Source organism: Magallana gigas, chromosome 6, assembly GCF_963853765.1.
Source record: "Magallana gigas chromosome 6, xbMagGiga1.1, whole genome shotgun sequence".
In the NCBI taxonomy this organism is placed as follows: domain Eukaryota; kingdom Metazoa; phylum Mollusca; class Bivalvia; order Ostreida; family Ostreidae; genus Magallana; species Magallana gigas.
In genome coordinates, this window is record NC_088858.1 from 53,749,644 (window position 1) to 53,868,958 (window position 119,315).

A 119,315-nucleotide genomic window follows, 5' to 3' on the forward strand; every position below is an offset into this window, starting at 1 on the left:
ATTTATTTTTGTAAGATTAAATGAAACGTCCAACCTTACATGACCAGTTTGATATGTACTTTTGAAAAATAATCATTTAATTACCGGTATATCTACTTCTTAATAAAAAATATTTTTCTCTACAAAGTTACTCACACTATATTTTTAGTCGCGGAAGCCAACTAAATAACATGTTAATATGGCTGTTCTATGTATGTTTCATATCCCTGACTATGAGCGCAAATAATGACTTTACAGTGGTGATACACACAATATTTCATACAAATAGACATCAGTATGAAAATATAAATATAAGCATTGAATGCTTATTTTTGGATGTCGTCGGTCCTATGACACACCAAGCGGTGCAGACAAATTATCATACGACATCCAAAAATAAGCATTCAATGCTTATATGAATGCCAGACAACAGTTGATCAGGAAACCTCGTACGTACCGTCGGTATGTGTGATCAAATGAAAAGGGAATATGTCAGCATACTTCGTGTAATGTCATATTTGTTAAACACATCATTCCTAAATCAATGTAGTACCATGTGTGAGCATTGTCCTCACAGGGTGGCACAGTCACCAAGTTCTGAGTACAGAAGCGTCAATGGAATATACTCTTTGTTTGTTAAATAATAACTACAATATAGTACCCCAAGCAGTCTCATCTGATGATACTAACAAACTGTATGCATTTAATTATTCACTTAAATTAATTTATATACAGTAACATAGTTATGTCACAAAGGTTGAAACACTTACCAGGAACCACACTTGTCTTATTTGTAACTCACTCCAGTTGGCATGTTCACATAATACGCAAACGCTTGAGTTCTTCTTATACATTTTAATAGATATGACAATAATTACCCCCTCCCCCAATAATTACAAGAATATCATAAAGTCTATAACTATAGCTACACACATGTACATATTTATAATGTAGCTTGAAGTTTTTATGACTGACACTATATACACAGTTAATAAATACATGTATAATGGTACAAGCATTCACTTGGTGATTTTGTTGGGGAGTTGGGATGTTGACGCTGATGTCCTAAGACCTGACACTTGTTGAGACCTACAAGAAAACAAAACAACAGGTAAATCGGAAATTTTCACCTATCATGTAGACCTGGATATTGTTTCACTCTAAAAATATTACAAACATCTTGAAAAATTGAAATATGACAACTATCGATATACTTTCAAACTATTTGAAAAATTTCTTTTAACAGAAATTTTCCATGGAATTTGAACATAATTAATGGATAAAAATAAATAAAAATGTGTTTAATTGATCACAGATAGAGTTCTTAACAAGATTCTGAGTCTTACTTTGCTGATGTGATGACCGTTTTTTTCTTGGCATTGGCTGCATTAGGCTGAGATGAGGAAGCTGGCTTTCTGCAAAAAATCATAGACTGCAATGTAAATGGAGTTTCTTTATGAACAATATCCAGCCTGGCTGGTTTTATGAATGGCTATGTAGGAACATGTACAAGCTATGTGTTATATGGATCTCAACATGCAGAGCTGATTTGTATATGACAATATGTTTTAACAACTGTTTATGCTAGTTGATATTGGTGAGTTGTGACACCACTGTATCTTCCCATGATGACATGACTATTTTAGAATCTTGTATTGTGCTCTAGCTCTATTGATAACAGTAATATGTCATGTACAACACAATACTGTATGATGATAATTATGGAAAGCATGGAAAAATCAATACCATTGTATATTTTTGGCTGCACTGCTTCACTGCCATTGCATTGTTTGACAGTACAACAATACTTACATACCTATACATGTACTGGTATTCTATTTTGCAACACATTTTGATAACAGTTCCTAGTAACTTAATTCTTCATCTGTGCTGACAGCGAGAAAATTGCCAAGCTTCATACAGTTTACTCATGCAGTGCTTACTTTTTGTCCGTCTTCCCCTTGAAGACCTTGCCAATGTCAAGGACACTCCCGGACTTTGGGATGGAGGGCAATGTGTGGGGGTCACACATTGACTCCCGGTCCAGTTCTAGCCGTGTGGGGGCATACATGTTGAACCATTGCTGTGTATGGAAAAATTTATCAAAATAAAATTATCCTTCTTAAAATATATTATAATACAAATGCACATGCAAAAGCTTTTGCAAATGTTCAACTCAAAGTAAATTAAAGCCTGCAGACCCTGTCATGCTCTCTCTCTCTCTCTCTCTCTCTCTCTCTCTCTCTCTCTCTCTCTCTCTCTCTCTCTCTCTCTCTCTCTCTCTCTCTCTCTCTTCTCTAACTTGCTGTGTACTGGTATTTCTTGCTCACTAATGTTATCTATGCTTAATGACTGGGCTTGAAGGGATATCTCTGTCTTCCTTTTCTTTATTTTGAGCATTGATTTTCATTGCTGCTGATTGAGCTCAGACATACCCTTCATTTTCTTTCTATCTTTCTCAATTACTTATGCTTGCTGACTAAGCCCTGAGCTAACTGTGCTCATTGACTAAGTCCTGGCCCCGGGGCCATAAAACTTAGACGTGCTCACTTTTGATCTCAGTCTCACCTTTTCACTATATGTTCCTTTTGTAAAACTGAGACTTAGATCAAAAGTAAGCTCATCTAAGTTTTATGGCCCTGGGGCCAGAGTTACCCATGCTTGTTGACTGAGCCCTGAGTTACCTGTGCCTGTTAACTGAGCCCTGAGTTACCTATGCTTGTTGAATAAGCTCTGAGTTACCTGTGTCTGTTCACTAAGTTCCTGAGTTACCTATGCTTGTTGACTGAGTCTTGAGTAACCTATGCTTGTTGACTAAGTCCTGAGTTACCTATGCCTGTTGACTGAGCCCTGAGTTACCTGTGCCTGTTGAATAAGCCCTGAGTTACCTATGCTTGTTGACTAAGCCCTGAGTTACCTGTGATTGTTAACTGAGTCTTGAGTTACCTATGCTTGTTGACTGAGTCTTGAGTGACCTGTGCTAAATGATTGAGCCCTGAGTTACCTATGCTTGTTGACTGAGTCTTGAGTTACCTATGCTTGTTGACTAAGTCCTGAGTTACCTGTGTCTGTTGACTAAGTCCTGAGTTACCTGTGCCTGTTGACTGAGCCCTGAGTTACCTGTGCCTGTTAACTGAGCCCTGAGTTACCTGTGCTTGATGATTGAGCCCTGAGTTACCTGTGTTTGTTAAATAAGCTCTGAGTTATCTGGGCCTGTTGACTTCGCTCTGAGTTACCTATGCTTGTTGACTAAGTCCTGAGTTACCTATCATTGTTGATTAAGTCCTGAGTTACATGTGCCTGTTGACTGAGCCCATAGCAGGGTTTGACACTAAGGCACGTCCGACCGACATTGTCTAGTAAACGATAGGTCTGGTCGGGTTAAATGTCTGTGTACTAGCCCGACTGGTCTGTGAAAAAAAAGTGTGCACATACTTTTTCTCTAATATTCATATCAATAGAAGTAAAAGCACTTTTTCCTAACAGGCTTAAATTCTACAAACCGTAATTTAAGTACAACCCAAGGACTAACCTATAGGATGAAGTGGGGGGAATACTCTCTTTTTGATCGGTAACTTCGCCGGAATTTCCTATGAACGAAAAGCCCAAGTCGCCCTGTACACGGAGTTCATATAATCGTGTAATTTAACCCCAAGGGCAATAAAATGATAATTTTTTAATTCTAAAGACGTCTTCACAAACTCAGTTTATGTCTCTTGTGATTAATTAATCTAGTCTGTCTTATCTTTAGGGGTTATAAATACGGGTGATGCAACCACAAGCTGTACAAAACGATGTTTATTACTTTAAGGCCGGTGTTGATATAACAGTGAATTTGTTGGTAACTTGCAATTAGTAAATAACACTGCTAAAATAATCATAAACCCTTCTTATAATATCTTTTTACAAAATCTAAATCCTCAACATAATGGTTGGGTTGGACTTCCATGTTTCTCTGTTAAGGAGAAGTAAAGTCTCCCGAAAGTTTTGTTGGTCCCTGGTCAACCATTGAATACTTGTATCATTATTAGTACAGTTTGAATAAAATTAAATCTTAAATAGTGTTTAAATGATTCATTATTGGTAAAGATAAACCAAATGATACAATTAAACAGAAATAGGTATTTAATATGTTATGTTTGTCATTTTTAACTTTTAGTTTATTTTTGTCAAAATTGGTCAGGGCTAGTAGTAAAAGAGTCAGTGCTAGTGAAAAATTGCTGAGATAGCCCGACTGGTCTAGTCATTAAAAAACTTAATGTCAAACCCTGCATAGTTACCTATCCTTGTTGAAAAAGCTCTGAGTTATCTGTGCCTGTGTTACCTGTTCCTGCTGACTAAGCCCTGACTTACCTGTGTCTCTTGACTTCACTCTGAGTTACCCATGCTTGTTGACTAAGTCCTAAGTTACCTATGCCTGTTGACTATGCTCTGAGTTACCTATGCTTGTTGACTAAGTCCTGAGTTACCTGTGCCTGTTGACTGAGCTATGAGTTACCTATGCTTGTTGACTAACTCCAGAGGTACCTGTGCCTGTTGACTACACTCTGAGTTACCTTTTGCTTGTTGACTAAGTCCTGAGTTACCTGTGCCTGTTGACTGAGTCCTGAGTTACCTGTGCCTGTTGACTGAGTCCTGAGTTACCTGTGATTGTTGACTGAGCCTTGTGTTAGCTGTTCCTGTTGAATAAGCTCTGAGTTATGTATGCTTGTTGATGAAGTACTGAGTTACCTATGCTTGTTGAATAAGCTCTGAGTTACCTGTGTCTGCTGACTTATTCCTGAGTTACCTGTGCCTTCTGACTGAGCCATAAGTTACCTGTGCATAATGAATAAGCCTATAGATATCTGTGCCGTCTGACTGAACCCTGGCTTACCTGTGCTTGTTGATTGAACCCTGGCTTACCTGTGCCTGCTGACTGAGCCCGATGTCTGTGAGGGCGTACTGCCACTGGGGAAGCCCCATGTGCATCAGCAGCAGTCTGTAGTAGGCCACGAATGAGTCGGACAGGAAGTGCCATCGTAACGCCCGGTCCAGGAACCAGATCTCAACCCGCGGCTCGTTTCCTCCTGTTAAACATTTCCTAGCATTTTAGTATATGATTTTTGTAAAGTTTGATTTTATTTAAAACTGTTTAAAACAGAAATTTACAAAATGAGAAACATTCTCACGTCTGGGTTTTTATAATTAACATATACAGGTAATTTTCCCAGAAAAATGCAGGAACGAAGTACAATTTTCAAATTTTTTAATAAAATTTGTAATTCAATCAGTTAAAAGCATAATCAATAAATAGACATACAATTAATATTATTGTTTCTCATAACTATGGAGTTAATTATCATCTCTCTTTTTTTAAACATTAGGAATGATTTTGCTTTATGTTTAATTTTAGGTATGAAAGTATAGCACTGTTCTCAAAGTCAAATCATCATGATTATAAACAAACAGAAGTGAAATCACATTTATCAAATCAATAAAGGGAATGATTTAACCTGTCATTAAGCTGTTTGTCTGGGATTCAATATGACAGATATTTTACAGAGAACACATCACAAACACCCCCATCCTACATCTACGGGCAATCTGCTACGTTGTAAACACTAAAGGGGGAAATCGAAAAGGGGACATCTAATAAAACCACACACCAACAGACAGACAGATGGATAGCTACACACTGGGAACCTACTGGACAAGTCTAGCTCATAAAACAGAATTGGACTGTTTGAATCCATCTTTGCTGACTGAAGTTTTTTGCTTATTATAACAAGAAAATTATTAGAGATTGAGTATCAGATTTATAAACTTACATGTACTAAGACTTCTAAGAGCCCTAATAGTACAAATCTATAGGATGTAAAATTGATCCCAAATATTTATCACTTATTTGGATATACAGTTACAAAAACATTTATTGATATACAGGATATTGATAACAAATACTCTTCTGTATAATCATGATCTTACTTAGACAACTCCTTATTCCCCCACTAACCCATACCATCCTTATTCATTAAACATACCAGTATATTCTGTAGATATTATAAGGATGCATATTGGGATTTTTACATACAAATATCCTTGAATTCATAATTATACAGAATACATGAAATTATCCCAATATCATTTCTTTTTAGATTAAATTTTGCAAAATGAGTATAAAAATACCTATAACAATACCTATCCTGATTATTTTTACAGGATAATTATACCAATATCCTACCTAAATATAGATACATGTAACAGGATAACTGTACCAATATCCATCCTTATTAAATATTCAGGATAAACATACAAATTTCATCCTCATTAGATTTACAGGATAATTATCCCAATATCCATCCTTATAAGATTTACACTACAATATAAGTATCCCAATACAATGCCCACTCTTACTAGATTTACAGGACAATAATTCATCCTTTTTAGGTTTTTAGGTAGCGGCAGATCTATAGCTCTCTGGTTGAAAAAATTCGGATAGACAAACCATTATTAGGATACTTATACCAAAAAAATACCCATCATTTCTGGATTTGCAGGATAAATATACCAATTTCCATCCTTATTAGATTTACAAGATAATTATCCTAATAATCATCCTTATAAGATTTGCAGTCAAAGTAACCTAATACCAATCCAATTAGATTTACAGTATGGGTATCCCAATACCCATCCAGACTAGATTTAAATGGGGCGCCATGTTAATATTTTTGAGGTATTTTCTAATATCAAAGAATGGTTTTCTGATATCAAGAATTCAGTTTTTTGATATCAAAAATTAACTTTAATTCTTGATATCAACAAATCTATTTTAGAATATTAGAAAATCATTTTTTGAAATCAAGAATTTGAATTTGTGATATCAAAAAATGATTTTCTGATATCACAAAATAGATTTTTTTATAACAATTTTTTTTTTTTAATATCAAGAATTTTTTTTTCACATCAATTATTCGAATTATTGATATCAGATATTTATTTTTTGATATAAAAAAATACATGTACCTCAAAAATATTAAAATGGCGCCTCCTAGATTTACAGGATAACAATTCCTTATTAGATGTACAGGAAAATTATATCAATATCCATCCTTGTTAGATTTACAGGATAAGTATCCAAATAGTTGTCCGTAAAAGATTACAGGATAATTATTCTAATATCTATCCATATCAGATTTACAGGATAATTATCACAATATCCATCAATCTTTATCAAATGTAAAGGAAAATGATACAAATACATACAAAAACAATCCGGATAATTGACCAAGAATATCTTGAATTTACAAATAAGTTATTCATACTTATAATCTAAAATACCACAAAACCCACAATAAAACGGATATAAAGTAAATAACTCAATGATTACACATCCTCTACATCAGGGTGCAGTACATTTACATACAGTAACCAGTGTAGTGGGTGTGAGGATACAGCGATATAGAGTGTCATATATACACAGTGGGATCTAAAGATTGAGTCCAGGTAAACTTTCAGGCTTTATGAGAAATATCCTCATCAAAATGAGAGATAAAAATCCCTGTGGCCACACCAATTTTATTTCTTGCTCGTCAAACCTGAGTGTTCATATTTAAACAAAACTATACAAATAATATTATTTTAAATTTTCCACTACCTGAAAATTCAGTTATTTTTCCCACTTCATTCTTCTAATTCATAATTTTTTTAATCTGAAAACTTTAAAAATATATAATCGTATTTAACTCATTTCACCACTCAAATTCAATTTTGTATCGCTAGAAAATTTTGCCAGCTAAAAAAATAATATTGCATGTATTAATATTAAATCACTCACCCATTCATACCTTTTTCATCAGATAGCCAACATGCAAGAAATTGAATTGGTGTGGCCCGTTTTAAAATCTCTATCAAATTAATTTTTTGAAGCATTGAAAGCAGCATAGAGCATGGAAGTTTATTTGAATCCAGATTGTACCAGGAAAGTTGGCCATTTCTGCATGATATGCTGTCACCAGTCACACAAAGACGTAGAACTGTTGTATGGGGCTGAAATGCACCACATCCCACAAAACACCGCGAACCACACAACACCACCCACCACATAACAGAGACTGTGTGACCAGGACGTTACCATGCCCAAAAAGCCAGGGGAAGTAACTACCATAAGTAGGAGGAGAAAGTCATACCAAATCGTACAAGTTCAGATGTGTATTTGCCATCAAATATTTCATTGGCATCAAAATAGGACATTCCTGATAAATTACAATGCAAGGCCAGTGTTAGAATGTGAGGTACATGAGTGAACAAATAGTAGCAATGTTATTAAAAGACAATTTAGATTGTTTTTGATTTGACAAAGGGTTTTTTTTGCATATTAAACAGACATGCATCCCTCAAAAATTGACAAACTGGAGCATGCAGGCACAAAATATCACATGAATAATATAACGATTAATTTTTTGGTGAGTTTCAAGTTAACTGAAATTCTTTCATGAGTAAATTGTTATACAGAAATAAACAAATATTATTAATATAATCTGACATTCAATAGGAATATACTGTACATTTACAATTCCATCTTAGGCCAGTGTGAAAAGGGAGATAAATCAGACTATCCCACATAATTTTTGGAAGTGAAGAGTTACCTGTCCTGCTTTCTTTATACACGAGGCACACTCGCCCGTACCCGTCACACGGATCTAACTCAAACACCTTACACCTGTTGTCAAAGGTCGGCTTCTCCTGCCCTACACAAAAACAATAAGACACAGTTAACATCCTGATCATAGGCCAGGCTTAGAATAGTTTGACTTTAATTTAAACTTACAAATTTATAAGAATATTAGATCTTAATATTTACAAAACTGGCTAAGGATGAGAAATTATTACTTTTTCAGGCAATGCATGCACTAGTATTCCATGTTCAATCCCCATTTGTAATCTGACACACCCTATATTTGAAACATGTATTTCAAATTGTGATGAAGCAGAAGGAATTATCCTCAAATGATCTGCTTTGCTCTTTGCCATTCATTTTGCATTGTGCATGCATATGGTTTAATTGTTACTTCAAAGTTTCTGTTCTAGTCCATAATATCATATTACATGCATGTACATCTGTTTATTACCTGACAGTATTGTGTTTCCCATTATAAGATATTTTAGACTATGGTATATCTCACATAAGATATATTCTATTTAATCTGCATTAACCTTTTTGTCTGATCTATCTCGCTCGCTACTAATTTTTGTCTCAAATAATCTGTGTCTCCATATATATCACAGAATCCATTTTGTAACATCTTTCTTCATAGCTGCAGAAATGTAGCTCCATGGGAAATTTGGGTTGACAAAGCATGGAGCTACAGTTCCATTCATACAAAAAAACTGTATATTTATTGTGCATAAAAAGTTGTGCATGGTTTTGGACTTATTAAACTTATTTAGGAATATATTTTGTGAAATTCCTGGCACATTTTACTTTAGATGTCATAACTCTGAATATCTTTAAACACCCTCACCAGCCCCTTAAAGTAAAATGGTGTGGGCTTTTTATGGATGAAAATGGTGGCTTTTGATCCCGACTTCAATCTTTCAGAGGTCTGTTAGGGTGTTTAGGAAAATGTTTGATGAAAGTAAAGTGGTGAATCAGTAGTAAAATATCAAAGGAATTTTTTAGTATGAAAATATTTACAGAATACTGTAGTAGTTGGGGCTATATGGATTGAGGATATCAGCCTGGGTAGCTCTGTGGTAGAGCTCTTGACTAGAGTTACATGGGTCCCGGGTTCTATTCCCAGTCATATGTTTTCAATGTATTTAGAACCATTTTAACAAAAGCTTGGACTTTGGGTCCAAACATCACTATGACGTAGGCCTGTCTATTTCATTGCTGGCCACTCAGCCATGGCTCTTTGAAATCAACAAGATAAGACTACGCAATCGGTGTATATTTCACTTGAAACCAGCATCATTTTAACTTGTTTTGACGCAAGAAATACATAGTTACATCCTACTGAAAGTCCAAGGCCTTTTTAAAATGGCTCTATATATTTCACAGTCAGTTGCTGCTTAAAACTTTCTTAATTATCTCACTGATAATCTTTCTCTCAGACTTTCTCACATTTGCTGTCATAGACAATCTCACTGACACACACAAACCTGACACTGGGTCCTCGGTGTCTGAGTCTCCATCAAGGTCGGCCAGGGTCGGGTTTACATGACTAGGGGCAATGCTTCCACCGATGCGGGTCAGCTGACTTAGTTTGTTGATGTGGAGTTTACCCAGAGGAATTGGGCCGTCTTAAGTGCAAGGATAAATATCAATGATAATCTTTGAATACATAATTCTAACTTTCATTATTTCATTATTTTCCTATCCCAAAATCTCATAATATATAATTTTGGTGTCATGTTACAGTATCCTTTAGTTTTTAAGTGTATCTTAAAGTGGTGTGTTGTCACATATTTGGAGAAAAATTATTGTTTAACAAGTTATAATAGATTTGATTTAAAATCTAATATTAATTAAAATAGCAATTTTCTGAATGTTTGTTTGCAGATATTAAAATATGAACTTGTAATTGAATATTGTAACAAGTAACATATAACTCTGATACATGTACTTTCAAGTGAGCTTATTTTTTGTTCAGCCTATCATTGTACCGTAGGTGGATCCCTGCTAATCACTTACTGTCCATTTTCACACACCATGTCAACTTGTACCCATCAGTCGTCAGGTAAAAATTCTTTAAATCTTCTGGTAGGAAACATGTGTTCCTCTGAAACAAAGACTTATAGTATATAATACTAGCTGCAGGTCTGTAGCTTCCAGTCTGAAAAATTCGGATGGACAACCTGGGAGCTACAGTACTGTCACCCATTGAAAAAATTGTGTATTTATTGTGCACAAAAACGTGCACTAGTTTTGGACTGATTAACCTTATATATATGCAAATTCTGTGCAAACTGTTTGTACCATTAAATTATTTATGCTATTTACTAATGATATTATATCTCTACTTGCCTCAGATCGTCTTTAAATCACCATTACGGCCCAATACAGTGAAGTGATGCAATTTGTTTACATGTTAAAGTGGCAACTCTTGAACTCAATGTAAAATTAACATACATGATTTTCTGAGGTTGGTAGCATGTTCCCGAGAGACTCAGAGGCATGTAAAGAGACAATATCAGTTGTAAATTGCATGAAGAATTTAATGGTTCTAATTGTTTTTGAGCGCAATAAATACAAAAGTTTTTTAATGGATTGCACTGTAGCTCCCAAGTCGTCCATCCGAATGGTTTCAGACCGGAAGCTACAGACATGCAGCTAATATAATAGATGAATAGTATAACCATCCCTCTCTTTTCTCTCTCTATCTCTCTCTCGTGATAAATCAAGAAGAGACAATAACTAAAAATATTGTTATCGTTTGTTCACCTGTTCCCACATAAGGACAGCATGTCTATCAGCCGGAGTTCGTTGGTCTAGGTCCACTTTACACACACCATTTTTCTTCCCTGAAATATTTTATTGTAAGGTCGTTGATTGCACATTAAAAATGTACACACAATGCTACAATATGTTTTTTATCATCTTCCAAGGAAACGCAAAATACCTAAGTACGTGATAATGCCGACATTGAGTTGATCTAACAAACTCTTGGTTTTGTCAAGGTCTTCCATCAGAAACTTCAACTTGGGTTTCCATCGGTTTGTTTACTGATCAATGTCGAAATATTTCTTGATGGCATTCTGTTATTTTTTAAAGAATAAAAGCGTTAATAAGATTCCAAAGGTTCGCGATAATTCAAACTTCGATCCCGAATAAAATTCATTCAGAGCGCCAGCACTTCTCTGACCTGTGCATGCATCATAAAGTATGTATAATAGTTGTTGACCGAAAATAATGGAATATGTAAATTTAGATTGAGTATCAGTTTTTTGGGTGTTTTTTTGTTTTTGTTTTTGTTTTTGTTTGTTTGTTTGTTTGTTTTTTTTTTTTTTGGGGGGGGGGGGGGGGGGTTAATACAATTAGCCATTGATCGGAAAGAAATTACTTTGCAAAGCCTAAGCAATCAATAGAAATCTGAAACATAATGTATATGGGACTCTTTTTTGGGAATAATTAAATCATTTTTTTATAATCATTATAATTGTGATAATTTTTAACCGCGAGGCCTGCGTTGACTGAGATAAGTACCAGCAAAATAACGACGCTCGTCAGTATCTGGACACGACCGTTTACTTTAAAAACAAACTATGTATACATGAAATGTAACTTTTTTGGAATGGAATTTTATATCGGATCGAAAATTTTCAGCCGATAAAAATTATCAGCTAGGAATGCTGGATGATTTAATTAGTTCAAACATTATCTTATTCGAAAAAAAAATACTTTAAATGGGAGTAGCAATCATAGCCAATAAATCATCACAGCCCCCCCCCCCCTCCTACAGATAGACATGTTGCATCTACCCCCTGTAGCAATGACGTCGCTGAAGAGTCAAATTTTAATATGAGGGACCCATGCCGAGTATCATTAAACTTCAGAAAACATTTAAAGTTGCATTACATGTTTTCTATTCCACATGTGGAGCGGGGTGTAGCGAGGTAAATTCTGAGAGCGTGCTTGAGGCAATAATAAATCTACGAACGAAACGGCACACATCGGGGAAATCAGGATCACGGCTGTTTTAACTTTATGAGGAATTATGTACTTTTATATAAAAAAGAAGAAAGAGAGAATTTAGCGGTATATGTAAACAAACATTGGTATTTAATGAAAAGAACGGATCCCGATCGAACAACTGAACAAAGCTAGGCAGACAGACGGGCAAAAGAAGAGACCCGGGACACTCCAGACAGAGGTCATTAATCTTCGTATATGTATAACACCGTTGACTATTTCCAGATTTGTCGCGGTGCAGTTTATTCATCGATTTAAAGAATAAACCAATACCCGCAGGAAGACATAAATTCGGATGTCGTCTTTTGAGCGGTGACTTTAAAACACCAACAGTTTGACAGTGTGGTAGAGATGTTTATGAATGGGACTCCAGTTTCGGGGTAGATCGAGTTTCGCTTCACACAAGAAAAGTGTTAAGGCATGGGCCCTATTTATTTGTGTTAAAGTAGATCCAGTGTTCTGTGACGTCATACTTTATTGTAAAACTTTGAATTCTTTAAAATTTGTGCAAGATAGTTTTATTTATTCTATGATAATATAATCTCATGAATGCAATTAGAAATATTGTTCAGTTTAAGATATTTTTGCAGCTTAATTTTATCCTAAATTTCCAATTTTTTTTATACATTTTATCTATGCTAAGGGGAAATAAGTCTTTTTCTGACTGTTCTCTCAGTTGTATGTCTAAATGCTATAAATTTTCTTATCCCAACAATTAATTTTAAAATGTTTTTGTAGTTTTACTTTCTTGACACAGTTGACAATAAAATTAAACAAGATAAACAAATTTCTGCCTACAAATATTTTACTTTTAACAAAAAAAGTACGGTTTTCTGATGCTAAATTATGCTTTTGTTCATGTTTATCTGACATCTCAAAGAGTGTGATGACATGTATATTTTTTCTTATAATTGATGAAGTTTAAGTCTATTAAACTGAAATCAGTTCTGTTTTTCAACTTTCATCAGAGGGTTTTACGAGTATGGAGTTACCTTAAACGCCATTCTTAACTTTCCGTTCCTTAAAGTAGTCCAAGGTTTCTCAATTGAAATGGCAAGGAAATTCCGCATATGACATTGCGCACGATACAGACTAGCAGCCGTTGAGTCTGGTTTTGCACACTACGGTCCTGAAGGATCTGGGTAGTACTGGATTTAACGACGCCAACTGAAGGATGCAGAAGGTATGAAAAATAAAACCCAAAATAATGTAATAGCATCAGTTTATTGACTATATTACAAATCCGTGTGTAATGATTCATATATTATATAGTTATACGGTCGGAGTATGTGCAAAGATAATGAACACTTTTACAACCTATCAAATTTTTAATGAAATATCTATTGGTTGCATATTAATAATATGTTTTGTTATTTTCAAATAAATTCGCTTTGGTAAATAACTTTTTCTAATGTATTGTTGAAAGTACAATATTAAAAATGATTAAGTGAAATTTATATTGATATCAAAGGCACAGCTTCGTTATCTAGAATGAAAATCTCCATAAACTGTAAACGGGGTTTCTTTTTTATAATTAAACTGTACTCCCAAAATATAATATGATAAGCCACAGCATATTTATTTCATTCAAAATGATTTTCACTTATTTGAGGATTCATGCACTTAATTTCAATCAATGATATTTGCCGATTATTTTACTACCAAATTAAAAATATCGTCGGAGATCTGAAACCAACTTCAAAGTTCTCCGTTAAATAGGTACCTATTTCGTTTAGGTTTACATTCTAATTAACACTGACCCCAAATTAACAGGTCATAAGATAAACGTTGCAATCAACTCTTGAATAGAACTTTTAACCTACACAAAAACGACATTCAACAATGAATTAGGGAGAATGTTGAAAAAATGTAAACGAAATAATGAAATTGAATAGAAGTGAGGAAAATGTGTAGTATAATTGTAGTTGTCTAAAAATAAGATTATGATGTAACACAATCCTAAGATATTGTAGACCTAATGTATTTAATGCGTATTTTGATTGGAATTCATGCTAAATAGCAAAGCATACAAAGCAACTTAAGATCCCAGAGATCCTGCATGATATGTGCTTTGATAATTAAACTTTATAGGATATAGAGATTTAAATCTACATATTTGCTGTCCATTATATCTGAATGAATTCAAAATGACTTAATTTGCGGTGCCTTATCAACATCAGAGAAAAGTGAACTGAAAATATTTTCAAAGATTGATGAATAGTCCATTAACAGTTTCCAGTAAAACTTTGGAAACTATATGGCCAGTGGGTCTTTTTTCTTTGATACACGGCGGTTCAATATACGGAGCACGACATTAGGGAACTTGTAAAACCTTGGGAGAATGGTTATTTATATTGCACATGTAGATCCCTAGGTTAAAATGTACAAAATACCAGACCGAAACATCAGGAGAATGCCCTTTACGTAGGAGTGGAAACAATTTGATTTTTCTCGAAGAAAAGTAAATATGAGGCGATTGACGAATTAATATCTGATACGTTTAAACCCCAGGCGATCCCCGGCTTACGATTTATCAACTGACGACCGAGACACGATCAGTGACGTCACTGACCGTTTTTTTTCTTCTCATCCTAGAGCTGACCAGTGCTGCTACGTTACCAAACACCCCTACCACCGAGGGAAAACGAGACAAAGCCCATGTGAGGGAGAAGGGCCCCTAAGCCCCCTTATGTCACCACATTTTATTGTCTTCATTTTATAAGTACGCCGAGTGATCCGTGTCTATTAATTTCATCTTTCAAATTGATTGACAAATCCAAATACGACATGGCGAGTTAATCTCCCGAAGAAACAAACAGGTGGCGACAGGATTCCGGGAAAAAAAACGTGGTTGTATCCAAAATAACTATCCGCCAAACCAAGTTACCCGTGTATTGTAGATCCAGTTGGTTGTAGATCAAATATAAATGCACAGAGTTTGAAGTGTAGCTACATTCATTGACATATTTATACCAAAAAAGCCCGATATTCTTTAATTTCTAATATATACATGTACTTTTCAAAAGATATTTTTCGTGAGTAGAAAGAAATTAAAAAAAAAACCCGAATGATTTTAGTATTACACTAAGATTTTTTTCCATTTTGTTAAATCCAGTCCTTCGCTTACATGACAAGTTTCTCGCATGTATGACATTTCGACAATGGGAGCAATACCAATTCATTTTGAGCATTAATTTTGATTTTTTACAATATTTTTGAACATGAATAAAAGATTGTGATATTGTTCGAACTTCAGCTTGGTTCAATTTAGAATAAGTTATTGTACATAAAATTTCCGACTTCTTTGACAAACTTTATAGTATTGTCCTTGGCAATCGTATCCAAATAAACTATTTAAAAATAAATCGTATTGTATAAAAAATGTTTGAGGTTAGGAATCTGAATAGGTGAACGATTCAAATTAATGATCGGGAATTGCCAAGAATTATCTGAGATATACATGGATGATCTCCATCAAATTCCTGACAAATGATGTTGATAGAATTCTTTGGAATAATCATACACCTATTTCAGTATCCCTTCTGATTTAGAAATAACACCTGGTCAGCTTAGCAATAACATAACACAGCGTTTAGGAATGGTTGCGTGTTTCGTTGCTCTATACCGTGGGTCCAAGGACTTGATGAATAAGTAATACCTGAACTAACTACCACCCACTTACAGAGTGACCCAATCTCTTACCTTGCTAATTGTCACTGACTCTCCTGGTTCCATTTCCGCATTGTGGTTTACCTGTAATTTACCTGTAATTCCTCTTTGAAGTCCAAAAAGCATTACATGAATTAAAGATCTCTGTATTTTCTTATGAGTTTTGTGTCGGGGGTTGCTGTCAGTTAAATGTTGGTTTTAATGAGTAAACACAATATGTAGCGTGCTAATGCTAAAAACCATTAAATGAATGTCAGGATTTTTTAACCATCGATCTCTAAGCAAACGCGTAATCATTTCTGGGTTCGTGTATACGAACAAAGAATTCCTGATGCCCAATATGGGTTTTAATTTAAATCCACCAATCTATCAATGAGAATAAGTTATAGATATATTCATTTATATGCACTTCTAGACTTATACAAAAATGCTTTCAAGAAATTATGTGTGTGACTGTATGACTATCTTTCAGGACTTGGCGCTTGCACATTCATCTTACGCTCGAGTTGCGGGAATCCAAAGCGAGGTCAACAAGGTTACGGTGACCCGTGTAGCCGGAAGTGAGGTTCAGTACCAAAAACAGATGAACCTACAGCGGAAGGACATGGAAATCATGGTCCGAAACATTCGTAAAGAACAAAAAAAATTGCGAAAGTCAATTGTGAGGTACTCAAGAAAACTCCACGAGGGGAGGCGAGACCGAGCAAAGAGAGAACTAGAGGACCAAATCAGAGACAAAAACAGCAAGAACAATATGCGGAGGATCTCCGAGATATATAACATGCAGTTCCCACAGAATAGTCAGACTCCTCCCGAAGAAAATAAACTCACTATATCAGAGAATCTTTCTTGCACTAACCAAGAAGAAGAAGAAGACACGAAAGAAAATGTGAACGATCAACAGAATAAGGAGAATGTTGGGGAGAGAGATGAGGCGCTTGAAGGGGACACGGAGGATGGGGGACTCACACTTCCCCCCATCAGCGCTCCCGCTCCGTCAGGAAGAAAGTCAAGCGTCTACGCCGAAGAAGACAATCTAGTGAGGGAACCAAGAACGTTACCGGAAATCACGCTGAATCCCGAACTAGAGACTAGGATTGGTCCCAAACGGACGCTAAGAGCGAAGAAACAGGGCGTGTCCTACTCTGACTTAATTAAACTACAGCACTCCACAAGCTCCAAGAAACTGTTTAGTTTGGTCAATATACTGGCACAGAAGCATGGCGGGAAAAACAGAAACATTGAACAAAACGATGCGAGTAGACCTACGCAACTTTATAATTCACTTCCGGCAGAGAAATTTAACCATACCGGAAGTATATCAGAGGTTTCCACACTAAAGACAGACAGACATAAATTGAACTTTGATTCACTGGAATCGACGACAGACGGTAAAATTATGCACCCTACGCCGAAAAATCACGAGAAATCCAAACAAAGCTCTGCCCGAGTGAAATCTCCTAGGTCGGGCTATTTGCCGATTATACCACGACAACCTGTGGAAGAAAGTCTTGAATTTCGCAAAATGACAAAAAAGCGTGGTCCGATATCCTGGACAGATGCGATTGCTTTGATCAAAGGCGTACACACGTTAATTGATTGATAGGGCCTTCATAAATTTAAATGTTCATTACATATTGCATGCAAGATAAAGATTTTATGAATGTACATATAATATGCTTATATATTGGATTTGAAATTAGTGTATTGGATGTGTAAAACATAGTTTGTCCAAAAAAACGTCTTTCAATTAAGTGTAATTTAAAATAAAAACAAATTTTAAGTTACAGGTGTCACTCATATTGTATTTTTCGGTAGTTTCCTACTTCACTTGTATTGCATACAGCCGATGGCTATGTTGCCGTAGAACTAAATGCTTAATAAAATTACCCAAGTTTGCCAAGTCCACCAAATCGAAAGTATTGTAAGTTTGGTCTACTTAAACTAAGGATCTAATTTAAGGGTTTTATATGGCATTTATTGACATTAGATGATAGCTTCGATACGTTTCTATTAGAATAATCCACACAAATTAGATATCCAGATAAGTATTTGGCTATTGCATGAAACTGCATGTAACGGTTAGGTTTTAAATCGTTGTTTTAAAAGCAACCAGTAATAAAATTGGTTATGCCTATTTTTGGTATATTAAAAATATATCCAAATATTTTTGTTGAATTTGTTTTCAGCCTATGACAAATTGTAAAGTTGTCTTAGGATGTTGAACAAAACCAATGTGTAGTTGATATTGCTTTGGCTAATTGTTAACACACATAATTCCCATGTCTTGGCCGATTACAACTAATTTTAAAGAAACCCATAATTCTGTTATCTTGGCCTATTTAAAACAACTCATGTTTCCCTTATCTTGGTCTATTATAAGCAACACATGATTCCCCGTTGTCTTGGCCTTACAAACAACACATAATTTCCTTCCTTTGGTCATTCATACAACACATGATTTTCCCCCTTGTCTTGGCCTTACAAACAACACAAGATTTTTTTTGCCTTGACCTGACAAACAATATATAATTCCCATGCTTTGGGCTTATATACAACCCATAATTCGCTTGTTTTGGTCTTACATACAACACATGAATTTTCCCTTGCTTTGACATTACAAACAACACATAATTCCATTGTCTTGGCCTTACAAACAACACATGATTCCCTTGCTTTGGCATTACAAACAACACATAATTCCATTGTCTTGGCCTTAAAAACAACAAATGATTTCCTTGCCTTTGTCTTACAAACAACACATGATTCCCTTGTCTTGGCCTTACAAACAACACACGATTCCCTTGCTTTCGCCTTACAAACAACACATGATTCCCTTGCTTTGGCATTACAAACAACACATAATTCCATTGTCTTGGCCTTAAAAACAACAAATGATTTCCTTGCCTTTGTCTTACAAACAACACATGATTCCCTTGTCTTGGCCTTACAAACAACACACGATTCCCTTGCTTTCGCCTTACAAACAACAAATGATTCCCTTGCTATACCAAACACAATATGGTGCTTCGTTTATTGTATCATAGAGGTAAAAAACTGAAACAAGATACAAAATATGAATTACTCATAAATTCTAAAAATCATTAACAATGTACTTCAAGGCAACAAAAACTCATTATGAAATTTGGTTATCAAAAAGTGTAAAGATAAAAAGATTTAAATTAAATATGAGATCCAAAACATAAAGTTTTAACAGAAATGTATTCCATAAAAAGAATTGTTACAAACGTACGTTTCTTTCGATATAATAATAATGACAGTAACGTTGCTCCATACATTTTAGAGAGAATGACATATTTTCTTAATACTGCAAATATTAATATATCAAACAAAACAGACACATATGCAATGAGTATTCGCGCAAGAAATACATCAAAATACAGGTTAACTTACAGTGTGTGGCAGCATAGATACTTGGAATAAACAACGGTAGAATGTCGTTGTGTGGGTCACACAAGGAATCAACAGGAAGTGGATAATCAGGGAAAATAACTCTAAATTACAAATGAAGGACAACTCTAGATAATGAAAGGAAGGACAACTATATGATTAAGAGATAACTCTTTCAAAACATTGAACTTTAGAAAAACAAAATATACAATAATGTTGACAAACATTAGACTTGCCTTGGCCTTACAGACAACACACGATTCCCTTGCATTGGCCTTACAGACAACACACGATTCCCTTGCCTTGGCCTTACAAGCAACACAAGATTCCTTTGCTTTGGCTTTACAAACAACACAAGATTCTATTGCCTTGGCCTTACAAGCAACACATGATTTTCTTGCCTTGGCCCTACAATCGTTTCTGTAGCACCCGGCGCTCGATGACATTTTAACATTTTTAGAGATAAAAAGAGATAAATCTTGGATCGATACAAGAAGCCAGTATGAATTATGGACGCATCAGACAAGACGTGACGAACCACCCAGGGTAATTACCTGAGATCTACCGCTGGGGCACGCTGCACCCTGTACAGTCGAGGGGCAGAGCAACGAATGTAGGTACGTTGTGCATGTATATGTTGAGTAACTTATAAAACATGTCCTAAAAGTCCCATATTACATAGAGTTGCATTTAAATATATGCAAACTTTTTTTTAAAAATCTAAAATATTAATGATTTTGTACAGAAATAAGTAAGAGTAAAACGAATTATATCTGAATATATGTTTTTCGAAGATTACATAACATATTACAGTGTTTAATGTGATTTTTTCTAGCCTGACTTTAAATGCTTTCATCAAACAATCCCGTTTCTTTATTTGATTAAAAAAGGATTTTAAAATGTACACCGAGTTAATAAACACTTAATATCTTTTTCATTGCTTATAAGAAATCAATTTATGAAGACAAGATCAAATATCGGTTATTGAAAAAGCGACAGTTCTTCTACCTGTTGAGATGTACTCTTACAAAACATAGGAGATTCCCAATGGCTGGACGTTAATCAAACAAATCTGACTTTCTAGAATCAACAATATCCAGTCAAATAAAGTGTGGCCAAGAGATTAACGATTTCTAATTTCATCATTAACATGTTTGCTTCAAAAGTACATAAATTGGTCTAACAGTTCAGATATCCCTTCCCACACTCTGTGACGACAAACTCTCACTTTGTCTTTTTCTTTTATAAGGAACCATACACGGATTCAGTGAGTGAAAGCAGCGAAAGCAGCGATCAACCTTTTACACAAGCTGAGGGATGCCTGATATATAGCCAGTCCGGTGATAATTTTTTGTTTACATCTCCGCGACCCACATATGTGATTACCAAGGAGGGACAGATTTCAACCCCTCCTTCTATGAGGATCCACGAGGGTCAGTGTGTTAAAATCCCTAAACAACGGAGGCTTACAGTTCTTAAGGAAAATGCATAAGGTAATGTCGCTGTACATCTATTTCCATGAATTTATTAATTTTTTAAATTATGCTTACAAATCGAAATGGTATGCACATTTATTAAAAAGTCCTGCGACAAAGAAGATATTTTGAGATAATTTTCATATCATTTTAATCCAAGTATCCCTAATTTTTAAAATAGGAATTGCTGGTAAAAAGAAATACCTTTTCATAGAAATTTAGTAACGAAATGTGATCAATTTCCAAAGGTACATTTTAAAACATTTATGGTATTTTTATTAATCTTTACGATTAATTTGATTAACCTGAATATAGAGTGTAATTTATTCAGCTAAAACGAAAGCCAGACAGACTCAAATATAAGCTTGAATACAACAAAGAGGGTTTTAAATAATAGCCAGATGTATCAAAAATGGAGATAGTTTACCGTCCACTAAGAAACTCCCCGTGCATTTTAATATTTCCATATGTTTCATTTTAATGGCATTTACAATGATATATTTAGCATTACATTTATTACAATGTTACATTAACATGTAATGTGAAATACAATAGTATTATTTTTTATGCTAGCTACACTAACTTTGAATGTTATGAAAATGATATTAAAAATGATAAACTCATCTTATGAGATAAAAAAAATAATGTTACATATAAATGTATCGAAATACGCGAAAGGTGATTATTAAATTCAAATCTAGAATAAACTGAAGTTAAAGTTAGAAAAACTCATTGAAATTTCAGAAGTATTAACGAATTTGAACCGCGTGCTTGTCAGTAAGTTGTTATCTACCCAACAAAGGAATATTTTTAATTTCAAAAATCAAATCTCCCCTATACGCAACCCTTAGTCAAACACTTCCCTTTCCGTCAAAATCTCGTTCACTTCTCGCCACCGAAATGCCAGAACAGCTGGAGAAATCCAGAGATTTGGTGTAAAGTAAATATTTGACGATTTGACGATTTAAGTTTCAATACATTTAAATCACCACCCCAGGTCCCCGCAGCTGATTTATCAACTGTCGATCACCGGGGATCGATACCTAACCATGGACCATTCCTGGTCCCCGCCACTACAGGGGGACAGCGATCGGCGGGGGGACCTTAGTTCTAATCCTTCGACTCACGGCGTCCTCTCAAACAGCCTGAATAGAGCTCAAGGTGTTAGGAAATAGAAACAACTTGTAGATATGGACAGAGATAAGGTTTATTTTATTGCATCATTTAAATCAATATGATGATAGAATATGCTACTTCAACAGGCAATTTATGTCGATATAACAGCTTGGTAACTTTTTCAAGTATTATAACAGAGATCATATACAGTAGCTTTGTTCGGAAATTAAAGTTTACTCTTATAATCAAGCGACCAAGTTTTAATTTTTATTTGTTTTAAGAACTGTCTAATAATGTATATTCATTTTTAAAAGATCAAGATTTTTAAAATGCTATATACGACTTTAGCCACGAATTAACATACTTTTATTATTTTCTCTAAACTGTTCAGTTGTTGGGATACCAAATGATATTTTAATGTATCTAGTGTTTTTGTTGATTGAAATCGGTTTGTTTTCTATAAAATCTTATTTAGACTATTACAAAAAATGTAGCACAAACCTACGCTATAAAAGAAAAGGCATTGAAGTCAAATTCTAAAATGTGTTACTAATTTGAGGTTTTAATACGCATACGCCAATTTAAATCGACATATTTCAAGTATTAGACATATTTCAGGGTTAAAATCGATGTTCTATGAAATATATATTGTTTTAAATGATTTTAAAAATTTGTTGATATTTTAATTTTTTTAGTATCTTTTCCGTCATTATGTAGGCATTTTATACGCCATATCCTTTATGATATAATCTTCTTTAACAGGTCGGGTACACTACCTTATATGGATAGCATTATTTAACACGTGACAGTATTTTCGTCAAACAGATTCTCCAATCCAGTGAATGAGTTGCTACAACGTGTCTACGATTCAACAAACGCACGTGGTTTTTGTCTGTTTTATTCACAATATTTAATTGCTTGCCGGAATGTTTGTACATCTTGATTTTTACTTTAGAAAGTAAAAAAAGAAAGATTACGTACCATTAACTTTGTTCCATGCTCACATTGAAAAATACTGTTGTTTTAGTTGATCAATTGTTGCTTCAAAAATGATCAGTATCAAACGACTGACAAACATACGCATACAAGTACAAACAGGTTTTGATAAGAAAAAACTGCACAGTTGTGTATTGGTGACTTTATCATTGTGCACTAGAAATAAATACAGGTAACTGTACATTTGTAACATACGTGAATAGCCACGGTAGTAGAAATGCACAAATATACAAACGCAGAAGCGCAAGCTGTGCAGCATATAGTATTTTGTCCGTGAAGCAATCTGATGAATGTCCCTGAAGAAAATATCAACGTGCATTCTAATAATGTTGCTTTAAATATGGGATATCATGTGAAAAAACGGTACTCGCTGCTTCTAGTTCTATAGGACGTACCTCTCTTTTGAACAGTGACAATGGGGTATTTAAATAGGTTGATATAAGTCCTCATATGCAATACTTTTTAAATGTGAGCATAGAAATTGAAGTTCAGACATAACTGTCCATATTAATTTCATAAATTCTGAAAAATCATTCATAATGAGTTTCCAAAGGACAATTCAAAATGGTATATATTTTCAATACGCTTTGTATACACTGAAACTTGTAGTAGCCCACAATGACTTGCAACTCATTCACCTGATTGGTTTGTCGATAAAAGTAAACAGATGGCTAATTTAGTATGCAAATTTATGCCAACGTCACAAAATATAGTGGTCTCGACCTGTTTAAGGTCAGACGACACGTTCCTCGAGAATATTTTTTGTATCTCCTAGTAATAAAGAGTTCCAATAAAAGTTTTTTTTTTATAATTATTTTCAAAATGATTAAAATTTACTTGTTAATGAATATATGCCTAGATGGCCTAGTGGTTAGAACCGGGGCCGCTCTCTGCCATGAGAGTAGGTTCTAGGAGTCTGGCCCCGTCCGAGATAGTGTTCAAATATAGTGATTTTCGTTGTGCTGTATATTCATTTATTTTTATATCAGCAATTCTAGTGTATTTTCAAGAAGATTATATAGGAAATTGCATACTCTAGTATTTTGCAGAAATGCCTAGTAAGGTACCCTAATTTTTTGCAAGAAAGGATGTCAAAGTACTAGTAAACCATTAACAAATTCATGGAAACAGTTATATAAAATTGAGGAACGTGTCGTTTGACCTTAAGTGCAAATACCTTTTATTAATTTTTTTCTTTACAGTAAAGATGAATCTTGAAATATTTGAATGTTTTGACTTATCTATACGAGTTGAAATTCATCAAAATCATTCTACCTCGTTTCGAATATTAGACAGCAAAGAACGTGAAATCACCATTTTGCAATTGCTTGATGTAATGAGTATGTACATGAATAATGTACTCGTAGTCTGGTCTGGGAAACCACCAACATTGTGATCAAATGTTAACCTGTCTTAAAGTCGTAATTTGAATAGAGATAGTTTTGAATTTTCCAAACTCAATTAATTGTCAAGCAGTCTGTTCAACATTGAAATAGAAACTTGGTAAAAGAAACGTCTGTAATGTTACAATAATGCATGTACTTACAGATTAGCGGAACACAAAAAAATTCAGTTAAATGTAGGCGTTTAATTAAATACATACATCGGAGGAAGACACGTTTTAGGTTAATGTTATCAAATTCTGACATTAAAAAACCCCAACACAATACAGTGTTTTAAGCTATACTCTTTTGGTTTGTTTATAAAAAATAATGTAAAAGTTTTGTAAGTTTGTTTGGTTCGATTAGATGCAACACGGACGGAACCCAACAAAATTTCTTCTTATCCACCAGATCGGGGTTTGGATTCGGATTCCAGACTACAGTCTGCATTTCTGGGTATAGATCCATGCCTTGCTACTCCGACTCAAGGTTCTTTTCTTTATTTGTAGTCTGATAAACAGGATTTCCTGGTAATTATTTTGTACTTAGTTAATGTCAAATGTAGATAAGGTCTAATTATGTTAATTATGAGCTAACAAACTTCCACCGGCCAAAAACCCCAAAATATTGATTTCTTTTACCAAATTATCCTCGGATCAGTTGTTTGAATTCCTGCAAACAGAGAAACGAGTGCAGAGGAATTAAACAACAACTGTCTTAATACGCCGCCCTGCCTTATCGGGGCCGCGCGGCTTACGGAAACCTCACCTTATAGTCACTCACTTGTTTGTTCTTTATTTCTACAAATGCGTCACATCTTGATCTTCATTTTGCCGTTTCCACTCATAAATCGTTCACAAACATAGACTTGAGCGGTTGGTCTGGGACTTTAAGTGTTTATTTTTTGTGTCGCATGAAGAAAACTGTATCAGGATGATGTCAAGAGTTCGCTGGCGAGAGCAGGGGGACCAGTTTAATTACTGGATCCGTGGGGTACTAGACAAGGTATCAAATTATAACTTTTTTCAACACGTCTGTCCAACATGTCCTGCTTATAAATCAGAAAATAAATATATGCACATTTGATCATACAAAGTGGGTTTAAACTGATTTTGTGATAAAACTTTTGAGACTGATTTACGGTGACAAAAATAAACATTTACAATAGTCAATCTAAATCCTTCAAGTAACCGACATTTAGAACAAAATGTTCTTAAACTTTTGCAATTTACGTAAGGCATTTTTAAGCTTTGTGGAATTTATTGGTGAAATATTTCGGTAATGAACAGGTAGAAACTGGGTATTAAAAAAACAATCAGCGAGCTATTAAAGGTAAAAGGCCCAATATTATAAATCAAAACAGTCTGTAACAGGACAAAGCTTCAAACCAGGTAATAAGTCATAAAACACCCTAACTCACAAATTACATTGCAATCAGTGTATCGTCAAGACTTAAGATCCGACATTTTCAAAACAAACACGATCCGGGTCCTTTGTGTCCCCGTCAGGCCGCGGGGAGGCGCTTAAAAGCTTTCTCTGTCGCCTCCTAGCAATGCCGCGATCAGGGGCGATAATTTGACGGTCTATCACAACCGTTAATAAGACAAGTAAGCACGACTCCGATAGTCCACTAACAGCCGATTCCCATTTATTGCGGAGATTCTCAAGATTTATTGCTTATTTTTGTCACAAATGTCGGCGATTCCTGCACCCCCAATCTTCACCCCTTCATTTGTCGTGTTTAAAACAACGCCCGCGATAACCAAAGACTGAGAACGTGTTTAACGGCAATTACAGAAACCAAGTGTGAAACTGTTATCATGTTCTAAACATTGTATATAGTTTATGTCATCGTGAATACGTGTAGTGAAAATCTGGATAACGAAACCTGTGCATTATAAAGACAAATGATGAACTTCCGGACTAAACAACACACTTGTGAGTTTACGAAGCTCATCGGGAAACTTAGTCACTCCATCATGAAGGTAATGGTCGAGTCGATTGCACAATCCGAGATCGAGTTGCTCTATCATTCCGTCTGCATTGGAGGGCCACATTAACTGTACTGTAGATTAATGATCGGTTTTGACCTGACAGTTATACAATGTGGAAGGCTCAACTTTTCCTCTGATTGGTGCTTGTAAGAAAAACGTTTCTAAATAAGGATACTTATTTCCGATAATAGAATATTTAAGAGGCAATTTGTCAAAATATGCAATTTTAACGATAACCCCACATACTCTTTTGAAACATCAGCGAAATATTACACAAACCTACAGAGGTAAGTATTAAAATGACTTCTCTGCGAAATGTTATAGCCCACGTTAACGCTCTTTTGGGGACAAATAATGATATTTAAGTTTAGCGTATATTTTTTTCTTAAAGATCTCAATAAAATGAAATAAAGTTTTGTACTTCTTACTTAGCTTATTCAAGCAACAGAACATTTTTTTCGGTTTATGATACTTAAAATTTTTAAAATTTGATACCTATATTCGTATAGGATTTCTAACTAAAGTAAATCTTTACCTTTACCTCAATTTATTAAAAAATAGTATTTTTTCAGACATGATAACATATTCTCAAAATAGATACATGTAGTTATGGACTGTATTTTTTACTTTAACAATTCCTTCCTTCTTTACCTTTTATATAAGAATTATCCTTCATTTTTTTTCAAACAATACTATCTAAGCAAATATTATTCTATTTGTTAATGATCACCAAGTTTTTAGACAGCCTTTTTATTTGCAGGAAATGGTTCTCGCCCATTCCTCATATGCACGTGCAGCGGGAATCCAAAGTGAAATTAACAAGGTCACGGTTACACGTGTGGCCGGGAGTGAGGTGGAATACCAACGACAAATGAACTTACATCGAAAAAACATGGAGTTTGTGGTAAGAAATATAAAAAAGGAACAGAACAAACTACGAAAATCCATAGCTAAATATTCCACAAAGCTTCGAGAGGGCAGACGTGACCGAGAAAAGAGAGAACGGGACGAAAAAATCAGAGACCAGAGGAGTTCCGATAACATGAAACATGTGTCCACCATCTTTGTTGTGCGGGATAAACCGGTGTTACCAAATATCCGGAAGAGTGAGCTCGAGTCCGACAACATTTCTCCTGACAGCGGGATAGGCGGCAGCGACGATGGAAAGGCGCAAGACACGGAGGAAAAGAAACAACGCACAGAGGAGGGGTCTCAGAAAACAGTGAAAGAAAGAACCGATCTACATTTGCCTTCCCTTGGTGCTCCGCTACCTTCCATCATGGAAGACAATGAACAAAACGAGGATGATGAGTTGGAAAGGCGTGAAAACCTCAGCCAGGATATGACGCTTCCCGAAATATCTCTAAACAGAGAGCTTGAGACAAAATTAGAAAGCCATCTTAGAACAATTAAACCCAAAAAACAAGGGGTGTCCTTCTCCGATCTGATTAAGCTGCAGCACTCCACAAACACGAAGAAACTGTTTAACCTAGTGAATATTCTGGCTCAGAAACACGGACTAAAGGATATCGAGGATAAACGTGAGAAGGAGAACAGGAACTCTAGCATTCTCAGGGGAAGCACTGAAGAATCAATGTCACTTAAAGCGGCATCCGTCTTGTACCCGATGAAATATGGATACGATTCCGGAACAGAGTCTGAGATCTCGATCCCGATGCTTGAAGGTGAGCGACTGTCTATGTTTGACGGACAGGAAAACAATGTGGATGTTTCTAGTGCAAACAACAGCCATAGGGTAGACACCGCTTCTCCTGAGAAGCTGGATTCTCCCCTGTCACCGTTGCGATCACGTGATCCCACAGTGTTGTCACCTTCAGGGAGGAGCAGAAGGCGGAACAAAAGCCTCCCCATGCTGATGGACGAAGCCCAGAGTCTAAAGTTCATGAGCAGCCTCGGTGTATCCGATGAACCAAAGCGAGGCCTGTCTTCCGTCAAGTCTCCCAAATCCAGAGTCCTACCTCCGATCCCGAAGCAGAAGTCCGAGGACACTTATCTAACGCGATCCCAGAGAAGTAACTCAATTTCCTGGACTGCGGCATTTGGTTTGTTGAAGGGCGTCCACAGTCTGCTGGAGCAGTGAGTGCTAACGATACAATGTCTACAGAATTGGTGCTGCATGATTATACCTCAGGCAACTGAAGACTACCGGTGTTTAAGAAATTGTAAAGTTTGAAATTTCTATAGACTGTTTTGACTTGTGTTTGTTACATGTACGGAGGGGGTACAGTGTGCCGGTACATTGTATCCTGTTGTATGTGCCGGTACATTGTATCCTGTTGTATGTGCCGGTACATTGTATCCTGTTGTATGTGCCGGTACATTGTATCCTGTTGTATGTGCCGGTACATTGTATCCTGTTGTATGTGCCGGTACATTGTATCCTGTTGTATATTACGAGAGGCGGTATGTTGTGTTCTTTCAAATGTTTAAGTTATTGTTTATTTATTTCTTAGAAAACGGTTAAGTCGTTCCTTAAGATTAAAGTAAGATATTTATAAGACCCAAGTGAATCGGTTTGAGTTGTTTTTCACAATTTCAGTGGATCTCCTTCAAAATCCAATAGCCCCGTTATCGCCTCTCGATCCGGCGTCGAGCGACACCCCTGGTATCTGTATTAATCACCTAAACCACTCCATCCAAAGAGCAATGTTTGTTCCTCTGTTTTTATTAAGTGTTCGATTTACGTAAATACAGATTATTTTGCACCCGACTTTAGAGGGGCAATGTTTCTTAACAGATTCTGGAGAACATATAGGATCGGGAGTCGGATGTTTCAGTATCACAATGATTGTATGGACATTGGTAACTGGTAGTGGGTTCACAGATAACTATTATAGGGTCACAGCGCCCTGGAAGGCTGATCTACGATCAGGTCACCCCTGTATATAGTAGGTTACTCACCCCAAGAAATGTTTGTAAGACTCGAGACAGTTACCTGATGGTGACGTGATATATATAGATGGAGCAGGGAGTTCATTGTACACCGTCTGGTGATAACATTAATTTTAGATTTGTATTGCTGTAGGCTCCCATTCAAATGCCTTTACCACACAGTAAACCTTAAATGCGTATCGTCTTATTAACAAATCCCCCAAAAAATCATATATCTTTTTTCCGTAGAATGGTTTACATGTTCAAATCCTTTAAACAACTCTGCCACAATGCTTGACTCAACATTGTGTTGCACATCAATGATAACCAATAAACAGTGATAAATTGTTACGATTCTAACCCAAACATTAGGTTAACAGATGTAGGAAATAAAGTTAATCACCAATTTACAGTAACAAGACAACTTGATCACGATATCATATCGTCAAAAATGTAGAAGGGTGTGTTAATTTATATGGGGCCACTCGGATATGCCTCAGTGTAATCAAAAAAAAAATTAAATAATCTCGCTTAGATTACAACAATCAATCAACTTTTATTTCACATAAGTAGGCCTTCTTTGAGCAATGTTGCTTTTGAAAAGATACACATTATGAACAGCAATTCTTCTCAGTGATTAGTCGACAATGCAAAAATTATTTTAATTCATTGTTTAAACGGACAACATACGCATATGCTTAGTTATATTGTAACTGATTTAATCAACTTTTAGTGAACTTAATTCTCAGAATATAACCTAACATACATCTATTTCAAACTTCAGAAATTAAATTACTGAGTTGAACAATATTTTTTGGTATCGGTGGATATGATAAGTCTTGCCTTTCAAGTCAGGAAACATGGAAGTCCTTGCCTTACTTTGCGTTTGTTCTTAATACACGTTTTTTTTTTGTAGCTGTAGGACTGTAGCTCCCGGTCTGAAAAAATTCAGATGGACGTCCCAGATTTTTTCAGACCGGGAGCTACAGACCTGCAGCTATATTTTTGGACCTTTAAAAAAGAAAGCTACTTTTTTCTATACACAATTTTCTTCTTGAAAAATAATTCACAAAGGAAAAATAGAAAGGACAAGATTAAAAAGAAAAAGCAAAACTTTCTAAGATTTAACATAACTCATTCGCGGCCCACCCACCCCCCTCCGGAAAATTCAGTCTTAATAAATTCTTAATAAATTCACATAGTAAATTATTATCCGAAAATTATCTCTCATACCCCCCCCCCCCCCCGGATTTTTTTTATCCATGCATATCTCTTTTTTAACAATATACTGCAATATAAAAAGGTAATTATAATTTTATTTCGTTCACCTCTCTTTATGTGATTTATAGATTAAGTTTGATATATGTAATATTTTGTTTTGTTATACTTTCATGTTAAATACTGAAATCTGATTGGTTAAGACGCAGTTAATAATATTTACTATTACCCTCAGCGTTAGCAACGCACTTGGCAACGGGTAACATTAAAAAATGTTACATGCGCGAAAATTATGCGCGTACGGTTCGCTGTAGAATTCACGTTATTCCTATATAAAAGCAGTAAAATTTTCTTAAAAATTTTAAAAAAGACATTCAGTATAACAAAATAAATAGTGCCTGTTTGGGAGGATAACAGTTGAAATTGACACCCCTCGAAAACCATTGTCAACCTCCGCTTCGCGTCGGTTGACAATGGTTTTCTCGGGGTGTCAATTTCAACTGTTACCCTCCCAAACAGGCACTATTTATATAATATGCCATCAATATGGTGCAGGATACAAATACTATAACAAGACTCATTGATTAACTTCATCACCACCGGATATTTATGTTGCATAGTATGCGACAAGTTACAAACATAAACATCATAAATGATATAAATAAATAAATAAATAATTTAAAACCTATATCAAAGTTATTCTATCACATACTTTGGGGGCGGCATGTTTATTGTTAACATTAAACGACAAATTGAATGCATTGCTTTCACAGTGGTTGGCACGTGTTGGATGACACGTGCATTACCTACAGTGTGTAGTTAGGGTCCGAGTGTTCCCTCAGTATTGCCCGTGTTTTGAATCTTTTTGGTTTTTCTAGAGAACTATATTGTGAAAACGGAAAATTTTCCGGAGACTCTTCTTCCACCGGAAGTGTGTCATGATATTCCTTCGGCTTCCGGTAGCCAATGGCCGGTGTAACAGGAGTGCTCGGAGTGAAGAGTCGCCTGGTTTTCATAAAGTTATGAATGTAAACGTTGTTGGTGTGAGAGACGTGATTGTTATTCACCCGGTTGTAGGTTAAATCGCTCACTTCGCCAACCTCAGAACTTTCTACCGGAGGGAAGCTTCCACTGTTGGGCTTTTCAACTGGAGATTCTCTATGAACTTTCCTGAGTAAATTTGGGTAATCCTGTCCCGTGTGATTCGGGCGGAAGCCTTTGTAGCCCTCCTCATAGGAGAACTCGCTGTACTGGACGTTAGGGTTCCGGACTCTTTGCACCGGCGGAGGTTTACATGTTGGTTTGATGTCTACCACAGTGACGAGGTGAGCGACTCCGAGCCCGATCTGTTCAGGGTACCTAGAGGGGCGCCTGGGTGGTTCTCTCTAAAATGACATTAAAAAGGGTATTATTTTAAAAAGAGGGTGTTAAATTTTATATTATTTTAAAAAGAGGGTGTTACATTTGATTAATTAACGTCAATTTAACGACGTAAAACAATGCTTGATAAATTCTGGATATGTTCAGAGGCGGGTCAAAGATTTGAAATTAGAGGGACGTCTATTGTAGGCAGAGGCTCCATAGGCGTCGGAACCGGGGGTGGGGGGGCTAAGTTAGACCTTACCATTAGGCAGATAGCATCAGGGAGGGTCCATCCCCACCCCCTTTTTTATCGCAGCAAACATAATTATTCCTAATTTTACCTTATAAAGATTTAAAAATTGATTGGAGGCATTGGAATAGTATAGGTATAACCCCCCCCCCCCCCCCCCCATGGAGTAGGGTTTTCCTGATTTTGGGAATTAGTGGGGTTTTTTTGCCTGTCGAGATTTCTGAGGATTAGTCTAGCCCCCCCACTTTCAATTTGCTTCCGACCCCACTGGGCTCAGTGTGTTCAAGAAAAAGCCCTGATAATTATTTATTCTCATGACATTAAAGTAATGAAATTTTCCAAAAGGTTTGTAGAAAGCCACCATATGCTTCTGCCTTGCATATCCTTTTAATCTTTTCATTTGTTTTTATATTAAGAGTATTAAAAACAGCCTGCTTGAGTTTTTATTGTGTAACAACGATACCACATAATGGTGGAATCTACAAAATGCCCTCAACGAATTTTAATACATATTGTACTATAGGTGGTGATTTAAATGTTAATGTCAATAAAACAAAAATAATAGTTTTCTCCAAGGTGCAATACAGAAAAAGATTTTTTATTATAAAGGAGAAATTAGTGAAAATGTTAAAGAATTCAAATACCCGGGTATCGTATTATCAAGAACTGGTTCATTTACTGAAGCAAAAAAGAATTTGTGCTCAAAAAGTCATGTATGTAGTTATAAGAAAAATCAGATATTTGAATTTACCAGTAAATTGTCAATTCCATTTGTTGTTTAAAACTTGGGGTTTTGAAAATCTAAATACATGTATTATTGAACGCGTACTTCTGAAAATTTTTAAAACATTTCTTAATTAAAGAAGCACAACACCATATTTTATGATATATGGTGAAACAGAGCCCTACCCTTTGTATATTATTGTTTTTACAAGAATGATTACAGATTGGGGGAAAATGCTACTAAGTCCTGAGAACGAAATTGTATATACAGTGTACAGATTTTAATAGCGATTGTAAAAGCCCATGGATAGATTGTATTCAAAGAATTTTGAACATGTGTGGGCTACAATATGTCTGGCAGAACCATAATTTGGTCAATATAAAATGGTTAACTGCTACTGTAAATCATAGATTAGAAGACCAATATGTCCAAATATGGTCCAATCACAAACTGTTCTTCCAGAGGTCATGTGTATAAAATTTTGAAAACCTAAGTTTGGCTTTGAGAAGTATCTCGATATTTTACCTGTAAAACTAAGAAAAAAATAACATTTCCTACATCAAACCATCGTCTCCCTGTAGAGACAGGTAGATGATATAACATTCCTTTGAATGAGAGACTATGTTTATTGTGTAATTAAAATTCACTATATTTAGGAATGTTCGTCCCTAGAAGAAATAAGGAAAATATCTAAACACAAAATATTGGGAAAGACCAAACTTTTTAAGTTCTCTGAACTCATGACCAATTGCAGTTGTAAATCGCTAAGAAAATTGTGTGTATTTCAAATATTTTCGACTCTGTCTGCTCTCCTTAGTTGTTTTCCTATTTTGATCCTTTATACCATAGTCTTACACAAGTACTGATTCTATAATATGTCCTTTTTAATTCATATCTTTTCCCTGTATGACAATGAACATGTATGTATACCTTAGATTTATATGTTCCTCTTCTACAAAATTATTTCGTTGAAAAGAATATGAATTAGTAGAAATTCTGAAAAGTTCAATGGGAGGATGCAAAAGATTAATATAAGTTGTGTGTAGGGGACTCACCTGTGACTGTTGTCGGGGTTTGGGGTCAGTGACCCCGACAGGTGCTTTGTTACAGCAGTAGCGACAGATGAAGAAGATGGCGGGAATCAACACAGCCAGGAACAGGATGCATCCCCCCACCACGGCCAGTAACAGCGGCACACTCATGTCGTCAGCGGCTGTAATGTAGGACAGGGGATAGGCTTATAACACCATGTCATTCTTATTCAGAAGGTTTAAAAATACATTCACCATTTTAACACGTGTAATGTACATACATATATACATGGATACATCTACATGTATATTCATACATGTTAAAAGAAAGTATCAGTTGCCCTTTCATGTTCAAAATTCTTCTTATAAAATTGCATTTTACTATAATGAAAAAGATAATCTATAGATTGCTCAGTCATAATTTTGTGGGAAAAGTTTTTTAACTGCTATGATTGAAATAATATGACTGATGTGGTTTTGTTTACAACTTGGTTTGCTTTACTTCTAAAAAAGGTATTCCATAGTTCAAAAAAATGTCTTTCTTCAACGCGTTAACGACATGTTTTAATTTTATTTATGATATGAAAGTACACGTGCAGAAATATTATAATGAAATGGGGGAAGGAAAATAAATCTATAATATGAATTTTTAATGGGCTATCTAAAAAAAAAGACGTTTTTACCGTGTACAAAGAATGATAACTCCAGTGTCTTAATTTTAACGTAGCATAAAATGTTCCAAAAATATCAAAAATACAGCTCTTGAAATTGTTAAAATTTGTGATTTCAGTAATTAATTTTTCTGGTTGTGTTTTTATTATAGACACACGACCAGAATATTCAAATAATGGCATACATAGGCCTTTTTGTACATTTTCAAGCATATGTGAAAATTTTAAGATGATTTATTTAGAGGTCTGCAGTTTCACAGTTCTTTTTGGTTTCATTACTTAATCTTATTACAATTAAACTTTTCCATATTATGTAGTATTACATGACTACATGTAGGTGGTACGAGAGAATGGTTTTATATTATTTACAACCCTCAATTCATATAGCCCGGTCAACATCGATAGCACTAACTGTGCGCTGTACTTTAAAAATATTATTTCATCTGAATACCCGTTTATAATTATAAATGATAATATTTTAAATGAATGATTATATTTCTGTATTGCTTATGATGTCATTCTTAAATTGCATACACTGTGTAGATTCGTATTTTGTATGTCGTTTGCATATTACGTTTAAATTGTAATTTCGCTTAATTGCAGTCAAAATAATACAAAAAGTATAACAAACCATTCTCGTTATTTCTGTTCAAATCTACCTGTTTAAAAAAACCATTCTTCTCTGTCTCAAATCACCAAAAAATGAACAGTCGAAGAATACGTTTACACTTTCAGCACAATATTAGGATTCTTTTCTTTCTTTTTTTTCTCAATTTGTGTCTTAAATTGCTGTTTCAAAATTTCTGATACACTTATGGAAATATAACCAAACCTTGTCAGAATCACACATTCTAAGGGGTATAGAGTTTAAAAAAAACCCGTTTTTATTTCTTTCAGCAAATTATTTTTAATTCATAAATGCACATGTCGTAAAATATATACCGAAATTTTTATATATGTCTAGTATGTCAAGACTGTAAAATTTTTAATCACTCAGTTTTAAAAACATACAAACACGTCTAGTTGACAAGATACTATTAGGTATAGTTACATGTAGAGTTCCTTTTTTCCCCGTTAGAGACAAGAAAGGAATTTCCATAAATTTACTGATCCCATTATTACTCGTTTTTCCCCAAATCTATTTTGTCCTTTTCAATACTTGTATTTGAAAATGACAATTTGGAGCCCTTATTTGTATCGAGTTTCATGAAGGCAGTTTAACCATTTGTCAAGTAAATTTGTTTTATCAAAAGTTGAAATTAGGATGATTTATAACAAGGATATCACTTACTTCACTCATATTCAGAAAGGAAACTTTATATATAATGAGCCCTTTAGTATTTCATGATAGGGATATTATGTGTTGGCCATCTATACTACAGAGATGTATAAAAATTTAAATTAAATAAAAGATACGTATATGTTTACATATCCCAGCGCTAGAACTTAGCAAAGTCATATTTTCAACAATTTGCAGCACTCAATCTAAAAACATTTTTGTAATGAACGAAGAACAAACAGAAATTTTACAGTGCTTAAAAAAAATTCACCATGAATGTTTAGTTTTGTAAATAAGATTGGTTTAGACAAAACCATGGCAAAATAATTCCTATAAGACCCCGTCATTTTTGGTTGCGGTCCGAATTAATTTAAAAGCAGCACATATTTAGTAGAAAAAAATTAATTAAAAAAAAATCAGTTGTTCTTTAAAAGATATAAATACATTTATAAAACACACACCCTCAAAACCCGAAATTGAAAAAGGTTTTTCTAAATTATAAATTAATAAAGAATTAATTCCTTGAGCCGGTATAGGTGGAGTTTTGGGGAAAGAGAGGAATTTTACAATGCTAATGAGATAAAATTAACTTACATTTTGATGAAATCCAAACAAACCGACATCCCGCCGCCTATAGTCAGGGTGGGGTGAGGGAGACCACGTTTAGAATTTTGCTGCACTTTCATTAATTTCCACTAAAAAGTTAGCAATTCTAATTATATTTAAAGTTTTTTATCCATGTCAAGATTTTATTATCCTAGTTTGTGAAATCGTTGATAAATTAAACGGGGTTTCATTATGTCGGCCCCTATAAAAAGCGGGCCTCGTTTTTGAAATGGAGGAATCCATTTGCAGTTAATCTTTGGGTGGGCAGTTAGTGAAAGCGACACAAATATTAATGAGAAATGCAGGTTTACCATAAAACAATTAATCACTCTATTTTGAAAGAAATTGAAATTTTTGTGCACAAAGAAAGTGACTTAAGATGGCGGGTGGCACTATCGGCCGGGTACGATCAGGGCCGCGACGGGGTGACGGTCATGGAAGCAATTGGCCAAATATTGATACAGAAATCATTTTTCTCTATTTATTTTGCATTTTAAGTTCCAGGCTGTCTAGATAGGACTGTGGAATTGGTGAGTAATGTCGTCAATGAGTTACGGTTGTCGTAATATTTGACGCCTTTTTTCAATGCGGTTATCGGATGGCGAGTCTCCTTTGTTCGCGTCGATTCGATCAGTAATTCATCAGTGCACACTCTGGCTGTCACTGGTGATTGTAAACAACGCTAAACCAGACCAGTCAACATTGTCAAGTTAACGCTATATCGTCATAAACAACGCTTGTAAGTCGTAGAATAAAATTATGTGCACCATTACGTTTCAAAATCTTCAACCTTTGCTTGTATCATTTAACCCCCCCCCCCCCCCCCCCCCCCCTTATGTTCCTTTTCCTTTTGCAATTTGGGATTTTTTCATTTTATGAAAAGTTTTATACATTACAATTTTTTTTTAAAAATCTCATAAATAATAAAAATTTAGAAAAGACGAAAAGAAACATCCAAATTAATATATTTAGATGTATTCATCAATTTTAATTTTATACAGCTTACCGATTTCAGTAGAAAATACACATGTACATGTACAGTTGCATGTATTTAATTTTGATTTGACATTAAAAATAATACATAGTTTGATCACAACTAGTACTGTTATTTCCTAAATATGCAATCTCAGGTAGATTTACTTCATTAAACAGTTAAATGAAATAATGAATCTTATGAAATTTTGGGTCGTCAATTTTATTTTGTGTGATTCTGTTGATCCAAGCCTATATAATTTTGTTTTAAATAGCTTTTGAACGTCTTTTTACTGCGCTATATTCTCAATCATTTATTCTAATATAACTGTTTTAAACATTTTATACAAAAACTAGTCTTACAGATGTCTATATAATACGTGGAGCATATAGAGACAATATGTAATGCATGGATTTTCCATTCATTATCTATAACCTTCTAAGTAAGAAACTACTAATCTATTGACCTTTTATCTTAACAATTATGACACATTTATAACCGTCCGTTGCTAATTAAAAAATACATGCAGATGTAAAAAGATCAGCTTGTCATACACATTTATATATACCTAATAAAAGTACCTATGTATATTTCCCACATCCCCAGTGGTTTTTGGTTGGCCACTTTTCCAAAACAGTTAATTAAAAAGCATTATTGACAAGTTTAACAAAAGGAGTCTTTGTAAGAAGTAACAACTTGTTGTTGTATTCTAACGACCTGGGTTTCCCAATCAAAACTTTTACATAGGGTTTTCTTTAAAGGTCGTCACTCTTTCCTTTTCTCATTACATGTATGTGGAATTTCGATCGCGACTTATTTTCGGTGAAATGATATTTAGATTGATGACATTTATTTGCAATATTCAAATACTGCAAACCAAAGAAATTACTCTTTTTCGTAGAGTGTACTTTAGCGTTACGATATAACACCTGAAAACAGAAAGTTTTGACATACTAATTAGTACAGGTAAATATTTGATGTTATGGAGATTAGTCTTTCTGTGACCTTTTTTAAGTTACAATGTAATTATGTGTTGTGTCAAACATTATCCCCATAAATGATAGAAATCATCACCCTAAATTTATTTTATTTAGATATCAAAATTTCAAGTACGAGCATTCGATTTATTCTTGTCTATTTTGCATGATGGTAAAAAATATAAATATAAGAAAAAATAAAATTCTAGTATCAACGAAAAAAAAATTCCTCAGAAAGTTTTTGTACGAAAATAATATTCCTTTTTTTACGATGTTTATTTTTATCATGTTTATCAATCTATGTTCTTTTGGACTACAGTCAATGAATTGATTTATTTGACAGAAATGAATGAAGTACTGGCGATTTGAATTTTTGGTTAGTCAATTCATTTATCATAACCATATTTTTAAATATTGCATTTCAAACATTTCCGAGAGATAAACATGTATTTACCCCCCCCCCCCACCCCACCCACCCTCCCCCTTAACAAATCCACAAAAAAAACCCAAATACAAAACAAAAAAAACATGTGGAAATGCAGGGAGACGAAAGAAATTTTTCTAATCAATTAAGCCCAGATTCCGTGTCATAATTTACAATACATGTATGTATATGCCACCCTGAGACCCTTCCCAGTCATTGTTATTTATCGTTTCATGTTTAAATGTCCTTTTGGTTTTTAATTGTTTAATTGTCGTTTATTATACTAATACATTTCTTTGATATTTTAATAATCAAGCTTAATTAAACAACTTATTCAACTTAACCAACTATATTTTACACGGTACGGTACGGAAATTAAATCCTAGTTCTCTAGACAGAATTAATTTTTAACTAGAAAGAAGACAACAGCACTGTTTCTCTTCAATTTTATGGAGGAAATATCGCGATTTTCACGAAAAATCACGAAGCTATTTCATGTCGAAATGTAATTAATTTTTTTTCGAAAAAAATGTTTATAATTATTTACACTCCTTTTGCGTGAAAAACGTTACGTAGAATTTTACACTTGATTTAATTGTTTATTTCGATGAATAGTTCGTCATAACATGTAGGTGCCCCATACCACCTTAGATCGTTCTTGTTAGTTGAGTGACAATGTTCTGAACAAGTTTTTAGTCCCCTTTTCATTTACATACTCAGTAAACACCGATAATCTACACCTACAAGCACCTGGCGTTATATATTTTCCTCATAATAAAAAAATACACTCCCTACCTAATAAAAAAAGGGTATATTTTTTTTCGTAAGAAATATATATAACATCAAATGCCTGTGTCCACACCTAACCTCAGTGTGATCATCCACACCCCACTATATAAAACACATACCCTCAATGTGAGCCCTGTGAGGGGGCGGGGCCCGAGTTCCGGGGCTCCGTGTGGTGGATCTCCGTGTGGTGGAGGTAGTGGGTCTAGCTGTCGTTGTTGTTGCTGTTGTTTTAGTTGTCGGACCTGGTGTACTGGTTGTTGTTGGCCGTGTTGTTGTCGTCGTTGTTGTTGTCGGTGTAGTGCTAGTTGTTGTCGTCGATGTCGTTGGTGTTGTCGGTTTAACGGTTGTTGTTGTTGTTGTTGTTGTTGTACTGGATGTTGTTGTGCGTGTTGTGGGGGTGGTAGCAGTTGTTGCTGAAGTAGAGATATATCTGTCATATCATTGGGGCCGTAACGATTTATCGATATATTGTGATGTATCGGCATAACGATGTACACGGATAATCCATACATCGATATACATGTAGTGTGATGCAGACAACGATACTTAAAATGAAGAGTTCTAGGCTTTTTGATTAATTCTAGTAATATCCAATCCATATTATTATTGCATTCAATATATACATGTATACGGTAAAAACTGATAGAAACCTGATATTAATGCCAAATTTTTTTTTATAAAAATATGTTTTAGCATATATATTTGAAGCTGCCGATCTGTGTCTCTCTGGGAATTTTCGAAGTGACATGCAGTTTTTTCCGTACAGCTACGGACCTACGGCTAAGATACTTGAACAACTTTTAAATTGTGATAATGACAATTATAATATCCTAAAATTATCTTGTTACTCGTTTTAAAACATCAAGTATCACAAGTATTCCCGTGGTATTTAGTGACCCCCTCCCCCCGCCCCTTTAGTCCGTACTTGGGCTCTCGGTGGACACGGTGAGGAAGGGCTGGCTCCACTTGCCCGCCCCCGCGTCGTTGACGGCGCGGATCACGATGTTGTACTGTGTCCCGGGGGACAGGCCCGTCAGGGTGTACTGGGTGGTGTCCTCACCCCCGGGGACGTCAATAGGAACCGTCGACTTGTCTGGCCGCTGATAAAGGAGCCTGCAATAAACATAGATTACATACCAGGTTGTTTAGATGAACATAAATCGTGCCGTTGAAAATTTGAGCAATGACTTATACATGTACTTCATTACAGTGTAAAATTTGGTTTTTTTCTCTTTTCGACAGTAAACAATAAAATTTAAAAAAAATATTTATACACAAATTGGCATTATACTACAGGCTATACAGAATTCGTTGGTAGGATATATTTGTCCTCAAATGTAATTATTTGAGAGTCGTTACTAACGTGTATCCTGAAATGACGCCACATCTATGGTAGATGCTGAGTTTGTCCCATTTTACGGTAAGTGACGTCAGAGTCTTGCTGGTCACGTGTATTCGTGGGAAGTCGTCTGGCGCTGCAAATTGAACGAAAACCAGAATAAAAACACATTCGCGAATTCACTTGAATGAATAATTTTCAACTGTTCTGAATAAAAATGCCAATCTTGATAGTCCTTCCTGACTTTTTAAGTATCAGCAATTATATGCGACATTGGAAAACTGGTTTTGTTTGTCGTTTGAATGTGCTGGGTCGTTTCAAATGACGAGGAGTACGTGTCCAGAATAAATAATTGCAGTTTTGAAATTCCCTGTTAAAAATCTAACGCAAGTACTATTAAATCAACCAAAGTTTCTTAAAATCAAAGGATCGAGACTATCGTTCAATTCACTTTTCCATGACCATATCCAAATAAATTGCCTCTCAACCTACTCACATGAACGTGTCAGTTAAATTTAAAAATTAATTTCAGAAATTCCATAAAATTATCTAGCAAATTTTACAGCAGCATTTGGATGATGCGTGAAATCATGAAGAAAAACTGCACAAGGAATTAAATATCCATGTACCAAGAAAAAAAACCCAGGCAAATGTGGAATGGAACAAAAGAAAATCACTAATATAATTCAAAATTTGTTCCAATTCCATTTTCACATAATTGCAAACAAAGACTTTAATTTCACCCCCCAACCTGGTCTAATTTGGATGCCGAGCTTATCTTTTTTTAGAACCAAGTGGATACATTGGCAAATCCTTGAACGAATTATTTTTTCAAAGATCAAAAAACATTTGAATTATTCATTGTGTTGCTGACCAAGGAATAAAAATACTGACTCATCCAGAACAACTGTAATCTGTGTGCATAAACTGCTTTGTTGTATTCTTTGTGTGCATACAATGTATTGTTGTATTTGTTTAGAAACTTTATCCTCTCAGGATAAATAGAGTAATAACACGATATCATAGCAGATAATATGGCAGAATCGTAAATCAAGTTTGAAAAAATTCTAATATTTCTTCTGACATGGCGTCTAAACTTTCCCAATCACGGAGAATAAATTAAGATCATTAATTGTAAAATAACGAAACAACAATAAAATAACTATCAAACTGTCAAAAAATGTCCTGGATTTTGAACGTTTTCATTGTAAAACGGATAACAAAAATCTTTGAAAGCAAAGTACGGCAAATGCCAAAGAAATGACTTTTTGATTAATATTGCTATGTAATCCGAGAGAGATCTCCTTTAGCAGGTCATCAAGACTTGGTGTAAATCAGCGCAAACATTGACGCTGATAGAAAATAAAGCTGCTTGTTATCAAAAGGGATTAAAGAGAACGTCCAATCGGTCGTAAATTACATCAAAATGGCTTTCTTATAGAGATCAACCCCCAAAATATAAAAATAAAAACCCCAAAATTTATTATGAACGGTTTTAAAGTCAGAAAATGACTTTCCCAATGTACTATATCGTGGTTTAATTGTTAAGATTTTCCCTGAATGAGACTAGAAATGAACATTCCAAAAGGCGTCGTTAATTTCACATCCAAGAAATTCGTCCGAATTATAACAAATACAATTTTGCCAGTTTGTTTATCACTTGATATCAACATAGAGCGCATCCCTAGAGGTATCACACCGGTAATTGGCCGAACTTAGTCAATTGTAGTTCCATATATACTTCAGAATTATTTTTTTCCTTGACTGCATTTTTACATTTTCCTTTACTCAGTTTTAAAATTTTTTGTACCACTGAGTAGGATATTTCATGTATTTTGTTAGGTGATGATTTTTTTTCACAGGGACTACTTCTTTCAGGGCTCATGCAGCAGCTTCCTGGGGAGTGTGCAGTCTGTTTACATACAAATGGAAAACACGTGGTTTTGAGGGTAGACCTGTTTGGAGCTAGATATTTTGAGAAAATGCAGTATCGCTTGCCCTTTTTATGGTGTTAGCTGATGAGATAGGTAACAAATAACATTTCCTCCGAATATTTTGTCATGAAAAATACAAACTGATTTTTAAGAATTTTTTCCCCTCTATAGTGTTATATAGTGAAAACAATTACCGGTGTGATACCTTAGAAAGAGAATGCTGTATGTATGGTCAGAACATTCGGTGCACTACTAACAGAACCGGACGCGGGCTACTCACGGGTACTGGGGACGGTGTAGGACACGGAGTCGGGGGTGGGCGGTTCCGCCGTGGCCGTCAGTCCGTTGACGTAAATGTTGTAGGTGAAGGACGGCGTGACGTCAACAACCACGCTGCTCTGTCGGGGATTCGTCACGTTAACACTCCGGAACACCGTCAGCGGCTTCCGGATCTCGAAATGGACGGCGTACTGTAAAATCCCACAATTCACGTTCGATATATCCCAAGAAATGTTGATCCGTTTCGGCTGAAGTTGGGCCACACTTACACCTGAGGGTCTACCATTACAGAACCCTGGGAAAGAGTGCAGTCATTAGCATAATTATCAGAATCGTATTAGTAATAGAGCTAAATAATATTCAAATGTAAATTGAAATTATTTTAATTTAGGCGTGCACATTTTGTCGTGGAGTTTATACTATTAAATAACTTGTTTGGTAATTTTAGTAAATAAATAAACTGAATTAAACTTCATAACTGAAATATATAAAGATCTTTCTTTTTTCTCTTTATATAATACCGAGATTTGTTTCTTTAAAAAAAAAAGAGAAATATAGTAATCAAACATTATTATTATTATTAATTTTATTATTTCCTTACATATATTACACGTATGAAATGGACAAAAAATCCACTAAGTCAATCTTTACTTTAATGTACCGGTATATAATTTCAAAATCAAACACAATTTGCTTATAAAGTTTGGCGTTCAATAAATAAATAAATAAAATCATTACTGTTCAACTTCCATTATTTCAATAAAAAAAAAGAATTGAGAAGGTAGGAATAATAAAGCCGTGTTATGTTACATTTATAATACAATGTTACTCACCAGAACATAATTGAAAGCAGAACGAAAAAATACAGGTTAACATAAAACAAAGATGAAATTGTCTGAAATGAGAATTAGCCATTCTTGCAATCTGCACATAATCTCTAAAAATGGCGTAAAGATCCAGTGTTAGGCAAATGTACAAAATTCACACATACTCCGGTTTAAAATAAAAAACACAATCAACAAAAACTGGGGGGACGAAGAGAAGAAATTTGATTGGGTGATAACTGACTACCCTGTTTATTTAGGATATCTGGAGATAAGGACCCACATCATACACAAACCCTCAGCACTAATTTACGATTGCGAATTTTGGAAACATTATTCGCAAATTAATTAAAACCTACACCCTTATGCGGAAAAATACGAATATACAGGATTTAGACAAACTGGATCCATTCATTGTTGGGTAGTGGACGACAGAGTTATGCTAATTACACGAAGGTCCCTATTGGACCCGGGAGCCTCTTCGCCTATTATATTCTAAGGTGATCTCGCGCAATTTTTGACAAGGCGTTCATATAGCTGATAAAGAGACACATCACCGCTAAACAAATTCGATAATCTCTGGATATTGTCCGATAATCTGTCCTCATGGAAAGATAATCCGACCCAAACGATCCACGACGTAAATCAAATGGTTCACTTTCCATTGCAAAGTAGTAGGGCCAACTTTTGTGCCTATCTAGAGCTTATTCAGTTTACGTTCCTAATACAGAGTTTCGATGTAAAAAAAACCCAAAAAACTTGTATTCCGCGCATGCTATATTTATCAAACAAACAAGTAGTAAACATGAAAGTAATATTACCATTAAATCAATTTATTACCCGACATTTCGTTTTACTAAAGATTGTCAACCTTCAACCCTAATTCTTCATATACCACTTATTTAGAAAAACACTTATCAAAACAATATTACATTGAACTTTAAAATATGTATTATTTCAATGTAAATTTGTTAAATTGAATTAAAAATAATTTTCAGAATTTTATAGAAAATATTCACGTGGAGAACTGTTGTTTGCATGCCGGTTTTTTTTATCACGAGTGGTGAACTTGGACAAATCTAATTACGAAATAGGATTCAAGGTGAGTTCGTCCCCCGGAATTTACCCTCGCTGTAACACATTCCATTCAGAACTGTATTTGAACAAATCTGACTTTTGACACTGATCAAACTACATGTTCCAATCACCACATAAACACCACCGTTATACAAACCCTTCTAACACTATCAAAAAACACATATCCCCATTTGGTGACCATCAGCCTCGCTTACAGTGTGTACACAGAATCATAAATCGCTGCATGTAATTCACATTTCTTCTTTACTTTACCTTAAGCAAACACAGTGTATTACCAAAAAAAATCCACGTGTCCATTTTCCCTATCTTTATTAACTTTTAGTGACAATTATGAGAAGCGCAACACGGAAACCTGAGAAAAAGGCTATATTCTTATCGAGGTCCTAGTTTTGCTTCAGAGGTGTTAAGACTCACACCTTTGAGACTCAATTGTGTCCACTAAGCATGTACTAAGACTCCGGCAAACATCCGGGCATTCACCCGACCACAGACCCACCAATGACAACCAGTTCCTGTCCACTGGAATCATTTTATTGGACACAGGTCGAAAGGACCCAGGAAATTTCGGTTCGGTTAGCGGGATTTATGTGAAAGTAGTGAACCAAATGTAATGTATTTAGACATTTTGGGCCAAATTTTGGTATGAACAAAACCTACCCACTGAAAAGACAAAATTGTTCTACATACTACATCGCGTTGTTTGACATATTTGATCCCATCCCCTTCATCAAATACATACGGATAATAGAAAATATTCAAAATTAAAGATATCTTTTATACATAAGATATGCCTGAGATACATTTTGTGGCGATTTTTACCGAGTAAAAATTAAAAAAAAATATATGACCAATAGATACTTTGCAAAAGGCGCGCCCCTATCTTGGATCAATTAAAAGGGGGAAATTAACGTTCCCTTCTTTAATGCAACTAAATGTTTTGACGTCCTGTGATAAAATTTCTTTGTACGCCATACTGGGGCAATAGAAAAAAAACATGTCGAAAACGGTTTTTTTTAAAAAACTTTTGTAAAGTGTAGGTTCAACTACATGTACAGTATATATAATAATGTTCAGAGATTGTCAGCAACAGAACCAAAACTCGTTGGCGGTGAAAAAACCATTTTTTTGTAAAACTTTATTTTTGTTTTTGAAATAAACAATAAATTTAGCACGGGGTCATGATTTGTTTAATTTTTTAATAGATCATTATCATGTAGGTTACATTAAGGTAAATTGGAACATGTATGCAATTGGCCATATTGCTTACATGTATCTAAAACGATGCTAAAATGTTACTACAACCTGTAACTTGAGTAAATAACTCCACACGCATTATATTCAATGCAATCAATGTCCATATGCGTATCAATTTTATACAAACAATAATTCCCTACACTGTTCAAAGATCCAGCTGCTTGTTACCTTCACAAATTGTAGCCCTCTTGTTCCTTATCAGGAAATTAAAAAAAAATATCATTAAACAATATTTTGAAAACTTAAAAAAAAAAATTGTGTAACTTCAAGTTGGTTCTTTATCAATAAGTACACCAAAGTGACTTTTCTGTCTTAAATGGCTACACAGAAGTTCCAAATTGCAAGCAATTTAATTTATTTTGTAACGATTTTTAAGAAAATAGAAGTGTGCTATATCGTCTCTTTGTTGGTTCCAGCATGTACACATCATCTGCTTGTTTATCTTTGTGCGTAAACCACAGCAGGTTTATTTTTTCAACGTGGTAGGTAATATTATTAAAACAATGTAAGAAAATAATAAATTCAAAGGTACCAAAATGGCAATAACGAAAAGAGTTTTCAGATATTATAAATACCTTATGGGCCTAAATTGTTATTTTATTTTACTCATTTGCATTAAATGACATCAAATGAATGAAGAGCCTGAAGTAAGGAAAACGACGTGAAATCAAAGTGCATCAAGACCAAGATCAGAGCTTTTAACAGCATGCCAATAAGCCTGCAGGCACGGGAAACAAGGTCTTGATGTACATGTACAGTGGCAATGGTGCGGGGGTTCTCCAGCACAAGTTGTTCCATGACCCCCGACATTGACACCTACAGCATTGTGTTGTTCTGGATTTCCCTCCCTAGAATTATATCGCTGTGTCATCCTGTTATGTTTAATACCTGCCACGCCTGGCACGGCAATGAAGCGATGTAAGAGTGAACGGACCCCATAGCGAAGGTCAGGGTCTTGTAAGGACTTACCGACAGTACATTCAAATACCACGCCGGGCAACCAGATCTCAAGGTCATCTAGCAAATTCTCATTTGGAGTAGAATTTCCAAAAGAACATAGAGTTTCGGAAAACTCGAGATTGAATTAACTGAAAAATTTGTTGACATTAGAATCACACAAAGAGCATAGGTGCATGTAATTACTTAAATCATATACTTTATATTTATACAATCGATTTAGTTGTATGCTTTTTAATGACTAAAAGATAATAACTTTACACTAAAAATGTTTCGACGATTTGACCGATATAAAGGTAAACGAAGGACATGCATCTTCTAACTAAACTCACCCGCAACTTGAAATATCCAAAAATATTGTTTTTTTTTAAAAATTTTACGATGAACTGGAAAAGAACCAACAAACTGCAAAGATAAACCACAAATCTTTAGCAAACTTTAGTTTATTTAGTGTTTAATGGTCAATAAAAATCCTATCTTGATTTATGTGAATTGCTAGTTCACTCGTAAATTAGATAGTGATAGATTTTACATGCGTGCTAATTCACGTAAGATTAGATTAGGTTTTAACTAAAAAAGAAATAAAATGTTCTTATCGTTAAAATTAACAATTGCTTAACGATGCTTACTTGTATTATATCAACTTGCCGTAATTCATGTGTTCTGCAAATGTATTCTCATGTTTAGACGAGAGAGAGAGAGAGAGAGAGAGAGAGAGAGAGAGAGAGAGAGAGAGAGAGAGAGGCTATTCTTTAACCATTAAACTGATACCACCTAACATTAACACTGCAACGATGTAGGCAGTGTCTTTTCATTCGAACATTGACAAAGTTGTCCAAAACGGTAACCTTTTGAGAATTATTAAAATTATAAACGTGTTCCTTCATCCTACTCGCACATACATGTACAGTGAAAATGTAATTTATTGCACGTGATGCTTTTAATATTTACGAATCATTGACTTTATTTTGATAATGTTCTCGTCTGTAAGGTTAAGTCAAAATAAACAATTAAGAACACGAGACATTTGATTTCACCATGTCATTCCAACGATTCTAAATGTCTTAAAAGGCGAAATTAAGCCATTTTTGGTAATTGTCTTACGTGTTTTACATAATTCAAAACAAAATAATCATTAAAGCAAATCAATTGTCAGGTGAATTAATTAGCAGTTAGACTTTGGTTGATTTAAAGGTTTGTGTATTAGTTGTTAGGACCTTATCCAGTGCTAGGCGGACCGTTTGACCCCGCATCATAAGCAGACGACATCAGCTGGCACTGTGACGCGGCGAAAACAGGGGCCTTTATAAGCGCCCCCTACCGCGAGGACAGGCATCAAAATATTGATCGCTAGTCAGGTAAGATGTGTTTTCTTGGAAGCGTAGGGTCAGGTGAAAAGTTATCTAATAGAAGTACATCTCTCAAGCTGTCAATTGTGTCATTTTATTGCAATAGTTTTTTAGGTTTCTGAAATTCGTGATTTTTTTTTGTAAGCAAAAATATATTGACTTCCTTCTAATGGTAGAATAGGTTTTATTGTGAAATTTATATTATAAAGTGCGTTCCAAAAATCATAAATAAATCATTCTTGTATATATAACTGTTAGACCCCAAATTATATCTTTGCTGAATTTCACGCTTTTTTCAGTTTTTAGTCTAAAGCTTTTCGCTGACCATGAACACATACGTATTAGCCGCTTTAGCCGTGGTGCTTGTTTCCGGAATGATCAGTTTGTGCGAAGGTAAGTGTGGAAAGACAAAAATCAGCGATTCAGTATCTTTCTGTGCGAGTCGTAACCGTCTTATTTTACTTTTTTTTAATCGGAATATATATTTCAGTTAAAACTGAGTTTCACATAATTATATGATATTTTTTTTTTCAAGTACACGATAATGTGGGTTGACTAATATTTTTTCATTGTTTTACAGGAAATGCAGCCTGGAATTCGTATTATTATGGTAACATGCGTTCGCCCTCCATAAGGTCCATTTCCAGACCAACAACCCGTAGCCCGGTGTATAGAAGGTATCCAAACCCGTACCGCTCTACTACACGCCGATACTACCCTAAACCTTCACCGAGACGCCAAAGAAACTATTACATGGAACGAAAACCTACCACAGCCACCCCCGTCACTGAGCCCCCCAACCCCACGACGACCACCAGTGGACCCCTGACAGCCAAACCCTTCACACCCCAGCCCTACCTCTACCAGATGATGAGTAAGTCGACCAAATAGCCCTACTTTTCTTTGTTTAGTTACAATTTTATAAATGAATACATACATGTATGATAGCTATCAATATTATATATTACGAAAAATGTGACCGTGCAGAATCCATTCAATTTTGTCTAAATAATGTCAGTTTTGGATAAATAATTTAAAATGCAAAGTCTATTTTGATGTACAAAACATCTACACTTGGTTTAATCACGTGACCCTGATGACGTGGCGTGTGTACATTGGTTCCTTAATTGTCGTTCACAGCCTTCAGACCGAGCCCGATCAAAAGAACCTACAAATCCCGGTACAGCACCTGGCACAGGACCAACTTCAACTAGAAGGCCAACATTAAGGTAGGATCCAAAGCATTGGCTACATGTATCCACTGATCGTGTCTCTAGTACAATGTTCTCGAGATCAATTTATCAATATTGTGAGGATGTGTGATTATGCATCCTGATGAACTTACATAAATCAACAGAACAAGTATGAAATTTTTAACAAAATATTTAATAACAAAATAAAATAAAATTAAATAGAAAATTCAACGAGAAAAAACCAAACAAACAAAAATATACAAATTAAATAATGAAATGAAGGAAAAGTCTATATAGTCAGCCCGGTTCCGGTGCACGTGGTATTTAAGAACCCTCAGGTGAACACGTGGTTACAGTCAGGTTTAGGTATATCGGCAACCACCAGAACTAAGTTGAAGTACATGTAGAAAGTTCACATGCTGCACGGGTCTATCGAGGCTTCATTAGACGCAAGTTTTCCTTGGAAATGTAAATAACCCATGGCCTCGTCCACGCTGATTGGAGGTTTCTTTTAATAAACTCAATAAGCAGAATATAAGTTTTCAAATGACACAAATTATATAAATATCAAACTTTCACAATGTTAAGTTAAAGCACGTATCTGCATTGACGATTATAAATTGGTAAAACTGCGAGGATCACCCTCAGGTATAAATTCATAAGTAGTTTTAGAGATGTGTCGAAAGGGCCGCCGTAGTTCACTCACTCACTGTAGAACAGCGGTCTCTATAAATTATCCCATGAAAATGGAAACGGCTACTCATAAATACAGGAGCTGGAAATATTTCAGCACCCAAGAACCCTCCTTCCCTGACAGGTATTGACGTTCTGTAGGGACGGGGAAATTTACAGCAAAACAAGGCAGAAAAGACCCTAATAAAATAAACAAAAAGAAAAACATACTACCGAAAACCTATTCAAACACGTGTGGTTAAAACGTACAAAAATGGGTTGTTTAAATACCTGATGTTTTTCCTGAGCACTAGACGGGATGACGACCACGTCTATCGGCTGATGTTCCCGGGTACTACCCGTGCATACTTTTACCAACTATTTAAGGTATCAACGAGGGGCTCCCCACAGGATTGATATGTTACCACGGTAACCAAGGGTCAAAGTATTAAAACAAGGGGCTCTCCAAAGGATAAACCGGAAGGGTGAACCAAGGGGAATTATAATTATACACAACGAATTTTAGTTTGTTACAAATATATTACATTACATTTTTCTCGGGATTAATATTGCTAATAATACTTTGTGAGGTTTTAAGGTGACCTTGTTATTCGAGGTACCAATGGTTTACTAGGATATTTCCTGATGTATGATTATGTATCTAGTACAGATTTACTGTAACATGTTTTACTAGGATATTTCCTGATGTGTGATTATGTATCTAGTACAGATTTACTGTAACATGTTTTACTAGGATATTTCCTGATGTGTGATTATGTATCTAGTACAGATTTACTGTAACATGGTTTACTAGGATATTTCCTGATGTGTGATTATGTATCTAGTACAGATTTACTGTAACATGTTTTACTAGGATATTTCCTGATGTGTGATTATGTATCTAGTACAGATTTACTGTAACACGGTTTACTAGGATATTTCCTGATGTGTGATTATGTATCTAGTACAGATTTACTGTAACACGGTTTACCACAAGTAAAACGTTCATAAGATTTTGATATTATTGCTGGTAAAGAAGGAATAAGCTAATAAACCGAAGTTATCTAGAGACTTCTTTTACGGTGCGGAAAATGTCAAGATTTTTTTAAGGAAATTTGCAATAAATTAATGGATGTAATGTCAATTTCTGGCTGTGAAGCTCTATTTAGTCGGCTAGAAGAATCATTAGCTTTATACGCAACAAAGATTTGCAGCATCATCCTGTAAGATTCTGTTCAATATTCTGTTAATAAGGAACACGTCTTTATTTATGTGCTTATGTATCCAAAGGGAATTATCATGAGCATATTTGTAATACATACCAGATTTATGCAAATATAAACTGAGTTGGATCAGTAAATTTGGTTTATTATAAATCGTAATCTATTCAAGCCTCTATAGTTATTATTATCATTAACTCGGTAGTGTAAAATTCATTCCCTAAGTATATTTTAATATTAAACAACTAATCTGTTCAGGCACCCTTTCTTAAAAACTTTTTTTTTCTAATTTCAGCACAATCCAGATATACATACATGAGTATTGGTTGATGGCGTTTCACTGTTGTTATTTATTATATTCCTTATGACGTTTGATTTAATAAATGATTTATTTTTGTAACTTTCAGTTGTTATTTTTATTTAGAATTTTGATTCTAATTTAATTAATGACCAACTGACCATAGAGTCAATCTAAAAAAACATGAAAGTCTTATAGTATATAAATTGTGAAAATTCTTTTGAGGATTTCTTTTATATTGTTTTTATAGAACAATATACAGCAGGTCAGTGTGGCTTGGAGCAGATGATTTCAGTAGACGCAACAAAAAACAAAATGTCTAATTTTCATCTGCCATTCAGTTTGGTTTTAGTCACAAAATTTGATGTACTTTTCTTGTTTAAAAATGACTTGTAACAGTAATTTTATATGGCCATCACCTTCAAAAGATTTCTTTAAAAATCAATTATATTCAATATTGGATCGTTTTACGTAAAATCTGTTAGAAAACTAGATCCATGTCCGCCATGTTGGAGAGACCCGCAACTAAATCTGGAAATCGAATTTCAGAAAAAAATAACCCAAGAACATCTCAAAATTTTACTAGATTTTTCCGAAACCCAATTAATGCAAATATGTAATTCTAATACTGTGGTTTCATCAATATTCGTTGAATACCAATTTTCGTGGATTTCGTTTTTAAGTCTATCCATGAATTTAAATGTTCATTGAAGTGCACTTTCTACTATCAATTTGTATTGAAAGGATCATTGGCCACGAATTTACGTATCCTTGAATATGTGATTTTCACCTTTTCCACGAAAATTGAAACTCTTGAATATTAAAGAAACCACAGTATAAGATACCCAAATATAAACCGAATTCTATGGATTTTCGCATAAATGTGTTTTAAACGAACCATATCGACCCCCTTCCCCATTTTCTTGCGTTAACGTTAAGCGCTATCAACAGTGGGTTTTCTATGATAACGTTTCCACACATAGAAGAAAATGCGTAGTATGTAGCCGCATTCGAGCGACACACCTACATGTACATGTACTAGACACGAATAGGGAGACGGTAGATGATAAATAAATCTACTAGCGGGATAGAACGTGTTCATTTCTGCTCTACAGGAATTCTATACTAGTTGTTAATAACAGTTTTTTAATATTTGCAGTAATTCATACGAGTCGTATTTAGTGTTTCAATGATGCAAGGTATTGCAAGATAATTATTTTAATGGATGCAAATATTGTGAGATTTTTTGCTTGCCAGCAGGACAAACGTTACTGGGTGACAGACTTTCGTAAGACTAAGTCTGTGTTTACCTGTTGTATGACCGCAATTCTTCAGGTAGTATTCGTTTAATTGATTCAAAGACCTTAAGAAATGCATGTCATTTTCTCCACGTAGTTTATTTACCCCTGTATAGGTTCAAAATTTTCTACTAAACAAAAGCAGACGGAGAAAACCATCTACTAGTATTTTCATACAAATGTATTTCAGTAAATGTGTCGTGATTTAAAAAATTATCAAAACAGTTTAGATTTTTTAGATTGATATATCAATAATTTATTTCATGGAAAATCTTGGAATATATTAGGCTTATTTCTAGACACCCTACACTGCAGGTAGAAAACATCATTTAAGTTATAAAAAAAATACTATTCATTTAGAAAGATTTTAAAAGGTTGTTAGAATCCCGCCATCGTTCAGTGCCATTATACACATCTCAACAAATGAGGGAGGCAGAAGTCACGCGCTAGCCTGACACACAGGAAGCCAAGTCCGTGGGTACGGTGTACTGGTAGTTCAGGTAAACGTACGCCAGGGCATAGTACAGTTTGGGGTCTCTCTGGTAGATGTAGTAACGGGCCTCTTGGTCAGTCTGGCAGCTGGTGTGACCGCATCTACAACATTTGATGACGTAGTTCTACAAACATCTACAACATTTGATGACGTAGTTATGCAAACATCTACAACATATTTATAAGACGTAGTAAATTTAGGTATCTTACAATACAAAATGAAGTAGTATCTTTTCAATATCTACAATAAAAAATGACGCAGTAACCTTACAGATCAACAATATAAAATGACGTCGTAACTTAACAGATCTAACGTAACAATATAAAATGACGTAGTAACTTTACAGATCTAAATTATAATGAGGTAACCTTACACATAAACAACATATAATGACGTAGTAATCTTAAACATCTACACAGCCAATTGTGCCTCACGTGAACTTCATGTAATGAAATTCGCGTTAATTTTCATATTTTACGCGTAATTCGCTAATTGTTCTCCAAAATTTAAGCTGAATGTTTTTAAATCAAAAATGGCAATGTCTCTAACCAAGTCGTTTTACACATGTATATAACAAATGCCAACTTCTTTTTTTTGGGGGGGGGGGGGTGCTGCCTTATACCACTCAAAGTTTTGTTGTTGTTGAAAATTGCGATATTTTAACCATACAATCACGTGTACTCACGTGTTCATCCCTCCGGAAGCTCCCACCTCCTGAGTGGCCTTGAAGAATGAGCCCGTCCCCTCGGCCCAATACTCCCGCTCGTCTGACATGGCGTAGGAGCTTGCTGTCCAGATCCCCTGACGGCGTGCGTTGTTGTACGCCTCCGTGATCTATCAAACAGGTAACAACAGTGTGCATGGACAGTGACTCAATCAGAGGGCACTCTCTACTTAATTAATTTTTTTAAAATTTGATTAATGTTCTCCGATTCTTAGCAATGTCCGATAACTCTAAATTAATATCCTGAATTTTTTTATTCGTACCATAAATCTGCCTTTTACAAGGGCAATTTAATAAGTCTTCTAATGTTAATATTTCAAACAGTTATTCAACGAATTATTTGGCTTATTGGGTCTACGGAGATCTATAGCTTGTAAAAGGGTTCGAGCCGTCGATGTACGAGGGTCAATCAAAAAATACGAAGACTTTTGTCATAGCTATATTACTTAACGTCATATCATTACGAAATTTGGTAGAAATAATTTAGCAATACTTTCAGGCAATTTGCAAGAAAGAAAGTTAATATATTTCTCTATTTCTAAGAATTATTTATAATTTTATCCTGCAAAAATTAGGTCACGGCGCACGGTCAAAATTTGTGTTATGTCAACAATAAACCATATAATGTTGAAAGTATTATCTCTATTAATTTGGCTTAAAACCAAATCATATTGAAACTTCAAATTTAGTATAGTCATGGTATTCTATGTACCAAATAATGACGGGATATATTGTTTTGTCGAACAGATATTAGTAACTAAAGTCAGATAGTCCTCTTTAGAATTGACTAAAAACATCGACGTCGCCTGACGTCACGGCGCAACGAGAAGTACAAATAAAATGGATTTAACTCAGGAAAAAGCCGATACAAGCTGTGAAAATGCTCAGTGGTGCAAAAATAAGTCAACAATTATTTGCAAGTTTGTGTTTACCTGTAATAAATTTTGTGGGGGGTGGTGGTCATTGTATTTTGAATATAAAACAGTCCGAAAGAGAGTAGAATATCTGTAAATATTTGGTCATAAAAGAAGTAACGTCAACCGACGTTCAGGGTTATCCTTACTGTAAACTAAGATATACACGGTTAGAAAATGAAAACAATGAGGAACTAACTTATGATTCTCGAGCAAATGGGTGCAAATAAGATGTTAAGTGGTTCAGTGCCATTTTAAATTGTAAGAAGAAAGGCACAAGAGACTAAGCGTGATATAAAGATGGGGTATATCTATAAACTGTGCGTGTTTAATTTTGACGTCATGTTTTGAACGTTACCGTGCGCCGTGGTGACAAAACATGTTGTTTTTAAAAAGGGGTAACAAAAATACCCTTTTATCAAATGGACTAAACCTTCGCATATCAATAACATAAGTATTGGTGCACAGATTAATCTGTTAAGTATGACTTTCATGAAAAATATATGATAGACAGCCGCATTGTCTTCGTATTTTTTGATTGACCCTCGTACGTGTATAATTTTTTTTTCATTTGATCTCAGCTTGTATATAATTCATTCAATTATTCATCTAGGGCAAACCTCTTATAACATTGTCAAATGCGTGGATACCATCAATAAATTTCTGAGCATTTCATTTAATGTATTAAGGGCAAATAACATTTTTATGATTAAAACATATTTTGAGACTGGGGATCGGAGCACCTTAACTAGTCAATAAACTACTTGTTATTTGACACAATATTGCGATGTTTGTCTCGCTTTGACGACTGACAAAGCGCATGTATCAACAAAATAATTTAATGATCTTATGATTTGGCGTTCCGAAAAGTACTATACACTATAAACAAGTGAATAATGTACTTAAAGGTACCAAAACCATTGTGTAAACCAATCATTTGTACTTCATGTATATACCTACATACACATACACTAAGACTACTAGGTTTATATGCTGTTTAGAGCAGAATCTTTTCCCTTTTCAGGCGACAAGGAATCGGGTTAAGGGCGTTAAAAAGGATAAGGTTCCAGGCAAAATTTATCACAATGATGGGACCGGTACTAAAAAAGATTCATTAAAAATGTTGACATGTCCCATGGCTTTTACATTGAAAAACAAAATGTGTCCCATGCCTTTAGGCTTAAAAAAGTTACTGTCCCATGGATTTACATCTACATATTTGTGACATTGTTGCAATAAAAATTACAAAAAGGACAAACAATCAGATTAGATGTTAGATGAAGCAGACTATTGTCACTACCTGTGTCCTAATGGAGGCCGGAAGGTGCTTGTGAATAGTGTGAGCGAATTCGTGAACCAAGATGTTGTTGGTCCGGAAGTAGGGATCATATTGATTACACAGGATGTTGTCCTCCAGGATAGTGCAGGGGTCACCACCGACGCCGCTCAATGTATGGTACTTCCGGTGGTCGAAAGTGCAGGTACCGGAACAGGAGCCGGTACAGATATCTACAGAGGTGTTCATCGTTCATCAGTGAAAAATACCGAGTTCATTAGTCAGAAATACCGTTGTCAATGAATTTACTTTAGATCTTTGACGTTTCCAAGACCACGAGTTTGATATAAAAATGTTCACCGTTCATCAGTGAAAGAAAACCGAATTCTTTAGTCGGTAATATCGTTGTCGATGATTCAAAGACTATGAGTTTGATGTCGACCAATGTAAAATGTAAAAATGTAACATGAAAGAACATAAATCTCTCTCTCTCTCTCTCTCATTTTCTCTATCTATCTATCTCTCTCTCTCTCTCCATGTAAATGTGTTTGTTACATTTATTGCTCTACCATTTTTTGTACTCACTATAGCAATGGGGTGTGTCTCTTAGGGCGGCATATTCCGGGAAAATAGTAGTATCCTGACCGTGCCCGAACACGGCGATCCGGGCGCTCCTAGCAATAGTGCTGAAGATGGAAGGGGGCATGTGTTTAGTCATCCGGGCCGCTATCAGTGCAGCCTGAAAAAAAGTAAAAGTGTGATCAAGACCTTTTATTGGGTCGTCATAATCTGTAGCTTCAATTCTATGATTGATTAGCCCATGAATCTGAACTTAAAGCACATTTATTAACATTTGTGTTTGATGTACCAAAATAGAATATAACGTGAAAATAAAACACTCGGAACAGAGTTTTTGTGGATTACAGGACAACCCTAGTCTTCACACCTGTCAGGTGTTCTTACCAGGTAATGGCCCCGCTCACTGACTATGGAGGTGGCGTCCACCTGTAGCCAGTCCCCCGAGTAGCGCGCGTTCTGGATGTTGCCGTTGGCCCCCACGTATTTATGCTTCAGGGACAGGCGTTTGCCGTGGTAGTGAGATGTATTGTTCCTCGATCGAGACAAAGCTTCTGGTCTAGATGAAACAAAATCATTCTAAAACGGTAACGGCCATGTCATTTTTCGTATTAATGGGGCGTGGTCACGATTTTTGTCATTTGGTTGACTATTAAAAATGCCATACTGAAGCTTAGTAAACATTAAAAACGGGAAAATATTTTCAGACCAAAATCGTGATCATGCCCCTTTAAAGCGTTCCTAAGCGGTATTTCGACAGTTTAGAAATATAGATCATCGTTTCCGAGGTGGACGATGTTTAGAATCGAGCTGTTTGTGGACGCCATTTTGAATCGGGTCTAACCTGCTCCATATAGGATTTTCAGTGGCTCGCAAGTAGCAAAAACTTCGCAATTCTGCTAGGGATCAAAGACACTGGCATGCTTAGCAATATATACACACGTTAACTTATTATCAAATGCACAAAATCATTGATGTACAGTGGAGCCTCAGTTATCCGGACGCTTTGACGCTTTCGTTCCCAAGTTTAATCGTCCGGATAGGTGAAGCGTCCGGATATCTGAAATGTGTCTATTGTTGTCATGAATGATAATGTATTTGTATACAATGGCTCCAAGTGTTTATACTAGGTTTTTTTGCCTTTCATACCATATAGCAACACGTACTAGAGTTGTCTGTTGATATGTAAAGAACTCTTTATTTTATTATTGTGTCTGATACACTGTTGTTCGCAATTTTCCAATTTTTGAAAATTGATTTGGGAAGTCAATGTGTTTATACAAGCTACTCATGGGGTCTAGCACGTAAAAAAGGCGTGAAACTTAATCGACAGGGGTAATCTTTTGTACTGAGTAGGGTATCATCAAATTTTACCGTCCGCTTAAATGAAGCAAGATTCGTAGTAAATCAGTGTTTTGTGGTAAAAAGATTGGTGAGCTAGCGCTGTAGCCACCATAAAAGTTAGAAGCAGATTTCTAAAACATTGGTTTAAATTTCTGAATCGATTAATTAACAATAGGAAGGCACAGTGGTGTACTGGAATTGTGCTGGAGTGGGGTCTCAATTGAGAATTGTGAATCTAGAGTGGGCTTCACATCGGCAAAGGCATAGCTCATTGACTGTGCCTTTAATGTATCTACTGTAATTTCAATTTCGAAGAACCATTGGTACTGTCATGCAGCAATCGTATCTTCTCGGGCCTTTCCGCCAAGCTCGGAAAATATATCGGAGGTTGTTTTCCGAGCTTGAAGAAATTTTAAGATAAAGCTAGTTATTTATTATAATATTTAAAATAACTTTGCATTATAAGACCTAAGCTACTGTTATTTTTTACATTTACAATAAAACACAAAACTTCATGCGAAGATTATGAAACGAAATTCAAATGGTACAGTTTATCTACAGTAGTACAGTATTCCCAGAATCCCCTACAATGGAGTCGAGCATGCGTATTCAAGTGAAAAGGACTAACGTAGTTGCTAGCGCTCGAGAGCGCTAGCAAAAACAGACTGTCAGGATCCGGAACGCGGAATTCCAGATAAATGAGACAAAATAATGTATAAAAAATCTGTTCCCAAATAAAATCGTCCGTAAACTGAAGCGTCCGGTTATCTGGCGTCCGGATATCTGAGGCCCACTGTATGTATTAAAGCACCATGCATACACATCCATTGATTAAGGCCCACTAAGCACTACAGACAAATTATTAAGACACAGACATAGGACCGCTTTGCAACATATACATACGAGGTTTTATTCTCATCACAGGTAAAAACATACATGTTGGTACGCTTCGCAACACAAAGGTCCACGTAGCAACACAAAGATCGCTAAGCATCATAGTCAAAGGTCCGCTTAGCAACAAACGAAGGTTCTCTTAGCAACACAAAGATTCTCTTAAACACACAAAGCTTTTTTTGGCCACACAGGCAACAGTTCACTAAGCACCAATGACCGTGGTTAGTGAATCTTGCTTCACTTACCCGTACAGTTTGACCAGTTCCTCTTGTTCGGGAGTGAGTGGTGGTAACCCGGATGTGACTTACATAGAAACAAAAAAGGCATACAATACCACCTACGTAAAACAGATTCAAGATGCAATCAAAAATAATTTTACCATTAAAAATTAGAACGGCGAGCAACAGCAGCTTGTTCATTGCGTTGTAGAATAGAGGGGACGGGATAACGGGTCCTGAATATTAAACGATTAGTACTAAGATAAGATCGGCGTCGTTCTGGCGACAGTTGACTGTGTGTTCCCTTATGTACTGACAGCGAGGACTAACTATTGACCTGTTTTAAGAAGCTTTACCCTAGATATTGTAAAAAGATTGCAAATTTTACTACCACTAATCACCTCACGTGTATAAGGCGTACACTGACCGACTACTGAAACCTCATGAACTGAGTTCTGCACATACTTGTAGTATGAACAAAACGCATGTATGAAATTCTAACGATTTAGATGTATCATTTTAATTGAAAAGATTTTTGGTCTACTACTTAGTTTTTGGTCGGACATGAGTGCTGAATTCTAGTCTTGATTGCCCAAAATCGTTTCAGTGAACACCTTATCAATACTAAAAGTTTGTAACAGTTATTCAGTGTAACAGTTACACAGTTTAACAGTTCTACTTTAAAAACAAAGCAGAATCCAGATAGAGAACAAGAATTAAGGTATCATTATTTTTGTTGAATGAGATAAAAAAAAAAGTTGATCACATGGTAAAACCTCAGACTAACTTAAAGACTCTTGCTACTTTTTGCTACTCTAGATTCTAATGACTGAACACGATGAACTTTAACAAATTACTAAGTTTTATAAAAGTATCTATAGTGTCTTTGAAGTCATGATATGACTTTTCATTTCTTTTTTTGGTCAAGTACTGTATGGAAATAACTCATTTACAGAGTATCTTTAAGAAGGCTAGATGGTCTTGGCCATTCTTAGACTGTATTGATCTCCTTTAGAAAAAGAGCTCTATATAAAAATAGAGGAAAATACAACAATTCACATGGTAAAATATGTCGATATTTTCTTTACTTAATGATAGTTTATAGCTAAACAAATCAGGTTTAAAGATTTAAGGTAGATTTGATGGACCATCCCGCTTCCTTGAGATTATATAATTTGTTGGAAACTGATCTGTATTTAATAACAACACAATATGGGACTTAAGATTACATGCTATATGGAAAAAAAAAAGAAAAACAAAATTGCCACATCAAGTCTTTACTCTTTTCAATATTACATGTAGTTATTAAAATCATATTGGGGCAAGCATCATGATAGAAGCATCAGTGTATCACACTACTGTCTTACACCAAAATAAAACAAGACGTTCATAAAGCTAACAAAGATGGAATGGCCAAGAGGGGCAACACATTATGCCCCAGCTATGCATTTTATGGCAAACAAAAGGCAATCACTGCTCAAATTTTTTTTGCATCATCCTTATTTGAAGTAAAGCCTCCATGAGTTCCAAACGATCTCTCCTTTTTAGATAGTTGAGAGGTTTACTGTAATAAAACATGGGTCTCTCTTCTTCTTCTGTGTCAAATCTTACAGACCCATCAGATTTCTTAATTCTCTCCAACATACTTTCATCAGCATGCAGTAAAGTGAATCGTACCTGCAAAACATATGCAATAAACAATATTGTTATATCCTTATAAATATTTAGAATTTTACTTGTATTAGCTGCAATAATGTAGCCCTCTCCGATTTTTTTATATCTGATGTTTACTGGAGAGGGTACAATTCCATAGGATCTCCGTAATGGTGCAAAATTAATTTTTTAATGCGACTGACTTCAGTCTGAAAAGATCGATTTTATATTTGACTTCCTTTAGATAAAATGATTTTTTTAATTCAGGTTGAACAAACTAACCATATATAAATCAAAACCAGATAAAACACATCAGCATGTTTATCAGTCGTCTTTTTCAGCAGCCATGACAGTTCTCACGTGATTTTATGGGATTTACGCTTGGAGTTTTGATGGGCTTGATAACGTGAATGTCAGTGTAAATAATCAATCTTACCTCGTTCTATCACTAAAACATCATTTAAGGAAATGGTATATAATGGAAAATTCATATTTACCGCGTTAATTATGTTTAAAATAGAGGAATTCCTATATTCAGTTCAAGATCCGCTCCTAAATTCTCATTGGCTGTCCCAAAATAAAACCGGTCAAGGTCAGTAAACATGGTAAAAATGACTTACACTGGTTTGTTCCACGGTCATTCCCAGAACGGCCCTGGGGGACACAGATCTGGCCATGTACACTAACAGATCACCCAGATGACAGGCCAGAAAGGAATCCGGAGAAAAAGCTGGAACACTGGAGTTCACGTCAGAGGGGGATCTGTGCATTCTGTTTGGTGATGATGAAGAATCAGCTCTCTCATTACTCTTTATATCTTTTACATTAACCTTAAAAAATAAAAAGTGTGGATATGGATATAAAATTATTTCGTACCAGCTTATTATATCTACCGTATTTATGCTCTACCTATTCAAATCTCAAGAAATCACTAATTTATTTGGAAAATTAATGAGTGGCACTTGACAATGCATAGGATGTGCAATTTTAACAGTGTACGTGTACCAGTGTTTCAATACTTTTCATAATTGCAAAAACTCAGATTCCATTTTTTAGGATTATTGTGAATTTCCTTTATTTTAAAATTGATGATTTTGAATATTTCTACCTTGTTACATTTTAAAGAGTTTTACGTAATGTGCATCATGATTCAACTGTAAATGTCACTAAACATATAAGGTGTGATTACTGATATCAACTAATATATATACTGCCTACACGACAGACAGACAGACTGACATGGAGATGAAAATGACAGCCTACATGTGTTTCCACAATGTAACTGGGTGACTTTTTTAATGAAAAATGTTACCTCACAAACAGCTATGACAGAGCGCCCCTTTCTGGGATCTGATGTCATGCATAAAATGTCTGGCTCAGAATTCACTGCTTTCTTTAGTATCAGAGACTTTTGGGTTTTCATAAATGGCTGCTGGCTATAAAAAAAAAAGAATCAAATATAAAAACATTCAGATTTAGAGAACAAGAAGGCAACGTTCGCACATTTTCTACACAGAGAGTAGCAGGACAGAAGGAGGGACAGACTGATCACTACAGGGCAGATAGTATCTGTTGGGTGAAGTATAAGAGAGAGGAGGCCAAGGGGAAAGAAAACATGTTAACAATGGCAACAGATCTCTCACCATGATAAATCAACTCAAGGCACTTTATACCAAGTTGATACCTGAGTTTGAAGAAGTTTTAAAGTGTGTCCCTTAATATTTGAACTCATGAACATAAAGATGAAATAATAACTAACATTGTTTTCAATCCAAAGATTTGAAGAAATTTGTCAAACAAAATCTGGTACTGCCATTTTAGAAAATGTTCATCCTCTCTACAGCTTTCCATGATATATGCCAAAGTAAATATGAAGTCTTCAGCACGGGCTCCAAATCTGCAACAGAAGAATATACAAAAAGTTTTATGATGTAACTCATAAGGTTGTCAACAGTTAACCAAGTTACCTACCCGGTATTCAGTATTCTGAAACTTATATTTAAAAAAAAAACAGTACAAAATATGTTTTAATGACCATATTAATGAATTATTTAAATATAAGGATATGTTATAAGTTAATTAGTGAGAGGAAATAATACCAAAGATAAAGTTAAAATAGCAACCATTAGAAGCATTTTGCAATAATAGAGGTTCATGAACCACATTATTCTTGTTTGATGGGGCTAAATGTGATAAATTTGTTTAAATCAAACACTGAATCATCTAATAAAATGATTGCTGTAAGACAGCTTTAGTACTTTAGTACTTTAGTACTTACGTTGAAGCACCTTGAGATCCTGGATATCGGAAATCGGTGTCAAATTTAACAAGTTTCATCAAATCAGTTGGAAGTCCATCACACATAACAGCTTCCCTGATCTCCTCTAAGGAATCAAAGTCCACGTTTCTAAAACAAGTAGCTACTTTTGGAAGCATTGTGCGTATTTCTTGAAGACATTCTTCAGGTAACACTGACAAACTCCACTCTTTGATTAGACTCTCAGGAGATTCCTTGCGTCTTGCACCAATACCAAGCTTGTCAATGAAGGCTCTCCTCCATAATCTCGTATGTATGGGCACGCTGTCAGTGCTAGCACTTAGAAAAGCTGATAATTCAATATCTGAATGCACCAGTCTCTGTGATTTTAAGCTTGATCTATGTGCATCTATGAGGCTTTGGTCAGCTCTTCTTTTTCCAGCCATAATGTCATCAAAAGAAGGCGAAATTGGTTTCCATAACTTTCTCTACATCTGAGAAGATCAACTACAGGTAAAAAAGAAATCTTGCAACATTTACCATTACCAAATTTCCAGGTCTACATTTGGACAATACCATTAGACAGGTGTTAGATCTATATGGGGTCCAGGGGTATTTGACATGTATAACTATAATTGTTACTTTGTATTTGACATGCAGTTGTATAAAAAGTGTTACATAACTTAGAACAATAAACAAATAAAGGAGGAGAACAGCAAGAGCAACCGAGATGTTTGATTATAAAGAAAAATGTCTCTTAGAGTTGTTATTTGTATTTTTAACGATAATTACAATGCGATAATCCATTAATTGAATCATAATATTAATAGTTGTGTTTTCATTGCATGTCCATCTAAAGCCGGAATGTAACCTAAGGCCTAGTCAATGTACTGACTCAACACGTGACAATAAAATTTGGTCGCTGAGTTTGGACCGTAAATTCATTTAGCTACCATAATTCACCTCTAAACACACGATGAAGACTTACTCAGTAACTGACACAGCGAGCTGTGGCATCCTCTTCGAAAATCCGCCAAAGATACAAGAATCCCGATCCCGACCCATAAAATGAATACGAAGTAAACAACACCCCCAATACCCACCAAACACACACACACACACACACACACACACACACACTGGTAGTTTAGACCGTGGATGGAAGGTGATTTCTTTTAGCTTTTCATACATGTATCTTTAACTTCACAGAATAGTAAAATCTCTTGTGACCAACTTTCGTTCAAAGTTATAATGAAAGTTAAAGCCCCCCCCCCCCCCATCTTCGCTAGCCAAGGGTTTCCTTCTAAGAGAAGTGTAGTGTATCGGAAACCCTTTGTTAGCGAAGATGACTTCCTTTCCCTTAATTACGATCTAAGGAACGCGTCAATCAAGTAAAGAATGACAATATACAGGTTTAGCTAACCGACGGTAACATTCTAATTTTCTTATTTTATTTATTTGTTTTATATATATACATGAATCGTTTGTAAATCAAAAACTGTCAATTGATTTCAAACAGTCAGCGAGGCCTAAATCAGCTGCTGCAGTGTTGATAGTTGAACGTGAACCCATTTTATTTTGTTTAAGAATTAAACAAAAGCGATCACGAATAGTTGTAAAAACATATTTAGACATTTGAAAAAAATAAAAAAAAGACTCAATAAAGAAGTACCATACAAATTTCTTCATTGATCAATTTTAGAGACAACGTCTATGTATTTGGTTCCATAAAGCTGTAACTATTTTCTGTTCAGCATTTTTATTATTTTTTATTATCCCCCGTTTTTTTTTTTGTTTTTTGTTTTTTTTTTGTTTGATAAAATCGTGACTTTTTTTTTAAAAATATATGTTTTAATATTATAGGTTGTACACTGTAAGAAATGATAATTCGGACATATACTCTATTTTATTTCATTATTTATTTTTATCATATGTTCCATTAAAACCAGGGAAGGGAAGCATTTGCATATATTATCGACAAACATATTTTGTTACTACCCACAGGGGCCAAGTCCGTTTTAACATTAATTTTAATGTAACCATCTTTATTTATGGTTACATTGAAATTAATGTTAAAACGGGCTTGGCCCCTGTGTTACGACCTGCAAGAGTAGAATGGTGTTTCTACTAGATGAAAGAACGATAACTCTATATATATAGATCGATTTGCACAACTTATATTACGTTATTATATAATTATGTCACATAGTAAACTGTATGGCTTAGTCAAACTCAATGTGGGACTTTTGCCCCAATCTTACGTGCTTCAGTAACTTAGTATAATCATTAATCTCATCTTTGCTAGCTAGGGAAGGAATCCTTGGTTAGCGATGATGGAATATCATATAGAATAGACTTTACACAGATTATAACTACGATTGATGTTTGGGTGGGGTTTTTTTTTGGTTTTTTTTTGTTGGTTTTTTTTCGGTTTTTTTGTTTTTTGGTTTTTTTTATTGCCTACACATGATGTTCCTCCTTGATAAATAATTCCTTGATGGAACATCATTTTGTTAAGTTAAGGTCTATTTAAAATTTCCGTTAGGATGGTGACAATTCCTTCCTGCAGGAATTTAATCCGGATTCTATAGGATTTTAAAAGATGGAGAAGATATGAAACACTTCCCAATTGGAAAGAAAGAATGTAAGAAGTTTGTGCGGATTAGGGCATGTGCGCAATTCAATTTCTATTTTAAATATAATTGTGCAACAATGATACCATAGCTCAGTAGTTAGAGTACAGGCCGAGTGAACCGCAGAATAAGAGCCCGACTTGTGAGAGCTTTTGTATTTTTACTGAATTAAATATTCGAAAACCATATTTTTTTCTCAAAACTTGAATACTTTTATGCCTGTTTGGCTTACATATACTGCTGATGCATCTAGCCATTATTCACAATAAAATAATTTTCTGCTAATTTGAAAAACACATTCAAGAAGTAGTGATCCATGCACCTTAAACGAAGTATTGAAACCGATTCTCAGAGTAGCGGTAGAGGATCAAAAACATCCAATATTAATCAGATTGCGTGATTGGTTGAAATTATTACCAAGTAACTGTTTTACCGTGTTCCTGCTGCGAGTTTATGCATACAGTATGCGTGAAGAAAGAGTGAAGAAAGAGTGTTCGAGTATCTGAGTGACTGTGTTGCTGCATGATGCGTCATTGATTGTCCATGTTGCAGGTGTGAGTTTGTGTGGCTCCAGGCACGTATACCATCTTAAATTTAAAAAAGTATTTATCTACCTGTATATATAAATATGCATATAAATTTAAGAAAATGATTGCCCCGCGTAGGGTAGAAAAAAGGTTGGAGGCTGTGTGTGTGGGTGGTGGTACGTGACGGAATAGTATGAGGGGTTGGTTAGGTGAGGGTTCTCGTATTATAATTGTTGTATTATAATTTATATATCATTTATTAGACCCTTGACGTCACAATTTAATGCAAATATGTTATTGTACCTCATGTACCATTGTATAATAATGGTTTGAGAGAATAAATCCAATTGAATTGAATCGTATATCAACAACGCATTGTCTTATGACACGTGGCGCCACCAAAAAGGTTGATTGACACCTCTTTACCTTACAACACAAAGACTGGAGGACCATCAACAAGACATAGAAAACAGACAAACTCGAGTCCGTGCAGATTGGGGTTGAGATATTTCGTTATCATCGATTGCATTTATAGCCCTGCGCCGGGACCTATTATTCCCATGCAAATGAGCTGGCAGAATAATTATTGTCTGGCGAGTAAACATGTTCAAAATGCATGCATAATCAATGGGAATCTGCATGTTCTAGATACAATCCAATAATTTAAATCCTTCTCAAATCTTGATAACCCTTGGATCAAACGATCTTATTTATAGTTCAAGTTCTGCAAATAAAAATCAACTAATTAATCACAGGATTGAGTTCAATACAATATTTTCCTAGCTTTGGAAAGACAATCATTAATTCATTGTTTCTTGTTGTCAAATATAGACACTTTTGGGCCGAGCAAACTCCACAGCTCTCCCCTTTCTAAGTATTGGTAGGTGGTTGTACAACCAAAACATTTGTTTTTCAATTACCAGTAAACTGAGAAACAAGAGCGCGCCAGCAACCTGCAAGTTATTCCGCGGGTCAAAAGCGTCAGTTCGGTATGCTTCTGGATATTAGGTCAGCCTGCTATTTACAGGCGGGGGTAATGCTGTTTTGCGCGCAAACCAGACACCACCATGTGTTGCATGGATTGAATAAATAGGTTAACAACAACTTTAACACGAGGGGTTTTAATTCAGACAAAATATTTTCTCATAAAAATGTCGTTTACAACTTTGCTTAAATTAGATATAATTCTTTGTAACGACTTCCGCAGTCAAGGGGATGTCGTAAAATGAAGGGCATCAATCACTTACATAACAATTTTACGACAAATAAACCTTTCCAGGGACCGTGCGTGTGTTAATTAGCGGCGGTTTATGGATAATACCTAAGAAAAATAATTGGTATACCTACTTGGTGCGAAGAGGCATAGTTTGAGGGGCCATGTTTTTTACTGCCGACTTTTGGTAATAAAAACGTCGAAACACGAGTTTCTACACATTGCAACTGTTACATATTTCATTTTGATGTTTTATAGCATGATTCATGAGTGTATATCAAGGTTATACCACAAAAGTTGTTCAAATATCTGAAAATGGAACAGAGTTAAGAATTTCTCTTATTGAATTTTAATTATCGATGATAACAATGTCTTCCTAAGCAAACTTTATCGGGAAAATACGTTATTAAATTGGTACAATTATTATTAGTATAGATACTCTAGAACATCTTTCACGAGTATTAACTATAGACATAAAGATCATTTTTGCAAGGTGTTAAATCTTGCGTTTCAAGTAATTTGCTTCACTTTAACAAAAAATATCTACCTTGAAATAAGCATGTAAATACGTTTAATATTTTGGAAACTGCACCCAGACGAATACATCGACATTTTCGTCTTTTAGCCCAATTCACATTGCGCAAACTTTTGCGCAGGTACATGTAAATCCTTGGTTCTGGCGCCAAGAAACACGTTATTAATGTTCAATTGATGTTCATTCAGCACCAGTATGTTAAACGAAATGCACAGACAAAGAGCAACAAGCATGGAAATATGAGAAAATATTGTGACCAGTTGTGCATATTTAATAGGCAGTTTTTACTCTGAGAATATTAATATTTTTATTCACAAATTTAAGTAGGTTTTTCGTACCTTTTCTTCAGTAAACTGAACACAAATGTCTGATTGTTAATGATGTCATGTACATTTTAGATGAAGATACCGGGGTTAACAATGAACAACTCGACATAAGTTTGTAAAATATTCTACAGAAAGATCTTGCATAAAATTAGTTCGATCCTGGAACCAGAAACACACTATTTATTTCCATTGTCCTAATTTCAAGATATAAATTTACATATTATAGTTGTTCTCGTCTACAAGATCATAAGGAAGACAGTTTCAATGTTACATTACATAGAATATGGGATGAAGAAAACTTCTAAACGGTCCATATAAGAAAAGTCGATTTTCATTCCATTCTAAAGAATTTTTAATCGTCATTAATTTTTTTCATATCGAAAAAATAAATCAGAAGTTCTAATGAACAAAATGAAAAAAATTAGGTTTTTTGAAATATATTCTATTGTTTTGTTTTTTCACTTCACCAACATTAAAACTGAATTAGATCGTTTTGAGTCTTGCTGTAAAACATAGACTATCAACTTTCACTGCATTGAAAACAAAGAGACAAACAAGAGATAGCGTTTACAAGAAACACAGAATGTCACGATTTCGGCCATCATTACGTTGGTCACCTCTTATACATGTATCTCATCATTTTGGTCTCTATATTTCGGCATTAAAACACAAGTAAATCTTCTGCAACAACTCAACATCAAGATCGATTATCGCGCCAAATCAACCAATCATGTTCACCTTAATCGGGTCAAACTTAACGGAGTTCTTCTTATCGCCTAACGACAGCAAATAGGAAAGTTCGGAAACAAAAAATCTACCATAGTCCTTCTTTTTATCGCGTTAGCAGAATTTCAGTCTGACATATCAGCGTGACCGTATCGGCGGAGGAATCTGCGGGTTTTGGGACTTTGTTACTCGGATAGCCACCTCACGCGCACTGAGCAAACACTATCAGTACTATATCTCTGCATCAGGAGAATTATACCCGGAATCTAAACAAATTTAAACAATATATGCTCAAAGTAATTCTATAGAGGGTTCGAGCTCCGTCGCCTGGGTATTCTGATAGAAACTATTTTGCGCGCAAAATTACACTGATTGTAAATCTCGCTTTGCCAATCCGGTGACCAATCGGAAGGGAGATTAACGAAGTATGGAAAATGAGTTTGACAGTTGTTGTATGGTACAGAAAGCTCGATAAGAGAATTTCAATCTCCGAACTGATGTAAGAGAAGACGTGTGTCATGAAGGATCGGTTGACACAGAGACGCATTTTTAAAATATTCCTTGACTTACTGAAGCGTCATCTATACTCTGTTCCAAGATATTCATACAGCACATTTTCCTTAAATTGTTCCATATCCAGAATATCTCCTTTGAAACACCCCTCTAGCTTGATTAAAGAGCGCAGGCAAAAATAAAATCTAGATACGGGAACTCTGCATTGTAAACGACACAAAAGTACACGGATGATAACGTTGAAAAATTGGGCGAGGTGTTCCGAATTGAAATTTACCCCCGTTTTGAATCTACGTTAGAGATATGTTATATTTTGTTAGTTTTACCTTGTAAAAAAGAATTTACATGTCGATGAAAATATTTCAAAAGTTTCAGTTTATATAGATAAAAGATACGGTATATATACATCTACAACTATTGTCTTTTTTCTTACGAAATCCGACTGTAGTCATACAGCTATTAACAACACCAGATCAAAATCATCAGTTTTGATCAATTATTTCTGTAGTGCTCTCAACCTGCAAGCTTACATAAATCACCAAAAAAAAAAAGCGTTTTGACATTCACAAACATCTTTGTCTGTTTAACATATGGAGTCTAAAAGTAAATCATTTCATCCATAAGTTGTCACTCAACATTTTATAGTACCGGAAATTTTTTTTAACATTTTATACAAAATTTTCATAAATATGCAATAGGGAAATGACGACAAAACTGACTTATGTTGAGTTTGCTTCCGCGAATAACAATCCATACAAAAAAGTACTATATCATTAAAATGATAGTAATGCAAATCATAATTATATGGAAAAGGTTATATTGAATTTTCAAAAAGTTTATTTCAAATATATGACTTATTTTCTACGAAAGGTGGAATTTTCAAGTTGTATCCCATAATTGATAAACTAAATGTGTCAAAGGACCAGCCACCAAACAGCCTACACTACATTGATTTGGATTCATCACAGGTAATCTAAACTCACCAAAATCTCTCTTGTAAAGACGGATCAGTGTTCTCGTCCGTAACAGAGAATTAGAAGTAAGCTGACAACGTGTAAACTGAAGTGGACGAGTGCTGATTGAAAACAATGTAGCAACGGTTGGAATTGTCGCCAGAACGTGTTCTTGGAATAACAACAGGTGACTTGTTTCCTACCTGGACATCGGAGAAGCCATTGAAGGACACTCCATCAGAGAAGTGTCCGGCAAAGACAGACATCCTGTCAATATTGTAACTAATGTGGGAGACATAAGCGCTGACCAATATCGGGGCATGCGGGTCAAAGTAATAAACCAGTGGTCCAGAGTAAGGCTTACATGTAACTATCAGGGTTCGCTATTTCACGTACATAGCTGAAGCTCTCTGTGATATCAAAATACATAATTGATACACATTAAGCTGATTTTTATAAAACATATGTTAATGTTAATATCATAATTCTAATAAAGTCAAAGAAATATATTGTAACATAACTTTCCACATTGACGTCAAATCAAATCAAACTGTTCTTAAGATAGCCTTAATAGCGACTATTTGCCGTGATATTTGCCAAACAACATGGCGCATACCTTACTAGTACTCTTTTAAAAAGAATTACCTATTGGAATCAAAGTCCTGTATGAATTTAAACTTCGATAATTTTTCAAAGTGCGTTGCCTCAATTCTTTGAACAAAGGCACCTGACGTTGAAATTTTTTCTCATGATGAAAATATATTCAATATACATGTACCTAAAAATATAATGTATTATTGGGTGTATGATATTTATTTTTATTATAAGAAAAGATTTATAACATCAGGTGCCTGTGGATAGAATTTAGATTTGTAGTAACCTTTAATTTAAAAAGGTTGTAAATTTTTTCTTATTGGAAAACTACTTCTCTACATGAAATTCATATGGGAAAAAACATTCATCCTCGACAGGAAATAAAACTGTTAAAAAATTTCTAGATTATCCTAAAGCAAAATAGTTCTAAGCAACGAATTATTATTTTCCCAAGGTTTTTTAATATTTAACAGTAAATTTATCACCTAACAGATAATACACACTAGATATAAAAGCAGAGGTGGTATTTGTATCCTCTGGGATTATCATAGAATAAGTAATTCATAAATGGATGTTTATGAAACTGCACTATTGAAAAGTGCATACTATACATATATAAGGGCATAGCATCTCCTCCGGCTTCTTCTTTTTTTTTTCTCCAAAGATAGACATATTAAAAACTAAATGAATCAATCAATTATTTAAATTCTAAAAAGTTCATTGTTAAGTGTTTTGATCCGAAAAAATAATAACATGAGCAGAAGCATTCGAAAACTGCTTTTAAAGATGGGGGAATAAGGCGGGTAAAATGCCTATATTTGGACAGACTGGCTGCAGAGGTCTGTAACTCCCGGTCTGAAGGAATTTGGATGGACGACCTAGAATGCTACAGACCTTCAGCTTAGGACAGATAAGAAACTGAAGTATAAAAATATCAACAAGTTTGATAATTCTTTTAAATATCATTCCAAACGATTTATGTTTACCATAACATTGAAATGTAACCCTTAAATAGGCTCAATACTTGGAATATTTTGATTTGAAGCAGTGCATGCGTACAACAATCTTCAAATAGAATTATTTTTTAGAACTTCACTGCCTTTTATTTTATAGAGCGAGTCTTTGCTCCATAATTTTGTCATAGTCTGGTGAAGGTCTAATAGAAAACAGAACAATTTCAATAAAAAAACCTTATCTTTGATGGCCCACTATGCATGTGTGTTCCAACAACTGAACATTCTAGAAAAAAAATAGTGGTCCGTAATATCGCGACCAAAGTAACATTTCCCAATTTTTTTGACTTCTTTGTTGGGATTTAACGGTTCAGTGGTTACAAAAACCTTATATGACTGGCCTTATTTGGTTAGGGGTTCGATTCAACCAACATTTGAGGCAATTAATTTTTATTTTCTTCGATTTACCGACTAATATAGATATAACTACTATCTTCTAATTTTTTTTTTTTTTTTGCAAAATTACAATTGTATTTTATTGTTATCATTTTAATGAAAATGTATCATATAGCAATTGTGCCATCTAGTTATCCCATCTTTCTTTGCAGTGCACTGCGGTTACACCCCCCCCCCCTTCCTCCATTTTCAATTTGCTTACTACATATATGCATAATCATAAGGTATTATGCCGCATACAATACGGACTTCGCTGTTGTGATCGGTATAAAGGCTGTCTTAAATTTGTCGGAAACAGTAGCTTTTCATTCGATATTTACTTTCCATGAATATCTACACCATACGGCTTATTAAGAACAATGATTCGAGAATTCTGAGGGACCTTATCATTCGTTTGTGCGTTCTATAAAACTAAAACTATTTGTAAGAATATACTTTTCATTTCGTCGATATAGGCGGTTAACAAGTTCCCATGCAAACATAAAATCAAATTTCACGTTGGCCTCTGTGATTTGCACCAAGAAATCGCCATTTTGTACGTTCTGCTTACTGAATCAAACGTCATATAAATGCTAATAAATCAGAATTTGTCAAACCATCAGATACAGACCCAGCTCCACAAAAAAGACCGCCAAATTCCGCACTGCAGTTCTCGCACTCTAGCCGTGATTTAATCAAATGGAGTTGGGATAAAATTCTGGTAAATGCTTTTGTAAAGCAATTCCATGTATGTTTTTATTTTCTTTTTCTTCATTATTAAAAGGCAGACTCAAATGCAAAAAACATTATGGATTTTTTTATGGAAGCGTTTTAGTTAAGGTAATCTGATTTATCTGAGAATATAAAAGGTACAAAAATAAATTCACTGGCCTATTTTAAAAAAAAAAAATCGGCAATGATGTTAGGTAATTATAAAAAAAATTGATTAAAGTACAAACCACTATATAGTACATTGTACTGTTTCGGTTCAGATATCACTGTATTGTCTTTGTGTTTTTGGGTGCTAATGTAGCATAAACGTTTCATTGTACTGAGTTAGTCTTGCAATACCCGGGGGTCGCCGCCCCCTGACCGTTTCGACCCCGTGGCCTATCGGTCCGTGATAGTCGTCTTGTTTATACTAGTCCACTACTCACTCCATTAATTCGCAGCAATGCAATCACTTACCCCCATCATGTTATTGTGATCAGAAGTAATAAGCTACTTGATGAGACGGGCTGATGAATTGATAGTTGATGGCTGGGTGAGCTGAAGTATCAGTCGAGAGCTCCTCTTTTCTCTCTCTCTTCTCTCTCTCCTCCCACCTTCCATCCCGCTTACAGCCGCGCAGGGTTCGTGATAAAGGCAGTGATGCGTATCGACAAAACTCTTCTTAGCTACTGTTCAATGGGAGAAAAAAATTGTCAATCATCGCACTGGGTCCGTACCTCAGCGCGTCATCGATAGCAGAGCTCCACCATCGACGCACGGTCTTAACCACCAACACCAAGCAGCTTAGCAAAAGCTACACTTTCATCTGAAGTGTGCTCACTAAACTTAACATATTCAATATTTATATTTGAAATGAGGATGTGAATTGACTTATCCTGTAATACAATTTTAACGTTTGTATTTTGGAAGTAAGCATCTTGGTAAGTGTTGCCGTGCATATCGTGTTTTATTATCATCTTAAAAATTATTTCATTCCGTAATCTTGATAAGGAGGCTGAATTAACAACTAGCTTTTATTGTTGCTTCATTAATTTCCCCCTTAATTTCTCGTAATAAATATCAGAGCGAAATTATAGTCTGTTATACGGCCAAAAATGAAATATTTGAAACTAAAATAAAAAGAATACTTGTTGAGTAAGTGTAGGGAGCAGGCATCTATGGCTCAATGAAAACATATTTGATACGGTAAAGAAATGCAGGCCATTGCAGAGTTTGATCGTGAGTAGATGGAATTGTTATTTATATAAAGCTCGATCTTTTTTTCACAATCTGAGGCAATGAAATCTATGTACAAATGGAGGGAAAAAAATGAACTTGATTTTTAGGAATTGTTTACTTTTCTTATTAATTGGCAATTTCTGTGGTAAAACAATATTCAGTGACATTTCAAAATTTGCGGAGAAAAAGGTCGTTATTGATTTTAAAGCCAATCACAGATGTGACAATTCATTTGTAATTCAGAAATTACGATGTTTTATATTCTAATTCCCGATAGCAAATCGTATCAACCAATTTAAGCATATGTTTATTAAGGATGTCAGGTCATTTAATTTCTTTTCGTTATTTAGGGTCATTAAGAACTAGGAAATGTCCTTTACAAAAAATATAGATTTTTCAACAAATGTAAACGAAAATTAATGATAACTATAATGTAAAATCTAAATTGTTTTTAAGGATAACCACCTATCTTTGAGATGACGGAAATGACACGAAGAAGCAAAATTAATTTGAAAATCAAAATGCCGGTGACGTTCGCATTCGATAATTTGTCTTATAAATGTACATACGGGATACTTCTACGTATAATTTCCGTCTTATTGATGTTGGTCCACTCGGTTAACAAGCTCACTGTTCATCAGTGGCCACTGCTCTCCCCGTGTACCTGTCCTAATGAATTAGACGGCAGGTAATTCCAGATTGCTATTGAACACTAATTAACATCACATTTACTGATGTGAGGTCGTTCAAGAGATGTACAAAGAGTTTAGATGTATCAGCAATCGCTCCTGGCACTACCAGGAGTCGAACGTGTTAGCGGGGATTATGTAATGCCAGCAAAAATTCAGATCAGCATCTGAGTAAATTTTGAAGTTAATAGGTGTTGCGGTTTGAATTTCTTCGTCATTCGTTGCGCATTGTTTCTTGTCATAGATTACCACTGTAGACCATTGTCTGCAATACCTTCGGAACTCTTCGGTTTTCACAGACGCCCACATGTTGATGAGGATAGGCATAATTTCTTTGTCTTTGCATACCACAAAGGTTGCATTTGCGACTTCAAACACCTGAACCTTTCATCTATATATCCGATATTTTTCATACATCAAGTTTGTCAAAAGCACATTATTACTTCTTTTTAAGGTAACGAGAAAGAGAAATCCTTTTACACAATGTAATGGCGTATGCTGCTGAGAGTCCTGACTGGACCAACATGAGGACTGTCCAGTTATCCTTTGTCTATCTGGTTTTGACCGGAAGTGTTGCAGTAGGTAAGTCATGTATTGACTACATCTGTCTACATCTACCAGTATTGTTGTACAGCGTGTGCCTTTAAGGTGACCACCATGTTGCTCTCTTTGATGTATTAGAACTATTTTAACAGGAGCTTGGACTTTAGGTAGTTGTGTCAAACAGCAATGTGACGTAGGTCTGTCTATTTCATCGCTGGCCACTCAGCTCTGGCTCTTTGAAATCAACCAGATTTGTCTGGCTTTTGAGCACAGACTACGCAATCGGTGTATATTTCACTTGAAACCAGCGTCATCTTTAACTTGTTTTGACGCAAGAAAAAGATAGTAACATCCTACCGAAAGTCCAAGGTCTTGTTAAAATGGTTCTAACTGTTTTGAATACTCGCACGATCCTCTCTGTGCTTCATTATGGCTCAATTAAAATTATTGGTTATAAAAAATCGACTTTTTATATGCTAAATATTTCATCAACACGACCATGTATTTATCTCAAAAATAACCGTTAAAGTTAATCTGATTATCCAAAGATAGATTTGCAGCCAAAGTGCATATAGTGAGCATTACACAAAAGTGTGCACTTCAGCTTGGTAAATGACTTTAGATATTGCAAATATTTCTGAGCTCTGAGTGTCGATAGACTTAACATTCCAATCAAAAGATACCGATGTTCAACTGTCTCGTTAAAGTAAGTTGATACCAAAGAGGAGTTTTAAACAAAACAAAAACATCTTGGAAAGAGCGCGACCTGATGTGTAAAAGGTTATGCATATAAATAAAACTTGTGTATTTTTGTATCAATGGAGATTGAATTTGATGATACACAACGTGAAGAAGTTAGCGCCAAATTGAAGCTATTAAAATCACATAGAGATGTTTTAAACCATTGGCGGTTCTTCGATTTTGTTTGTTTTTTCTTCAGCATCTACTTAAAGTGCCGCTCTATTTGTGCGATAAACAGCATTGATACCCATACTTCAAAAACCTCGATCAGCGAAAAGGAAGAACTTCTCTGTAAGATATCACTAGAAAGGGGTCATTAATGCACAGGATATGTTAAAGTGTCATTATGTGTGCATTAGAACAAAAAAAGCACTGCCTGATAAGCAAGGTTAGGATATACCGTTGTTCATAGCGAGACTCCTTGCTGAAACAACTTCAAAACTATGGCATCGGTAAGAGTTTGCATCAGTTTCACTTGGACATCCTATAATACCCAATCAATGGTTATCAAAAAAGATCATTTTGTTCACCGAACGATCGGTTATTTCAGCGACATATTGACATCCCAAAACCGAATCTTGGAGAAAAAAAATCATTTCTGTGGAGATCAAACAGTAGTGTGGACCAACTAATTAGCTTCATCTGCATGCTTTTCTTCAGGTTTGGGAGTAATAGTTCTGAATCAATATAATCACCCAGGGCCACAACAACCAACGGAGGAAATCATAAAATTGTCCCCTTCCGTTATTTGGGGAGCATTATCTTCATAGGCCTAGTAAATAGAACGGTGCCATTTAACATTCCACAATCAGTTTAATCAAGGATTACAACTTCACTGGCTTTGACTATTTTTAATCTTTGCACCTTTTTATGACGTTTAAATGACGTGTATCGGTCATATTTGAAGGGTGTGGACATGAAATGTCATACAAATGGGGATCGAAGGGAGTGATTGAGATGAACGGAAGAAAATAAGTTACTGTAGATTCCTAATTAAACGCGAGGAATTAACATCCGGGTATAATCGCGAGAATCACGTCTCGCGAATTTTACAATCTCGCTTAAATTTTTCGGATATATGTTAATTACAAGAAACTGTGATAAAAATTCGGCATTCGCGAATTATTGTTCTCGCGATTTGATGGAAAACGTTGGAATCGCGGAATTCTAATTTTTTGGTTTTCTTTTGTTGTTTTCTCAATTTGTTTTTGCAATGCAAACAAGTTTACACCGAGTTTAGGTTTGATTCCAAATTATTGATTAGCAATGATTACGCCAGCCATGCAGGTCTGAGTCCTAGGTTTGGTTTGTTTTTATTACACTGGGCCTGAATATTTCATCTAAATCAAGCATGATGTATCAAGCGCATCTGAAGAATTTACCACAATTAAGCACAAGCTGTACGCCCCTACCACTAACCAAGTACTGGAGATCCAGCTCTCTATAGCCACCATTGATCATAGATAACTATCCCCCCGCGCAACTCATTGCTGGAGGAGGTATACATGCAAGCAAGACTTACTGTGTGTATGTGAATGTTTGTGTGTTAGTGTGCCCGTGTCGAGATGGATGGAAACTCTTAGCAAATAGTATCAATAAACTCACTTCTGGTAAAAGGGCTAACCATATAAGTTATTTGTGAATTATCTATAGAGCTATCTGCGATATGATTAAGTAAAAATTTTAAAAATTATGTAAAAGGTAACAAATTAACTAATCAAAAAATAGTGTCATTCATATGATCACCGTACTAGTACCTTGTAAATAATAGTACTGCCTCGGTCAACGCCTTGTTTATGATGAGTACTAATCAAACATCAAAGTAAGCAGATTCAAGTAAATTTGAGAAACATTGTATCCTAAGCGTCAGTAATTTACTATATCTTAAATACGTCTCCACGGAGACCGTTTTGTTGTTAATGTCTGAGATTTATTTTGATTTGATTTTGTCCATTATTGAGGAACGGGACCTAACACGCGACCATTTGTACTTGCACGAGGCCCATTGACTTGTACCGTTGATTGTTTTTCATCCAATGCCCTCTTTCTGAAGACACTTCCCCGCAGTTGACATCAGGACCCAAAATGGAGAGATAAACACTTCACGTCTATTTATGATCCAATCAACACTCGACTTCCATTAACTCCGCTTAGTATTTTCAGTTTTCGGTTGCCATTAGAAGCTGCCTTGGATCTCGCGTACAAAAGGGCGTAGAGTGGTCTTAATTATTTTTCATCAGGATGTATCACGTAAGTTTTTGACGGGCCAGGAAGCGGCGTCTTACGGTGAATTCTGGGAATGGCCACGTCGGGAGAGGGTCATTATTATATAAAGTTGTAAAAGTGAAATGCCAGAAGTCTGATTGAGGCGAAAACAGTCTCAAGTTACACGTCTGTGTCCAAAAGTAAGAGCAGTGGCGTTGTTATGGGTTTCTCTCTTTTCAATAAACCGTATGATTTATATAATTATAAAGGAATCTCTGAGGTGATGATTGCTCAAAATGACGGTTCTGCCAATGGTTGTCTTTCAGTAAACATAAAAACGGGATTTCTGCCTGAGAACAATTCCTGACTTTTTTGTTTCTTAATCTGTTTTGAAGTAAAATCGATACATTGTTGTATAAATCATATTCTATGTCACTGATTTAATTAAGGTGGTATGAGACACATGTCGGGATTAATGTGGATTAAAGTACATTTTCATCAAAATACTCTCATCGGTTTAAAATTTTCAAATTTTACAAAATGTTTTAAAATCTCATAAGTTTAGAATTTTCAAACTTTACAAAATGTTTTAAAATTTTTGGAAAGATAAAGTTTATGAAAGCCCGAGTTGGATTCGAACAAATGACTTAAAGATTCGTATTTAAAGCGCTAATCCATTGCGCTACGCTGTTAGGTAACAAATTGGAGAGAGAAGAAATTTATAAAATTATACTTACAATGAAGCGCATTGAAGTGGTAAAATTTGTCGTTCGAATGGAATGTTCTAAACTTTGTATCGAACGTCAATTGTTACATAAGACACGCCCGACACGATACTTTACATTCAATCGATTGGCTGATAGCTAAGTCTTGCTAAGGTATTACAGAGCCCCTCATGCCTTGTTCAACGAGACTTTATTTTGGAAGTTCTTAACGATATATGTCACATATAAATCTCTAATCCTGATATCAATTTCGAAACAAATAATATAATAACGAAGAGAAGATTTCAATAAGAAATCATTCATTTATAAAAATCGAATGTCAAATAAACACGCTAGACTGGGAAGACTACATTCTTCGCTACTACAGGTTCTCGTCCATGTGTGAAGAAGCATAAGAGGTGAATTCTTATTCTAATTCCGTGCTGTGGTCTATTTTAAATCTCAAACAAAAAACTCCTCCATGTTTACCCCACACCGATTGTAGCTGGCGTAATGTCAGTGTTTATAACAGTTATGTTTATATTCAAGATGATCAGAACAACCGGTGAGTGTTACGTCCCTCCCGGGTCGGAGATAGTTGGGTCTTTCTTACATTTTCACAGCATTGTTCTCTATTAGATAACACATGCCGGGGCGGCGAAGTTTTTACTCAGATAACATGACGGTTGGTTGGCGTGAGGAATCTCTGTTAATCACAGAAAGCCTATCACAGCACCTATTATATCACGTTTTATTGCCCTCTCTCCGGGGGTGAATTTGTCTGGGAACGCAGGTGCCCGGAACCGCTTCAGTGACAATTTACGGTGTATGTATTCTAATATCCTCCCCTCAAAAATAAGCTTGTCTGTCACATGTGATTCCTAATAGCAGATTTAACGAACAAATCGTACCATAAATATTTACAAGCTAAAAGTGTTTCGACTTGAGGGAAAGATTTACTGCGAAGTTTTCCACAAGGCGATGTATATGCTGCTGGAACGTTCGCCTCTATCAGAAACCATTAGGAGAAAACATTAAGAATCTCATCAAATAAACACTAAAACATATAAAATAATCTGACAGTAACAATCATTTGGCGTCTCTCTAAACAGAAAGACAGCTTTGGTGTGGACATTTTTGTTAAAATAAAATACTCACAGACATGTTTATCCAGTCGATGAGTTTATTATGAAGTTCGATGGTCGAAATCTTTTTGAGATATTTTCGACCTACAGTCAAAGCATATTCTGATAAATTTAAGGTATGATTAATTAGACTGAGGTGCTTTACTGTAAAGTAATTACGTTGTATAGTTAATTAGATCTAGAAAGATTGTATATTGTTTTATGGACCCTCGACCCTAGGTGACGTTCTTCCGATCCGCATCAACGACTTTGGTTTAATGGTAAAATTGGACACCACTACTTCGTGCATGACTATCCTCTAATCCGCCATTCAGAGTTTTTAACACAAAACATATTTTCTTCTTCTTTGGATATAACTCAGCCTGACACTTTGATACTTTTACTTTGTAAAACACCTGGATATAATAGCATTTTTGTTTTAATTTAACTGACATAAAAGAGAATAAGTGTAACGAAAAATGGTTTATCGGCAATGATGTATATTTATAAATTTACTTATATGGGAGTTGTCTTTCAATATAATACTTAATTTACAAAAGTTGAGAAGCTAATGAAACATTATTGTCGCTTTTTAAAAGTTACTCTAAAAGTTATTAGTCAAAGAATCGCAGACCTGGCTAACAAGATATTTTGGGTACATGGAACAGTGTATATTGAAATTTAGATTGCCTTCACATTGTCCAGCCATTGAAACTGAACGGAATAATAATACATACAGAGCCCAAAGGAACTGTTTTTCATGTAAAGCCTATTTTGAAGATGAATCCCATTTTATCTTAGTGTGCCTAGTATATATTGGTACCGTTAAGATATATTAAAAGTATTTCTATGAGAAACCATCGATGTTCAAACTGCTGCAATGGTTTAATGATGAGAATTCTAAAGTATAACCTCGGCAAATATATTCGTTTTAGAATGAAATTAAAAACCAATATCCCTAATTAAGGTGGAATAACACACCTGAAAAAAGTCACTCAAATTAACTGTTAATTATTTGATTATGAAAGATTTAAGTATTGAATCCTTCTGTTTTGAAAGATATAGTCTCATAACTGCAACGGTGTGTGCATTATACAAATTGAATAACGCGCGTTAGCGCGTTATGAAAATTTGTTTGCACACACCGTTGCAGTTATGAGATTCTATCTTTCAAAAGAGATGGATTTAATGCTTATATTTACATTTTTTTACCTTCTTGCCTTGTACGCAAATGCGAATTATACCTCAAAATTACTGTACTATCCTATGGGTAAGTTTAAATTAATGGAAGAGCCACTGTAACAGCCACAAGCGTGATCTTTGATTTTCGCCTGTGACGTTGTATTTATCAGCGTTCAACGTTTGTGACGTCACAATTAAAACTCGTCATTAAACCTTTTAGTACCATGTCTGCGTTATGGTGCTATATCTGCAGTAGCTTTACATGCAAAATATACGTGGAATGTAAATATATAATGATAAATAAACTATACATATGTCAAATAAGCAAAAAAATTGCAAATTGGGGATAAAAATAGAATATCTTAAAAAAATCAATGCAGTAAGTAACAACAAATGCCCCGCGGGATTCGAACTCGATATGTACGGATCACAAGCCCGACACTTTATCCACTCGGCCATGAAGTAAGTTATATGTTGCCGTCGATAAAATCCTTTTAAAAAAACAAAAAATGGTTTCGATCAGAGGTCAGTCATTTTATGACGATGTGTTATTCCACGTTAACTTTTGCAGTTGTTCTTTTAATATTTTTTACCTATTAAATAGATGAAATGTAACATGTGTTATTATGTAATGTGGAACATCTACTCTCTGTTACTAATAAGATGTAATTGTATACTTTGATAAGTTGCAAAGCTTAAAAAAAGCAAAGAATGAAATAAATTGGAAGCAAGCTTAAGGTAACACAGCTTTAATAAGCTTTATAAACCATCATTCCGTGTCCAAATATATGTATGAACATTAAATGGCAGTGACAGGTGTCCCTAAATTTTGTATATTAGATAGAAGATTTTTGTGTTATTTGCGAGATACGCGAGCAAATCGCCACATTGATCAAATAGGTATTTGTCAAAAGTTATTTTTGTGTAAACAAAGAGTCATCGAATAAAATCGGAGTTGTATTTTATATTAGTTGGCTGTTTGATATACCGGTATACGTTGTATAAAAATCATAACAAAAAGTTGTTTTCGAGTATTTTAGTTTACAATCATTTGCAATCAACACTATTAAATTGATTCTATTTTCGAATGTTTTTACAGCACAAAAATTCAAAAAGTAACGCTCGCGTATAAACACTGAATTGTAACATACAATGAAGCTCTGTCAATAGATAACCCTATCAAATACAATATCTGCGTGAATAAGAGAAAACGTCTTTGGTGCATTATTGTACAGACCCCGGAACTGTGTGTCCTCCACGTGATACGATCAGCAGTGCTAGTGTCTGAGTGATGTGCTTCAGAATCACCTTTCTGCAGGCTGTTTTGCCTCGATCGAGGTTCCCCTATACACATAGTGTGTCTTTGATGAAGCTCTTGTAAGCAATTACGGGATTTTAGATACATGGAGTTCCCGCCATTGTTCTACACTAGTTCTCGGACGTCGGTTCGCCAAATATTTCTTCTCTTTCCATGTTTTATTTAACCGCTTAAAGAACATGTTGATGTTTCTATCTGGAAATTTCTGATTGATTCGTGTAAAACCTGTAGAATCGAACACTCTTCCGCGTCGTTGTAGGTAAACAAGTCAAATTGTAGGTAAACAAGTCAAATTGTAGGTAAACAAGTCAAATTGTAGGTAAACAAGTCAAATTGTAGGGCACGCTTCTTAATGAAGATAGAATGGCAAAGCAAACATAAAGGTGATATTTCATTTTATTTTTATTATTACCCCATAACTTATATCTCAAGACATACACTATAAATGTTAGGTTACTATGAATCACTAGACGAGTCTGGCGGATCGTCAGCACCGTGAACCATCAGCAGGTTTTTTTTCCTGAGGTTGCTTCAATGCACTTGGATAGTCTCTTTCTCCCGGAACACAATGGCATTGGAGAGTCTTTGTAATCGACCACCACAAATTTCCAGGTCACTGATTTTTGATCAGGACATCAAATTCCCGGACTTTGAATTGGGAAACATGACCATTAAGATTTCCGATGACACACAGCACAGATCTGGAACTTTCTGCGTCTGTCCTCCACCCTTGTTGATTTATAGCTACTTTCATTTTCTGTGCTGCAATGTGTCTATTACACAACGACGTAGTTGCTGACTGGATTAATTAAGTATTGTTTAAGCTTTGTTTGGTCCTTGTCATCACTATAAACGCTTCTAGAGTACTTTTATATTAACAATTTTTTGATCTATGATATCAATCACGTGTTTTGGTATTGTACATTACATTCTCTCAGTATGAAGATGACCTTAAAGATTTTATAATATAAGTAAAAAAATCTTTAGATATACATTTGTGCATGATGTAGTCGGTAAAGAATCCATTTATATATATACATGTTGCAATATTTGGATAAAAAGACATTGTAGTACCTTACTGATTTTGAATATGCTCCTAAATCCGTACTTATATATAAAACGTTATTATTTTTTTATAAATATAATTATTTTTATCAACGGGCATTTGAACCTTCAATATTTGATCATACTTTATTGCAATATTTTGTACATTTTGAAAATTTAAAGATAGACTAACATGACTTTCGTACATGTACATGTAAATAGACTATTGAACACTGCCTGTATCTCCGCGTGCTAGGCAAGTGTTCACAATAAATTTATGTAACCTCTACTATAGTAAATATGGGGGGGGGGGGCATAAGCCCACGGTGTGACGGCCTGGTATGTGTGGTATATGAGTGTTATACGGAAGCCAAAACTAATTGCGGTAACTTTCGCCTGCAACACTGCGGAATTCCGCTGATCGCAAGAAATTGAAATTTTGGATATAAGGGATCTAGTGTGAAATAAAGATGCGTTATATCATTAATGAGATTACAGAAAGAGGAGTCATTACTTCACATTAGAGGCTTGAGGGTAAGGGAGGAGTCATTGATTAACTATAGAGGTTTGAGGGTAAGGGAGGAGTCATTGATTAACTATAGAGGTTAAATATTTGAGGGTAAGGGATGAGTCATTGATTCACTGTAGATCTTTGAGGGTAAGGGAGGAGTCATTATACATGTACTCTGAACCTGAGTGACCGTGGTAGAGAAAACTCAGGGAATGTTGGTGACAAATCCTTTCAGATGGTCACTGAACTGACGGGTGGTTTCCAGAAGATAGATACACTGTTGTATTGTTATAATAACAATAAAAGTAATTGGTGCCTTTATATCCCAGAACACAAAATTAAGTCTCCCTGTTAGATGAATGCATTGCATCTCATTTTTCAATATTTTAAAATGTTCTAGAATAAGAAATAAAATACTCTTTGAAAAATTCATATGCAATTATTTCCAATTATCTCTCCCTGCTGAACGTAAATTAGTTGCATGTTTTTTTTAAATCTGTAAATGATAATGGCAGTTCTTTATTCATTAAGATCGATGTACGAATCAAAATTCGTAGCCACGCATAGTCACTTCTTTTCTTCGTACGTTTAAGTTGATTGACTTTGGTGAGGTTTTTTACCTCCAGATAAATATGTGATTTTTACATAGAACTGATATTAAAATCTTAGTCTATTACAATCTTAATTTATCTCAAACGCTTTATATATTTGATATGACACATTCAAGGCATATGGGCCTGACTTAAAAAAATATTTCTTTTTATGGTATTTCCCTGTACTATGTTACTAGTATTCATTATAGTACAGGGAATCATCTTACTATAAAAAGAAATATTTATAATGTCAGGCGCCTGTGGTTCAAGGTGACATTTTTACCTAACGAATTAAGAAACTCCTCATGTTTATTTGTGTATTTATTTATTTTGTGTTTTCATGTTTGATATATTCTCATTCTAATTATGGGTCCAAGCTACAGATCGGAATGAAAATGATATTTTTTCACCAGGATTAAGATTTTTGTGCAGAATTGTCGTGCTTTCTGGGTAAAATCCATTTTCTATATTCGAAGTGTTTTTGTTCTTGTTTCAGACCCACTGCTGGTGCAACAAAAAACCCCACCCACTCTGAGTGACTGCACAGGACCGGATGTTTTCATGTGTGACCAGAAAGACTGCATTCCTAACCAACTCAAGTGTAACGGGGTCAACGATTGCACGAACGGCCTTGACGAGGATATAGCTACCTGTGGTAAGGGTTTAAATTGTTCGGTGTAAAATAAAAGTTGAAAATTGAAAGTTAGTGGTCCAAATTATTATATATTCTCTATATATTCATCAAACTGGTTCTTAACAAGAATATATTTCAAGATATTAATTCTTTTTTCTTTTTTTCTTTTTTTGGGGGGGGTTGGGGGGTTGTTAGGGGGGGGTTGGTGTGTCAATTAAGCTTTTTGATTTTAGTCATAATAATAGTACAGAAATAGATTTTTAATTATATTTGTAAATTGAACCATTTTTGTGAAGATAGACAGTACTAAGTATATTTTATTGAACGGCGCAAATTGTTTTGATTCAATGATTTAATGCTTATTACCAATCGTAATAGGATTTTATGGCACCATTTGGTTTATTTTGAGTCCAGTAGGAGTTTTAATGTTGTCGATTCGCAATGTTACGTGTATGGTCTTACATAATCCAACAGTGGTTGTTTTGGTCACATCATCTGTGCAGCAATCTTAGAGTACACCAGATGGACAGGGAGTCAAGGATGATGGACGATCAGGGTTCCTCCAGTAAACCCCGACTCTAGGAAGAAATTGATTTATATATTGTTTTGGTGTTTTCACTCGCATTTTATCGAATCAGCTCCTGTATATTTCATGCAGCAAATTAATGAAAGATGATATTTGTAGTCAAAACAACATCTGAAAAATGGAAAAAAGAACAGTTATTTGAATATTTTTCAACGTTTTTGCGTATTTTTTTTTGGTCACTATTTAATTTCAAATCAAATTTACTTTCTTTCACCTTCGAGCTGACAATGAATATTTCACAAATTAATAAGAAAATTTATTGGGTTAAGGATTAATTAAAAAAAAGAGATTTAAATATCATCGCTGTTATTTTTTGGCGGCAAATTAATTTTGCTTCCTTTATTTTTAAGCTGATGATACATCCAACTTGATTAAAAAAATAACCCGCTACTTTCATAAGATTTTGCTGTAAATACATATGTATGTCTTTGAACATATGATGACAGAGAAGTTCGACGCTCTCTGTCATTCTCTGATTGGTTCATTGGACGGACAGTTAAATAGCTTTATAAATAGAGGAGGTGAGATAGATGTGGACAGATGGCGTGATAGGTATCCCCCTCAGAACCTCCCCCCGTCAACACCCTGTCACTCAGGCATGCAGTGAGCATACGCACCATCAGTCAGGGTAAGGGGTGATGGCTTAAATATGCCCCTCCACTGGCCGTTAGCGATGTTTTTATCATGAACCGAAACAACTCTGGACAACAAACAACCACGTGCCAACACGCGCAGATTCTTTACGTATATAAAGTAATACATGAAACCTCTTCCCTTCCTGTTGCTCACAAATCAAGCCACGATCTATATCATACAGAGACATTAGTATATCTGACGCAGAAATGAATTGGAAAACGTGCTGTATTCATAACAAATTTTCTGTTTACTATAAATCAACCAAGGGTGATTTGAGAGTAATGAGGCGAAGTAGCACATGGCTCGGTAATTTCCTATCATATTATGTGTTGATGATCCGAGAGATAGCGACCATTATCAAAGAGAATTATCGGCAGTCATCTCTTAAAATAAAATATGATCACTATTTAGCTGTGTGTACCTTTCCTCTGTGATTTAATGCTATCTTTCTCGAAACATAAAGTGCCTATTGATTTTGATTTTAATCTGATCACAAACACTTATCAATATTTCTTATTGCGTCTTCTTATTTTCCCCTATCATTTTAGGCATATATAGATCTTCTGATTTATATTGCACATAAAACACATATAACATTTAACAATAAATTTAGATTTGCAACAATATATATCTGTATTTTGATAAGTCTAAAGAAATGGTTATATCAGCTCTAAATTGTCGTCATAAAATAAAACAATGACGGAATGGTAACTTAATGGTCACTGAAATATGACTTAAAAGTAACTGAAAGTGACTGAATGGCCACAGAAAGGTACCTGCCATTCAGTGACTGAAATGTTACTGAAAGGTACCTTTCAGTTTTAACTGAACGGTCTAAGTTTTCCCTGTGAATGTTCGTATATCCTCCGTTTGTTTACGCCTTATGTTTGTCTTGGTTCGTTAGTGTTGCGTCGTTTGTTAATATTTTAAGTAATGTCGGTTAAGATTATCATTATTTTCATTTTGGTAAAGCATCTTTGTCTAAGAGTTATTTTTCAAATGGATGTTATAAGATTTAACTGCTACAGATTGAAATTTTGTAGTGACTGGATGTCTGATCACGGAGTATTAGTGTAACAACACAACCTGGATATACCTTATATAGGATATAACATTTTATTGACCTTATATAAGTTATTACATTGTAAAGACCTGATATATGTTATTACATTGTAAAGACCTGATATAGGATATAACATTGTATAGACCTTATATAAGTTATTACATTGTAAAGACTTGATATAGGATATAACATTGTATAGACCTTGTATAAGTTATTACATTGTAAAGACCTGATATAGGTTATTACATTATATAGACCTTATATAAGTTATTACATTGTAAAGACCTGATATAGGTTATTACATTGTATATACCTGGTATAGAATATCACATTGTATAGACCTGATATAGGTTATTACATTGTATAAACCTGGTATAGGTTATTACATTGTAAAGACCTGATATAGGATATAACATTGTAAAGACCTGATATAGGTTATGACATTGTATAGACCTTATATAAGTTATTACATTGTAAAGACCTGGTATAGGTTATTACATTGTAAAGACCTGCTTTATGTTATTACATATTAAAGACCTGATATATGTTATTACATATTAAAGACCTGATATATGTTATTACATTGTCTAGACCTGATGTATGTTATTACTAGAACTGGTATAGGTTATTACATTGTATAGACCAGAAATATGTTATTACATTGTAAAGACCTGATTAAGGCTATTTCATTGTAAAGACTTGATATATGTTAATACATTGTAAAGACATGGTATAGGTTATTACATTGTAAAGACCTTATTTAGGCTATTTCATTGTAAAGACTTGATATAGGTTATAACATTGTATAGACCTTATATAAGTTATTATATTGCAAAGACCTGTTATAGGTTATTACATTGTAAAAACCTGATATAGGTTATCACATTGTATATACCTGGTATAGGTTATCACATTGTATAGACCATATATAAGTTATTACATTGTAAAGACTTGATATATGTTATTACATTGTAAAGACCTGGTATAGGTTATTACATTGTATAAACCTGGTATAGATTATTACATTGTATAGACCTGATAAAGGCTATTTCATTGTAAAGACTTGATATAAGTTATAACATTGTATATACCTGGTATAGGTTATTACATTATAAAGACCTGATTAAGGCTATTTCATTGTAAAGACTTGATATAGGTTATAACATTGTATAGACCTTATATAAATTATTATATTGCAAAGACCTGGTATAGGTTATTACATTGTATAGACCATATATAAGTTATTACATTGTAAAGACTTGATATATGTTATTACATTGTATAGACATGGTATAGGTTATTACATTGTAAAAACCTGATTAAGGCTATTTCATTGTAAAGACTTGATATAGGTTATAACATTGTATAGACCTTATATAAGTTATTATATTGCAAAGACCTGGTATAGGTTATTACATTGTAAAGACTTGATATAGGTTATCACATTGTATATACCTGGTATAGGTTATCACATTGTATATACCTGGTATAGGTTATCACATTGTATAGAATATATATAAGTTATTACATTGTAAAGACTTGATATATGTTATTACATTGTATAGACCTGGTATAGGTTATTACATTGTATAAACCTGGTATAGATTATTACATTGTATAGACCTGATAAAGGCTATTTCATTGTAAAGACCTGATATATGTTATTACATTGTAAAGACCTGATACAGGTTATTACATTCTATAGACCTGAGAAAGGCTTTTACATTGTAAAGACCTGGTATAGGTTATTACATTGTATATACCAGATATAAGCTACAATGTATGATGTTGTACGTTACAGGCTGTCTAAGCACGGAGTTCCAGTGTAACAGTACGACCTGTATCGACCTGATCCGGCGATGTGACAGGACTGAAGACTGCAGTGACGGTCTGGACGAGAAGGACTGTAGTAAGTCACCGAGTCATATCATTCAGTCATCACCTCATATCATCCCCTATCACCTCATTTAATCAGTTCTTACTCATTTTTCAACGAATAAATTCAGCAACTCATCAGTGTTTGTTTCGTAATTTATCATTGATAGTTTATTTACTTACAACTTATCACCATTTCATTATTTTATCTTTAATCTTTTTTTACTATTATTCAACATAATATAAAAGCTTTTTTAATTGATCAATTGTGTGATATTTGTCTGTTCATTCAGTTACCTACGCCTGTCCTCCTACTCACGGGAAATGTAAGAATCACTACTGTGTACCACGTGACAACTTCTGTGACATCGAGGACAACTGTGGAGACAACAGCGACGAAGTCAATTGTGGTGAGTTATAACAGTTTGAAAACGGGAGACAACTCCCACTGCCTTATTCTTTGTCTTTTTAAGTCACTGTCTATTTGGGTTTCTCTCTTTGTCTCTCTGTCTCTGTCTCTCTCTCACTCTCCGCCCCTCTCTCTCTCCCCAGGCATTGGTATTTCTTTTATTCTTTCCTAATTTTATGCTAGAATAATAGGTAAATAGATTTGGTTTTTTATTATTTATAATTACTTAAGATAAGTTTTTTCCACCAAATCCCAAATGTTATCAATTATGTTGGTTATAACGCAAGTCCTTGAATTCTCATAAACATTTTTTTTTGTGTTCGGCTTACAAACGATTTCTTTGAACCAGTTTCTCCAGATTCACTTATTCGAGGTCTGTGGGCCTCTTGCATCACTGGCGTTCACAATTAATAGTTTATTTCTCAGACATTATAATTTGATATACCACCGGATGTTTGTTCTCTGCTTTGCGCGTTATTATGTACAACTGTAAGAGGAGAGCCCTCATCTTCAACACTTGCTGTCATTTATTATGGTTCGAGCTATCATGTATAGCATTAGTTTAATTAGACCGCGATGTCGCTGGTAATGGATAATTGCTTCTCGTAAGTCATTGAATCGCAGTCCTTTCCAAGAATTCCTGTTCATTCATCTTTCTAGAGAGTTAAGATGCTACCAATTTTACAAATGCTTTGCTGCACGCATACTGTATTGCAGATCTGTCATGAATATGTACGAGTACGGGGTATGTAGACAACAAGGTCTGAATACAGTGCAATCTGTGGACAGTGAATAACGCGTTATCTGAGATCTCTATTGACATTAGAATACAGTTTGATAAAAGATGCAAACTAGTGCATTGATATACAAGGACAGCTTGTCTTTCCTTAGGTATCGTCATTTGAGCATTTGTAGACCCGTTGATAGACAAATGTCAGCTGTACCGGAAGCGCTTCCGTTATCCATTCGTTCTCTCGAATTGTTTTATATAAATCATTTTCCCTTTAGAGGCTCATTATTTTTTTTGGATAAAATCAATTAAACACAGTGTTTAAATTATTACCTTTTTCAAAGCGCACCTAGGGTGGTGTTTATTTGGAGTATGTCCTGTTAGATCAGGGAGATGTTATGTCACAGATTTACAGAAGCGGATCCTGGATAGGTCCCCCTGACCGTTATCTGTGGCAGTTTTTGGTCTGATTTCGAGGAAATCTTCAGTGTTTTTAAGCCAGTCGTGTCAAAACTCATTTATCATCCTTAAACTTGTCAAATGTTTACGGAATCAGACAATTATAATGAACAGTGATTTATGACAAAAATAATTTGGTTATTGCAGCATCCTTTTGAATGCAATCGCGCTGGCAGCTTTGAATGAATATTCGATATATTGAATGAAACTGTTGAATGAACCAGAAACTGATGATTCGTATGCAAAAGCAATGGCTAAAATTAGTCATTAAAATTATCTTGGATAGTTTAAGAGTATAGAGTATACTGTGTTTGAATGGTTCCTTGAATCCAGTGTTTTACTATTAATGGAACTGTTTCTTGATTTCGATATACCAATTATATTGAAAACAATGATTCATTAAAAAATAAATGGGGTGGGAGTGAAGTTTTGCAATTTGCAACGATTTATTATTTGTTAAGTGAGGTTTTGCAATTGTGCAACGATTTGTTATTTGTTTGAAGAAAAAAATATAAGATATTGACTGTATGAAGTGCCTGGAGAAATTGTCTGTCACCAGTAATGAGTGGTCCAGTTCTACGACTGGGTAGATGCTGTGTAGAACCCCTTCAATTCGCGCCCAATAAACTCATTGATCAGGGAGTTGTGGCAAAACTTACAGCGAAATCAATTTCCGTTTCATGGAATATCTCATCGAACTCCTCTCGTGACCTAATTAAGAACATTTAATAACAATTAGCCGTATTCCGTCCATTGATTATTAGAAATAACGCTATGTTGATATAGGAAAATATAATTTGAAGAGTGAAACGATCAAGTCAGTCAATGAAAGAGTTGTATAAGAGGGAAGTGATCCGCCACCACAAGGAGGCTAGATCCGCTCCCGCCAACAACCCGTCTTTTGTCTAGTATATGATTTATACCGCTTTAAGGAGTGTTTTGCCAATAACAATTAGCTAATTATCTGGAAAATTGTTCAAATATCAGAGAAGCACTTACATGTATATTATCAAGCTTAAAGATAATACAATATTTCAAAGTAAAAACGTAATGGTGTCACCAATATCCATAAATGACATATTTATGATGTTTGCACATTCCTGATACAAGATACTCAGGGTTACTGATACAAACTCTATTAATTTATTAAACGTGTAATTTTTGGAAAATTCTATTTATTTATCCATGCTGATAATTAATACTAGTACATGGCTATATTCTGCCAAAGAGTTAGGAATATACCTGTATTTTTGTTTATTTATTTATGATTATTCTGGCTATGCGCTACAACACGCTCTGGTTTACTACCATTTTACGCTAAGTATACAAATAGATTACATGGATTATTCATACTTGGCTTTTTTGGCAGTATGGTTCTGGGCTGCATTTTACAAAAGAACTTACGGCCAAGTCGTAAATATTTACAGTCTCGTAAAATGGTTTAAGAGAACAAAATTGACATAAAACCATTTGTTAACAAATATTTCAAGTCCCATAATTATATTTTCCAGCCATAAGAATAATTCATTGATTAGTTGGTGATTAATTAGCATTCATTCATTTTGTCGTAAGTCCTTTTGTAAAACGCTGCCCTGATCGTTACATGTTTAAACACGCTGTTAACAGGTACAGCTTTTCTAGTTAAATGACCCTTTTAATAGATTTTGTTTATTGATCAACACTAATTTGGCATATGCTACAAATATATTCCGTAGTGTTGACTTAGTGCTATATTGACTATATGCAACAAATGCTATGAACCATACATGTTTTAATTAAGGGTACGTACTGATACAAAGCTATTCTACATAGTTTTACGCTAAAATAGATTTTTCGTTTTCTATAGCTATACTTGCTGTATGCTACAAAACTATTACTTTTAACTGATATATTGCTGTCAGTTTGGTTAAATGCTACAAATATGTTTTGTTTCATTTATTCGTTATTATTCTGGCTTTAGGCAACACACATTTATTTTATTGATACATGGCGAATCGATCTAAACGGTACATACATAAATGATGATTGAGCGCCATTTTACGTTTCTATTCGCCAGCTTACCCAGAATGCTATGCCACTCAGTTTGAATGTCGGAACAAACAGTGCGTGAACCTTGATCTTCTGTGTGACGGGTTCAAGGACTGCTTCGACGGAAGTGACGAGGAAAACTGCGGTGAGAAACGTGTAGCTATGGCAATGTTATAAGATAACATACTGACCAGAGCACAATCTTTTTCATCTTATATTTTTTGGCCCTTGCAATTTCAATCCTCATCCCCCTTCCCCCATTTTATCTCGCAACCTTGAACAACTTCTCGGATTATGCATGCACGCAATCAACCAGACATTTTGAATTTCATCCAATTCAAATGTCGTGAAAACTGTATAATTATATCTGCAATTTCACCTGTCACAACATCTTTATAATTTTTGACATTCCTGGTTACCCCATCTTATCAATGTAGCAATCATTTATCTGATATTTCATTCTGTAATGAATTAGGCGTACGGCCACATTTGACTTGATTTAACGCACGAAGGTCGCTTACTATTATAAGTCGCGTGATGAATAATTCCTATATGTATTTATGGTTGCATTAGATCTATTGATATAAATAATGCTACATGTACCAAGCTCTCTGGTGCACTGGTTTTGTTAATTGTTATATTTTGTATATTTTGGCAAGGTTTATTTTTCAAACTAGAACATTTTTACCGTTCATGTGTTTCTAGTGAACGTATATTATAGATTCTTGCTCCCCTTTTTGTGTTTTTGTTTGTGCGTGATGTTTGTTTGCTTTGGGAGGAGGGGGACCTTGGGAATTATACTAGTATTTGGGTGTCTTTTGTTTGTGATGTATTGTTCTTTTTCTGGGTTTTTTTTTAAAGAATATAATTAGAAGTTATCCTGGTTTAATTCTTGGATCGCTACAATAATCCCTTCATAGCACGTGTCCACTCCAAAAATGTCCAAAGCGGCGGCCTGTTAATAGCCAACAATTCTGACTGGTTCGTTTTTGTACCTCTTACAGATCGGTACCACCGCTGCGGCTCCGGTTTCTATAGATACCAGAGCAGCGTATGTGACGGATTCCAGGATTGTGCCGACCAATCAGATGAGTCCAATTGTAAGTACCCGGATCAAACTTGACCAACTAAGGTCAGTCCCTAGTCACATTTTTTTTAAAGTTAACTTCTCTGTAAATCATTCTACTTTGTCACTCACTCAAGACTATTAAATCATCTGCTCTGATGATTGAATCATTAAAACTGAGGCTAAATAATTGAGAACCCTTGAATGGACGTACTTCTATCCTAGGGAATCCCTTAATACCTTATAAATGTAACAAATTGTTTCGTTTTCGATCCTATAAAAAAATCTCCCTAAGAGATCATTAAAGCTGTAAAATATTGCTCAGTCGGCGAGAAAACTCATCTGAAATCATTTCAGAGCGAGCTATGCTATTCTCCCCCACTCATGAACACAACAGTTCGGCAGTCTGACAGCGGGTCTCAGTGGGGAATTATGGGTAACACACTCCTCATCCGCGTCATCATAAATAGATTATTAAAGTCTTTACAAGAAAAACTTGTTCGTTAACAGACTGAACACTGCAATTCCATTCTCTCTAAATGGAGAGTTCAAATTATAAATCAACGGAGGTTAGAAATGAGAAAAACGATTGGAATCGTAAAGTAGGTTTTGAATATGTTCTTTTATTATTCAGAAATAGAAATAGGCGAAGGAAATGGCTTATGAATCACTCACTATATTTCTAAAGATACGATCACTTCATCTCTGATTGGAAATATAACCGGAAACAGTCTAAATAGATTATATACATTTATTTTAAACAATTTGAAATTATTTGCTAATCCATACACCATTTTATATGAATTCATGTTTTATATACTAACTGTTATTAATACACATAAGCTAGCTAACAAATACCGCATTATACTTCATTGAATAATACAGTGTACTAACAGATAATTAATTTAATCATGTATCAATGCTGTACAACGTGTGCATTGTTGCAAAAATACAAGAAATGCACCCGTTTGAGCATTTGGGTAATGAAATCTTATTTTTAAATTATCTTTTAATTTCCCTTACATCACCGCATTACTTTCATGACATCTGTTGGTGGCAAGGTAATCCGATTTAAGGTCAAGGTCAAAAGGAATGCAAGTTACCAATGTGATAAGTACCTACTGTAAAACGTCGTGTACCCAACAATTACTGAAGCGATGAGACAAATTCTCGGCGACTATTGTTGTTTAGCAGTAAAACATGCAGTTCTTTATCTGGACAGTAGAGACCTATAATTATAGGACATTGACCTTTAATTATAGGACATAATCCAAAATTCACAGATTCCGAGCACTTGGCGGTGGAATAAATGTTTCCTTCTTAATGAAATGAGGAAAAGCAATATTCTTACAGATGATCAAATGAAGTAAATGAGATTTTTTTTATAATGAAAAAAATATTACCTATTCAATAAAACGTACGTTTGTCTTATTTTATGCTGATTGACAGGGTGTGTATTTTGTATATGTATTATATTTATGGTCAACCTTATTCATGACGAGGACTGCACGTACGTCTTCATGATAATTTAAGGTAGTTATCTTCTGTTTAAAGAAAAAAAAATCATTCCCGGTATGAAAGACTTAATCCTCTAAAGAATTCGTGGGTACAACGGCGATTTCTTTAAAAGTTATCTAGACAGATATGTTGGAAAAGTATGTCTTTTTGTCATGCTTAATTTTTAAGGTCATAAACCCTAGTTCAAATTCTTACACATGCGCACAGACGATTGAGTTACCTAATTGGGTCAAGAATGGACACCAAAGATCTGTTCAACAGAGCGGGTACCTGCAAGCACGCCTCATCTCCTGAACCCTATAATGAAATGGTTCGGAAGCGATTGAGTGCTTGCTATGTCTTTCTCTTAACCTGTTTTGCTTTCTCCCTGTGTATTTTAATCTATAAATTAGTACTCAATATCTTTATTTGTCAGGAAATCGTTATCCCAAGAATTTTAACAGTTCCTACAAAACCTTTTGTCCAAAGCTGATGAACGACTCCATGTAAATGCTAATCATTGTGGACAGATTTTGGTTTTTTCTTCGTTAAAATGCATATTATTCATGACTCTTTAATGAGCTTCTATTGTGCTGCTCTCCTGCTCCTAGAGACGAACTGAATCGTATGTATGAAATCAAAGTTTCATCAAAGAAAGAACGCAAAGGTTCTGTATTCCAATCGTTGATCAATGGATTACTAGTACTTAAAGCTTTCACATGGCGGAGAAGTAGACGATAGCGGTGCTGGTAATGGATCTGTTAGGTGGCAGGGGATAGTTTTTTTGGTCGAGAAATGTGAGGCAGATAGTGCTCATATATGTGATTTAATTTTCAGTGGATTTTTAAATTTGCTAAAATTGGTTTGCATGCATGGGTCACATGGTCCCGACTCTTGAGAATTTTTAAACATTTAAGAATAAAACAAGTACAACTTACATATATCACTATATAGAATAGCCGGGGACGGTCTCAAAATTTTCTGAAAAATTGCCCTTTTTTCACATTTTCACGGGTCCAGCACTATGCTCCAGTCCCGAGCAACTGCCATAAACTACCATAGGATTGGTAGCTCAATGAATACCCATGCAAATAATCACCAATTGATGGGGGGTCAATCACCTTCTTTTCGAGTGACATTTCGTGTTCTGAACCCACCCTACTTTTCAAGCACAAAACCGAAAGTGAAAATTTTGGCCACAGTTTCGCATTTTCATTCCATATCTGATGAAAAGTGCTACCAGTATAATAGTGTCATATATCAATGAAATTGACATGAGCTCCTCTATCCACAAAATGAATGCAATAGATATTCTAGCAATTTATACCCCTCAAATAACCAGCCAAATCTCAGATTTTCCCTTTATTTCAAAATTTTGACGGGTCTTTCCTTCGAAACTATCTCCTGCCACCTTAGGGGCTACCTGTTTTTTTCTGATGTCGGGAGCGATTTTTACGTTTTGGTCGGTGTTTTGGATATAATCCTCGCTATAAATTGAAGTGACACCGTCAGGAACTGGTCGCTTCATGTCGATCTGTCTCCTCTACGGTCCCTCTTTCTTCCCAATAGCCACGTTGTCACTGATTCTGTCAAAATTACAGCAGACGCCATTAATCTTGACTTTCCTTGAACAATTTTACCTAGTTAACATCGTTCCCTGTCGAGACCTGTCCCCTGACCGACTCACAGGAGATGTATTGCTCGCTGCAAGGTGCGACGACGCTACTTCTGTGTCATGTTGAAAGAAAAGTCAACTCTAATTCAAGTCTAAAATGTCACGTTATGTCAAATCATTCTGTTAATTGCATTTAATTAAGAGTTGGAAGCAAAATGCCCACTGCACAACATCACTTAACAATAGTTTTACGGAAAATAGAGATTCAAAATAGTGGCAAAAGTCGTGGCCTTTCCAAAATTAGTTGCAAGGTTTTGAAGCCTATTTCCAGTTCATTTTGGTCTCCACTAAATTTAAACCGATCTTGTAGGCACAGAATCGTGCGATGATGGCTTCCGGTGCAGAAATGGGCGTTGTCTGGGAAAAGCCAATCACTGCGATTGGTTCTGCGACTGTGGAGAAAGCTGTGAAGACGAGATGGACTGTGGTAGGACAAATATTCATACTTCATTGAAATACAGTTTAATCAGACCTCTTGTAATAATTACAAACAAAATGTTTTACACTGTCAGTCTCAGTGGGTTATCTTTCCTCAGGGGCGTCGGTGTGCCGCTTGGGGGAGTCGTTCCCGTGTAAGTTACTATACGAGCTGAGGGTGGAACGGTGTATTGACAATCAGTACCTGTGTGACGGCCACAATGACTGCTACAACAACGAGAGGGGCTCCGACGAAATGTTTTGCCTGAACAAGCTTCAACAGGGCTGTAAGTACCATGAGGTCTGTCAACAGTGATGTAAGTACTGAGATCCCTGACAACAGGGCGGTAAGTACTCAAGGCTCTGACAACAGGAGATTGATATCTCTATATCAGCTACAAATGGTTGTACATATCTGTCAGTGGTTGATGGGTATCTGTATCAGCTACAAATGGTTGTACATGTCTGTCATTCAGAGATTTGTATCTTTACCGGCTTCATGAAGGTTGTAGTGTGTCTGTCACTGAGGACGCACAAATCTGCTGTTTACAAACAGGGATATCTTCTCTGTCGCTCCTACCGTATGTGAACCGAGGTCAAAATAGATAAAAGTTAGAATCGAGAGGTTGATACAAGATGGGTTTTGTGTACGATTTTGTTATACTTATACCAAAACCAATTCAAACCAAGAACATCACCATTGCCAGTGATACAGTAGAAAATTATAAATACCAATTTGACGGTATACTTAAGCTAGGGACCGCAGACAACAAAAAACCTAACCATAGAATCTATTAGTCTTCAATTGTCAAATCAGTATAAATGGACTGCGCCAACCTAATTGCACAAATGAAATTGAAGTAGATCTGACAACGATGTGTACCACCAAAAAAACATGCTATAGATGATAAAAAAAAATTCTAAACCATTATAAGACTGATAATATAGTTAATGCATGGGAACCCATTTAGATTTTAACCAGCAGTGCTTGTCTCGCGAGCGATCGAATGCAAAGTTTACCAATTAACCATAATGAGTGATTTGTTTTGCAGCCAACTGTTCTTTTGTTTCTTATCACCTTGTGAGATGATAACATTGAAGTGTGCTAAAGTTCTACGGATATGTAGGAATCGGGACAAACAGGGGACCGCTAGCCATACCCAGGGGTACTCGGCCTTCAGAGGCTTTGTCGAGCCATTCCGTATCTCGGAAACAGTAAACACAACAAGAACGGATCTATAGTATATTGTTTTAATGAGGGATGATTGGCCATTTGATTTCAGTAAAACAAAGTGGGATACACTCTTAGTGGGCGTTAGACATATTACGCAACAATCGATGATAGAATATTGCACTGATAGCGTTGTCAATTACGGGTACTTAAGTATTAATGACTCGGATCTCGCGAGAGTTGTTCAACTTATTTAGCTCACCTGAACCAGATTTAGCACAAGATTTTGATTGACAGGTTCTGCTTGTCCGCTTTCTTTACGGTACATCTATTTACAGTGTATCGTCAATGTTGACGATACTGGTCCTATTTTCACAAGCCCTTATTGGACAGAGGCTAATACAGCTTAAAGGGTAGGGATCTAAAGGAAAATAATATTGACGCTAAAAATGAAATTATTTACTTAAAACTGTCTTGCAAGAAAAGTTAAAATCATCAATACCAGTTTACCATTGATCAAAAAACTGTAGACAAAGTTTTATGTATTGTCCGTAAGGCAATGCATAGCGTGGGGTTAGGGAATCATTCTGAATGGGTTTTCACATAAAGAATTAAAAAGAAGAAAATTGTAATATCAATGTATTAATAAGATATATATTAACCCCCACCCCTCCAAAAAAAACAACATTAGCACAATTTAAAAACGTTTACGATGAGCTATATATAAGTACTCGTGTATTTTGGAATGAGCAGCAGAAAATTCTTCTCTTCGTGTGAGCAAACAGGATACATTCTTTATTAAGGCACGATATTAAAATTCGTCTGAAGGTTCATTTCATGATCTGGAGTGTGTTAAATTCTCCGTTCCTTGCAAAAAAAAAATAGATTTCTATTGAGGAGGCTGGGTGGTCGACAGATTAACCATCAGATCGAAATTCAACTTTTAAACATGATTCATTTGGCCATTTACTATTATATAGTAAAGAGAAAATCTAGAATATTTTGGCTTTAAAATTTAAATATTATTATGTATCTCTATAAAGAGCTCTTTGCCTAAATGAGGTCAATATAGCCTAAAAATGCCCATGACCATTCAGCCGTTTTAAATGAAATGTAAAATGATTCGTCCAATGAACGCTTGCTAGATACAGACACAGGCGTTTCACCATCATATAATATCTACTTTTTAAGAATTATTAGAACATATGGTCAATCAACCGTTTGATTAAAAAAATCCCAGAAATGAGAACGCTTGGTGAGTGTTATATCCCGAAGGCCTCTTGTTTACTATCGCACAAGAATGTTCACTGTCATGTCAATAAGAAATTAAAGAATGTTCACTCGTCTTTTCCTGAAGGGAAAAATTTAAAACGACTCATTAATTTGGGGTATTTGGGTACGGAAGCATCTCTATAAAGTACAGTGGCTGCGCTACAATTTCTGTTTGACAATTGGCTGCGGTTGTATGGATTATAATAAGCAGGCAATCATTTGTCTTGGCACCTGTCACTAACGTGTTCAGGGGATTTTTTCTCCCTTTCAAGTGTCACAAATTAGATTACTGGTAACCCGTCAGCTAACAGCCAGCATAGTCTATGTTTATTTTTATTTTATTTTGTGCATCAAACTAAAAAAGTGTTTGAATGTTATGAAATGCAACTCTGTCTCCTGCACGCTGTGACCCCATGGCGGGAAAGTATTCCTTTCGCGCCGATTATCTTCTAATTCCAAACAGATAAGCCAGGGTGTTGCTGTGAGATTTAATACTCATTAAGTTCTGTCTTTTTGTGGTTTAACGATCGAATCAGATCAACAACACATCAGACGTTCTTTAGGTGGGCTGGCAAATATGGAGCATAAAACATTGCGATCGTTATCAAATTTCCTTGAAAACATAACACTTCTGTATGATAGTCGACAACTTTCTCTAAAAATATCAAACTGAACAACAATAAACTGTTTGTCTGTCGCTCTGTTTTTATTCCAGCAGATTTCTCTTCTCTCACAGATAACGCTACTAACCTTGATTGTCGAGATTTCGGTCGGGATTACTTTCCTTGTCCAGAGGGGCGCTGCATTCCCCGGAAGTCGCTGTGCGATTACTTCATTGATTGTCAAAATGGCGAAGACGAGGACACAAAAATGTGTGGTAAATAAACTGGTAAATTGTCTGTAAAATAGACAAAATAAATAAAAAGATAGACATACACTTGAATATAAATATAATTATATATATTATATAAACCATATTAATACCACGATCTTTCATTATATAGATCTAAAAGCAAATAACCAAATGTTCTATCCGGTTCTCTTTTTATATCCTAGAGAAGTTTTTCCGACGATGCACAGAGGCGGAGTTCCGGTGCAAGAACAGCCAATGTGTGAACGCGTCTCTCCGCTGTGACGGACGGGCGGACTGTTTTGACGGCTCAGATGAGGAGGAATGTGGTATGCGACTGTTAGGGTCCAACTCTCAATTGATAAGGCAGGAAAATCTCAATAAATGGGGGACACATCTCCATTTTTTTGTCCCTTACACAATGATGAAAAGAAACAGATAGGGAGTTTTTTGCTTATTATATAAATTTGGTTCCAATGGATATTAAATTGCCATTTTCATTTCAAAACGTTTATATTTAAATTCATCTAATTAATTTTGATATATTAGCTGAAATTAAAATACCGGAAATATACTTTCCTTGGACTTATTTGAAGTTTACCAGATCTAGTTTTTGTTCTCTCAGATAAAATAAGTTGTCCCCCTGGCTACAGACGCTGTAAAAGTGGGCCATGTATACCAGAAGTCCAATGGTGTGATTACTTCCGGGACTGTCCGGATGTTTCTGATGAAACAGACTGTGGTACGTATAATAAACTACTTCCTGTCCGCCGACATGAACGGCCATTACGTGTAGTTGTCCGATAAATCAATTGAATAATGGTATGGAAATCAGACCATCAAATTCTGCGAAGCGTTGTGTAACAGCGGTGTTTCTATTAATTTCTATTCAAATGAAGTTTTTGGCTGAGTTTCTTACGATTTGACAGTTCGCCAGGCCTGCAATCACAACGAGTTTACGTGCAACAATGGGCAGTGTATCGATTCCAAGTTTGTGTGCTACAAGCCGGCCGACCGACGGAAAGGTTGTGCTGACGAGTCCAACCTTTATCTCAACCAATGTAGTTAGTATCTTATTAACTTTCCTGCTGTGTGCTAGTCCAATTGCTTTGACATTAAAAACATACAGCCGATTTACGATGTAGATATTTTGTTTGACAGGTTTATGTTCAATATTTCCTACCGTGGGTCTCATTTTCTTTCGCGATAAGTGTCCTTTGATATGAGTTATTACTATGATATTTAATTTTCAGAGAAATCGAACTGTTCTTCCGGTCAATTTAAGTGCCGGAACTCCTACTGTATCGACGAGGCGGTCGTGTGTGACATCACTATCGACTGCCCCCTCAATTCCTACTGGGACGAGCTAGGCTGTCGTAAGTCTTAAAGTCATCATTATAGGCTCTCAGGGGTCTTAGAGATAGGCTGTCGTAAGTCTTAGAAGTCTTAGAGATATAGGCTGATGTAAGCTTTATAAATAAATTGATGTAAGTCTTAGAAATAGTTTGTCGTAAGTTTTAGAAATAAGCTGTCGAAATTCTTAGATATAGGCTATCATGAGTTTAGAAATAGACTATTGTATATTTTTAAATAGGCTGTCAAAAGTCTTAGAAATAGGCTGGTGAAAGTCTTAGAAATATTGTATATTTTAGAAATAGGCGATCGTTTGAAACTCTTGTTCACCAAGAGATGGTTAAACTTTGCCAAACAAATCTATTCGGTTACAAATTACTTGATAGAAATATTTCTTTTGCACAACACACTTGAAGAAATAACATCAGTAGTATCGTCTTATTTATATCAAATATATATCAAAAATAAGTTGGCGCAGCACATTCCATATTTTTACTTTTCGTAGAATCAAAGTCAATTGTGACATAAATTTTGTGCTTGGTAATGAGCAAACCGCATAAAATATCGATAAAGCCCAAGGAGGCGCGCTTTTCGATTGATTTCGACATTTTATAATTAACTTTCTATCTGCAAGCTGCGTCAGTTTAAATTACTTGACATTTCAAACAAACATATGCACAATAAGTGTGTTTGATCATTTGATCGTAAAATATAACCCCAACCCCGGTGTCAGAGATATTTTGTCGGCAAACTAGATCATTCTTAACATTTATTGCCCGAAAATATTAAAAAATTACATTCTCCAAAAATAAGAATTACGAGAAACCTGCAAACGCACTTAAAGTTTAAGACATTTACTTTGTGTATGAAAATGTTCAAACTGTTAATGTCAAGATGATGTAAATGGAGGACTTCTCTCCTCGTAATAACTCCTCCGAACCTGACGCCGATTTTTTTTTTTATAGTTTGAAGAAAGATAGCGTTAAATGAAATGAATTGCACATTTAATGCGAGTAGTCCTTAACGCGTCTGCCAGGGGTAACATCTGATTCTAACACCGGGCACGTGCTTTACACGTGTTATTAGAATTAAAAAAAACCACGAAACCAAGTATCATAAAAATATGTCAACTAAATCGACCAGCATGGTTTATTTTTAGCAATGGTAATTTATTTTCGCCGTTTTTGTTTTGCCGTAAAATTTGAATAATATTTTAGATAATTAAACGAAATCTGTAAATAATTGTTGCACACAGGGTAAGATTATAACCTCTGCTGGCTCTGTTATGTATTTTGACATATTTTGTCTTGGATTAGTGTAACCCCGTTTTCTTAAATTAATTATAAAACAAATATCCTTCAGTTTTTGAAAATACTTTATGTGAACACGTGTCTCTAAGGGGAAACAGCCATGACTTGAGCTGAAAATTTTCAAATTTTATTTTTCCACAGCAATTTTTTAGTATTTGTCAAATCATATTTTTTTAGATATTGTACTTTCTAACCAGTGACCTTAATATTTGAACAAACAAAAAAGGCACGAGTCTTGTTTGCATAACAAAATGTTGGCGTTGTGTACTTCGTGTGAAACTTGACAAATGACACTCAAATTATGATTAATTAGATTAACCATTATAAATATACACTATGCATTTTAACCATTTGTTCAATCCAAAAATAATAGTCCCAAAACTCGTGAATATGCCCCCTTAAAGAAAGCCTCTTTTGACCTTGTGTATTGTTGTTTTTAAAACTGTTTGGACCGATATTTTGGCAGTACATGTAGCAGTAACAAATAATTTTCCTTACAAACCAATTATCGTAGAAAGTTACAGACTTTCACCTGATTACACCAGCAGAATCGAGTCTTCTTTCAAAGACAGAAATATTCAAATGAATAAATAATTTCTTTATGGGAACAAAATGCATCATTGGAATGTTTAGAAAAGGTAACCGTTTATTTTCGGCAATCGATTGGTTGGGTTTTTTCAACCCGCATTTTATTCATTGATTATAAACAAAACAAACTTCAGAAATATAAGTAAAAAAATATAGAAAGGTTTATTTTTGATTTGCCAAAAAAATTGAAATCTTATTTCCTTTCTTTTTAGCGAAAGTCAATGTCGTAATGCCATCATATACATGTAAACCCGCCTCAACGCGAGGTGTTAATCTTTATAAGGGGCGAAATGATGCTATAGCTCTTTTATGTATCGTTGTTTTGTAAACAAATATTTTATGTCATTTTCATGGGAATATGGCTCATTTGACCGAGAAAACTACTACGATACCTACTGTATTATAATATACCAAGTAAAACCAACGTTTAAAAGCGTACAAAAAAAATTTGAAATAAAATCGGTCCAAGCAACTTTAACATATATGCTCCCTGAGGGCCTCTGATTGGTAAATAAACATAAACATTTTGTTGTGGACAGCTCTACCCTGTCCTTACCTGTCCAGGGAGTGCGTGTGTCGCACGGACGAGATCGACTGTCGGGGGAAGGGACTCAAACAACTTCCGGCGGATCTACCCCAAGAGCACAACGTGGCAAAATTGTAAGCGGGCGCCGCCATCTTTGTCCAGTATTTCTTGGGAACTAAATACAATTTTATTCGATTTATCAAGATATAATCAATTAACAACAAGATACTAAAATTACATTTATATTAGTATTTTCCTAAATTATATTTCATGAATTGAAAGTGTTAAAACAACTAGAAATTCTTCGATTTTTTTTCATTACAAACTAATTGTAATTGTATGCAAATTCAACTTCTCTTGTTGCAGTTTCTTGAGTGATAATTTCCTAAACAACTCTTTGGATAACACCTCCTTCCTGATTTACTCCAAAGTTGTATACCTGTGAGTAAAACTTCCTGGTATAAATTCAAAGACTAGATTCTTTTCCAAGTCACGTGTTCTATTTTTACCATGTTATTGTAACTTTTATATTCCTTTAGCGATCTGGGCAACAACTCTTTGAAGCAGATTCCCGTGGGAATGTTCCGGAACTTGTTTCGACTCGTGTCTTTGTAAGTATCCCCAATAGTTTGTAAGTGTCCCCATGATGATGTGGGTATTTATCAATACCAGTACATGTTACGACCTTCACCCTCTCTCCCTAGGGTTGACATGGTGCTTCGACACTTTGGATTTTTGTAGATTCCCAATACCGGAAAATTTCCCGACAATGCTTGCATTCTTGCTTGAGCATTATATGATTACCGCTTTATTTGGTTTAATTTGAACATATCTTTTATTGTATATATAATAAACAAAAACAAATAGTAAGGACACAAGTTTTACACCGTAACAACTAACATATTCGGTGTTTATCATTAATAAAGTCAAATTGTACAAAACTTACAACTGTTATAACATGATACAAATTTATACGAGTAATTTAGCAAAATGAATAGCAAAACTTGTTTATCAATCATTGTAATATAAAAAAAGTTCAGTTTTAAAATGAAATAGCAAAATACGTGATATCTTCGAGTTAAGAAACATGCACATAAACTGAATTAAAGGAATCTACCAGTTTTGTTGGCATACAATTGAACTAATGAGAATTCCGCTTTATTTATACATATAAGTTTTATCAAAATCCCTTTGCAGTCTTCAGTGTATAATATAACAGCAATGTTATAATGTGACCATGTACTAATGTAACTGTGATAATGTAACAACATAATAATAAGACAATGTTATTATGTGACAATTTAACAATATGGCAGTTCCCTTGTAGAAACTTGGAGAACAATAAGCTCAGTGAACTTGAAGAAGGGTCATTCATCGGCCTGTATAATCTGAGAAGCTTGTAAGTTTGGACTTTTATCGCAACAGACATAAGACACCATTTATATGCTAATAGTGAAAAATAAAACTATATCATACAAATGTCCACTGGTTTTTATTTACGCTTTTTATTAAGAAGGTATTTATTTGCCCTTTGTAATTTTAGATATCTGCGGGGCAATCAGATCCAGGAAATTTTCCCGTACGCCTTGACGGGACTCTCCAAACTGTTGACTCTGTAAGTCCCTCTCATAAATAAAAAAAATCGGCATTTCTGAATCCAATCTCAATTCAGCGTCCAATGAAGTGTTGCTTTATCCCTGTACAATCTCTGTATGGAATCTCTCTCTCTCCCTAGGGACCTGAGTGGACAACAACTACGCTCGCTGTACAAGCTTGGATTTGTGGGGCTTAGGAGCGTGTCGCGACTGTAAGAACACACATCCATCGCTATCTCCTACAGCCCACGCTATTTGTCTAATTCCTGTCTTAGACAACCAATTAGAAATCTCAATATACACCGTGTTTGGCTGAAGCTTAGAGGGTAATAAAGTGGTAGATTACTTTCTAATCTGTTTGAAATATTTCTTGTTTTCCTCAGCGATCTGTCCGGGAATCGGATTGAGTACGTGTATGGCGGGTCATTTAGCGGCCTAGACAGTCTTCTGACCTTGTGAGTATGACCAGAAAACCATTTGACACCACATATACACACTTTGTTAAAATAAAACCACCAGAGAACCATCTGACATCACCCATATACCAGTACCACAAACAACACGTATATGATTTGAGAACCATATGTTAGCGAACCTAAACCACTTAAAAATACTAGTATGAAATAAACGTGACTAAAGAACCATCTAAAACATTCATATCTTCGAAAAACCGCTTCATATTAAATATGACAAGAAACCCATTCGAAAACCTCCATAAAACGCATATCACACCACTACTAATTGATCTGTCAGGGTTCTTACCCCGTCTGACGCGTTCTGATTACTGTGATAGATCTATAGTTGCGGTTTTATCTGTTAATCAGACATCAGATTGATTGTAACTCTGTATATCTGGCTTCATCGTTTTATATCATGGACGGTTTCAGGGACCTCTCGGACAACCGTATCTCCTTCATAGACGGCAACGCCTTCAGCGGACTGGTCAAGTTATCCCGACTGTAAGTAATTAAGGTGTTACATCCGGGTTATTTTATATATCCAATACCACCATGGTGATGGGAATTCACCTAATAAATGTGTTGATAGCCACGCTGATCTGGCTCCCAATTCTCTCATTGCCATTTCCTGTTGCTTATCAATTGACAATCTGCACGAAGAATTTTTATTTATTAAAAAATGTAATTTTCAATCGGCAAATTATGGATTGCAATAATTAAAATGTTTTAAAATAGAACACAGAGGAAGTAGTCTTTCTTTGAATGTTGGTACTAGACATATATGTTTGGAATATATTTGTTAACCGAGGCTTAAGGCCGAGGTTATCCAATACATGACCACAACTGTATTGTCACGAATACCCTATAAGGAAATCAAAAGTTAATTTCTGCTTCAAATGTTCACACCGTAACTTTCTATCAAATATACTTATATAGATACTTATAATGCATAATAACAACGTTTCAACAATTGAAACTAGTAAAAAGAAACAAAAGAGCAATAAACTGTGTACCCCCTGCCTTACATTGTTTCTCTACATCAGCGAGGTTGATGAGTTCCGGTTCTGCTGTCTAGCCCGGGACGTCCAGCAGTGTCTCCCGGAACCGGATGAGTTCTCCTCGTGCGAGGACCTGATGTCTAACTATCTCCTCCGCATCACCATCTGGATCCTGGGAACAGTGGCGTTCTTTGGGAACCTGCTGGTCTTTATCTGGAGAGTGAGGGATGACAGAAATGGAAAGGTAAGGGTCAAATATTGGTGGCGGAGTGGAATAATGATTGGCATACATATAAACTGAATTGGAAATGTGGTGGCCAAATCCATTGTGTTTGGTGGCTGGGGGGGGGGGGGGTGATTGGAATGGAGAAGAGGTGGTCAAGAGAGGGAATTATTGAATAGAAACACAGACAAATAGGTGCAAAATGCTGTAACTGCTTTACAAACTCATGGTGTCATCTTTCTTTTCAGGTGCACTCCTTCCTGATCACTAACCTAGCGGTGGGCGACTTCTTTATGGGCGTGTACCTGCTGATCATCGCTGTGGTGGATAGCTATTACAGGGGGGAGTACATCATCTTCGACAGGTCGTGGCGGGAGAGTGAGTTGTGTAAGTTCGCGGGGTTTATCTCCACGTTTTCCAGTGAGCTGTCCGTCTTCACGCTCACCGTTATCACCTTGGATCGCTTGATCTGCATTATATTTCCATTAAAACTGAAACGCCTGGGGATTAAACAGGCGTCTGTTGTGATGCCGTGTATTTGGATTGTAGTGATTGTTCTTTCCGGGATTCCGTTGTTTGGTTTGGATTATTTTGACAATTTCTATGGAAGATCCGGTGTCTGCCTGGCGTTCCATATAACGCCGGATAAGCCAAAAGGCTGGGAATACTCTGTGTTCGTGTTCCTCGTGTTGAACTTTTTATCTTTTTTAGTTATTTTTATTTCGTACTTATGGATGTTTCTAGTAGCCAAACAAACTACCACAGCTGTCAGGAAATCCAAAGCCAAATCCGATAACTCGATGGCCAAAAGAATGACACTAATCGTCATGTCGGACTTCTTCTGTTGGGTTCCCATCATTCTCCTCGGGTTCGCGTCCCTTGGCGGGGCAACCGTTCCACCACAGGTCTGTATTGCTACAGAATCGTCACATGGCTTCTAAATGTGCACCACTGATTATTTTCACGTGACTTTTCACGCCATGTTTGTTACGTTATCACTAATAGTGTGTTTCGTTCTAGGTGTACGCGTGGGTGGCAGTTTTTGTTCTGCCTCTGAACTCCGCCATGAATCCAGTGCTCTACACAATATCCACAGCCCCTTTCATGAGAAATATTAGGAAAAGAGCCTCGCGCTTTCGGAAATCCTTTACAGGGTCATCAAGAAATAATGATACCAAGAATTCGTTCATAGGTAAAGTTTGCTTACGACTGAAGGTCCTCGATTCCTTTTCACATCATTCCTTGGACTATTGTTAAGAGGTAACTCCTGCGCACTGAAGTGACGTCACTTATTACGTCAGACGTAGAGCTAGTCCCGCACAAGATTACCTAATTATGTTTGCTTAGTATTTTTTATGGAACGCCTCAACTGCCTTATGTAGATAATCTTCATGATATGATGATACTTTAACATTACGTGCTGATACTTCAACATTACATGATGGTACTTTAACATTACGTGCTGATACTTTAACATTACATGATGGTACTTTAACATTACGTGCTGATACTTTAACATTACATGATGGTACTTTAACATTACGTGCTGATACTTCAACATTACATGATGGTACTTTAACATTACGTGCTGATACTTTAACATTACATGCTGATACTTCTTCATTATATGATACTTTATCATTACATGCTAGTTGAATAGTTTAATACATATATGATTGCGTCCATGAGGAAAGAGTGCTCATGGCATTTTTTGTGTGCACACTTAGAGATTTTTACAGAATTGAATAAAAAAATATCTTTCATTACATACTCCAGTTGATTATCTTTGTTAATTTTTTGTATGAATATAATTATATTAATTATATTAAAGTGTTTGTTATACATATGCATACATGTAGGATATGTATAAATTTTTTAATTTGATTGTCGTGATTGAGTGGTTGTTACAAATATAATGAAGGCGACCGTGCCCCACTTCCCTCCATAATCCAGTTTCACCTGAGTGGCACAAGCTCTAGTTTTGGCAATACGTATTTTAATAATAACCACTTGGGTTCGAAAAGTGTCCACTTTTATGTAAGGAAATAAAGGAAGTAATAAATGAAGCTTGTTTGAATGGTTGCGTAGCTTGACTTAAGTCCTATACTCTCCTCGTAATACGGAATCACGATCCTGGTGCTTATAGCTAATTAAGAACCACCGCATACTGAAATACCATCATTTTATGAAATATCAGCATGTAATGTTAAAGTATCAGCATGTAATGTTGAAGTATCAGCATGTAATGATAAAGTATCATATAATGAAGGAGTACCATCATGTAATGTTAACGTATCAGCATGCAATGTAAAAGTACCATCATGTAATGTTGAAGTATCAGCATGCAATGTAAAAGTACCATCATGTAATGTTGAATGATCAGAATGTAATGTTAAAGTATCATCATGTAATGTTGAAGTATCAACATGTAATGTTAAAGTATCATCATATAATGTTGAAGTATCATCATGTAATGTTGAAGTATCAGCACGTAATGTTAAAGTACCATCATGTAATGTTGAATGATCAGAATGTAATGTTAAAGTACCATCATGTAATGTTGAAGTATCAGCATGTAATGTTAAAGTATCATCATATAATGAAGATTACCTACATAAGGCAGTTGAGGCGTTCCATAATTTTTGTTAGCATTTAATTTTTAGAGAGTTAAGAACTTAATTCTCTTGAGCTTTTACACAATGATTTTTGAACACATCACTTTCCATTTTAGATATGCACAGGAGTTGCATTACAGCACCAACTGAAGCTATAGATAGGTTCAGACTAATTTAGTCGTTAGTTATTGTAGTTTCATTAATACACGTAGGAATGCCTTTAACAACCAATTTGCTCGGGGGGGGGGGGGTGTTAACTTAGTTTATAAGATGGTGAAAGTGTCTTTTTACAACCGTACAAAAATAGAGAGACTCAATTTTAGTTTTTTTCTCGAGATGTTTAAAGGGACTCGGTCACGATTTTAGTCAAAAATTATTTTTCCAATTTTAATGTATACAATGCTTCAGTTGACATTTCTAATAGGCAACCAAAATTTAAGTATCATTTGTTTAGTCGTAAGCGAGTTAAAGAGCTTAAATTTTTTGCAAACAAAGCCTTTGTTTACATTTTGAATGTTAGAGTAAAAATTCCAGTTATAGAACAAAAGTTAATGTGTTAAACTTTAGAAACTGTTAATTTCTGCTTATAACGAATAAAAAGATAGACAAATCAGCTTGAAAACGATTTTATACTGGTATATTGAACCAACAAAACAAAAACAGGGCAGAGCCATGACGAAGAATTGTGAGCCCTGTATCTTGCTTATAAATCTACGGCTGACTCTTAAATTTCCTTTGATCATTAGAAATGCATTCCTAAAGCATTGTAAGTAATAAAAACAGAAAAATAAAATTTGAACAAAATCGTGACCATCCCCCATTTAATTTTTAGTTTTAATTAAAGGTGTGGAATTATTCAGAATATTTTTCATTCAAACTGTGGAATGAAAATGAAGTAAACGTTTTATTTCCAGGTGAAATAAAGCTTTTTTACGGTTTTTAAAAACGATTGTTATAACCTTATAAATATATATTCTTCCATATACTATAGATCTTAATAACAAAAAGTCCAATAAAACGAATGTTAACAATTACGATGTTGACCGGTCCAAAAAAAGGACTGCTACTACACAGCTAATTAATATTGTTCGATCTCGGCGGAACGGAAATATTGTTGATTTTTGAAATTATACTTGCATCAACCTGACCTTCTGTTGAACATTAAGACAGAAATGTTGCCCTCGGCCTTTGGCCTTGGTCAACAATCATGTCTTCAGATCCAACAAACTGCCCCCATACCCAGCCAATAACTGTAATATTGTATGCCCAGTTTTGCCCAGTAACATCTCCGCAATAATGGTCTATAAGTTTATTTACTAATACTATATACACATGTACATTCCAGTTTTAATCATTTGGTCATGTCTTCAAAAGGTTGTTGTAATTCAAATTAATAAGTTGTCTTGGATCGAAAACAACTCTAGTTTTGGTAAAATTTTGTCCAGTATGCCAACTGGTCATTCACGTAGAACTTTAAACAACAAAGGTGGACCATGTGAGCCCTTGCTTATTTAATCCCCTTTCTTCTACTTTTATCTTCGATATTAAACTTTCATCTATATTGGTTGAAAACTTTATTCATTCAGCAGGATAAAAAAAATTCAAGAATTCATTCTTTGTATCGTCAGATTGAAAGACTCGGCTTAAAATAAGAAGTTCTACAGGAAGCAGGTTACTGTTCATATATACTGTGAAATCATTAAATTTCGTGGGGGCCAATTTTCATGGATTGCTTAAATTTTACAGGTTCATGGGGATGTAATTTCGTGTATTCTCTGAAACCTACAAAGGAAATATGACTTTATTACAATAATTTATTAATTCGTGGAGGATGTTAATTTGTGGTTGAGAGGTACCCACGAATTCCACGAAAATTGAGCCACCACGAAATCTAATGATTCCACAGTATACACATGTCCTAAAATTATTGAATAAAGTGAGAGAAGGTGGAAAAATGTGATATTAACAATCAGGATATTCTTTAGATATATTTCAATACATCATCTATATGATCATGTTGTGCATGCTGTTGGTTATTGTTTTCATTCGGTTCAACTAATTAAAAATGAATCTATCCTATAAGACTGTTCACACTCTATCGTGAACAACAATCGATTTTTTTAATTCGAAATGAACAAAATACTCAAAGAATATGGATGTTATGAAATAACATTCTTTTTATTAATGTTTGTTTATAAAAAAAAAAAAGCACTCTTTACAAAATAGGGTTGCAAAAACAAATGTTATTTTTGTCTTTTTTTTTTTTTTACAGAGAATTCCTCTCAGATCTGGAATCGTAATTCCATGTACCGACAGCTGGAGCTGACGCGGCTGCGCGGGCTGAAGAAGACGTACACCAACCACCACGACAAAGCCACGTCACGCCTCGCTTCCTAAATCGCTCTCCTGTTTTAGGAGGCAAAAATCTCACGTAACATTTAAAATCGTGGCGATACTCAAAAAAGACCTAACATTTGTTGATTGTATAAGCTGAATTCATAACAAAGTCAGTAGTTCATAATGATTCGTGTAAGATCTGCTCTACTCTTTTGTCGCTGATACCAGTGGCTTTGTTTTAGACCATCACACCCTTTATAACAACAGATGTGTGCCCGGCACGCTGAATATTCCTTAACCATAGTCAATATATTTGTTGCAAATGGCACTGGAGGTCTAAGCTTCTCTTATACATATCTAACTGGACATACAACAAACGTGATTTGACGTCAACATAACGGGAGATATATTAGTACAACTAAACTTGTAAGTTTAGTCAACAATAAACGTTCGAAAGACCATCATCAAACATTTTACGCATGCGCTGTGACAGCCATACAGTGAGTTGAACAAGCAAGTCGTACGTAATCTGTAATAAATGTGACTGATGCTAGGATGGTGTGTGTCCGCCGTCTTTTTGTATCTGATGACTGGTACATTATTCATCAGTACATAGGTACTTGTGTGGAGTTTCTACCTGTGTTATAATGATTTAGTTTACTCCATTCACTATAAGGTGGAGTACTAACTTGTACGTGTTACACTTACAATGAATATGGCTATCAGTTATTACGCTTTGTTGAATGTTGCTCAAAATTGTAAATTATTCTGAGACTTCTATACTTTACATTAAGAGAACAAACTAGATATTCAGTAACTTAATATTATATTTGCAAAAATCATAACATTTTCCTACCACCTTCAAAATGTAAAAAGGTGGCGGAATGTACATTCAGAATAAGGTTGGAATGATGTATGTGAGATGTGATGAATAAATTCTGACATTTTGTATTTTGTGCCCATCTGTTAATTGATGGTAATAAAAGTAACATGTACTCAATTAATTAAAAAACCGAAAAATGAGTTGGAATTCTCTCGTTTTTGTTTTGCTGCCCGGAATATGATTCAGACAGAAACAAGTTGAAAAAAAGGCAAATTACGTTCATACGTGTAAGTATTTGGGTGAATTAGTTGCTGGGGTTTTTAAAAGTCATGGATGAATACAGGGTGTTTCAATACCACTGTTCTTTCAGTACCCTCGTTCTTTTGAATAGTAATTAACCTATTGAATAAGATAAACTGTTCTTTATGTTATTACTGTTATTTGTTAATTCTTGAATTTTATCACGTTATTCAAAACTAAATAAATGGACTTCCAGTTTTCCTTTTTGATGAAAATATATTATGAAATATGAACAATTCAGTTATCAGTTAAGGTAATCAATGTATAAAGACATTTTATACCTAATAAATGAATGGTCCGGTATTCTTAATCATGGTATCATTTTGATGGTGTTATCAAATAGAAATACTCCACGAAAGGGTTTTTAAAAATTTTGAGTATGGTCCAATTAATTTACACAGAATGTACTTTATATTAAAAAGTAGATCCAGTGTTCTGTGACGTCACACTTTTTTGTAAAACTTTGAATTCTTTAAAAATTGTGCAAGATAATTTTATTTATTTTATGTGAATATAATCACATGGATGTAATTAGAATTATTGGTAGTTTCAAGATATTTTCGCACTTAATTTTATACTAAATTTCCAAATTTTTATATATCTTATCTATGCAAAGGGGAAATAACTCTTTTTCTGACTTTTCTCTCAGTTGTATGTCTAAATGCTACAGTTTTTCTTATTCCAACGAATAATTTTAAAATATTTTTGTAATTTTAGTTTTCTGATAAAGATGACATTAAAATTAAACAAGAAAAACAAATTTCTGCCTACAAGATTTTACTTTTAACAAAAAAAAATTTCATTTTTCTAATGCTACAATATGCATTAGTTTATGTTTATCTGGCATCTCAAAAAGTGTGATGACATGTATATTTTTTCTAACAATTGACGACATTTAAGTCTATTCAGTCGAAATCAGTTCGGTTTTTCAACTTTCCTCAGAGAATTTTACGAGTATGGAGCTACCTTAAGACATCCTTTCGTTTCAATTGTTCATGGGTTCCATTTGAGACAATACCATGCAGTGAATACACAAACAGTCCATTACCCGACAATACCATGCAGTGAATACACAAACAGTCCATTACCCGACAATACCATGCAGTGAATACACAAACAGTCCATTACCCGACAATACCATGCAGTGAATACACAAACAGTCCATTACCCGACAATACCATGCAGTGAATACACAAACAGTCCATTACCCGACAATACCATGCAGTGAATACACAAACAGTCCATTACCCGACAATACCATGCAGTGAATACACAAACAGTCCATTACCCGACAATACCATGCAGTGAATACACAAACAGTCCATTACCCGATTACCTGACTTTCACACACGGTTCCTCACTTTTTCACATGAAAAAATCTTATCTTCTCACGTGTAAATATTTTAACGTATAATCTGGCCCATCACTTTAATCTATCTATAACCCTAACATAGGTATTCAGAACTTCCGAAATCTTACTTGACTTTTACAAATTTACCTCAGCTTTACACATGAAGCCTGAAATTTTTGCTTGTAACCTGGCATCTCCAACATGTAACCTTCCTCTCTATCATGTATCCTGGCCCTCTCACATGTAACGTTGCCCTCTCACCTGTAGCCTGGCACCTCTCGCATGTAACATAACCTTCCTCTCACATGTAGCCTTGCCCTATCACTTGTAACCTGGCCTTCCTGTCACATACATGTAACATGGCCCTTTCACATGTAACGTGGCCCTCTCACCTGTAGCCTGGCACCTCTCACATGTAAAACAAGAAATCATCTTGACGCAAGCGTCAAATGGGCCGCAAAAAATATAATTGTTGTATGAATCATTGGTTGTTTACATAAAAACACACCACAAAGAAGAAAATAAAAGTTGGTTGTACTAATTTTTATGGTAAATTTAAATATACTTTCAGCAACTTGTTTTGAAGTTTAACATTTTACTATTATCATAAAGAATCGAGTTCGTTACTGTAAGCATTTCTAACGGTATTAATTGTTTGATCAAGGCCATGATTTGTACAATACAAAGTTCAACTCATCATTTTTCTCTTGGAGATTATGTATTTCAAACCCCCCCTTTTTTTTGCATTGTATTGAATGAAAACTTAATGCATTAGTTTATATGATTTCAAGGGACCACATGATAAAATAGAAATTGATTAGTTTAAATTTTCCAGTCAATTCAAATTTTCATTTCTGTCATATTTTTGCGTAGGTAATTGATATGGATGTCATTTCATGTTATTTTCTACCACATTTTACATGGAAATATAAAAAATACACACACAAAGTCATTTTATTTGACACGGCACATAAAAATTCAAATATATCATTTATATAAAATTTAATGATATTCAGGTCTTTAGTATTTCAGGTCTTTAGTATGTCCCGCATACCGAACCCGATGCACATTCGGCGCACCTCGGCCGATTCCGGTATCCTACTTAGATGAGGTAAGAATCTGCCGAGGTGTGCCGAATGCCCGATGCATTGTTTTGAAAAGAATGAAGAACTCCGGAATTTTCCGAATAGATTATAGTCTCGATAAAAACGCGCCAAACACGACAAATCTACTAAGAATGACCTATTTTTCATTTACGAGTAAAACAAAAAATATGTGATATTTTTTAAAAGGCATAAAACATATTTCTACATGCAAATTTACTCTTAATTCATAAAAAATATTCATAATATTAATTCTATTAAAAAAGAACTATCCCGCAGAAACGCAAGGCGGTCCGTAATAACATTCCTCTCACTTGTAGCCTGGCCCTATCACATGTAATGTGGCCCTCTCACATGTAACCTGGCTTCTCTTACATGTAACCTTCCTCTCCAACGTGTATCCTGGCCTTATCACACGCAACCTGGCCTTCCTGTCACATACATGTAACATGGCCCTCTCACATGTAACGTGACCCTCTCACATTTAGCCTGGCTCTTTCAAGTAACATGGCTCTCTCACGTGTAACTTAACCTTCTCACATGTAACCTGTCCCTTTCACATTTAGCCTGGCCATCTCACATGTAGCCTGTTCCTTTTACATGTAACGTGGCCCTCTCACATGTAACCTGGAACCTCTTATATGTAACCTTCCTCTCAAACGTGTACCCTGGGCTTATTACACGTAAGCTGGCCTTCCTGTCACATACATGTAACATGGCCCTCTCACATGTAACGTGACCCTCTCACATGTAGCCTGGCTCTTTCAAGTAACATGGTTCTTTCACGTGTAACTTAACCCTTTCACATGTAACCTGTCCATTTCACATTCAGCCTGGCCCTCTCATATGTACCCTAGCCCTTTCACATGTAACGTGGCCCTTTCATATGTAACGTGGCCCTCTCACATGTAACATGGCCCTATCACATGTAAAATGACTCTCTCACATGTAACGTGGCCCTCTCCCATGTAACGTAACCCTCTCATATGTAATGTGATCCTCTCACGTGTAACATGATTCTCTCACATGTAGCCTGACCCTCTCACATTTAATGTGGCTCTCTCACATGTAACGTAACTCTTTCACATAAAAGCTGGCCCTCTCACATATAGCCTGGCACTTTCACATGTAATCTGGATCTCTCACATGTAACGCAACCCTCTCACATGTAACCTAGCCCTTTGACATGTAATGTGTGTTTTTTGCATTCTAGCTGGCCCTCTCATATGTTTCCTGACTGTCAAATGGTACCTGACCTTTTCTTATTTTACCTGACCTTCACACGCGGTGCTGACCATTCAAAGCGACGTTTCCTCTTCGCCTGTAGCTTAATCTTTTCTTGTGTTACTGGACTTTGTCACGAGCATGTATAACCGGACCTTTTTGTTAACGCACAACTG

General features: G+C 35.2%; 8 protein-coding genes across 15 annotated transcripts; 4 read left to right on the forward strand and 4 right to left on the reverse strand.

Moving 5' to 3' along the window:
- Positions 1-863: 863 nt before the first annotated feature.
- On the reverse strand, positions 864-11,736 carry LOC105330398 (tubulin polyglutamylase complex subunit 2). Of its 2 annotated transcripts, XM_066087774.1 has the most exons (10): positions 11,583-11,736; positions 11,405-11,484; positions 10,655-10,742; positions 10,123-10,263; positions 8,607-8,708; positions 8,148-8,213; positions 4,885-5,048; positions 1,923-2,062; positions 1,326-1,394; positions 864-1,068 (listed from the first exon to the last, which is right to left on the reverse strand). In XM_066087774.1, the coding sequence occupies exons 1-10, from the start codon at positions 11,647-11,649 to the stop codon at positions 999-1,001; spliced, it is 987 nt and encodes a 328-aa protein (XP_065943846.1). In that variant the 5' UTR covers positions 11,650-11,736; the 3' UTR covers positions 864-998. The 2 variants fall into 2 exon arrangements, with proteins under 2 accessions (XP_065943846.1, XP_065943848.1); XM_066087776.1 differs by lacking the exon at positions 8,148-8,213 and having other exon boundaries at positions 869-1,068.
- Positions 11,737-13,651: 1,915 nt separating this feature from the next.
- LOC105330397 (uncharacterized) lies at positions 13,652-18,383 on the forward strand. The gene is made up of 2 exons (XM_011432051.4): positions 13,652-13,835; positions 16,794-18,383. The coding sequence occupies exons 1-2, from the start codon at positions 13,827-13,829 to the stop codon at positions 17,922-17,924; spliced, it is 1,140 nt and encodes a 379-aa protein (XP_011430353.3). The 5' UTR covers positions 13,652-13,826; the 3' UTR covers positions 17,925-18,383.
- A 2,634-nt stretch (positions 18,384-21,017) lies between these two features.
- On the forward strand, positions 21,018-29,221 carry LOC105330396 (uncharacterized). Of its 4 annotated transcripts, none has more exons than XM_066088611.1 (2): positions 21,018-21,225; positions 27,456-29,221. In XM_066088611.1, exons 1-2 carry the CDS (start codon positions 21,217-21,219, stop codon positions 28,794-28,796), a joined length of 1,350 nt encoding a protein of 449 aa, XP_065944683.1. In that variant the 5' UTR covers positions 21,018-21,216; the 3' UTR covers positions 28,797-29,221. The 4 variants fall into 4 exon arrangements, with proteins under 4 accessions (XP_065944683.1, XP_065944682.1, XP_011430349.3 ...); XM_066088610.1 differs by lacking the exon at positions 21,018-21,225 and adding an exon at positions 22,237-22,412; XM_011432047.4 differs by lacking the exon at positions 21,018-21,225 and adding an exon at positions 24,660-25,706.
- A 2,147-nt stretch (positions 29,222-31,368) lies between these two features.
- On the reverse strand, positions 31,369-45,070 carry LOC105330410 (uncharacterized). Its single transcript, XM_034468936.2, has 7 exons — positions 44,277-45,070; positions 43,445-43,738; positions 41,255-41,366; positions 40,817-41,004; positions 40,011-40,304; positions 34,197-34,354; positions 31,369-32,190 (listed from the first exon to the last, which is right to left on the reverse strand). Exons 1-7 carry the CDS (start codon positions 44,356-44,358, stop codon positions 31,612-31,614), a joined length of 1,707 nt encoding a protein of 568 aa, XP_034324827.2. The 5' UTR covers positions 44,359-45,070; the 3' UTR covers positions 31,369-31,611.
- A 3,731-nt stretch (positions 45,071-48,801) lies between these two features.
- On the forward strand, positions 48,802-52,410 carry LOC105330395 (uncharacterized). Its single transcript, XM_011432046.4, has 5 exons — positions 48,802-48,934; positions 49,225-49,318; positions 49,506-49,799; positions 50,066-50,154; positions 52,306-52,410. Exons 2-4 carry the CDS (start codon positions 49,252-49,254, stop codon positions 50,137-50,139), a joined length of 435 nt encoding a protein of 144 aa, XP_011430348.3. The 5' UTR covers positions 48,802-48,934; positions 49,225-49,251; the 3' UTR covers positions 50,140-50,154; positions 52,306-52,410.
- Positions 52,411-53,831: 1,421 nt separating this feature from the next.
- Positions 53,832-60,505, reverse strand: LOC105330394 (uncharacterized). The gene is made up of 7 exons (XM_034467108.2): positions 60,207-60,505; positions 60,073-60,130; positions 57,977-58,148; positions 57,599-57,752; positions 57,038-57,246; positions 54,785-54,933; positions 53,832-54,200 (listed from the first exon to the last, which is right to left on the reverse strand). Exons 1-7 carry the CDS (start codon positions 60,244-60,246, stop codon positions 54,053-54,055), a joined length of 930 nt encoding a protein of 309 aa, XP_034322999.2. The 5' UTR covers positions 60,247-60,505; the 3' UTR covers positions 53,832-54,052.
- An 801-nt stretch (positions 60,506-61,306) lies between these two features.
- On the reverse strand, positions 61,307-74,690 carry LOC136269483 (uncharacterized). Of its 2 annotated transcripts, none has more exons than XM_066086897.1 (6): positions 74,552-74,690; positions 63,977-64,462; positions 63,458-63,595; positions 63,011-63,134; positions 62,319-62,528; positions 61,307-61,722 (listed from the first exon to the last, which is right to left on the reverse strand). In XM_066086897.1, exons 2-6 carry the CDS (start codon positions 64,399-64,401, stop codon positions 61,516-61,518), a joined length of 1,104 nt encoding a protein of 367 aa, XP_065942969.1. In that variant the 5' UTR covers positions 64,402-64,462; positions 74,552-74,690; the 3' UTR covers positions 61,307-61,515. The 2 variants fall into 2 exon arrangements, with proteins under 2 accessions (XP_065942969.1, XP_034322997.2); XM_034467106.2 differs by lacking the exon at positions 74,552-74,690 and adding an exon at positions 64,944-65,042.
- Positions 74,691-74,864: 174 nt separating this feature from the next.
- On the forward strand, positions 74,865-115,361 carry LOC105330392 (G-protein coupled receptor GRL101). 3 transcript variants are annotated; one of them, XM_011432043.4, is made up of 26 exons: positions 74,865-75,015; positions 76,457-76,584; positions 86,464-86,622; positions 90,688-90,795; positions 91,055-91,171; positions 94,416-94,532; positions 95,392-95,487; positions 98,936-99,052; positions 99,162-99,329; positions 102,222-102,362; positions 102,542-102,664; positions 102,961-103,077; positions 103,265-103,399; positions 103,589-103,711; positions 106,126-106,246; positions 106,479-106,553; positions 106,652-106,723; positions 107,440-107,511; positions 107,656-107,727; positions 107,848-107,919; positions 108,091-108,162; positions 108,595-108,666; positions 109,209-109,407; positions 109,635-110,291; positions 110,407-110,646; positions 114,274-115,361. In XM_011432043.4, the coding sequence occupies exons 2-25, from the start codon at positions 76,491-76,493 to the stop codon at positions 110,641-110,643; spliced, it is 3,336 nt and encodes a 1,111-aa protein (XP_011430345.3). In that variant the 5' UTR covers positions 74,865-75,015; positions 76,457-76,490; the 3' UTR covers positions 110,644-110,646; positions 114,274-115,361. The 3 variants fall into 3 exon arrangements, with proteins under 3 accessions (XP_011430345.3, XP_011430344.3, XP_065942968.1); XM_011432042.4 differs by having other exon boundaries at positions 74,866-75,015; positions 110,407-110,578; XM_066086896.1 differs by lacking the exons at positions 74,865-75,015; positions 76,457-76,584 and adding an exon at positions 84,157-84,202 and having other exon boundaries at positions 110,407-110,578.
- Positions 115,362-119,315: the final 3,954 nt, after the last annotated feature.

Bases quoted from the DNA above. Each gene is read 5' to 3' on its own strand.
- LOC105330392 (XM_011432042.4), top strand. From the start codon at position 76,491: ATGGCGTATGCTGCTGAGAGTCCTGACTGGACCAACATGAGGACTGTC. The intron at 90,796-91,054 runs GTAAGTCACCGA...CTGTTCATTCAG, and splicing joins TCTGGACGAGAAGGACTGTA to TTACCTACGCCTGTCCTCCT. The intron at 106,247-106,478 runs GTAAGCGGGCGC...CTCTTGTTGCAG, and splicing joins GAGCACAACGTGGCAAAATT to TTTCTTGAGTGATAATTTCC.
- LOC105330410 (XM_034468936.2), bottom strand. From the start codon at position 44,358: ATGGCTAATTCTCATTTCAGACAATTTCATCTTTGTTTTATGTTAACC. The intron at 43,739-44,276 runs GTGAGTAACATT...ACTCTTTCCCAG, and splicing joins CTGCTTTCAATTATGTTCTG to GGTTCTGTAATGGTAGACCC. The intron at 40,305-40,816 runs GTACGGACTAAA...TCTCTACTTCAG, and splicing joins CGTGTCCACCGAGAGCCCAA to CAACAACTGCTACCACCCCC.
- LOC136269483 (XM_066086897.1), bottom strand. From the start codon at position 64,401: ATGGCTGGAAAAAGAAGAGCTGACCAAAGCCTCATAGATGCACATAGA. The intron at 63,135-63,457 runs GTTAGTTATTAT...TTTTTTTTATAG, and splicing joins ATCTTTGGATTGAAAACAAT to CCAGCAGCCATTTATGAAAA. The intron at 61,723-62,318 runs GTAAGTCATTTT...TATGTTTTGCAG, and splicing joins TGACCGTGGAACAAACCAGT to GTACGATTCACTTTACTGCA.
- LOC105330395 (XM_011432046.4), top strand. From the start codon at position 49,252: ATGAACACATACGTATTAGCCGCTTTAGCCGTGGTGCTTGTTTCCGGA. The intron at 49,319-49,505 runs GTAAGTGTGGAA...ATTGTTTTACAG, and splicing joins AATGATCAGTTTGTGCGAAG to GAAATGCAGCCTGGAATTCG. The intron at 49,800-50,065 runs GTAAGTCGACCA...TGTCGTTCACAG, and splicing joins CTACCTCTACCAGATGATGA to CCTTCAGACCGAGCCCGATC.
- LOC105330398 (XM_066087774.1), bottom strand. From the start codon at position 11,649: ATGGAAGACCTTGACAAAACCAAGAGTTTGTTAGATCAACTCAATGTC. The intron at 11,485-11,582 runs GTATTTTGCGTT...AAAATATTTCAG, and splicing joins CGGCATTATCACGTACTTAG to GGAAGAAAAATGGTGTGTGT. The intron at 8,214-8,606 runs GTAACTCTTCAC...GTAATTTATCAG, and splicing joins GTATAAAGAAAGCAGGACAG to GAATGTCCTATTTTGATGCC.
- LOC105330394 (XM_034467108.2), bottom strand. From the start codon at position 60,246: ATGAACAAGCTGCTGTTGCTCGCCGTTCTAATTTTTAATG. The intron at 57,753-57,976 runs GTAAGAACACCT...ACTTTTTTTCAG, and splicing joins GTGAGCGGGGCCATTACCTG to GCTGCACTGATAGCGGCCCG. The intron at 54,201-54,784 runs GTGAGTACACGT...CAAATGTTGTAG, and splicing joins GCTTCCGGAGGGATGAACAC to ATGCGGTCACACCAGCTGCC.
- LOC105330396 (XM_020068138.3), top strand. From the start codon at position 26,609: ATGATGAACTTCCGGACTAAACAACACACTTGTGAGTTTACGAAGCTC. The intron at 26,687-27,455 runs GTAATGGTCGAG...TTTTATTTGCAG, and splicing joins TTAGTCACTCCATCATGAAG to GAAATGGTTCTCGCCCATTC.